Raw genomic sequence first — 144,179 nt, forward strand, 5'->3', positions numbered from 1 at the left:
TCGCTGAGCCCCATCGTCAGCCCAGCGGCAGCCGGCGCCGGGCCGTTGGCAGCCCCCGCGCTGCCCGGCTCGCGCAACCCTGACAACCAACCAGCGGAAGGGACGAAGCGTCTACAACCTGCGTGCGTGGCTGTAAACAGCCCCCCTCATGGGCCGCCAGGAAGCAGCAGCTAACGGGGCCCGGCCGGAAACAGGCACCACCCGGCACTATAGTTCCGCCCCCTGCTTAAGCCCCGCCCCTGGAGGCCGCTCTACCGCTGTTGCGGGGAAGGAGCCGGCTGGGGCGGGTGTTGGTGATACCTCAACCCTGATCCCAACCCTGGGCAGCTTCTGGCCCACGATCAGGGCGATACATCCCCCACGTCACCTCCCACCACCAGCGCAATCGGCCCAGCCGCTCTCTCCGCACAGAGAGTAGAGAGATTCAAGGACAAAGGACAAGTCTACACTTCACACCCACAGCGATATAACGATGTTGTGCAGGGGTGTGAAGAAGCCTAACTCCGCCTAGAGCCAGCCCTGTCAGCAGGAGAGCTGCTCCCATCACCAGCACCACCACCTCTCAGGGAGGGAGATGGATTAAGTGTGCCAGGGGAGCAGCTCTCCCATGGGCATAGGAGCATGTAGCAGAGGTACAGGGCTGGAGCTCTGTAAAGGGGAGACAAGCCCAAAGATTCTCCTTTCGGAGCCTTTAGTTTCGGCCTGAGTTTAGTTCTGCACAAGCGCAACAGGCATAGGCCAGGCACTCCCTGTGCCACCATCCTCAGAGAGAAGCCCGAGAGTGGTCCAGACTCCTGCTGGACTCTCACCTCAACCCTGCTACAGCTGCACACAAGGGCTTCCTACCATGGTGGGGTTTTGGTTTTTTTTTTGGTCACATGGCTACTTGTCCTGGCCCTTGGGAGGAAAGAGCCACCTAATAATTACAGCCTCTCTCTTCACCTGTTTGGCTCACCAGTTCTTGGTCATATGAACAGGGTCTAATTGATCACCACAGGTAGGGTGGGGAAGGAATTTTCCCCAGATCAGACTGGAAGTGGTAGGGGGAAAGACTGTGAGAGAAGAGGGGTTGCCTTTCTTTGCAGTAAAGGTCACTGGACAGACTTTAGCCTTTGCAGGGGCCTGAGGCATTAGTGTTTCTTAGTCCCTACTGGTCTCTGCCTGTTCCACAAAATAGTCTAGGCTCTGGGGTCCACAAAATAGTCTAGGCTCTGGGGTTTGTACTATTTCTATGTTCTAATTTCAGATGCTGGGTCAGTGACCCAACAGAGCTGAGGATGAGAGGTTTGCAGTGTGGGAGGGGGTCAGGGCTCTGGGCTGAGAGTGCAGGCTCTGGGCTGGGGCCAGGGATGAGAGCTTTGGAGTGCAGGAGGGGCTCCAGGTTTGGGGAGGCTCAGGGCTGGAGGTGCAGGCTCTGGGGTAGGGCCGGAGATGAGGGATTTGGAGTGCAGGAAGGTGTTCCGGGATTGGGGGGGCCAGGAATCGGGGCACGGACTTACCTTCGATGGCTCACAGCGGCACAGCCAGGGTGCAGAGGCAGGCTTCCTGCCTGTCCTGGCACTGCAGACTGCACTGCACCATGGAAGCAGCCAGCAGCAGGTCTGGCTCCTAGGCAAAGGTATGCAAGCAGCTCCATGTGGCTCTCTCTCACAGGCCTCCCCGCCCTAGCTCCCATTGGCCACTTCCAGGCCAATGAAAGTGCTTGAGGCCGGGGCAGTGCACGGAGCCCTGTAGTCCCCTGCCTAGAAGCTGGACCACCTGCTGGCTGCTTCCGGGGCATAGTGCGGTGTTGGATCAGGTAGGCACTAGCCTGCCTTAGCTGGGGAACACCGCTGATGAGACTTTTAACATCCCAGTTGGCAGTGCTGACCAGAGACGCTAGGATGTCTGGGTGCTGAGCAAAGCGACTCAGTGACTTACATGCCACGACCCAGTACTGTGCTGTGACCTTAACTTTGAAAAACACTGATTTACACAATCTTTTACAATTCTAGCAAAATACTTTGAGAAGTCAGCCTATGCAGTTTCCATAAATGTTTTTAATTACCTTCTTTAAAAAACTAAGACATTCTCAGTAGAAGTTGCGCTGATGTAGAGCTGAGAATTTCAACTACAAACAGTACTGAATAAAGTTATTATAAACAACAAGCAGTTGTTAACTTGGAAATTAGTAATTGAGATTGCACAGCCAAACTTTGTGCAAGAACATAATATAATCAGTATAGCTCCTCCCATGTTCAAATCACATTAACTACTCTTCAAAGCCTTGTGAAGTAGGCATTGTTGAAGCCTGAAGGCAAAACTGACAGGTTAAGGGGTGGCCCTAGGCCACAAAGGGCGTCCATCAGAGGCCAAATACGAACTCGAACTCCTGATTCCCAGTCCTGTGTTCATACCAGCAGATAAACATCCCTCTCTATGTAAGGTAGATCTGTTCACACCCATCCATAAACCATTCCTCTTACTCAAGATGTCTGCTGTAAGCCACACTCCCTCCCTGTCAAGTTACCTGTTTCTCTGTGCTCTCTTCCTTCTGGGCCTAAGCCCCTTTCTACTCCTTTTTGGATAGCAGTAGCTGTCTTCACCAATAGCTACCATATGAGGAGATAGGTCAATGACTTGGAGATTGAGGAGGCTGCCAACTACTTTCCTCTTCCTGTGGGATCAGGATAATCAAAGTCTTCCTGTATTGGGTAATTGGGATGTGCACAGGGATTTGCCAGCTTTGTCCAACCTCTGCTGTTCCCACATGTTGCAGCCTAATCAAACTAAATGTTGCTGGGACTGGATGACATGGGATGGATCATTTGATAATTGCCCTGTTCTGTTGATTCTCTTTGAAGCACTTGCCATTGGCCACTATCGGAAGACAGGATACTGGGCTAGATGGACCATTGATCCAACCTAATGGCCATTCTTATCAAATGGTGAGGGAAAAACCTTGCAGCCAGATCTTGGTTCTTTGCTTCAGTGGTAGCCTCCTGTTGGGCTCCTGCTACTACTGTGGGGACAGGATTTACAACTGACTGTCCTTATGTTAATATTTTATTGTCTACCTATCTGCCATCAATCTACCTACCCCCAATAGCCAATCACCAAATGACCATAAGTGATCTAAGCTTCCCATATAAACCCTGAACTACCATACTGAAAATACAATGAAGATAAAGAACTGGCACTGAGATTAGTTATCAGGATCAATACTGAATGACATTATTTTTGGCTCCAGTTGGTCCAACATTACCTATTATTACAGTAGATAAAATACCTACCCTCTCCCCTTCCACTCAGACATACTTGGGTCTTCCAATCCTATTGCCCATTAACATTGGAAGCGCACCACTTCCGGATTATGCTGATAAATGGAGAGAGAAATACCATTTCTTAGCCTACATTCTGTGATTTGATGAGGAGTCTCATTTACTCACTAAAATATGCAGTCTTAAACACCACATATTCTGACTCAAGTACCACAGTTAGCTGAATTTGGACCAAGAATTTCCATAATTTTTTTTTGGTGTGTGTGTGTGTGGATGGTGCTTTAAAATAACTACAGTATTCTCAGTGTTATATTTCTAGATATCTTTTTACAGCCATATCTAAATTTAGCTGTGAATAAATTAAGATTGATATTTAAGAAGGAAAACAAATACAAAATATTGTTCTGTGGTAAGTTAACATTGTGATTTAACAGTTAACTTTTGTGTGCTTGATTTCTCAACTCAGTGCTGCCTATATTTTTTATTTTAACTTACCTTTTTTTCTTAAAGGGAAGAATGCTGCAAAAGGGTTAAGTACCAAGCCTTAACTGAAGACAGTTGATATAATATGAAAAAACAACAGGCATTTCACCTATGTCTCAATGTGCTTCACAAGTATCATCACTAGAGCTAGTCCAAACTCAGCATGTCTGTTCCACAGGAAATGACATTTTAAAATTTCCCTTCATCCCAAATCAGAACAAAAAGTTAAATTTCCTATCAAATGAAATTTGAAAACATTTTGTTTCAACGATGTCAAAGCATTTTGTTCAGATTTTTATATTATAAATTATCTCCCACAAACTGGAAATTTCAAAAAATAGTTTCAGAAATATTAAAGTGACCTTACTGAAGTGCTCTGAATTGTCTTGATACTTTTTCATCAAAAATATAAACAAAATTAGTATGCTCCTGCAAAATATTTCAATGTTGTCAAATCAGCATTTCTCAATGGAAAAGTGTTTCATCTGAAAATTTTCAACAAGTACTATTACCTTCTTACAGAACAGGAAATGGATTCAGTAGCTTGCTAAAGTTCACACAGGAAGTCTCTTGACAGCTATTAGAAATAAAGCCTAAGTCTTCTGACTCCTAGATGTAGTCTAGACATAGCTATAGCAGTACTAAATCTATCAGTTTATAAACAGGTAATTAAAGCAGTACAACTCCCTTACATGAACACAGTAATATCAATATAATGGTGTTTATATTTACATGAATAAGATATGAAAAGATAAGAACCTTTATACAGACTAAGGGCTCTATTGCTTTAATTACATGCATTTCTAAACAGATTGTGTTTGTACCACCATAATGCTAAATGTAGACTAGCTCTTAGTCCTGGGTTTAGACAAGGGAATCATCCTCCACCTTAAACCTCTCTAGGTTAAAAGCAACAGGAAGAAATCAAATTGAAAATTCTAATGCACAGAAATGCTAAATCTTAAATAAAGATTAAAAATATTAATAATGTGATAATAAAAGGCATCGCCTACCCAGAAGACTTTGTAATCTTCCATTAAGTTTTATTTAGACAAGTCAGATGTCTTCAAGTCTGCAGGACCTGACAAAACACATCCTAGAACACTTAAGGCACTGGCTGAGGAGATCTCTGAGCAGCCATTAGAAATTATCTCTGAGAAACTGTGGAGAATAGGAGAGATCCCAGAGGTCTGAAAAAGGGCAAATATAGTAGCTATCTATAAAAAGGGGAATAAGGACAATCCAGGGAACTGTAGACCAGTAAGCTTAACTTTCAGTACTTGGAAAGATACCCGAGCAAATAATCACTTTGTAAGCACCTAGAAGATAAGGTGATAAGTAATAATCAACATGGATCACATCAAACCAACCTAATATCCTCCTTTGACAGGGTACCAAGCCTTACGGATAAGGGGGGAAGCAGTGGAAGTGCTATATCTATACATTAGTAAGGCTTTTGATATTGTCTCACATGACTTTCTCATAAGCAAACTAAGGAAATATAGCACAGACAAACCTACTATAAGGGAGGGGCTGCACAACTGATTGGAAAACTGTACTCAGTAGTTATTAATGGTTCACAGTTGAGCTGGAAGAGCATATCCAGCAGTATTCCACAGAGATTTTTCCTGAGTCCTGTTCTGTTCAATATCTTCATAAATGATTTGGATAATGAAAGAAGGGGGACATTTTTAAAGTTTGTAAATAATACTGAGCTATGATGGTTTGCAGGTGCTTTGGGGAACAGGATTAGAATTCAAAATGATCTGGCCAAACTGGAGAAATGGTCGGAAGTAAATGGATGAAATTCAACGAGGACAAATGCAAAGTATTCCACTTAGGAAGGAACAATCAACTGTACAAATAGAAAATGGGAAATGACTGCCTAGGAAGGAGTAGTTCAGAAAAGGATCTAGCAGTTATGGTGGATCTCAAACAAAATGACTCAGTGTAATTCTGTTGCAAAAAGAGGAAACATCATTCTGGGATGTTTCAGCAGGAGTGTTGTAAGCAAGACAAGAGCAGTAATTCTTCCACTCCATTCAATACTGATAATTGGAGAACTGCATCCAGTTCTGGACACTACATTTTGGAAAAGAGGTGGACAAACTAGAGAAAGTCCAGAGAAGAGCAACAAAAATAATTAAAGGTCTATGACCTACGAGGAAAGATTGAAGAAAAAAATTGGGTTTGTTGAGTCTGGAGAAGAGAAAACTAAGGGAGGACACGGTAACAGTCTTGATACGTAAAAGGTTGTTATAAAAAGGAGGGTGATAAATTGTTCTCCTTATCCTCAAAGGTCAGGACAAATAGTAATGGGCTTAAATTGCAGAAAGGGAGATTTAGGTCTGTCAGGGTTACCTCTGCAATCAGAACTCTGAGGTACAGATATGGTGACCCGCATGAAAGAGACCCTAAGCTTATATTTCACCAATTTAGGTTAAAAACTTCCCCCCAAGGCACAAATTCCTTTCCTTGTGCTTGGATGGTATTGCTGCCACCACCAAGTGATTTAAACAACATTCAGGGAGGGGCCACTTGGAGCCCTATCCCCCAAAATATCCCCCAAGCCCATTCACTCCCTTTCCTGGGGAGGCTTGAGAATAGTATACTAACCAATTGGTTACAATGTGAGACAGACCAAATATCTGGGTTTTAGGACACTGAAAATCAATCAGGTTCTTATAAGAAGAATTTTATTTAAAAATAAAAGTAAAAGAATCACACCTGCAAAATCAGGATGGAAGATAACTTTACAGAGTAAATACAAAGATTTAACACACAGAAGATTCCTCTCTGACTCTGCTTTCCAGCTACAAAACAAGAATGAAATTACCTTTTAGCATGGCAAAATTCATAAGCTAAACCAAAAGATAATCTAACACATTTCCTTGCTTTACTTACAATTTTTGTAATCTTAGATGCTCATTTCAGTTCTGTTTTTAGGAGATTTTTTTTTCCTGCCCTGGTCTCTCTCTCTTAGAGCACAAACAAAACTTCCTCCACCTCTCAGATTTGATAGTATCTTCTTTTCCCATTGGTCCTTCTGGTCAGGTGCTAATTAGGTTAATTGAACTGATTGACCCCTTACAGGTAAGGGGATTCTGTACCTCTGGCAAGGAGAGATTTTATGTTACTGCATACATAAGGATTGTTACCCTTCCATTTATATTTATGACAAGGTCAGACATCAGGAAAAACTCAGAGTTGTTGAGCACTGGAACAATTTACCTATGGAGGTTGTGGAATCTCTGTCATTGGAGGTTTTTAAGAACAGGTTGGACAAATATATCAGGAAAGATCTAGATCCTGCCTCAGTGCAGGGGACTGGACTAGATGACTTCCTGATGTTCTTTTCAGTCTTATGTTTCTATGATTGCACAAATTATTTTCTATATACCATGCCCAATTTTTGTTTAAATCTATACCTACTTTAAGAGTCTTTTACACTGTCAGAGCAACATAAGGGTTCCTAGAATATCAGGGTTGGAAGGGACCTCAGGAGGTCATCTAGTCTAACCCCCTGCTCAAAGCAGGGCCAATCCCCAGACAATTTTTTACCCCAGTTCCCTAAATGGTCTCCTCAGGGATTGAACTCACAACCCTGGGTTTAGCAGGCCAATGCTTAAACCACTGAGCTATCCCCTGTATAAAAGCAGCCTTAACTCATCCACTTTGAGCACATGTATCATCATATACGTTTCACAACAAAAACAATTAAGCTACAGATTCAACTGGAAAAGCAGGAATAGAAAACATTACTTATGTGCAAATGAGATGACTGCTGTTGAGACCTTCATTTTTGCACTTCCGTACAGTTAAAATTAATTGTACAGTCTTAAGGTTGCATTAAGGGATGGTTCTGCACAGTAATTTTCTTTAAACTCTCTCTCTCTCTAGGCACATATATATATAAATGTTCAGTGTTCACATTTAAATGTTTCCAGCTGGGTGTGGGCACTTACATCTAACTTTAAAAAATGAAGACTGATTCTGAATATTGTAGAATTCAGAAAAAAAATGAAGACTCCATAAAATCAAGTGATTTCTGGTCTTTCCACACCCATAAGTTTCTTGTTCTGATAAAGACACTTTTTGGGGGAGAAGGTTAGGCAGTGCATTCATAAGATACTCATCTTCCTCATGCATACTGCTCCAACTTCCATTCTTGTCTAATCTCACACAGGAGCTAATGAGCCCACCAAAGCAGGAAGAGCTTCTTTAAGTTCTTAGATGGCCATTCACCATGCTCATGTTCAGAAGTGATTTTTCTAGTGTTTATTGATATTTAAAAGGCCAATTTTAAAAAAAAAATCAAGCAATGACAGTATTGCTTAGCAGGACTATATCAATACCTATTCACTAACCTCCACTGTTTCTCCTGTAGCCTTTTTAACACAACTGATTAACATTTTTACAGCACGAAAAGGATTTTTACCTCCACCTTCCCAAACTCAAAATTGACTATAAAGACTGTTTAAACTTTACATTAAAAATGCCTTTGGCTAGTGACCAAGAATGCAAAACAACATGTCCAAAGGTGAAAGCTAAAGAAAATTATTAACTTGTAAAAACAAGGGTGTATTGCAGAAGCTGTGTTGAAACCTTGAGGTGCGCTTATGCTCTGAAGACTAACTACAAATGGCACTCTTATTAAACAGAGAATTCCTGTTCTTATTCAGTTATATCTACTTAAATGGTCAGCTTGTCATTTACTCCTGTTGACACTGCAAAACTTACTCGGATATAGACTAGCATTGTACTTAATAATACTAATGCATGAGAATGAATATAGTTCCAAATGTAGGAACAAATACTGCTGTTTCATGTGTACATCCCCAGTGACATCAATAGGGTTGCACAATTTGACTCAGATGCCAGTTATAGTGCAGACCTTTCAGTTTGGAAACAGCTTTTTATTTGACAACTAAGCAAATCTGATCTGGAAGTTACTGAAACTAAACAAATGTTGATTGCATTTTTACAGTCACCTGGTAGTGTAAGCATTATACTTTACAGTGGCCACAATCAGTGACTATGATAAATGGTGTAAGTGCAAAATTTTAGTGTATTACATGGGAACACATTTAAATCATACTGGGATTTACATTAACCTCCTCTTTACCATTTTGTTATTCTATATGAAGTGTCCCAACAAAATTTGTCATACATATATCAATCCACATTGTTTATAATACTTCATTTGTCATAACATCGTATATCATCTGCAACTATGTACTATATTATAGTCAACAAGATGCACTACTTTGTTACTGTGCCAAACTTAACTTCCAGATTTAACCCCTTTTTCATGTTCATTTTTAGTTTGGACCTATTTTTAAAGCAGCTAGATTCTCCTGACATTCTATTACCCATTTTTCAAGTATCAGTGTTAATAGGCAATATAGAACACACTTTCAAAAAATAACCTCCTTCATTGTATCAAACCTGGCTTTTGCTCTTTTCACAACATGAAATCTAATCTTCTCAAAGCCATTCCTGGTCTTCTATCTACCTACACAGCCTCCTACATCCTCTTTCAGATCATTATCGTAACTTTCTCAATATCTTTGATGCTTTACTAATTGTTAAGAGCTCCACTCATCCAAAACTCTACCACCTTCACCTCTTTCCTTGACTCAGATGTCACATTTTCCCCCTTACAACCTGGAATTTAAGTATTTGAATCAGGATTAGAAAACATGCCTTATAGTGATAGACTCAAGCAGCTCAATTTATTTAGCTTAAAGTGAAGGTTGGGGTTATCTGAATACAGCCTGTCTATATGGGAAACAATATTTGAGAAGGGATTCTTCAGTCTAGCAGAGAAAGGTGTAACATGCTCCAATGGCTGGACAAATTCAAACTGGAAATAAGGCATCCATTTTGAAAAGTTAGAATAATTAACCATTGGAACACTTTACCAAGGTCATGGTGGATTCTCCATCACTGGCAACTTTTAAATCAAGGTTGGATGCTTTTCTAAAAGATCTGCTCTAGGAATTATTTAGGAGAAGTTCTGTAACCTGTGTTATATTGATCAAACTAAATCATCACAGACTCCCTTTGTGGCCTTTGAATCTATGAAAATAGAACCCCCCCGTACTCTTTTGCCACATCTGACAACTCTAATAAGCTGATGTTAAGTTAAATGGGAACTTTAGCATGCAAACTTATGCCAGCCACATGGGGTTATCAAGGAAATACAGTACACAAATTCCATCATAGGGAGAGAAGGATAGATGAAGCTCTGCATTTGACTGCATGGCCAAGAGTTAGTTCATATTATTTTTTGATGTTAAACTCCTGTAATTCTTTTATATGCTAGCCAAAAGCCTTTTATTGGGTGCATCTATATATTTATTGCCCTATGTTTGCTGAAACTGAAGTTTTGTCCTTCAACTGAATCTAATGTGCTAAGGGAAGATTAACTCAAAAATGAAATGTAATCTTTTAACTCAGCTTTTTTGTTCTGATTTTACTAATATAATCTTGGAGCACAGAAGAGACCCCTCAACCTAATGAGAAGTGTCTACAGAAGTAGGTTATAAACAAAACTGGGTGATTCAGAAATACTTATTATTTATAAGGGATATGACCCTTGAAAGATATTTAACTCATTAACTGTTCGTTGGCGCAGCTGTTAGTAATAACTGGATTGTAGGTTCACCTTTTTACTCAAGCAGGTAAATGGAGGACCATAAAAGAAATTCCATAAGCAATTAGAAAAACAGTACACATGGTACAATTAAATCATGGGAAAGTATTTTTCCCCTCAAAAAAAGAGTTTGTCTCAGACCTTATAAAATGAAAGAGGGTTGGAAAGTTAGTTTGGGAAATGAATACTGTTAGCATTCCACCAGGTACAAAGGAAGGGAACAAACTAACTTCTCTTCACCATCTACAGGGCTTGCTAAAGTAGATCTTCTTTCTGTGTTCTGTATTGTGCAAATTAATCTTTGATTAATAATCTGATTAAATAATTCAAGTTTGTTATTTGACAATGTCCAACCCTTATTAAATTTAAACACACAAGATCATTTTCATTTTTGTAGACAAAGGAGTGGGTGAGATAATTTGGAGATTAGAATTTCAGAAGAGGAAATATTTCAGTTATTTTGCTAACCTGTGTTACTAATTTAGTGTTTGTTCTTCAGATGCTTTTGTTTTCTAAGCCTGCATCAAGTTGCATTTTCCTAGTTTTGCATCCTCGTGAATAGGTTAATAGCAGTGTAAGATGAAGTTAGTTAAATACTTACCCATTTTCCCACTACAAGAGACTACTTTGTTTTAAAGAATGGGATAGAACCTAGAATAAAACTCTATAAACAAGAATCAGCCAGACTACCTTTATCCTGGGAAAATTTAAACACAATTAGGGAACCAGGAAAGCAAGTTATTTTCCCTATAGTAAAATAATCCAAACTCCACCATGCAGCCATCTGAATAGGTCATGGGTATGTCTGTCTCCAGAACACAGCACATATGAAACACTTGAGTAGCCCTCTTCTGAGACTGGTTATTCAGGCCTTCCTCTGGTCTTCAGACAAATTCTGGAAAGACATGAGTTTGAGTAACTTCCTTTGTACACATGCGGAGAATGTAAATCTCCGCCCTTTCTTGGATATCTATACTGACTTCCTTCTTATTTCACAGCATTAAGAGAAAGATCTACTCTAAAAGATTTTCCCATTTGCCTCCAATTACTCAATTGCTTATTTTCCTGTACATTACAAATGCTCTTTAAAAACTGGCTTTTTTTCACAATGGTTAACAGATCATGGCTTTTCAATAAGTTTGTGGAGGAGATGGTATAATGGGATAGCCTAACTTTGGCAATTAATTGATCTTTGACTATTAGCAGTAAATATGCCCAATGGCCTGTGATGAGATGTTAGATGGGGTGGGATCTGAGTTACAGAGAATTCTTTCCTAGATGCTGGCTGGTGAGTCTTGCCCACATGCTCAGGGTTTAGCTGATCACCATATTGGAGGTCGGGAACGAATTTTCCTCCAGGGCAGATTGGCTGAGGCCCTGGGAGGGTTTCGCCTTCCTCTGCAGCGTGGGGCAAGGGTTACTTACCAGAAGATTCTCTGCATCTTGAAGTCTTCAAGCCATTATTTGAGGACTTCAATGGCTCAGACACAGTTTTGATACAGGACTGGGTGGGTGAGATTCTGTGGCCTGCATTGTGCAGGTCAGACTAGATGATCACAATGGTCCCTTCTGACCTTAAAGTCTATGATTCTATGATAATCGCCTTAGCTGCTGAAACAGCCTTTCATTGCAACTGATTTAGTTTCAAGACTATTCATATCTCAGAATTCATTCTTTCTGGTGTATAATTCTTTCCCTACCTACAAGTCAAATTTTATTCACTTATCCTACCAGTTTCCCTATATTGACCCATTCTCCCATATTTAGTATTCATAGTTACTAGGCAAGCTGCACCTTAGTCCGTTTTTGTTCCTCAAGTGCATGCCTTGGATGACAAACTTGGCTTCCTGCACCTCTCTCTAGATGGAACTATGCAACCCTACCACAGGATATCTTGGCCTTATCCCCCATTTCACAACTATGTTAATCTGATTGGCCCAAATGAGTGACACCTGTAAGCTTTTTTCTTCAGAATCCTGTGAATGTGTTTGATTAAAAAGACAAAAAACAGCTTATTTAAAACCAAGCATTATTTCTTCACCTAAACATAGCATGAAGAGCACAAGGTTAAAGCAAAAGTCTACATGTATGATTCCCTTTACCTAATACTTAATCTTTCATTGTAAATTTTGATGTTTTATCTAGACTAGCTACATCCATATCTAACTGGAAGACGCATGCTTGTGTGTGACGCTCTGCATGCTTGTCAGCTCTCACTGAGCAGCCAAGCCCTGCCCCACCCACAACACATACACTTCCCAAAGGAATCTTCAAAGTTTTGGATCCTTTGATCCTAGGCTTAGCCATGGGAGAAGTTAACCATTCTATTCTGGATGGAACTAGATAACTGGCACTCTCCAATAAAACCCTATCCCCATGTTTTCCCTCAAGGATTTTTATCCATGTCATTATTTTGTCTTTCCTGTTAAGTTCCTTTAACAACCCTTTTGATTCAAGTCTATGCACTCAGGCAGGATATTACCACACAGGTAATCTTAGGGGTATACTATTTGTAAAAACCAAACAAAAAGCCCCAACACATTCTCCTTATCACTTTTCACTTCTATATGTCATTTTGTTTGTACTTGCACAATATATTCTAATCTATGTCTGTGTGTTTACACATATAAATGCTTCAATGTAGACACTCACTATCGGGTGGGGAAGGGTTCTCCCATTGCTGTAGTTCATCTGTCTCCCCAAGAGACTGAAGTGAGGTTGACAGAAGAATTCTCCCACTGATTTAGCAAGTCTACACGGGGGGTTAGGTTAGCATAATTACCTCTCAGTGGTGTAGATTTTTTCCACCCTTGAGACACAAAGCTATGCTGATATAGGCACCATCCCATAGACCAGGGGGTTCTCAAACTTCATTGCACTGCGACCCCCTTCTGACAACAAAAATTACTTTGTGATCCCAGGAGGAGGACCAAAGCCTGAGCTTCACCGCACTGGTGGGGGAGGAAGAGAGGGGGCAAAGCTGAAGCTCAAGGGCTTCATCCCCAGGCAGGGGGCCTGCAACCTGAGCCCGGCCACCCAGGACTGAAGCCTTCAGGCAGTGGTTTTGGCCCTGGGCAGTGGGGCTCAGGCTTCAGCACCAGGCCCCAGCAAGTCTAAGCCAGCCCTGGCAACCCCATTCAAAGGGGGTCACAACCCACTTTGGGGTCCCCACCCACACTTTGAGAACCACTGCCATAGACAGACTGATGAGTGATTTAGTTTTGTATGGATGTTATACTATATAGTATCATACTGCGTGCCAAGTAATGGTAGATACTGCGGTCAAATAATTTTATCAGGCACATTCCCAAAAAGATCAAACTCACTTTATATTAACAACAAAGACAATGTTTTATTGAACAAATCTATGTACAGTACAAAAAGGTTTTTAAAATGAAACACTACTGTTGATTTATTGCAGTTTGATGGCTCAGTTTTAATTTGTACTCTTATATAAATGAAAAGTAAAATAATTTAACATTCAACAAGGAAGCACTGATTTCCTTTCTTGCTGAACCTTTAATAGCTTTTACAAATTAACAGAGTCCCAAAATGCATACACTGCATTTAGTCAGAAAGGTGTTATACAGTACCAAATAAATTAAAAAAACACTACTACCCCTTTAAGTCTTCAATCCATACCACTGATGTTAAACAAGAAAAGTAAATGAGTACAGCTGAACCTTCACTGTGATATTAAAATCACAAATTTAATGTTATAAATTATCCAAACTATACAATTTATAGTTTGTTTTTTTTTAATGAATATGGCTAAATAACCCAAGTACCAGTAACCTTTCCCCACGGATATGACCATTTTCAACCTACTTAGCACAATTTGTGGAGGGTGCCTATCAAGCAGCAATTTTTGAAAATTAGAATTTACATGATCTTTATAATGGAGTGGGTTCAAGTAGTAACAGATGAGCTCCAGAAAACCAACCACCAAGTTAAACCAAGTTAAGTCCACTTGGAGGAAGATGATTAAAATATGATAATCTGCACAAAAAGCACACAGACCTTGATCCAGCAAAGCACTTCGGTGCATGAATAAACTAAGCACATCAATACTGCCATTAACTTCAATGGGACTATTTGCATGCTTAAATTTACACATTCTTTGCTGGATCAAAACCATATATCAATGTTGGAGTAAGTGTATTTTAAGTTACACAATCTGACACTTAGTCTTGGAAAAAAACAAATCCTAGATTTGGAACTTTTTTAAACTCTAAAAATTGCCAACTCAATTTAGGATGGTGTCTTAAATGTCTCTGAATCCTATAAACCATGTATAATATCCCACACATTAGAAATATATTTTATTTTCAAATTATAGTTACTTAATACTTCAACTGGAGTATGCCAACAGGTAACATTTTACAGAAGGGACAACTACATGTCTTGAACTAAAATCTGTACTTCAAAATGTTACCTGCCACTTACTTTAAGTGTTCACCTAAGTGAAATAAAATCTAGATTTTTCAAAATTATATATACTGAACACATGATATAAACAGACGGTTGTGAGCAACACAAGCATCTTTAAACAAAAATGAGTTTAACAGGTAGAAAAATTATGGTCACAGTTTTATGCATGTACATAGATGCACAAAAGCTACACTTTAAACCAAGAAAATACAAATCTCAATCATGTTTTTGAAGCAACACGTGGCACTTTAGTACCAACAAAAAAGCATCAAAGATTAAGTACACTTAAAGATTTAATACGTATTTTTTTTCATATCTACTGACCAAGTTTTCAAGTTTTTATAACGAAAGACTAAAATAACCTTTATTTTTTCCAGATTTAAGCAATTTAACTAGACTAAAACTGAAGGTAAAAAACAAAGGGGAGCATGGGAATATTCTGAAGAAGATAACCAGGCTCTTAAAAGTTAGTTGGGTAAAAATTTCACAGTAGATAAGTGGAAGTACGGAAATGCACTTGACTGACTTGCTCCCTTAGTTTCATTTATTTTAAAAGCTAATAAATTTTACACACGATGTACTTAATCTTGTAAATATAAAGCAAAAAATGTGTTCTTTGGTGCCTCAAATGTCATGCAGATCTTTCTAGAAGCGCCCCAGACATTGGTATTAATGTACTGCGCACATAGCTGTGATCATAATTTTATACCCTTTTACTTTTGGCCAAATCCAAGTTAGAGAAGCATTTTCTAGGACTGAAGTAGTAAGAATCTGAGTTAGCATTCTTTTTTTCCCTAAGCGAGGGGAAGAGGAGGGAGAAGTTACATGAACATCTATTTGATTTTACAGAGGGTTACTAGCAGTCATTTTTCAACTATAGTGTTTTAAGTGCCAGAAATAGTTAACAGCCTACTTTACAATGAAACCTCTCTCTGTTTGCAAATGTGAGTTGTTGCTACAATGAACAGATCCTGTATCCATATTTTTAACCGGTATCAATTCTTACATAATCTGTTGAGTAAGCAAACTGACTGCCTTACTATACTGTACACACATTCTGATGAATCATTCAATGAGCAAACTAATTGAGCTGAGAAAGCACTTCTGTGTTGTCCTAGATAACTGTGAAAATTTGACTCATGCCACTGTTTTTATCAACCACACCTTCTGCCTCTGAACGTACCCAAGCTTCTAGCCTACAGCACCAAGCAGGGTCCGAAATAAATGTAGTTTGTATGATCTACAAAACAAGGTAGTATTGTTAGTGGGTAATTTTTCATTGTAGTTGAAAATCTGAGCACTTGCAACATTCTCCTTTGATGAAAACTCTACTCCTGGGGGAATTCTGCGCCTCTGTGCATGCGCAGAATTTATGTCTCCTGCAGATTTTTTTGCTTCCCTGCAGAAAAAATGATTTTCTGACAGGGAAGCTACAAGAGCAATCATGAGACCCTGCCTAGCAATATGTTTCGGGTGCCCAGGGAAGCTAGCAGAAAGTAAATCACTGGAGGGCCAGAGCCAGGACTGGGGAAAATCCAGCTGATGACACCTACCCTGTGCCGGGTTTAGCTGCTAGTCCCAGCTGGGCTGGGGAGGATGGGACTTCCTCTTCCCCTGCATAGCATCTGGGGCTGTGTCAGACCCACTCCAATTTCTCCCCTGGCTGTAGAAAGCTCTGAAAATTCACTCCTCCACGCTTCCAGCACCCATCGCTCCTCAGCTGCAGGGGGGAGGGTTAACTGTACAGGGACTGCTGCTCCCCAATCCGCACAACTCCCTTGCATCCAGACCCTCTCATACTCAGACCCTCCTGCCGAGCCTCACCCCCCACCTACTCACCCAAAACCCACTCCCTCTGCACCTGGACAACCTTGACAAAACACCAACACCTAAAATCCCACCCTACCAAGCCCCAAGCAGCTGCTCCTGGATCCCTACCCCACTGAGCTCCAGTCCCCCAGCATCTGGATCCCCCGTTAAGCCACACCAAGAGCCCCCACTGAGATTCCCCCCGCACTGAACCCCAACCACCTTCACCTGGACTCCCTCTGCAGAAACCCATTACCGTTGCCAACCCCCCCCTCCCCCCCCCAAGAAGCCCCTATGCATCCAGGTCTCTCCCACACCCAGATCCCCCACTGAGCTGCCCGCACTCAAATCGCCCCACAGAGAAATCTCTCAACCCAAACCTGGATTCCCCCACACTAAGCCCCTCCACACTTGGATCCTGCCTTGCCGAGTCTGCCTGCCCACACCTGGTGCACCTGGCATGGAGGGGCAGGACTCTGGGCTGTTTCTAGGGCAAGTCCTGTCCTTGCACTGTGTTAGGGATGGGTGCAGCCTCATTGCCGAGTCCGTAGCATGGGGTGGAAGGGGAGCTGCACAGTGATCTACCACCTCCTGTGCTCTCCAATGCCATGCTGGAGCCTCCACATTTATTTCACAAATAAAATTTGCAGAATTTTAACATTGTGTGTGGAATTCTTAATTTTTTGGCACAGAATTTAATTTTTGATGCACAATACCCTCATGAGTAAAACTCGGGAATGCCTTTTTGTTGTGTGTGTCTTTATGCCTGTTACATAGAGGTGACATTGAAACTTTCCATCCTTACAGACTAATTCTGGATGTCACTTTTACCAGCAATCTTTTGCTGGCCAAACTTTGCTTTACATTGCTGAGCTTTTTCATTCGTTTCTGATAAGGACGACCACCTTTTTCAGAGAGACTGCTACTGCTGGCTGTACTGTGTTTTAAGGTTGACCTGTTAACATTTTCCCATTCCTCCTTTACATGATAGAGCACTACTTGGTAAATCAAAACTCAGTGCTGCATCACTGCAGGATGCTGAGTTTCTTCCTGATCTATTTTTGCTAGTAACTGACATTCTTTGCTTTGTCTTCTGTTGTTCTATCTTCATTTAATTCACATTTTTCATGGATAGAATTGAACAGAGATGCTTTCCTATCAGTCATACTAAGAACTGAAAGATCTTTATATTTGGATATTTTAGCATTATACTCCAGCTCAAATTCACCTTTCTTCACTCCGTGCATACATTTATTTTTTAGCCTCAATCTGTACGTGTTAGCCCCAGCAGCTGCTGTACACATTACTTGTGTTAAATATCTCAGGGCTGGTCTACACCAGGGGGCGAAATCGATCTAAAGTACGCAACTTCAGCTATGTGAATAGCGTAGCTGAAGTGAGGGTATCTTAGATCGAGTTACCTACCGTCCTCACAGCACGGGATCAACGTCCACGGCTCCCCGTCGACTCCGCTACCGCTGTTCGCATTGTTGGAGTTCCGGAGTCGACAGGAGCTTGTTCGGGGATCGATATATCACGTCTAGATGAGACGTGATATATATCGATGCCCGAGAAATCTATTGCTACCGGCCGATATGGCCGGTAGTGAAGACGTAGCCTCAGTGTCTGTAAGGGACTTTTTATTTAACATTTCCATAAAGTCAGTATGTGTAGTTTTGTCCTATACTTTAAGTGGGTTTTTAAGTGCATCTGAATTGTGTCTTGTACAGCTGACATATCTAATATCAGACTGTTGATACAATTTTCATTGTATATTCTGTACTTTAACTTTTTGGCTATTGGTACACACTGTCCATTTTAGACTTTTCTCTACACTCTTCATTTTGGATTCTGAACACAAGTTTATTAAATGACCTCCATGATTTTTTGTTAAAGACACAAAGTTTGAAAAAAATGTCCATTTCCTCTATCAGATTTGTATCCATACCATGAACATAAATGTAGTGTCTCTGTAAATTAAATCTTTTTAATAATGTGGAGCAAGTCCCTTTCAACTTGCAGGGATAGGAAGGGTTTCTCTTATTACAACTTTTTAATCCAGTGGCACAGGTTACAGTGGTGTTTCTTTCTCTAAGGCAACAGTCACTCCTCTTCTCTGCCTGCTCAGCTGAGTGTTTTATTTTTCTTAAGCGCTTATGTCAGACACACTCTGCTGCTGTTCTTTGATCATACACTGGGAATTCATGGGGCTTTCTGGATAACTGGTACTTTGGGGAGTTTGTAGCAACTTTTCGGGACTCAAAACCTGCACAGCTCCTACTAGTCCTCTGAGTTCTAGCTAGAAAATGTGCTTTGTCTTTTATCAAGGTCACATTTTTCTTTAGTAATTTGAGTCTGCTTTATGATTAAGGCCATCTGGGAAACAGCAAACTGATGCTTCTTCATGTAGTGTTTTCTCACAACACTCCTCAGTTGAATCATCTTCCCACAACATTTAATCAGGCACCTGTGAAACAGATTAAGTTTGTTAGATTTCATTTTGTTCCCATGCAAATAGTGCTTTAAATTGGATTTTGCTTCAGTTTGTCAACATGCCTAGTTCTGAACATGCAAGTAGAAAATGCATAGATTAAACTAACCAACTCTGTCTTGTCTGAATGCGCTCTCAAAGCTGTCTGCTGATTTTCAACTCATTTCTTTTCCTAAACACTTAGTTTGATTGAGTTTATCTTCCGGTTTATTAAAATACTTGGTTTTTATTCACATCATTACCATTCAATTCTAGTACAGGTTCGAGTACAGTGGAATTGGTTATGTGCTCTATTTGTCTTTTTTAAAATCTGTTCTGCCTTGAGGCCTGTTTCCAAGGACCATTTCTCTTAGTTTCTATCTCTAAACGTATGCATACAGAAGCATTGTAAGACTTACTTTCATCATCTGAATCAAATCCAAACAGCGTCTGACATTTCTTTTGTGCAAGGTGAGCCTCAAGTGCTTCTGAGTTACAGTAGGTGGTCAGGCAGTTCCCACATCTAAATCTTTCTGTTGATTTGCTACAAGCTTTATCTTGCTCAGAATGGGAATCTATTTTATCAGTTACAGTTTTTCTACGTTTTGGCATGCTAATGTATCGTTCATCAAGGTAACTTGGAGGCAACGGTCTAACATATGGTTTTGTCACAATTAAGCCATATGAAGTATTTTCAGTTGTCTGATTTGGTTTTGAAGGTGACTGAGAGACTGCAGCAGTATTGTTTTGTGGTATATCATTGCTGTTCTGTAAAACAGGTATTGACCCATTTTCTGTCCTTGTTTCATCTGCCACTCTGTCCAAAGCTGCATCTGATGAAGCTGAACATGTCTGCTCCAGTTCAATGTGCCCATTGACCAGTTGGTCACGAACATTACAGTTTTCAGTTTTTGGCTGTACTATAGGCATCTTTTGGTCTATCAAGCTTAAAACTGTAGCAGTAACAGATGAATTTTCACTCCCATTCTGAATTACATTGTATGCTTTCTTCTCAATACTCTGGATATATGTCTTTGGTTCTGTAGAGTCTTTCCTTGCCTTCCAAGTTGGAACTGGTAAATCTACAGCTTCTTTTTCGCTACTAGAAGCATCTTTTTCTTGAAAACCACAAAGTGACTCCGATAGAGTATCTGACAAATTTTTTTCATTTACTTCAGAACACTCCGTTTTGTTTAAATAATGCTGAGCCTCATGTTCATACAGCAAAGGAAGCTCTTCAAAAAGCTCGCAGCACTCTGCAAAATTGCACTGAGCTTTAAAAACACTGTGACTTTTCGTATGCTCTGCAAGCTCAGTGGACAGCTTAAATCTCTGATTACAGTTAAAATGTAAACAAAAGTAAACATTTGGATATACGTGTCGCTTCAGGTGGTCTATGAAATGCTGAGAATCTGCAAACTTTCTCTGACAGAACCGACATTTTCCTTTATTCCACTTCATTATATGCTGCTGCACCTTCAGATCAGCTGGGTGAGCTTTTCTTGCATGTTTATTGAGAAATCTTATCTTTTTAAACACTCTAATGCAACTGTTGGCAGGGCACTTGAAGTTACCTTCTTGATCCATAACATCCGGATCCTTTTGAGAGCACAAAGCTCCATTTACTTTATGAAGTATAGGAGACTCTTGACTTGGGCTACCGCCACCCTCAGGCAAATCCTCTGTAGTTAAAGGCTCAGGAGTATTATTTAAACAGCTGTCATAACTACCATTTTCAACATTATCCTGTTGGCTTACATGATTTTCAGCCACATCCAATTCCTGGTCATGGTTTTGTAGTTCCATATCAGTACTTGGAACTACTGCAACCTCTGATTCATTACCTTTAGAACTGTTAGAATTCCCATTTTCAAAAGAGACTGACGCATGAGAGCAATTTACTTCATTTAAATCAGGGGTTTCCTGATCATCATGATGGGTAGCAGCAAGATGCTGTCTTTGTATTTTCTTGACATGATTCCTTAAGTGCTTCAGCATGATTCCTCTTTGCCTGAATTTCCTACAGCATATTACACATGAAAAACTGCCTTTTTTCTGGTGAGCCTGTGCATGCCTCACAATGTGACCACCAAGAAATTCCCTGTTGCATAATGCACAACGGTGTCTTGGTACATTATGATCTATTTTAGATGCTGCAAGAGCTACATGGTTCTTTCTGGCATGACCATTAGATTGGTCTTCAGAGGGGTCTTCAGGGTCAAGCTCCCCATTACTTAGATCTGTTAAAGAGATTTCTTCACTCAAAGCCTGACGTTCCATCGGCTTCTCTGTATTAGCAACAGAATTTTCCAGTGTACTTGCACCTAAGCCAACAGATGCTTTGTCCCTCAACAGTGACAAACAATTCTGCTTGATCATCAAAAAATTCCAAAACTCAGGATCAAAAAACAAACCTTTCTTCAAAATTGGAAGCAACTCAAAACGTACACGGTTCTGAACAGAACTAGTGTGCTCATTATACTCTTCATCTGCACATTTATATAGATGTTCAACAGCGTAATATGATTCTAAGGTGCGCTCAAGAAAAAAGATAGAAAGCGCACAAATTCTGAGTATCTCCAAGTCATTTGGCAAAAAATGAGCAATTGTTTTATATATGAGACATTTCATAATTGGATCGTCACGAAGGTCCAACTGCAGAGCACAGCCACATATTTCAACACAAATCTGCAAACCATCGTTTCCAACCTGCAGAAAAGAAATTAACATTAACATTAATTATACATCATCCCCTACTTTTATTGTTGGTTTGCAACAGAGGCACGTTTGAATGCAAAACAAAACAAAAGCAACAAAAATTCAGTTCTAAAACAATATTTGAATTTCCACCTAACAACTTGGTATTAAAATATTTCAAAGGTAAGTAGAATTCAGAAGGCATCTCAGTTGTTAATGTAAATGTTTAAACTTGCAAAGATCTCCAAAAGCAGATTTTATTAAATCATATATAAATAAAGCAATAAAATAAACTACAGCTATGCTGAGCATAACATTTGGCTTGCACTGCAGGCTGCATATCTAGTGCTGTCAACAAAGCTTCGGATACTTCTGCACTGCACACTTGTGTCAAAGAGACAGCGGGATAACCGTTGGGCATGTTTTAGTTTCAGTTTAGAGAACTCCACGCAAAGGACCATGGTGCAAAACACTATTCTGCCATCCGTATCCTGATTAATTGGTCTATATTTCATAATATAACTGAGCATATTCTAAATATGCTTTCACACACTTGAGGGAAAGAAAAATATAATGCAGTGTTTTGGTCAAGGTTTCCTGAAGCTTGGGCTCTCTACATCTGTCCCCATTTTGACTCATTTAACTTGTACTGCATAAAAAATGAAAACTACAAAATGTGGGCATCACTTTTCAAAGGTGACAAGTGATTTTGGGTGCCCAAACTGACTTATCATAATGGCCTGACATTTCAGAAATGGTGAGCTATCACCCTGAAAAATACTGACGACTTGAAATTTAAGCTAGGCCCTTAACTGAAATTTATAATTAAGATGTGCTTCTGAAAATGCCTCCTATCTGAGACATAAAATAATTTGATAAAGGAAAAAAATTGGGAACAAGTTTTTATCATAGCTATATGTTGCATACATCTTCAATATCTATGTATCAACAAGTACATACATATTCACATATTGGTTGGGGCATTTAAAAATCTAAATAGCACTTGAGTGTTTAGTTAAATCTTACTAACAGAGCAGTACCAGATTAACCTAACCACCAGGAATATTTTCTGGACGATTTATTTAGAGTCAAGACATGGTGAACATTAACAGAATTGTTTCACTTGTGTATAACTATACTGTAATGTTAACATAGGTTTACTTTGATTCAAGTGAAAAAAATGATTACATTCTTCATGCACCTAAGTCTTAGAATGTCAAGAAACCTAATACAGTCCTACAACTATAAAAATCTGCTGTCAGATGTAAGGTTAGTCACATATTAGATGTGGAATTTGAGCTATTTGGCACATTAGGATGAGCAATGTTGCACTTTATTACAAACTACTGAGAGACATGGCAAAGCATACAGACAGGCTGAACCTGATGCCAAATGTCATCAAATAAGTGTTTGAAGTACAATGTGTTTTGGTCTACTCTATTAGCTCTTTTGCGTGGAGTTTGTAGTACTACTTTATTTTTTCCAGGATCCACGCTTGATTCCTTGCCAAAGAATTAATAATCCCTCAGGACACTGCCACTATCATACAAACTCAAGGTCCATGTTAAAAGAAATAGATCTATACTTTGGCTACAGATAAAAAGGCAGAGAACCAACTAAGTTTACCATGTCTTCTGCTTAGAACCTTGTTTGGCCAAAGGTAAGTAATACCACATTACATTAAATAGTCCAATTCTTCAGCTATTATATTGCCAATAACAAGGCCACAATTAATTGTGTCCGTTTCTTAATTCAAGGGGTCTCAAATGTACATAGGGTGGGCCTTATCTCAGTAGAGGCTGTCTCACAGATCATACTCTCTCTCATTTAAGACTGCATGGGTCATCAGCTCTCCCACCGGCAAACAAGTAACATCCTTCTGTTAACTACAGCAATTGCTTACATTGCAAAGGAGTATTAGAAATGCATTTAGAGTACATTTTTAGCTCCTTTTAATATAAACTATGAAAACAGCACCATGTAACCAGTCAGGTGTTTGCAGACCACCAGCAAGTGATGTAGGAGCCACTTGTGGTTGATGGATGATAGTTTGGCAGCTACTGATTTAACTGATAATATCTGCCCTGAGACAATTCAATATCTCTATTCGTCTCCTGAATGGTAAATATATACAGCCTGCTTGGGAAAGTGCTTCAAAAAGCTTTAGCAGATGTGCTCTTCTGGAATTAGGATGCCAATGGACACAGGACAGGTATGAGAGGCCCAGTGAAAGCCATTAACAATAAATGGTGGTACATTTAATCCAAGGGAAAGCAATTATATGGAAGATACTATTTAATCAAAACGACAACTGAATCTCAGCCAAAACGATGAAAACCCAGCAAAAATACTGCAAAATGATCTAATATAAAAATACTAAAGAAATCAGCCAAACCCATCTTCTAGGTGAGAAATATAAGTCTACAATTTTTTCATTCCCATTTTCTTTTGTAAGTCTACAGATGCTTTAATCATTTAGATCACTGGAAGTTTAACTCCTTTCTGTGTGCTACAGACAAGTTACTTGTATTGATCTATTGACACGTACTGTGTTGTAGTATCCCATTATAGCTTATTGTAGAGTGGCTGTTGCTGAAGGAACTCCAAAAGGAACACAGTTTCAGATTTCTGCAGGAAAGCATGTTACGATATCATTGCAACACTTAAGATTACGAGAACAGTAGTAAATTAGAAACCAAGTTATTTTTTTCTAGTTTGTTTACTTGATGTATTTATTTACTGTAAATGTTGCCATTTCTGTTGCGTCAATTTCCTCTTATTTCTATAGGGTTGGGAGGAGCCCACATACATGAGAGAAAAACAATTTAAATAATAGGAAAAAGTGCATTTGTAAAACCATAACAATGGACAAAGGAACTCTGGGTCATATGCAGTACCCAGAAGTTTTTTTAGCTAGTTTTTTGGGTCTTGACTTAATTTGAAATTAATATTGTCTAGCTATCCCTTCTTTCCCCCTTTGCTGCAATGGACCAGCACACAAGAAAATGAGGTAGCAATGACTAAGTCAAATTGGCAATGCAAAAAAAAAAATCAACACTTACTTCATCCTTAATGACTTTCATGAAAGGGAAAATTACTCTGACATTTGTAGCTATCCTTAAAAGCTGGTAGCACTGATCAACAAATACTTGTTTCGAAGGGTTAGATTTAAGCTGCAGTTTACTCCACATAAATATCAGGTCCCTATAAATATAAAACAAAACAGTTTTGTTAAGCTATTGTTGAAACAGAGCTGGCCTTAAGCAAGATGTGTTTCTATAAGCAGCTTGACTATGCATATTGTTTGCATGCAAATAATTCTGTAACTATAATCATATTTGACAGTTAAGGGCAAAGCTAATTAAAACCACAAATATATGCATGAAGTTACATGATGGAAAATGTCATTTTTAAAGCATCTATGGTATACTCTATCATGGACCCACTAAAATATGCAACAGAAGATGAATGGATCCAGCTTAGTATCACAGAGAACTGGACAACAAAACAGAAAGCTTACAGCATTTACCCCTGCTTTCCGAAGATTATAGGGAAGATGACTGTCAGGATGGCCATGCCAATATATTCTGGGATTAAATTACATTCACTGTAAGGTGGGGAAGCTTTCAGGAGCACAAATGTCTGAGGGTGACAAAATGAAAGGATGGTAGGGACATGGTCTCTGATCCATTCCACTATTAGGGGAAGCCTATTGGTTACCATTTAGAAGATACTGATGTTTTGCATGGTGCATGTCTATATCACTATTATACTGTCCTTTTCTGACCGGTGATGTCTTCTGTACTATACAGTGTTGTTGTAGCTGTGTCAGGCACCGGATATTAGAGAGACAAAGTGGGTGAGAATATCTTTTATTGGACCAATTTCTGTTGTGAGAGAGAAGCATTCAAAAGCTTGTCTCTCTCACCAAGAGAAGTTGGTCCAATAAAATATTACCTTGTCCAGCTTGTCTTTTGTAATAGCCCTTTAAGTCTGTAACAGCTATACGGCAATAGCAGGCAATCTGTTGAGGATGCATGGTAGGGGAAGTCTCTGGCCTGCATATTCAAGATGAATATAGAAAAAAAGTCTCCTGCCTTTATATGCAGCTTCAAGTCTGATGTTATCCATTCCAAAGTAGGGTGCAGGGGAGCGGAATCTTGTGTAGAAGGAAATGAGGTCTTTGGTCTCTGGTCTATACCATATAGGTGGACATCCCAGTGAACTTCTAATGAGCAGGTACATTTGCAATTTACAGTATAGTAGGCAGAGTTTTCACTGGGATACGTACTGCACAGCTGAAAACTCGTAGAGCTCATGGGCAACAGGAAATAAAGGCAATTTCTTCCAACTTTAACTATGGATTCAACATAAGATATCTTTTGAAAGAAAGAAGTCTAAAAATAAAGTCTAAGGCATCTATACCCCAGAAAGTAGTTCTTTAACACCTCTAGAACAAATCTAAGCAACCACCCTTAGTTAATAATTTAAAGAATTATACACAACTACCTTCCAAATCTCATGGGTTAAAAAAAGAGCCAAGACTGGCTGAATCTCACACTCGTATGAAATGAGCCTTATGACCAGGTTGCAGCCCTGCCAAACTAATCATGATATGTGAGCAGGCCATTTGGATTTTTTTCCAGTGATCCCACAGAGCCTAGTGAATTAGTATAAAAAAACCAAAAGGTTTGGCTGACTTTTTAATCTGTGCCAGATACAAGTCTAGCAAGATTTTTGACATCAAGCTTGTGAAGAACAGCCTCACTAAGCAGAGGAAAACATTGCTAGGATTGACTGAATATGATAGAACACCTACATCACTTGAGAATTTGGGGTGTTTCAACAGCTCCACGGTACATTTAAAAATACATTATAAGTTGGTTCAAATACTAGATCTTGAATCGCACTTATTCAGAACTTAAGTCATTTCCCCCGGAATATTAAGTTCCAAGTAAAATCTGAGCTCACAGAGTAGACAAAATTAAAAATGGGCTTTCCTCAGCATAATCACATCCTATCATTGTGTAAAGGCACGAAGCTAAAAAAAGATGGTCAACAATCATTTTAGCCTCTTTGTACTAGGAACTACCTATACCGTGAAGCCAGCCAAAAAAAAAAAAAAAAAAAAAAAAAAAAAAGAGCCTGAACTGGTAACAGCCATTTTTATGCACAAAAATATTATTCCAATACCTTTCCCAGGGAAAAAAAAATCTCCTGTCTTAAGGATTAAACAAGATGTATGAACCACTTATGCTCAGCTGTGCCAGGATCATGAATCTCATAAATACATCAAGACACTTGTAAAGCTTGTGAAAGCACAGAGAAACTGATTATCTTCTGTATAATCAAACAGCTATTTCAACTTTTCACAAACGTTAAAGGAAGATGTTCAGAACTGAAACAGACAAGAGAAGAAAGCTGAGCAGCTTGTATGGGGGCATATAAAAGTATTCATATAGGCCTTTTAGCATAGGATCTTGAAATTTTCCCCTTCAATGTCCACCAAGTAGATTACTGATTAGCATGAAAACTATTGACATTTCTAAACACCAAGGATAAAATTTTCAAAAGCATCCAAATGACTCAGGACCCTAAATCCCATTTTCAAGTCATTTAGGCACATAGGAACTTATATCTAACTGAAAGTGAATAGGATCTAGACTAAGTGGCTCAGTAACTTTTGAAAATGGGACTTAGGTTCTTAAGCCACTTGGATACTTTTGAAAGTTTTACTCCAAGCTTCTATCCTCTCGGGGGCCACACTGACAAGAAGTGTGAACACAGGATATGGTGCAGAGTTTCCCTGGTTCTCTGACCAATGTGGCCAGATATTCAGCCTGATGTGATCGGTTATAACCATCTTTAACAAATGCTTAAAAAACAGTTTTTGCCACCGCAAACAGCATCTGAGGCTTTTTGAGGCTGTGTCTCTCCTGACCTACATCTAAGACCTTTGCTACCGATGTTAAGAGGAAAGGCGAATGTGACCTATTTCAAGTAAATGGAAGAAACATCCCTGAACATACATAGGAATTGGTAATAACACTAGATGTCCATTCTGAATGGTTATGAATAGATTTCTCTGCTGTACCCTACACAAAAGATACCGAACTACCTACCATTGAGCCAAAGGTCAACAGATCAGAAACAGATCAACAACTGTGTTTCTTTCATGCCAAGCAAGTGACCATGACAAATGTCTGGAAACTACCAAATCACACACCTGGAAAGTGTGATCCTGTTTAAGTTTGCTTATGTCAACATCCTGGTTGTCGGTTTGAATCATGATTACCTTGCTATACTTCAAAAGGTTGTAGAGCAGTTTTTAAACTAAGGGCTGGGGGAAAGCCGAGAGGTGCACAGGACCATATGGTTCAGACATGCCTATGTGGAAGATCTACAAATGGAGATGCCCTATGTCCTAATAAGGAGGAGAGGTTGGACGATGATAAAATATAGGAAGGATCTGATGAGAAAAACAGTCAAATGAAAAAAAGTCCTATTCAATTAAATTGTCTAATGGCAGGCAGCTAAAAAGTGACAAGTTTTTAAAGTACTTTTATACCAATGCTAGAAGTCTAAATAATAAGATGGGTGAACTGGAGTGCCTCATATTAAATAAGGATATTGATACAATAGGCAACACAGAAACTTGGTGGAATGAGGATAATCTATGGGACACAGTAATACCAGGGTACAAAATACATTGGAAGGACAGAACAAGTCGTGCTGGTGGAGAAGTGGCACTATATGTGAAAGAAAGCATAGAATCATATGAAGTAAAAGTCTTAAATGAACGAAACTGTACCATACAATCTCTATGGATAATAATTCCATACTTGAATACTAAGAATATAGCACAAGAGATAAATTACAGACCACCTGACCAAGATGGTGATAGTAACTGTGAAATGCTCAGGGAGATTAGAGAGGCTATTAAAATAAAAAACTCAGTAATAATGGGGGATTTCAACTATCCTCATCTTGACTGGGTACCTGTCACCTCAGGAAGGGATGCACAGATAAAGTTTCTTAACACCTTAAATGATCTTCTTGGAGCATATAGTCCTGGAACCCACAAGAGAAGAGGCAATTCTTGATTTAGTCCTAAGTGGAACATAGGATCAGGTCCAAGAGGTGAATATAGCTGGACCACTTGGTAATAGTGACCATAATATAATTAAACTTAACATCCCTGTGACGGGGAAACCACCACAGCAGCCCAACACTGTAGCATTTAATTTCAGAAAGGGGGACTACACAAAAATGAGGACGTTAATTAAACAAAAATTAAAAGGTACAGTGCCAAAAGTAAAATCCCTGCAAGCTGCGTGGAAAGTTTTTAAAGTCACCATAATATAGGCTCAACTTAAATGTATACCTCAAATTAAAAAACATAGCAAGAGAACCAAAGCGTGGCTAAACAAAAGAAGCAGTTGAGACGTAAAAAGGCATCCTTTAAGAAGTGGAAATTAAATCCTCATGAGGAAAGTAGAAAGGATCATAAACTCTGGCAAATGAAGTGTAAAAAAATTTAATTAGAAAGGCCAAAAAAATCTGAAGAACAGCTAGCCAAAGACTCAAAAACTAAAAGCAAACATTTTTAAGTACATCAGAAACAAGAAGCCTGCTAAACAACCAATGGGGCCACTGGACGATCAAGATGGTAAAGCAGCACTCAAGGATGATAAGGCCATTGCGGAGGAACTAAATTAATTATTTGCATTGGTCTTCCCAGTTGAAGATGTGAGGGAGATTCCTAAACCTGAGCCATTCTTTTTAGGTGACAAATCTAAGGAACTGTCCCAGACTGAGGTGTCATTAGAGGAGGTTTTGGAACAAACTGATAAACTAAACAGTAATAAAAGTCACCACAACCAGATGGTATTCACCCAAGAATTCTGAAGGAACTCAAATATGAAATTGAAGGACTACTAATTGTCATCTGTAACCTATAATTTAAATCAGCTTCTGTACCAAATGACTGGAGAATAGCTAATGTGATGCCAATTTTTAAAAAAGGGCTCCAGAAGAGACCCCAGCAATTACAGGCCGGTAAGCCTGACTTCAGTACAGAGCAAACTGGTTGAAACTATAGTAAAGAACAAAATTGTCAGACACATAGGTGAACATAATTTGTTGGGAAATAGTCAACATGGTTTTTGTAAAGTGAAATCATGCCTCACCAATCTACTAGAATTCTTTAAGGGGGTAAACAAGCATGTGGACAAGGGGGATCCAGTGGATATAGTGTATTTAGATTTTCAGAAAGCCTTTGACAAGATCCCTCACCAAAGGTTCTTAAGCAAAGTAAGCAGTCATGGGATAAGAGGGAAGGTTCTCTTGTGGATTGGTAACTAGCTAAAAGATAGGAAACAGTAGGAATAAATGCTCAGTTTTCAGAATGGATAGAGATAAATATTGGTGTTGCCCAGGGGTCTGTACTGGGCCCAGTCCTATTTAACATATTCATAAATGATCTGGAAAAAGGGGTAAACAGGGAGGTGGCAAAATCTGCAGATGATACAAAACTACAAGACAGTTAAGTACCAGGCAGATTGCAAAGAGCTACAAAAGGATCTCTCCTAACTGGGTGACTGAGCAACAAAATGGGAGAAGAAATTCAGTGTCAATAAATGCAAAGTAATGCACACTGAAAAACAAACCCAACTATGCATATAAAATGATGGGGTCTAGATCAGCTGTTACCACTCAAGAAAGATCTTGGAGTCATTGTGGATAGTTCTCTGAAAACATCCACTCAGCATGCAACAGCAGTCAAAAAAGTGAACAAAAGGTTGGGAATAATTGAAAAAGGGATAGATAAGACAGAAAATATCATATTGCCTCTATATAAATTCCATGGTATACCCATATCTTGAATACTGCATGCAGATGTGGTTGCCCCAACTCAAAAAAGATGTATTGGAATTGGAAAAGGTTCAGAAAAGGGCAACAAAAACTATTAGGGGTATAGAACAGCTGTCGTATAAAGAGATTAATAAGACTGGGATTTCTCAGGTTGGAAGAGAGACAACTGGGGCCGGGGGGAGGGAATATGATAGAAGTCTATAAAATCATGACTAGTGTGGAGAAAGTGAATAAGTGTTATTTACTCCTTCTCATAACACAAGAACTAGGGACCATGAAATGAAATTACCAGACAGCAGGTTTAAAAAAAACAAAAAAAATTTTTTTTTTTTTTTAAACACAACACACAATCAACCTGGGGAACTCCTTGCAAGAGGATGTGATGAATACCAAACTATCACAGGGTTAAAAATAGAACTAGATAAATTTATGGAGAATAAGTTCATCAATGGCTATTAGCCAGGACGGGCAGGGATGGTTTACCTAGCCTCTGTTTGTCTAAGCTGGGAACGGACAACAGGGGTGGATCACTTGATGATTACCTGTACTGTTCATTCCCTCTGGGGGACCTGGCATTGGCCACTGTCAGAAGACAGAATACTGGGCTCGATGGACCTTTGGTCTGACCCACTAGGGCTGGTCTTATGTTCTTAGGCTCTGAAGGTCCTTAGTCCTCTAGTGAGTCAAGGACTGCCCTCTCCTCCAAAACATTTATGTGCAGTTGTTCCTTCAGAGAACAAGTGCAGCTCTGTGTAAAACACCTACATGTGGATCTTATTTCAGGCAGGATGAATCTCCATTAACTACAGTTTGGATCAGCAGACTTTGTTCCTTCTTAACTGCAGATTAGACTGATGGCAGCCTAGAGACGGAGTGGCTCAGAGGCCATCCTTCTCTGGTAGGGTATGTGAGTGAGTGGTTCACATTAAGAGATCTCAGGCTAGACCAAGCTTGCTTCAGGTGGAGGTGTGCCAGAAATACTGACAACATATGTGGCCATCAGCCCAACATCAGTATTATCCTTGCAGATACTTGTTGCCCCTGGCAAATCCTCTCTGCTAGACCCATAGTGCCCTGGATCCTGACTGGTGGCAAGATGGTTTTTCCCACACATGACACAGCTTAGGCATTCCAGTGGCCTCAGAAAAAAAGCTGAGACTTGGGGTACTTTATCTTGAACTTTATGGTCTCCAGCCCTCGAATAATGTCACTGTGATTCTCAGAAGTCTTCATAAATGTTGCCTGTGATGACTTAACCTTTTGAGGTCTGAAGAGTTATTCTGCAGTGTGTGCAGCTGAGACAGTTATGCATTTTATAAACAGCATAGTAATTATTCCAGTTGTGGACATAATTATTTGCCCAAGAACCTTTAGAAATTTCAGAAGCTTTTGCTGCTTCTGCTTAAGGACGCCGAAGCACCAGAAAATGGTAAAAGTGTTGCAGTTCTGAAGACAAGTGATAAAGCATGAAGCACCTTTACTGGCATTTCTCAACTCTGACCCTGAATGCAGAAATGAACATGAGGATGATGAGATCTTTGGTTATAGTTTTTACAATGGACCCAAAGATCAATTGTGTAAAATATTTAAAAAACTTAAGGTAAAGGAAACATATGGTTAAAAACAGGTCTGAAACCTAAAGTGTAGACAACAATTATTCATTTGCAATCATGAATTGTTGGTAAAATCTGCATTTGTATCTACATGAATGCCAAAAAATAATTTCAGATTCAGAATTCAACTTTTTTGCTTCATCATCAGAAGTAACCCTTTAAATGAGATATAATACAAACTTTAGCCAGAAAAAAATAAAGATTAGACAATCTTTGTGAATTTCTCTTTAAAAAGCAAAACCTTCTCTGTCTCTCAGCTCCCTTGATTAACCAAGCAAATACTGGGATCTGAGGATCCTGGAAGACTTATTTTCCATTTTTCAATTTGATTTTAAACCCTCTCTTGATCAGTCACAAAGCAGATCAGTAGGAGTCAGCAAAACCAACTGAATCTTCTTGCTTCACCAACATGTTAGACAGATAAAGTAAGTGCACTTTTTAAAAAAAGGCTGTCAAATTTTACCTGGTTTAAGAAATTTCAAAAGTAAAACAGATTATTTTCTGGTAGACACCTTTCAAACCTTAGAGGATGGAGCAATACTTGTTCTGATGTATTCTAGAGAATATATGTTAACAAAAAAATCTTAAGCTCTATCTTTTCCTCTGAATGCATGGAGATTTATTTTAATTATGTAAATCTTATCTAAATGGATACATTTAACTTTGTGATTCTGCAGGTTCTTTGGATTTGTAACACAATAGCCTACAGGAATAAATTAAATTGGAATTAACAAAAAAGTATTCTCCAACAGCAGATTTTCAGAGAAGATTACAGATCCTCTATTAGATATTAAAGCATACATCCATGGGATGCTGTAGGTAAATTACAATAATGTTGGTGTGACTATTTAAAAAGCTGGATAGGAAAATACTTGTGGTGCCAGAAATTTTTTAAGTAGATTATATTTACTGATATTGACAGCAGTGTAACCCTCTAGTTTAGACACTCACCCTTCTGCTGCTACTTTGAAGCTATCATCAAGTATAATGAATGTAGCATGCCCTCACTACAATGAAAACGATTAGGGCTATAGAATGGCCGCCTCCCATGTACAGCTACACAGACAGGCTAGATATGCATAACATGCATACTGGAAAAGTCAGAACAGTTACAACTGCAGTTTTAAAGTTTAGCCGCATCTTAAAGTTAACATACTTCACTTCTATCATGGCAATAAGCATTTATCTTCTGAGCTCCTTCACCAGAAAGAAAGTATTTACCAGATACAATACATGTCCCCATTTTGGAGCTGTGGGACCAGGAACGATTCACACAGCTGTAAGGCTAAGGTAGTCTTCCCTTCTTTTTCAGTGTTGCAGATGATCTCAATTCCACTCTTGCAATCAGTCCTCAATAAGTGCTATGCAATTAAAATAAGATCAGTTTAGATAAGTTTGCTAATGTGGGGGAAAAATGCTGATCACACCTTGCTATGCTAAAGTAGTCAATTAGCTAAAGTAGTTCCAAGAATTGCTAATGACAGGGATTCTTTGGCAAAAGTTTTGTGTTTTTCTGCAGATAATCATCTAAGACAAGTTGTCTTATGCCCAAATAAATTTGTTAGTCTCTAAGGTGCCACAAGGACTCATTATTTTTGCTGATACAGCCTAACATGGCTACCCTCTGAAACCTAAGACAAGTTTATCTGTTAGATGTTATCAGATATTTAGGGTAAAGTTCTCAATGGGATTTAGGGGTTAGTACAGGGGTCGGCAACCTTTCAGAAGTGATGTGCTGAGTCTTCATTTATACACTCTAAAGTAAGTCTTTGCATGCCAGTAATATATTTTAATGTTTTTTAGAAGGTCTCTCTATAAGTCTATATATTATATAACCCAACTACTGTTATATGAAAGTAAACAAGGTTTTCAAAATGTTTCAGAAGCTTTATTTAAAATTAAATTAAAATGCAGATCTGATCAGTTTAGTGTGATCCTTGCCTTTGCTTTTCCTTGCTGAATTTTCCAATGTTGGCTCCTGCCAGCTGGGGTCTCAGCCCGCTGCCAGCCTGTGGTTCCTTCACCCAGGCCAACAGAGGGCGCTGAATGGGACCGGCAGTGGGAACCTGGCTGGCAGGAGCAGGTGGCAGAAACCGCAGAGCGGCAGCAGACTGAGCGGCTCGGCCTGCCGCTGCTCTGGGATTTTGGCCGCCGGCTCCTGCCAGCTGGGGTCTCAGCCCGCTGCCAGCTTGGGGTTCCTTCACCCAGGCCAGCAGTGGGTGCTGAGGGGGACCGGCAGTGGTACCCTGGCTGACAGGAGCTCAGCCTGCTGCCACGTGCCATCAAAAATCGGCTCGCATGCCACCTTTGGCACATGTGCCGTAGGTTGCCAACCCCTGGGTTAGTACATATAAAACCTATTATTTCTAGGCATTATGTTGCACATATCCTGGAAGCCCACCTGAAAGTTTTATCTTGATTTTGACAAATTAGCACAAAATGCACTCATTTGTAACACGTACTATCAATATTAAAAGGAGAAACTATATAGTGCCATTTCACATACCAGCACAAACAAAAAGAAAACAGTTTTTTAGAAGTTTAAGAAATTTGACAAGGCAGAAGGAATTAAACTGAAAGTAATCTAAAATTAACCTCTTCTGCTATAGCCCCGTTGTTTTAAAACAACTATTTGACTTTGTTACAAAATGCTCTGAATCTGTTATTTAGAGAATATTGGGGAAAATGGTGTCTTCAGGTAAATGTTAACGACCAATGAAGTCACTAGGAGTTGTATGTTCAGACTTTAGCCCTCAGAAAATAAATTCAAATGAATACCAATCAGGTCACCTGCTGTTCTGACATTTGGCTGTAGTACGAATAAAAAGTTTCATATGTTTCTCTTGATGACTATACAGGAGAAGAGTATAATATATTGCTAGAGGCATAAAAATGTACACTGACACAGTACCTCCTGGAATAGCTGATCTTCTACTGGAGACATATAAAGACAGGTGAAAAAAGCTTGATGGAAATACAAATCTTTACTGATTTCTGGATGATTTATGCAAGATTTGATAAAAGCCATTGCCTCTGGGATGCGTTCGCAGGCAATAAGGTATCTGGCACGTAGTTCAAAGAATAGTGGATTTTCAGAGCTTAAATATTTGTTAACTGTATGGAAAAAAAAATTAGATGTAATTAGAATCTCAAGTCCCCATAAAAATATCAAATTACACACTCATTTTTTACAGGACCATATCTACAAGTTGCATAATCAACTATCTGCAAATGAAGCCAACCATATATTTAAATACCGTATTCAGGGATCTAGCTTTCAGTTTGGAGCGAGAGGAATTACTATGCTGACAAGATTATGGTCTTACTCATTTAGAATCCTGTCTCCAACTGTGACCAGTACCAGCTGCTTCAGAGCAATGTGTAGTAAACCTTGCAGTAGGCAATTATGGGATAACTTACATTCAAACTTTCTCCCTCACCCCCAATAATTAGAATGTGGCTCATGTCCTGAAGCATGAGGATATAAATCCCTTCCAAAAAACTCTTTAAAATGTTTTAAAATCCTGGATGTTCTTGTTATCCATAAAAAAGGGGAAAGTGGAAATGGGAGAAGATAATCAAATAACATTTAGCTTCAGTTCACATACTGAAAGTTTTAGTTTTTAATACAATTGTATTTTACCTGCTTAGACAGATGGAAAACAATAGCTTCTGACAAATATTTTTAAGATTCTGATTTACACTGAGCTCTTCTCAGTAAATGAGTCAGGGCCTGAAAAAATTTTGAAGCTGAAATTCTGAACTATTACAGAGAACTAAATTTAAGTAAAAGCTAGAAGCTTCCAGAACTGTTCAAGCTGTTCTCCCTGCAAATACATTCCATAAAAATAAAGTAAAACCAGGACATTAGTGCTGTATTAAATGACTATCTACAATGTTACGCTGTGGACACTAGATTTAATGAGTCACATAGCAATTCCAAAGCTTAGATCAGTGGTTCTCAACCAGGCATCTGGGGACCCCCGAGCAGGTTTCAGAAGGTCTGCCAGGGTTCAGCAGGACGAATATTAGACTTGCTCGTGACCAGGGCAGAAAGCTGAGGTCCCCACTGCATGGCCCTGAGCCCCGCCACTGGGGGCTGAAGCAGAAGCCTGAGCAACTTAGCTTCATGGTGTCCCCTGTGGCATGGGGCCCCGAGCAATTGCCCTGCTTGCTATCCCTTAATGCCAGCCCTGGCTTTTACATGCAGGAAACCAGTTATTGTGGCACAGGTGAGCTGTGGAGTTTTTATAGCATGTTTTGGGGCCTCAGAAAGAAAAAAGGTTGAGAACCTCCAACTTAGATCATCCCAACTCTACTGTTAAAATGCATTTCTATTTGAAATTATAGGATAACCTCAGACTTTAGTCAATATATAGTTCTCATATTAATATCTCCACAAGCCGCAATTAAGTCTAATTCCCTCACATATCATTTACAAAAAGACAAATGGTGATTAGATAGAGTTTATTTCATCACTTCATTGTATCAACCCAACGTGTCCTTGTAATTAGGATTAAGTTAATCTCATCTTTAAAGGTGCACTAAGTAACAAAGAGTATGTTCCAGTTTACTTTCATCAAGGACAACTGGATTAGACTACTACTTATGTGCAACACAACCAAGCGAAAGTTGCAGAAGAAACCTTAGAATATATTTCTAAAGATACTTAGGAGTCTAAAAATGCAAAAAGGCACTTTGTAGACATTTAAAAGCACCTAATTACCTTTAAAAATCTGGCCCCTTAACTGCATACTAAATTTTCAATCTGAAGATTGAACTCATGCTAGATTTTACATTTAATTCCTTAAACTTGAAATGGAAAAAAACTTAAATGTGTTCATAAAAAATAGAAAAAACAAACACATGCAAAATAGCAGATTTTAGATCTAAATTTACATTAACATATTCTCTTTAAACTTGAACAGTTGAAGTCTCATTCCAGACTACAAAATCTCAGTGTGATGCTTCTAGTTTGAGGCGCACATGTTACATCCTGTCTGTTGTGTATGTTGTGAGTACTCTGGGGCGGAGACTGTTACATGTCTTGGACAATGAGGCTGATTTTTAGAGGGATTCTTAGGCGCTATCAAAACACAGAGAAATAATAGGTTTATCATAACGGTGAAGTAAATTACTTAAGCGTACATAGTTGTATGATAATCTTATGTAATGCAAATAGCCTAATTCTACCTCAACCTTCCAAAAATATAATAAAAATTCTAAGGCACCTATGTGAGGAAGTTATGAGCAAGGAGTGGGAAGAATTTAAAATGGAAGGCAGAATTCAAGCATGAACTACAGCAGTTACTGCAGACTACCCCCAGAACCAAAATCACTGATATTTCCAATTAAATTAAAAACACATGATGGGACTAGTTGTGTAATGCTATATCTGTATTAAAGGTAACCCAATCCTCAACCACTTATTTTACATGCAAAAAAGAGTCCCTGGCAAGCCATGAGATTTGATATTTAACTCCTACCTCTACTCATGTCAAAAGACTGTGAGCATAATGATTTGGTACATCATCCATTTTCACTGAGTAATGAATGGAAAGCCTGCAGTACTATTTCAGCTTATTTATAGAGTTCCCTTTTTCAGATGATATAGCCATGGGTCACCATGCTCCAGCATCCAAAGGTGAGTGTTCAATTTCACAGCAGGAACCCCTGACTACTGACTCTCTCACCTACATGGGTACTGACCACAGCCATTCACAAGTCATTTCTCAGACTTTTAGGTGCTTTTTGGCTGTTTTCCTTTCCTCCCCTCTCTAGCATAGAGGGCCCTACCTTCCCAGGCAAGAATATACATGCTGCTGATCTAAGCCCCAAAGCAACAGACAAATCCTAATTACAGGTACAGCATTTGAACAAGTGTTAATTTAAGAAAGGTGAAAAAAAATTAAATAAAGCATCTATTTTTGTCCAGATAAGGACTATACAGAATCTTGCTTGAATTTACTGGATGTTCTGATTATAAAGGTTAAAGGCTGGTAGAAGAAAGCTTTTATGTCAGAGAGTCTCTACTCCTTCTAATTTTAACTTCTCCTGCAATTCATGGCAGGCTGCTTTGGAGACTCAAGGGTCTGCCTAAAAGGTCCGTGTATCTGTCTCCAAGAAAGCACTTTTTCAGTAGTAAAGCCTAGATCTTTTTCAACAGATTGCCCTCTTGCATGGCCATCCAGAAATATTGCTGAAATAACCATTGCTTATCCTAGCCTATTCCTCTGTCTACAAATTGGGGGATCCAACACAGCATAATAGGATTTATTCACACAGTACACACTGTCCAACAGATTTTCATAGATGTAATACTTAATGATAAATGCTAAATCCATAGATAGATGGACGACAGACAGGCAAGATGGATAAAAATCCATTATTTTAAAAACAGGGATTTTTTAAAATTTAAATTGTTGGGTTTTTTTTAATTTAATTTAAATACAGGTCCTTTTTAAAAATAAACCTACTTAAAGTTATGACAGCCTATAGAAAGATTTAAACTTACTATAATCTACTAACATCATTAAATAAAAAAATACTATTAAGCAGTAAGTTTGCTGCTAAGTTGTTTTTTTAAACTGTATATTTAGGAAGTTTTAACCAGTTTACAAATCCTTGTCAAGTACATATCAGAAACAAAATCATTGCAAGACTTCACTTTTGTTTACAGAGACATACAGGAATATAGTCATCCGATCTTTCTACTTAACATGGCATTACCATATTACAGAGTAAGTATCATTACAATACCTATGACATTTCTAGTGATGTTATTAAATTGAGTGAAATCTCTACATACACATTTAACAGACCAGGTAAGTCTATCAGATGTCAAGATCCAAAAAACTGGATTGGTGTGCTGGGTGGGGTTTTTTTTTTTTTTTTTGCGCAGGTGAATGCAATCTGAGTACTGATGAAAAGGCAACCAAATATCTAAGTATCTATCCGTCTTCTGCTTATCTTACTGGGTACATAATTGGTCTGAATTTTTCCATAACCACAATCTCCTATTTTCTGAACCATTCTGCAATGGTTGAGCTATTTTTCTCTCTCCTATGAGAGGCTACCCGCAACTGAGCAGCTACTAACAAGTGAGAGATTAATTCTTCATGTCCTTGTGAGAGACCATTTCCACTAGGAAGTCCCAGGAGCATTATCAAAGGATCATTTGGCAATAAATATCCAAGAAGTTGTGATATTTAGTTACCAACTGTATCCCGACACTCTCAAGTGACTGGACATGGTCCATCATATATGCATAAAATCTCCATTCTCATCACAATTTCTCCAACATTTATTCCAGTTCATTCAGTATATTTATATTTTTTAACCGGGCTGGTGTGAAGTAGCACTGAAACAGTATCTTAAATAAATTTTCTTTTATTGTGCTGCAGACTGAGGTTGCAGGTCCTCTTTTCCAGATCAAACCCCATTCCTTTGGCGTGATTTGTCTATCCACATCATTTTCAAAACATGTCATATAGGGACACTTTTCTGTTAGAAAATCTGTCTGCACAGATTGATATAAATTAATGTAAATTTTTGTTTCCTAATTGACTAGATACCTTTGCTTCTGTTGAAGTTAGCTTTCTATATAAAACAGTTTTTTCTGGAAAGCTGATAAAACTGTGTCTGACTCGAAAGTACTGGTATCAAGGAAGAGCAGGCCAGTCAGAGATACCTTTAATCTCTTAAAATAGAAAGAAGAAGTTTCTTTACTGAATAGCTTGCCCACCGTGTTTATTCCAAGACTCACCCAATCTTTGAAGCTTCCTGGTTTGCGATTTGAGTTAAGATCTGGATTATTTACAATTGGTGTCTTGATGAGGAAAAAGAACTGATCTTATCTCTAGTTCTATCCCAAACCCACAGAGCAGCGTTTGCTAAGAGGTGTGTGTAAATTTCTGGCAGATTTGATTCTTTATTAATCCATAACAGCCCAGCAATGTTTATACTGCCACAATTTTCTTGTTCAATACAGACCCAGTGTTTTGCTGGGCTAGAGCACCCCCAATCCACTGCTGCTTTGAGCTGGCTGGTTTGATAGTACCATAGAATAGTACCATAGAATATTCCACCCTGTTTAATGGGACTGTACAAAGAATCGGCTCTTGTTGTCTTTTCTGATTCCATATAAATTCTAACAACATCCTTTGCATTCTTGCTAGGGATTTGCTTAGGATAATTACAGAAAGATTTTGAAATAAAGATATCCTTGGCAGAATATTCACTGTCACTGTTGCTATTCTTCACAACCAAGTAATGGCATACTTCTTTAGCAAACGAACAGAGATCTGGAGTGCTGGGGTGGTGTTTGACATTTAAATCATACAGTTCTTCTAGGTTGTTTTAAGACTTGAATTCCTTGGTCTTTTATAGAATATGTTGCCCATTTGTACCCAACGGTTTTCTGGAGGAGAAACTTTTCAGAGTCTGGCAAATTTTTAGCTAGCACTTCAGATCTGGCATTATTTTCTTGAAATCCAGACACTTTCCCAAAGTCCCAAATTTCTTTATAAGATAATTTTAGGAAAATATTTACTTTAGATAAAAATATTACATGACTTGCATATACTGTTATTTTCTGATGTGTTCCTGCAACTTTGATTCCTGTGATGGATCCATTGTTTGTTATTCTCTGTACAAAAGGCTCCACAGCTAATGCAAAAAGTAAAGGAGACAATGGACATCCCCGCCTAGTCCCTCTAATTCAAAAAGAATTCAACTAGTTCAGTTTGATAACTAGTTCATTCAAAATTAAGAAACCAGCTGGGAGCTGAAGAAAATGCAGGGAAGCTTCTTTTCCTCTTCTAATCTATGAATAAAAACTAGGTGTTGGTGAGATCTATAGGTTCTAAAATCTTGAAGGATATGACAACCAGAAACAATCAGTTCATTAACTAGAGATCATACTGCCTTTGATTAATAAGTCAGTTTTAAATGCAAATCATGGTTGATCAACTTTGAAACTTTATGAAACTTGATTTAATAAAAGATATTAGAATTACAGTGCTGTTTTTGTGCATTTTTAAATTGAATTTGAATACCAATGCTTAATATAAATCACAAGAAAAAAGTTAATCTAGTAAATAAGAAATGCATGATTTGCCATTTTGTAACAAGAAAAATGCAAAAATTAAGAATCTGAATAAAAGTAAGGTAAGCTATTTAAATTGCTTAACTAAAGGTGTATAGATAAAGAGTTCTCCTGGTTAGCAAAAAGAAGCACCACATTCAGTGTAAAGGCTATATTTAGTTGCAAACATGTTTTAATGGTTACCAAATAATGAAAAATCAACCTCTCTTTAGGAAAATAAGTATAAACATAAAACATGATTAAAATTGCTTATTTAAATCAAGGTCTCCTGCTTGCTGATTTAATTCATAATTTAAAACAAACTACCCTGATCAAAAGTGCCCACGGTGGGAACAGTTTGATAATGTTTTAGAAATATAAATATAGCTTAAATGTATTATTTTTGCAGTACTGATTCAAAAATCCTCCTATGCTCAGTGAAAGCTCCTTCCAGAAGATTTGGGCTTTAGAGGCAGCCAAATTTAAGTAGCAATAAAATATTTTTTCTTTTTTAAAAACAAGGAGATATTTGCCTAAAAGGAAATAGAAAACAGCATAAGAATGTGCTACCATCTCAGAGGTAGATGTGTGAACGAAAGCCAGTAGAAAATATAGGAGCTAAAATACTTAGCAACAGGAAGGAAGGGAGATCCAGCCTGCAGTCATCTTAGATAAAATGATCGTCTACAGGCTACCGCTAATTTTATTCTGGGAGAGAAAGAACCAGGTAGCAGGAAAGCATGCTGGGGAAAGCTTCTACATAATGACTAACCAGGCAAATCAGAAAATAAATAGCTTTTAGGGAAAGGACTGACTTTTTTTTTAAGGGGGGGGCAAGAATTTGGATCAGGCCACCTGAAATGTCAAAACTGAAGCAGAATGTGCTATGTATCTGAGCTCTCTCCATCTCTCTCAGAACATCCTGTTGATATTATAAAAAGTTCAGATCCTTTAGGACTTCTACCACTTCCATTGCTTCTATTACTTCCATTAACACTAGATCATTACAACCAGAAATTCTGGTGGAACTTGCAGTGTGATACAAAAAACTCTCCAATGACATTTCTGCCCTACCCATCATTCTGCTTTCATACAAATTTACCTATAATGAAAGGTACACTATTGACACTTTTGAAGACCCAAGTCCTTTTGTCCACAGAGGAGGTACAGCATTCAAAGCTTCCCTACATTATCTTACTAAATTCCGCTCCCACTTGGTTCTGGAACAATCAGCTATACTTATGGAACTCAGTTTCCATGGCTTTTCAGTCTTTACCCTCTGAATTAATGCTACCAGAAAAGGTGATAATTATAATATTGACTGTACCAGTCTGTCTCAAGAAAGATACTCTGGTGACATGTAAAAATTGGAAAAACTAGTGAAAGATAGTGACATCCTTTAGTCAATATCAAATTGAGCCACTTCTGAACTAATAAGCAAGAGGTAAAAAGGTGCCATAGACCACTGCTAGTAGACCACATTCCCTAGGTGGTAAGTAAAGACATTTATTTAATATAATTTAATGTAGCTCATAATACTGGTGGTGCAAACCTTTCACCAATCACCTCCAACCTCAAAATCAGTTTTATTTTCTTGTATGAAGCTATGAATACTTCAACTACCTTGATGACTTGTCTTGATAGAAATTTAATGAAGAGCTTTTGCCCCTCCTCCCAAACTACTGTGTTGACAGGTAAATTACCTGGCTCTAACAATATTATAAGTGATTACTTCAATTAAAAAAACAACACACCAAAGCCTCAGGGTCTCTCACATCAACACACATCAGGGAAACTAGCTCATTATTCCCCCAGGATGAGCAAACAGTGAACAAGTTTTTCAGATTAGTACCTATTATATAGGACACCATGTATAGTAAATTATATCAAAAATACAACTTGAGTAACATTGACACCACACTTTGTCAGTACTGCCCAATATGCAAAAGTATTTTATAAATAATACTTAAACATACATGTTTTAAAGTCTTTTAAAAATGTGTGTGTGTTAAATCAAGTACCTAACTCCTGAGATACAGGCTTTGCTTTAAGAACTGCTTGTAATACTGGATCTTCCCATGGCCCTCCATCTCTGATAATTCGAGTCACTAATTCCAGGTTCACATTTCCATATCTGCTTAGGAGGTTCTGGCATTCCTAGGAGTAAAAAAAAAAGTGCATTAGATTTAAAACTATGAAGAGGTCTGACAGATCAGTTTTAGTCATTTAATGGCTAAAAAGTCAAACCTCATAAGAAGGGTTTAAAAGTTACCCTACAAGTTAAATATGTATTATAAAAATATTGTAAACAAGTTTCAAGAAACATATTTTGAGTTAAAACTATGAAATCACATACATATTAACTGAAGCTATATATTCAGCCTTAAAAAGGTACCCATCTAGCTTTTCTGTAACCTAAAGGTATTATACATAAACCTTGGTAAACATCCTAACAATGCCATCAACTAAGCCTGACAAGTTTGTGCCATTTCCCAAACATTTGGGGAACTGTCTTCTAGTCTCCAACTGAGAGATATTTAAGAGGAACACATACTAAGGCAGCCCTTCAGCTTGCATAAATCAGCATTGATTTACAACAGGTGAGGTTTGGTCCAGTCATGCAGTCTATACTCTGCTGAGTTAATTTTAATGGCAGAAGTGAATAAACGCAGTACAAAAAAGAAGTTACGCTGGAATTATGTAGTGATTATGGAATGTCCTAAAGCAGATAGGGTTTTTAAACCCTATAACTCTTATATCAAACCAAGTTTACTTACCTCCAGATGTTTACTAATAGTAATCAGATAGCAGTGGCCACAATTTTTGTGCAGCCCAAGTTATTCTTTCTTTGTGATTTACTGGTATAAAGTAGCCTTTGCCACCAGCATCAATTAATAGCTTACCACCGCACCAGGTATCAGTCATCAGCAAAAAAGAAACAAGATACTAAAAGGAAAGTAAGATGGTATCTGAATTTCTGTTCAGATCATTCTATTCAAGAGGACTTATCTATCATTAGATTTTATTGCACACTGAAGTGTCTTTGGGACAATCCATATATTTCATGCAAGCTAGAGAACAGCTTCCAGGCATTTACAATTCACTGCTTTAATGTTCATTTCTGCTGTAGGTTATTTTAGCTGCCATGTTCTTAAATTCATTCCTAAGTTTGTCTATTATGTCCGGGTGAGTTGTGTTTGACGGTCAAGGAACTGAAACTGATTTATTTTCATCAAGACAGTTTGTATGTAGGTGTTCAGTTGAAAAGCAAATCTTACAAGTTTCCTCATTAAAAAGACCATTTGGACCATTAATGCACTATTGATTTAAAAGAAAACAATATTAATGTGTGTCAAAACGCAAAATTACAAATGTGAGGCAAATGGTTTAAGTAAATAAAAAATAAAAAAAGGACAAAACCAAAAAAGCTAAAATAAAAACAAATTTTAAGGGCAAAGAAAAAATACGGGCCTGTCAGTTTCCTCTTACATCCCCTGTCTACGCTATAAATTCTTTATGGCAAAGATCTGTCTCAACTTGAATCTGACACAGCAACCATTCCTTTGGGCACCCTAAATATTAACAAAGAACAGTCCCACAAAACTTAAGCAAAACCATGACATGCTTCATTCTTTACGTGTCTAAACCAGCTCCCTTCCCATACCCAATTCTGCAGCATGTGCCTAGGTAACTTATGTCAGATAGTTATTGAGAACATTACTGTACAATTATAAAGCAGTTACTAAATATTAGCATCCTCTAATGCCCAAGACATCAGGCAAGTGAGAACACAGCCTAGTCCTAAGCAATTAAAGATAACAGTTTTGCTTTTTCAGTCCATTGTCTAAAATTGTGGATGAGGAAACTGTAGATTTAAATCATAACCTGGAACACTTGATTACTTGAATGACACTAAACTCTGGTCAGATACTTAAAGGAAAGCTGTCAGAAACTAACTTGGTGATGGAAATCTTTATTTGAATTTTTTTTCTGTCTCTTAAAGCAAATTCACAAAATAGAACCTTATTAATAATTTGTTCATCATTACAAAACAAGGATTGTGCTCCAGTTTATTTAGGCTTTTGATAGGAACAGTAGTAGCAATGGCAAGTGTACTAAAAGATTTTTCCTCTGATAAAATTACAGAGACGGGAAGTGTAAATGCAATGGCTCACTATCTTTCTTCACTCTACTGAAGTGTTCTACCAATGCTTGTATCCTCCAAAACACTCATGAAAGCATGACTTTCTACAAACAGGCTGATCTTCAAAAACCAAAAATTGTGTTTTACAAAAAACAAACATAGAAGCAAGCAGCAACTGGTATTACCTGGATTGAACCTAGAATATCTTTTAAAGGATCTTCATAGAATTCATCTTTTCCAAAGAACAGCAGCAATTCAAAAAAACTCCTACAAACACAAGTAATGACAAGTCAAAAACCAAACAAAAGCAAATCATTTCAGCTGCCTTCAGAGCTAGAGATCCTGAAATTATTTAGTATTTAGGCAGTCAAACTACAAAAACTATTACAAACTGTATTATAGATCACAGCAATTAAAAATATAGAGTAGTGTTTTCCAGAGCATTTACCATTTGTTTCACCCAATTTATACCGATAGTAAGAGTTAGGCAAAAAATGCTCAACATTGAAAATCCCACCCACAATGTATGAAAGCTATCCTCAATTCTGCATCAGTTAACTCAATATTTTTGGCTGTAAATGAGAAACTCGGGGCTGGCCCACCCCTAAAAACCTCGAACTACTGTGTAACTCCTAGGATTGTAAAAAAATCACAGGCATCATGTAAATGAAACCGAATTAGAGATTTTTACTTCAAATGTTAACTTAAACAGCTGCTAAAAGCAAGAACATAGATTGAAGAGTTGATACTTGATCAACTTTTGGATCTAAAAACTCCCAATATGATTATGATCTCAGTCCCCTCGTTTTGCTAGAGAATACAGGAATGGACCTATCTGATATTTCCCAACACTAACAGAAAAAAGCCTCTGGGGACAGAAAATGCTTTTGACTTCCTTTATATATCAAGATGATGCTATAAATTAAAACAGAACTGTGCACATCACCTTTAACTTGGTTTCTGCTTACTCTAGGCATGTGACATGGAGATGAAAATTGAACAGAATGAGGTGAAATTATCTCCCTTCCAGATGCATAATGTACCATTGCAATGAAAACATGGCAATACAATTGCATAATTTATATTTGAAACTCAAAGCCACAACACTGGGGAAAAGATTCACAAATTTCTTATTTTCAGATTTTTGAATCTCATTAACAGCATCTGCTAGATGGGATTAATTTTAATTGCACTGCACAAAAATTTAGCCCTGAGTTATCACTAGTCACCATTAAGTCTCCATGCAATACTCTGAAGCTGTATTTCTACAAGCCTGAGTATTCGAGTGTTAGAAAATTTAGCAGTTTGAATCTTCACAAATGCTAGAATATACTTCCATGATGCATAATACTTTGCACAGGACTCTGTGTGATAGAAACTAAACCCCTAATATGTTACTTTCTATTAAATATCAAAGTCACAAGTAATTTACCTTCTCACCCACAAGTTTTCCATTCCTTATTTTGTCTTGTCATTACATACTTATTGATTGTCAAGGTCATGTGCGATTGAAACTGTTGTACCAGAAAAATGACTAAACAGTTGACAATTTGTTTTGTGGAAAACTTTTTAAGGTGGTTTTCAAGAAAGATGAAGTGTTGTGTTCACAACCCAATGAGACTTAATTTAGCTTCCGTGTGACAAAACTCAAACTGGCATACAAAATTGGCAGGTCTTAATTCTGACCTACTTCCACTGCTCCTCCCCTGTATTTGTATAATTTCTATGTCTTGCCCCTCACTCTATCCCTTTCTCTCAAAAGATTTGATTTAAAATTTCATTACTCTACAGTTTTTATTGCAAAGATACTGTGCTCTACTCACAGCTCGATCCTTGACAAATCCTGCAGCAAGTCACTAGCTAGAAGTATCCCACTTGCCACTATGTGAGCAGAGAAGGAGAGCAGTGAAGTATCCACTGGCAAAGCTTCCACACTCCACAAGAGGCAGACTAACTTCCCTCCTGAGAAGTACTGCTAAGCTCTGCTCTGCCATTCTACTCTACCAATTTTAGCTTACCATGCTACTTGAGCGGATTTCTGTAGGGGTCCACTACATCTAGTTCTAAAGAAGTCACTAAATTTTTTTTTTCCAGTACCTTACAGATAAAAATAAAAATATAGAAATTTACCTTCTTAACTGCTAATAGTATTCTGCTATTTGATAAGGCAACAACAGGACTAAAAATCACCCTCAGTGTTAGAAATCTTGAAAAAACTAACAATAGTTCAAAGAAATATCAAAAGTGGTTATGAAAAATTAATGCACCAATGAAGTACCCAGCAAAATAGACAGAGGACAAACGTATTTAGTTTACCATTTATTCAATGCTCCACCAAAGTACATTCATCAGCAAAATAAAGCACAATTGTTCATTTTTTTTTTGAATATTAACATTTGATAGACATGCCTGGTCTGTTAAGTGTGTGATCAGAAATTTCACTCAATTTAATATAATCATTAGAAACACATTATGGGCATTGTAAGGATTCTCATTCTGTGTGTTAAACCCTGTTAAACAGAGAGATCCGATGACTACGTTACCCTACAGTGTGTCTCAAAACAAAAGCTTACTACTGTAATGATTATTCTGTTTCTGATATTTACATAGTAAGGATTTGTAAACCTGTTAAAACGTCCTAAACAAACAGTAAAAGAAAAAAATAAAGGCTTCCAAAATCAGGTTACTAGTATGAGTAACTTTGTAGCAAAAGGGCTGAGAACCCAAGTCATCAATTTTTACTGATTTTAAGATGTGAAGTTAAATTAAATTTCTAGCCTTTGGGGTTCCAAAAGTAACTTTGCAAATACAGAACTCCAGTGCTATAATGAACCCACTGCAATCCCTGCCATTTGTTCATTATAGCCAGGGGTTCGTTATAGCAAAAGAGCCTCACCACCCTGAGGGGTGGTACAGCTGATAGTTCCTCCAGCGCTGCCACAGTCATGGGGCTGGAGGTGGGATTCAGAGACCAGGTTTATTATAGCTGAAGGTTGGTTATTAGGAAGGACGTTATAGCAAGGGTGTAATGTATGAATCCAAAGTAAAATATATGCACGATAGTCTTCCAAATCTGCAGACTGCTCCCATACCTCTGCTACTATCCTCACCTTAAGGCCAGGTCTACACTGCAGACTCATATCGGTATAATTACATCGCTCAGGGATAAGAAAAATCCACACCCGAGTGATGTAGTTAAACCAACCTAACTCTCCCATGTAGACAGCACTACGCCAACGAGACAGCTTGTCCTGTTGACATGGCTACTGTTACTCTGGAAGATGGGCTCACTACACCAACAGGAGAAGCCCTCCCGTCGACATAGGAGCATCTTCTTTTAAGTGCTACAGCGGTGCAGCTGTGCAAATGCAGCATTTTAAGTGTAAACCTGTCCAAGATTCTGATCCATTTCACTCTACTATTCACAACCCTTTGGGAGTCAGAGGAACTGCCAAGAATCATGTCCATATTACATGCAGGTCCTGATTAGGAAAGTTATGAGCAGTTCTGGAGTCAGATAACACAATTATTTATTCATAGAAGATGCAAATTCAGAGTAGTTTGGGAAAGGGAATAAAGTAATAAAGGCACTAAGTGTAACAGCCACAAAGCTCTGGAGCAAGGACAGAGTAGCCAAGGTCCTTCCTCCCACAGCCAGATAGTTTTGTGTACCCAAGACCAGATAAAGCTCCTTTTCCGTCAGAGAAGCTAGTAAGAATGGAGCTTGAAGTTTATCAGACTGATACCAACCATGGATTGTCATGAAATATTAAGGCCCAAACAGGGCTTCTGTGCAAATCCCAGCATCCTTTGTAGCTGCTGGAGGTAACAGGGGAAAGATCTTAGAACTTACTGGTGGAGACAACTTATCCTTGTCTTTAACACTCTCTTTGCCTGGAACATTTATTCCTCCAACTGTAGGTATCAGATAAACTTTAAGTAGTGAAAGACAGTTTCAGATATTATAAAACAGCTTAAAAGTTTGTCAACTTGACAGTTCATAAGTTACCTAGAAAATAATCAATTAAAATTCACTTTCTATATTCAATACTTTTGAAATTCAGTTTCCAAAGATCTCCTAAAGTAAAACCAAATTGTTTTACTCTAGCTTCAACACTAAACTGATAGAAAAAAATTAAGGTATGTACAAACATCAAGAAGATCTAAGATGAACAGTAAAGGCATATCTACACTACAGGCAGCACCGCTGCACTGCTGTGGTGGAGATACTTCTACATTAATGAATGTGGTCTTTCCATAATGAATGTGGTCTTTCCATCAATCTCAACAAGCGGCAACAGCTAGGTTGATGAAATAATTCTTCAGTCGGCTTAAGTCATTTCTACACTGGAGGTTAGGTCAGCTAAGGAGGTTGTGAAGGCTAGGACTAGAACAGGGTTTAAAAGAGAACTAGATAAATTCATGGAGGTTAAGCCCATTAATGGCTATTAGCCAGGATGGGTAAGGAATGGTATCCCTAGCCTCTGTTTGTCAGAGGGTGGAGATGGATGGCAGGAGAGAGAGAGATCACTCGATCATTACCTATTATTCACTCCCTCTGGGCACCTGGCACTGGCCACTGTCACGGGCTCGATGGACCTTTGGTCTGACTCAGTATGGCCATTCTTACGTTCTTAGCTTAACTACAGTGCTTGGGGTATGAATTTTTCACATCCTGAGTGACACAGCTAGGTTGATCTACATTTTAAACTTAGACCAGGCCAACGAACATTTCTCTATAAGTCATGTTCTTTATAAATGGAAGAACATTATCTACAACAACAGGCTTTGTTTGGAAGTAATTAAGAGTTGGGCTACTTCTACATTAAGATGCACCTAATTCTTCTCTATCCAATGATGAATCAAAAAGTTACTCTGAATTTGTCAAAAAAAATTGAGATATTCTACATCAGAGTCTGTTTTTAAAATGGCATGGTCAATTTTTGCACCTTCCTTCATATTCAAAGCTGTAACGGTTCTTTTGCACAATGGCCCTTTAATCTCAATCCTAGAGGAAAATTTGATCAATTTTGCCAATTGAAACAACAAATCCTTTCTGCTAACCACAAATTCTCATAGCCAATCTGAAGTGAGATAAGTAAGTTTAAGTACCACATTTTACTTGCAGCAGAAGCCATGTGTCATGTGATTGTCTGGAAAACTACCAGCCTCGGGAACTCTCACACTGCTTGGGAAAGACTACAGTAACTCTAATTATGTGTTTTTATTTGGTTTCTGATCGAATTTGGGATCATCTGCAAACACCTTCATTCTAGTTCTTATTAAAACTGAATTGCAGATCTCAAGTTCATATTTCTTCATCTTCAATATGTGCTGCACGCTTAAATCAGCTGGCTCAGATGGCCATTCAAAACAAGACTGAAAACTTCCTTCTCCATCAATCTTTTTACATGAATATCAAAATTATAGTAGTCCATTTCATGTCTCTTGATGCTCCAAAACGTGATCTAACATTTACATTTCATGTTGTTTACTGCCATTTGCAACATCTTTTCAGATAACATAGGTGCTACAAGGCAGTGCTTGTACGTTTGTTTACCAATGATCCCAGTACAGTAATACAACTCCTGTATTAAAGTGAATATAGATGCTGCCTCATTTATTATGAATGGTTTGCTTAGTAAGTGCACAGAGAGAACAGTCTCTGCTCTCAGTAGTTTACCATCTGGTTACCAAGGAAACCCTGCTCAAGTATGGAGAAAGCCCATACGGGGTCAGGCAGATTCCAGTTTTTTCTACTACTTTTTTTTTTTTCCCTCCCTCTTTTCCCTCCTTCTCGCTCTCTCCTTTAAGAGCTAGGACTTTGTATTATGTATGGTGTATTTTCCGAAAGACTAAGATTTCAACACCCTTAGGACTAACATACTTCAGCAATGTTTCCTTGGTTACTGCTATGCCCCAGAATCATTTTGTGACATCACAGCAAAACTAAGCCAACCAAAGCAGTTTTTTGGGGAAAAATAGTTGGTTTTGTGCTCAGTGCTCCTCAAATTCATAAGCTGGGGCAAGCAAGCTATTAAGGACAATCCATCCCCAAACTCATGTGCATAAGTTTAACATAGGGGGTGATAGATGACTGAGAAACTCATTTTCCCCCTGCTCCCCCAGGCAATTGGCCTCAATTTCTGATCGGTACCTAATCTAGACTAGGATAGACACTAAATTTGGTGTCACAGTTATTTATTATTTGTGTTGCAGTAGGCCCCACGTGCCCCACTCAGGATCGAAATGAAATTGTGCTGTGTGCTGTACAGACATATATGAAGGTATTGTCCCTACCCTGAAACACTAAATCTTTCTTAGGGCTTGGCTTCACTTGAGAGTTACAGCACTGGTGGTGGCTTTACAGCGGTGTAACTTACTCTCCGTCCACACTGGCAAGGCAAATACAGTGCTGTATCTCCCTGGCTATAGCGCTGGCTGTACTCCACCTCGACGAGAGGAATAAAGAGAACAGCCCAGCTCTTGCAGTGTTGGGGTATCAGTGTAAACAGTGATTAATCTTATTATGCTGTAACTGACCTCCGGAACCTTCCCATAATGCTTTTTAAGTAAAGATAACATTCTGCTTTGTTGTGATGCCTCTCTTTGTTTTGTTGCGAACTCAGGGCTCCCGGAGCTGCTTATCTAAAAAACAAACACAGCTACTGTTTGCTCGAGCAGAGGCAGGCAGGGGGATGAATGTCCACAGCCAGTGTTTGCTTGAGAAGAGAAGCAACCTGGGGGCGGGGGGCACGTTTTGGAGCAGCTGCTTATTTGCTCTGAAGGCTATTTGCAGTTAGTGAATGACAAAGGGGTGGGGGAAGGGGTCGAAACTTTTAAAATGATTGAAGGTTGGTGCTGTGTATCTTCAAGTCCTTAGAACTTGCAAGGCAGGGAGCTGACACAGTGTCAGCTCCAAAAATCCACTCTGTCTCCCCCATGCTCCCTGTCACACTCCACCCCACCCACCTCTTTTGAAAAGCACACTGCAACCACTTGAACATGGGGATAGCTGCCCATAATGCACCACTTCCAACACCGCTGCAAATGTGGCCACACAGCAGTGCTTTCCCTACACAGCTGTACGAAGACAGCTTTAACTCCCAGCGCTGTACAGCTGCAAGTGTAGCCAAATCCTTAGAATGTATTCACAGTAGCTAATAAGCATCAACTATGAGCCAGGATTAAACAATCTGAATCATGCTTCAGACAATAACTGATCTTTTTCTAAAGAGAGATACTATGACTATATTCATTCTGCTCTACGGGGCAAGTAGTTTATCCTCAGGTACTTGACTACCATATTTTGATACATTGATTTTTTCTGGTTTCACTCAACAATTACTCACTTTTAAGAGTTATATTTCCACATAAATCTACTCTATCCTACTCTTCAGTTTCACTTTTTTAAAGTGTATCATGAGTGCACAAAATAGAAGCTTTAAGTCTCTTGGGATTAGTGATGGTCGTTCAAAGACAAAGTAAAAAAAGGTGGATCTGCTAGCTCACTCTGAAGATGCAAGCAGGAGATGTAAAGACCAATAAAGTGTTCCCCTACAGATATTTTTCTAACCCTCAGTTCATGGAGCAACACAAAATCCCACACTGAGATGACTAATTCTGACCAAGTAAAACTAGTAACAAAAACATACTAAGAATAGTTAAAACCACAGCTCAGCAAGACAGAGCTGTTCCATCTGCTGGACAAAAAATTAACTCATTTACTCAGCCGGAACTTGCTCTTATTTGTGAAAGCCGCACTCAACATGCTTTCAGATTTCCTCTCTCCACTTACTGATGACAGGAGCCAATATATATAGGATACAAGAACTGTTTGTTTTTATTTTGACATTTTCAAGGTTTTGGCATCTGCTTTATTGAGTCAGATAATAAATGTGACGTGAGGAGGATTTTGTTAGGGCAAATAAACAGGATAACAAAATCATCAGTTGAAGATGTGTATATTAGCCCTAAACAAATCTTTTCCTCAAAAGAAAAATATGTTTTCTTAACTATCTTGTGTAACAAACTCTTCTCCAAAAAGTGTGTTGTTGAAGAATCAGATTTAGAGAGTCACAATTTAAACAAATCTTTTCCTGTTACAAAAACCTTAGGCCATTATAATAATTTTTAGTTTATTTACTTTTTGCATCTCTCTGCTTGGACAACAGAAGTGTACTATCAATTTTACTTTTGTTCATGGCCATTTATTGCCACAATGCCACAAGGTTTGGTTTGCAAATATTTCAGGCGAACATAACATTTAAAATGTCAGTGCAATATAAAATGATCACAGGTACACTTCTATTGTTAATTAGGTGGCTTTGTTAAAAGAAACTGTACAACATTTTCACAAGTTTGACCTAAGCATGTTCTTTGAGTAAATGTGATATAAAAAGAACAGGTGAAGTCATCCCTTTCAGAGCTTCAATTATTTAATTAACCAGGAATAAGTTTGGTCTTGTGTATTTAAATAGTACAAAGTAAGACTGCCTTTACAAAACAGGACCTCTTATGACATGCTGCTTTCATTACAAAAGTAGAACACTAACAGTTAGCCTGTAAATGGAGTTAATAGGAAAAAGGATGTACTTACAAAGCTAGGCTACTCAAAACATATTGTACGTGCTCACATTCAGCTGGGAATGATACACAGGCAGACGTGAAACAACAAAGAGCTGTCTGAAGCACCTGAAGCTGAGGCAAAGGAACCTGCCATCTTCCAGCATAGTCTTCCACAATCTATAGGGAAAACAGTCACAAACCTGTATTACAATAGAGAATGTTCTCTTTTGCTAGAAATAGTAAAAAAGGTTTATAAACCGAGAAAAAAAGCTTTTAAGTAGCAGGTTTAATAGAGATCAATATAAAATCATAATTCATTCCTCTAGGATGCAACACTTAAAATGTTTCATATATAATTTTTTCATGTTTTCGTTTTGATAAAGCAAAAATATGAAGGAAGAAGCCTTCTCCTTCTTACACCACAAAATATGGACCAAAAATCATTTCTGACTGACTTTTCAAAAAGCAGTGGAGGAAGAATTCTTCTTACCTACTATCAGATTGGCAATTATGCTCTACGCTTAAATACAAGCTTTTGTTTTGCAACAGAAGAAAAAGGTATAGTCTGCAGCCATATTAAGCCTTACCACTTTTAAATGTCACTAAGTGGGGAAAAAATGGGTTTGTGCCCCTTTTGCTTTTTACAACAGAGGAAGGCTAAAGATACTCCTCTGAAAACAACTGTTTTTTCTGATTGACATTCCTTATTCCTAAATTCAAGAGCAAGTCTGTATTTTTTTCCTTGAAAGGCACAAATATATGGAGAATTGGAAGTCTCACCGCTTCCAAGACAAGGGAATTTTAGATAAAGGGACTTTCTTCCAAATGTACTGGACATTTCAGTTAACAGTATACAAAAAAGCCCTAACAGGATAAACTACATTTGTTCGTTGGTTTAACGGTTAGAAAACCCTTTAAAAAAAAGTTCACATCTTGTGTGCAAACATTTTATTAGTCTGATTTGTGTCAGCATGCAATATGATTACAACACTTCATTACTGAAGCCTAAGCAGTCCTGGCTTTTTATTTTTTTACACTATTAACATTTGTAAAAAGCAGCCAGTCCAAACTAAACCCCAATTAAAATTGAGACTGTGGTCATACTAGGAACACAAAATAAACTGTTGAAGACTCTTGTATATCACTAAAGCATTACAATGTTCTAAGCAGGCTTTAGAGAACTCAATTTTTATCAATGTAAATTTTCACACTCGTGGGAAATTATGGGGAGGACAGACAATTACACCTCTAACCTGATATAACGCTGTCCTCGGGAGCCAAAAAAACCTTACCGCGTTCTAGGTGAAACCGCGTTATATCAAACTTCCTTTGATCTGCCGGAGTGCGCAGCCCTGCACCCTCCGAGCACTGCTTTAGCACATTATATCCGAATTCGTGTAATATCGGGTCATGTTATATCAGGGCAGAGGTGTATTTAATTAAAGTAGATATTGGGATTTAAAAAGGTAAAGCTTTATAACCATTAAAACACAATTTATCAACATCACAAATCAAACTATACAGAGTAAATATCCTTAAACAAAACTATTAAGTTCTTAAGTAGCATTTTTTTTTATTTTGCCTATCTGTAAATTTCTGTTATTATTGATGGAAATTTATATTTATTATTGTGTGAGTACGAAGAAACTAACATTTACTGACATTTAATTGATAAAAAACTAATCCTTCCATGGCTAAAGTTATCAGAAACTGAACTACGATATATTACTTTATCTAAGACTGTATGAAACACACATTTAGAAATGTCGAAAATATTCTTTAACTGCTTAAACTTAGGATAGGTCATCACCACAATAAAGAATGTGAGATTAATATGCAGGTCATTTAATTCCCATCCATGGCTGTGTCCATGCTACCGTTTTCAGTGGTAATCCCAATATCAGCATGGTCACATTAACCAGTTACCAATAACACTGTTCAATTTGTGTCCACACAGTACCAATTTTGCTCCAACAGTATTCATGCATTTACCACTACACCTCTAGCTCGATATAACACTGTCCTTGGGAGCCAAAAAATCTTACCGCGTTATAGGTGAAACTGTGTTATACTGAACTTGCTTTGATCCACTGGAGTGCGCAGCCCCCCCCCCCCAGCATTGCTATATCGCGTTATATCCAAATTTATGTTATATTGGGAGGCGTTATATCGAGGCAGCGGTGTATCATAATTGCCTATGTTCTTTTCAGGGCATCTGGGAAAATCTGAGCAATTAAATGAAGAAAAATAGAATGTTCAGAAAACACGTACAGTTGCTAGCAGTGCATTCAGATGTCCTACCACCCTTCTCTCAGCAATGTGAGGATCAACCAGACCAGTTAGCTACATAAACATGAATAGGGTATCCATTCTACATTACAAAAAAAAGGCATGTCCATTTACAGGAAACCAACCATGTGCCAGCTACATCTCTGACAGGCAAAACATTGTCAGCTGATTACCATTAACAGTCCTAAATATGTTGTAAGCAAATATAAACCATGGTTAGCGCCGAGCCAAAAATGGCAGTGCAGAAAAAGAGGATGATATGGTGGCTAAGGTACAGGATTGCTTTATAAAATGCAGATTCAAGTATACGCTCTGACTCAGGCTGTGTCTAAACTACCACTTTCAGCACTAAGACTTGTCCTTCAGGGGTGTGAAAAAACACCCCCCTGAGCGACAAAACTTTTAGCACTGAAAAGTGCCAGTATCAACAGCTACCACCGCTCGTTCAGGGTGGGTTTTGTTTATTTATATCTCCGGAAGAGCTCTCCCCCAGCAATAAAGCATGTCTACACTGCCCACATTACAGCGCTGCTCTGTGCCTCAATCCTCAACTTTAAAAAGGGAATATTACTTTTGTGCATCACAAGTATGCAAAGAATAAGCTCCTTTATTTTCTGTATGGTGCTCAGATGTTACAGTGAATCCTACCACATAAACAGCCAAGTAGTATGGATGAGGTCCAAAGTTGTGATGGGGTTCCCTTTCATCTCAGATTATAACACATTCAGATCAGATCTAGTCTAGAAGAAATTGTGTGCATTTCCTACTTTACTTAAATTAGAGTGGACTGGGTGATGGGACATGAAAATTTTCACTTGTACACCTCTTGATCAAATCAGCAGTTACCAAAATTCATTCAGACTGAGATGTTCAGTCACCTCTGGGATACGAGTAGGTGGCATTGGTCCTGGTTGTAGTAGATATCTGTCTGCAACATGAACAACTCAGGCACAATTAGAGCCTTTGGTAGATGGTTGAAGGACTAATAGTCATGGAAACTAAACTATGTTTTCAAATTAAGATTTAGTCAAATACAGAACAGGACTGGGATTTAAGGATGGTGTGGAGAGGCTTTTTCTGTTTCTACTATATAAGCAAATGAATATCTTCCATCTCTAGGATATTATACCAGTATGTTTATTAACACTATTATATTAACTTCCAAAAAATGTCAGTCATTTGCAGATAAACTGATCGTAGTATTACACTTGTTAATACACTTTGACAGAACTGGCAGAGGAATATATGCATTTTTCATGCTGGATCAGATCAGTCATTTAGTTCAGTATCCTGTCTTAAACAGTAGCCATTATCAGTTCCTTCAAAGGAAGGCAGAAGAAACCCCATAGTACCACCTTATGGGATAATATGCCTAAGGAAGGTTTTTTCCCTGACCTCCAATAGTTAAAAGTTTGATTTATGCTCTGAAACATGAGACACTGAATAGCTTTGATTAGATTAATTCTAGATATTTTTGTTATCCCTATAGATGTCTGACTCTTTGTGAATCCTGCTAAGCTTTTGGGCTCAGAAACATCTTGTAGCACTGAGTTCCACATGCTATTGTGTTTTATGAAAAAAGTGCTTTTATCCATTTTGAATTTTCCACCTTTCAATTTTATTCTAATTCACTTCAGCTCCCCTCTATTTGGAAGAATATGTACACATAAAAAAGCACAAGAGAAATGAAGTACATATGTCTAAGCAGAGGTAGGCAAACTTTTTGGCCCAAGGGCCAGATCTGGGAATAGAAATTGTATGGCAGGCAATGAATCTTCACAAAATTGGGGTTAGGATATGGGAGAGGGCTCTGGTTGGGCTTGGGGGCTCCAGGGTGGGGCCAGAAACGAGAAGTTCAGGGTGCAGGAGGAGGCTCCAGGCTGGGGCGCTGGTGTTGGGTGCAGGCTCTGGAGTGAGGCTGGGGATGAGGGGTTTGGAGTGGAGGGTGCTCTGGGCTGGGGCTGATGGATTCAGAGGGCAGGAGGGAGATCAGGGCTGGGGCAGGGGGTTGGGCGTGCAGGGAAAGGCTCTGGGGTGCAGGCTCTGGGCAGCGCTTAGCTCAAGTGGCTCCCAGCGGCATGTCTCTTCTCTGGCTCCTTATGCGGAGGCGCAGACAGGCAACTCTGCACACTGCTCCATTTTCAGGCACCACTCCTGCAGCTCCCATTGGCTGTGGTTTCCGGCCAATGGGAGCTGCAGGGGCAGCACTTGGGGGTGGGGGCAGCATGCAGAGCCAAGGCTGCCCCTACACATAGGATCTGTGATGGGGCAGGAGCCCACGCAGCTGCTTTCAGGAGCAACCCCTGATCCCGCTCCCCAGCGGGAGCTCGAGGGCCAGATCAAAACGGCTCATGGGCAGTAGTTTGCCCACCCCCGGTCTAGTGAGTCCAGCATGCATTCATCACCTGCTAAAACTCCTGTCCTGCCATCCATCCAAAGAGTAATTGTAAATAACCAGCACTCAAGAAGAGTGCAAGAATCAAAGGGAGAAGTGCTTTAAGTACAAAGAGCAATATGCTTAGGTACAATCACTATCACAAAATAAAGGAAAAACAAGATCAAAAAGGATGAAACACATGGCCAAACAAGAGAAATGTAGACAGAAGTTAGCTAAACAAAAGGGAAAGACTAGAATAGCAATCCTGTATTCCTTTTCTCATTTTTCAATTTACAGTTGCAGGTTTCCATAAGTTCAAATCTGTGAAGTTAGTCATTTTCTTCACCCAGCTAATTGGAAGCACCAGTACAGTATGTAGAGGGGAGAAACAAGGTATTTGTTAAAGAGAAATTTCAGACCAGGTTGAATATTAGTTTTTTGGGGAAAATAATTCATATTTATTTTAAATTTGCTAGTACACTTCAAGTTTGATCTGAAAGCCCTCTCAATGGCTAAGCCTCCTATATAAATATCCTGAATTTTTCAAGGTGAATATGCTGAATTAGCATACCATACACTGCATATCTTGAAACTGTCACACTACTCCTATGACCCTGAAAAATAAATTTGGACATACATATATAACCCAGACCACATGGTTACTGGTTTACAAATACTGGAGAAAAGAAGAAAGCTCTGTAATTCATAGGGTCTACCAAAATTCCTGGAGCAAAGAAGTTATCTGCTACCTAGTGTTTAGTCACTCAGAGACCACAGCAGAGGACAAAGCCTGGCTAATCACTTCAAATTCCTCTGTCTGCATACCTGTACTTTGGAAACAGTTCTACTCCAGTACCAACAGTGATTTTAATTACAGTAACTGATGACTAATACAAGGCCAGGTCATAGCAGATTCTACCTCTCCAGTAGAGCTTTATGCAAGAGTAAGGAATTTATGGCCCATTTCCACTACAGGTTATTAAACTGAACTATTTAAGTTTAACTGTAGTTTTAGTTGAAGTTTCTCGCTGCCACTCCTAACATGTGTAGTGTTGTCAGTGCAAAATGGATGCAAATTTTCACCCCGGAGATCAGTACGTTTTAGTGGTAGGTGAGCACTTAGTAAGACCCTTTAGAATCCTTAAGAAAGAAAATGGGTATTATCTATGTACAAGCAACTTTCAACTAATGCAAACATTTTCAACACAAGTTTTAACCATTTGTGATGCTCCCCAGGATTGTGAGACAGCTCCACACCTTCCCTTTGCGTGCCATGTGTCCTAGCCCAGTCTGTGCCCGTTGTGGATCAGTTCTCTGAAACAACCTGCCTCCAGCAACACAAGCACTGCCTTCCAGGCCTTGTTCTATCTGTGCAGGCTACACTGTAGCCCAGGCCTGCACAATTCAAAGCGGAGAGGGCCATATTACTCCAAAAAAACAGCTGGGGGCTGAACCTACTCCTCCCACCAAAGCCAGTGGAAACAAACTCTCCTTCCCCAGCGCTGTCCCGCCGAAACAGAGGTATGGAACCTTGGTAATACGGTATAGTGGGCCCCTAAGGTAGTATAATTAAGGTAAAAGAACAATGTCTTTTTGCTGGAAGTAGAATAAGATCTTCTCCCAGTTTGTAATCAATTGCCCTGTTGAATGAATGAGGTGTGAATGAGGAAGGCATGGAAGCAGCACCTCCAGACAGCTGCAACCCTTGGAGAGGGGATGGGAGCCGGATCAAGGACAATCAAACTTGTCAAGTGGACTGACTAGAGAAGAGCAGACTGATGGCCTCCTGGGTTAGAAGCAAGGACCATCCTTTGGGAACACCCTCTGTGCAGCACTGGGACAACCCCCAGCCCAGAGAAAAGCAGCAAAAAGGACCAATTTTTATGACAGAAAATCAGTAGAACAGGTCAGCCACCGACTCACCGCTCACCTCCTCACCCCGCCCCCCCCCCAAGTATAAAGCCCCCCCGCCACTGCCCGGCCATGTGGCTTGTCATCCCTCCACCCCACCCGGCTCGCCTAATCACCCCCCCCCCGCTCACTTCCTCAGCCTGCGCCCTCCCCAGCCGCTGGCTCACCTGTCCCCCTGCCACTGCCCACCCAGTTGCCTCCTCAGCCCCTCACCCTCCTGGCTCTCCTACTCACCTGCCCCCCCACCCACTCACCTCCTCAGCCCCCTTCCCCTGCCACCGGCTCACCTGCCCCCCCGCCACTGCCTGCCTGCTCACCTCCTCAGCCCCCCAACCTCCAGGCTCACCTCCTCACACATCCCCCCCCCCACCACCACCTTGCCTGCTTCCCCCAACACTGGCCTCTTACCTCTGCTGCTGCCGCCTCCTGCTGCTGCCTCCTGCCCCTGGCTCACCCTCACTCTCCAGCCTGCCACTGGCCTCTTCAACACTCCACCCACCCACCAGCTGGCCATTGGCTTGCCCCACCCCACCTCTTGCCTACTCATTCCCTGCTGGCTGCACAGTGAGCCCATGTGAGACACATGTGGCCCGCCAGCAGTATGTTGTGGAGGCCTGCTCTAGCTCCAAAGGCTTACAATTAGCAAGGGAACAGTATATCCCAGTTTGTAAGATTCAACTCAGCACCATCATTTTGCTTAACACTACTGCACTGATATATTTAATGTGAAAACAAGAGTAAGTTTATCATCAAAGAAGAGAGATTTGAGTAATAGCAAGAAAGAATATTGGAAACAAATGGTTACATAAAAAAAGTCCTAACAAGCTTTCTAAAGACTAAATTTAACTAACAACTTACTCTCTTCTCTAAAGAACCTTCTCACCCAAAGCTCTTGCCAGCATTTTCAACCAAGCCTCGTTAAAACCATTTTTTAATTAAGCGAAAGCACCGTACTCTTACTTCCTCAGAGAAGCATGCCTGGGAGTCTTCTAGGCTCCCAAATATAGTCAAGCAAACTTTGATATGCACCTCAAGATAAGTTCATCTACCCCATGCTGTGTTGTTCTTTCCCTTTGTTTCTTTATGAAGTTCTTTCTCACAATCCTACATTTGTATTCAGTTCAAAGGAGTGATCCAGGGAACACACTGAACAAGAGAACAGTCAATTTACATGTAAACAGATAGATGACTGAACACCTCGTCTGACAGAAAATCTGTTTTTCACCATTGTTCAGGACCAGTGCCTTGACAGACATTAAGAGCATCTTTTCCTGTGCATATACACATCTTCTTATGCAGTATCTGTACATATGTTTCACAATACTCATGACCAGTGTGACACTAGCTTTCGAGGTCACACATGACATCATATGGTGAACTTTAATGTACACACCAATCTCATGAGATTTCTCTGCATCACCTTGCCAATTGGCATTGAGAGTTCTTGGGTCACAAAAATTTTTAACAGCAATTTAAGATGAATTTGAGGAAAAATCTTAACTTTTACAAGCTAATTCTAATAAATCAAATGCCAGATCATTTCCTGTCCTGCTTCCAATGCGAAAAGTTGCAGAAGGGAACATTTTCCATGGGAATCTAACTGCAAGGATTTCCTTCACAGAAAGGATTCCTCCCATAAAGGCTGAGCAGCTTGCCCCCAGCCTTGGGGCTGCTGTGTAAAGGCCTTAGACCAGGGGTTGGCAAGCTTTCAGAAGCGATGTGCCGAGTTTTCATTTATTCACTCTAATTTAAGGCTCTGCATGCCAGTAATACATTTTAACATTTCTAGGAGGTCTCTTTCTACAAGTCTATAATATATAACTAACCTATTATTGTATGTAAAGTAAATAAGGTTTTAAAAATGTTAAGAAGCTTCATTTAAAATTAAATTAAAGTGCAGAGCCCCCCAGACCGGTGGCCAGGACCTGAGCAGTGGAATACCACTGAAAATCTGCTCGCGTGCCGCCTTCGGTACACGTGCCATAGGTTGCCTACCCCTGCCTTAGACTCTCCTGCTGGCCCTGAACTCCTGGGAGCATGGCTCCATACAATATTACTACTAGGTGTTTCAAGATAATGGGTAATAAGAATAATTCCATTAACCAATAAATAGCAGTAGGTGGACAACAAATATCGTCCACAATATCATTCTCATTTACTCATGTTTACAATTACTTTTTTCCATGATAGTGTACTTCAAATTATAATGGAAAATTTAAGATTTGATTTACTTTATTTTTATAGCCTAAAGTAAAAATATAGTTCAATTCCTATTACAAATTTTCACCTACGACTGTGCTGCTGTCTTTAGGAATTAAGAAAAAGAATATTGCAAACATTCTGATTCAGCAGGCAGAGGTCAAATTCTGCTCCTAATTACACTAGCCTAAATTAAGAGTTAACTCTACTGAAGTAAATGAAATTATTCCACATTAACGCTCCTTCACTGTGCAGAAAGCAGTGTTACAAGATACATGCTAAGGTAAATTTAACATGACAAAACAGAGGCACTCATATCTGATAATGAGGCCCAATAAATTAAGGATTCAGAGTGTTGTGATTATTTTGAACTAAGTTGTCACGGGTGAAGGCCCTTAAGGCATGAAAACTAAGTTTTGCCTTAAAAAAGCCATCCAGGTGTTCATTGGCAGGAGTATTTTACTTGGGGCAAAGTTTTGTTCAGTGAAAAACATGGATTTCAATATTAGTGTCACTGTGACTAAATATCTATGAAAGAGTAAAATCATATTTCCCCTCACTTTACTAATATTAATTTAACTTTTTTTAGGGCCAGTTTGGATTGTTTACACAGAGAACTGCTGACATTTTCATAAAATTGGCTACTTTATACCAAGTAACTGATTTTGCAAAGATGAAAGAAGCATCTGAGATCGCCTCCAAATCAAACGAGAGTGCAATGAGATTGCTAGTACTTACATACAAGCAGTTTCTAAAATGTGAACCATTTTGCTGTCAAAACAATTTACGGGACAAGTGGCATAGATAGTACAACAAATGCACTATTCACTACAGACTCTCCCTTCATTAAGGGAGAGACAAACTTTGCAAGAATGCAGTTAATTATATAAACAACCAAACAGTATATACAAAGAAAACTCTTCAACTAAATACTTTTAAAAAAAGAAACTACAATTTAAGAGACATGTAAAGTTATACCAATATTCTGCACATGTATACTTCTGGCTATTCTGTTTATTTAAAAAACACACGGTGTTTAAAGGGCCACCATGAACAAGAGAAGTCACTCTGCATCCTTTTTATTTCTATTTTCTGTGATTGATAGCACTTTGTGTATAGTCAGTTTCACATTTCTCCTATCTATATATAGATATGCATGCCGTTTCCCCTGTTTGTACACATGCTTGCAATAGAGGAAATACATATTTTTGGACTACAAGAACACGATGATAAAGCCACAAATATCTGCAGGGAGAGTCTGATTCTACTTTTAATTTTTGTTCTGTTTGAATTACGTAATAAAGAATTTGTAATTAACCTATTCTAAGCTCAGATAGGTGCTTTTGGTCTATAAAATAAAACTTTGTTACAATTCATGTTGTATGACATACTATAGTAAATCTACAAAATCTTTTTAAACACTAAAAATAAAAATCATCTTAATGTACAGGTTCTCACACAAATACTGTCTCAATCAAGCAGTGTAATCTTGACAAAAAATATACTGGCTCAATCATACAACATAAGGAAAGCTAGGATTTTTTCAGAGTTATTTTTAGTAAAAGTCACGAACAGGTCATGGGTAAAAACAAAAATTCATACAGCTTGTGACATGTCCATTACTTTACTACAAATAACTGAGTGCAGGGCTAGGTAGGGGGATGAATGGAGTCCCATGGGGGGAGGGGGGCCGCGAAGGGGAAGAGACTGACAGGCGAAGCCCTCACAATGGCCGCGGGGGGGGGGGGGGGGGGGGGGAGAACAGCCCCGACTCCAGTGACTACAGCAAGGGACACAGCCCCTGCTCCAGAGCTGGCCCAGCTGCGGGACAGGGGTGCACGGTCCCCACTTCAGCCCCTGCCAAGCCCCAGACGCAGTGGAGGGGTGTGGGGGAGCCACACAGCTCTGGGAAGTTGCAAAGGGGGGCTTGTGGCCCCAGCTGCCAGCCCCTGCAAAACCAGCTGGGCTAGGACACATGGGCCCCGCCAAGCCTGGGATGCGGTGGGTCGGGAGCGCACGGCCACCGCCAAGCCTGGCACATGATGAGTCCCGGCCCCGGCTGCAGCCTCCCGGATGAAACAGTGGGGCTGAGGCTGCAGGGTCCTGGTTCCAGTCAGCCCATTGCTGGGCAGGGGCACAGTCTGCCTTCTCCTCCTGAAGCCCTAGAAGTCAGGGAAGTCTGATAAAGTCCCGGAATCCATGACTGCCATGACTAAATCACAGCCTTAAACATAAGTTACGTAGAAACATTTGCTTCAGACAAAATATATTAATGCACTATTCAAGTTATCTAAAAGAAAATTAATTTTTTCCTAACTTTAGTAAACTCTGAATTCACAACCTTAACTCTGTACTACTCGTATATATGCATAAGGTAGTTTTTTATTAAATGATCACATGGTATTTCTGTATAACTTCCATAATTTTCTACAACTTTGTATATCTGGTATTTTGGTGCATAGTGGCCCAAAATTTCTTTCAGACTTCTATGTTAGTTCTCTTCTGGTTAAATCATGTTGCAATTGTCATCATCAATATATTATGTTTAACAGGATATTTTTCATTCTTTTGGGAACAAATCCTGTTACAGCAGAGATATTCTGCAAACTGTTTTTCAAAGAAGCAATTAAAAAAAACAAAATGAAAGCAGTCTTAGAGCATCTAGTTTTAACATAACCTAGCTTCAAATTGTCTGAAAGCCAACTGATACAGAAGTATATCCTATATGCAAAGGAAGTAAAAGACTGGGTAATACTTCTTTAATGAATATTTACACACAGAATACATAATTGTACTTTAACAGGGAAGTTATCAATATCTGACTTAAAAACAACACAAAAATAGATTTCCCCCATAAGGTGAGAATAATTTGTTTTCACATGCTAGCATTAAATATCAGCTGTTTTAGCAGCACCAAAAATCATGTACTTGTTGAGAGTTTATGTAATTTAAAACCCATAATTTGTCAGCACCTCTATCAAAAAGCTAAATCCTAGAATTTTACACTCAACATCTGGTTAATCAATATTAAAATATTTTACACTAATAACATGTTAATATCCTAATAAATCGTCATTACCACAGCTCCCCCCTAAACTATGCAAGCATGTACTTATGCACCTTGCTGGAATGTACTACACACTGAATAGTGAGGGTTACCACACAAACAAACTCTTTCAGCAGGAGACATCTACTTTGTAGCTGGGGAGGAGTTGGCTTTGGGGCTCATTTTCCTCCCATGCTAGCAGCCACTGCTGTGCCTGGCCAGGGAGAGGATGCTGGTTCTCCCATTCAAAGAGATGCAGCTCCCTTCCTCCAACACCCACTGCTACACTCCCTGGCTGAGGGAAAAGGGGTGAGTTGTAGACACAGGAGTGATTATCGAAGGCTTGATTAGCCCCTTCCTACCAGACCTTGTGGGAAAGGAGAAAGGAGTCAAGCTTCACCTGTTCCCTAAGCTTGTGGGATAGTAAACAAAGAGTGAAGATCCCAGTACCACCACTGTAGAACAGAAGAGGAAAGAGAAAATCCTAGCACATAGAAACAGACTATTAGGGTTGGAAGGGACCTCAGGTCATCTAGTCCAACCTCCTGCTCAAAGCAGGACCAAGCCCCAGACAGATTTTTGACCCAGATCCCTAAATGGCCTCCTTGAGGACTGAACTCAACCCTGGGTTTAGTAGGCCAATGCTCAAACCACTGTAGTGTATTTTTTTTTAACAAATTCCACCCCCCAACTGCTCACCAGCCCCGCACCCGGAAAGTAAGGTGACCTTATTTCCCTAAACAGAAAAGGGGGACACATGGGGCTGGCATGAGCTGCCTGGTGTTGCAACTCCCCCTCTCCATCCTAAATTCCCCTGTGCCCCAACTGAGCCAAGAAGCAGAGATGGGGGCAGCAGGGAAGAGGAATGGCTATGGGCTGGGATCTGGAAGCAAAGCAGGGTGAGAGTACTTTTGAGTCAGAGCCAAGAAGTGAAGATACTGGACTATGATCCAGCTAGCAGTGCAATGCCTCTTTGGGAGCTGGGGCTGCAAAATGGCAGGAAGGAATGTCCAGGTAGCAGGGGGGACCAAGGAGACTTCAGATATCAGCCCTAGGCAGATGGGGTAACTGAAAGGGAAAATACTAAACAAGAAAAAGATGAGTGGGCATGCCATGGGAGAATATAAACAAGGATAGAAGAACTGAATTCAGGGGAGGGTAAATAGGAACAAGTGAAACAAGTGAATAATTTGGTAATATAAATGGGAAGAATTAAGGGATTATGCCCACAAGTATTAAACATGTCCTGTATAATGTTTAGAAATCAGTAGTGAATACAAATTAGGCTGGTTTTCTGAGAGAAGTCCCAATAAAACAGCAAACCAAACAAACTGTGCCCCAATGTGTCAAATATCAGAGGGATAGCTGTGTTAGTCTGGATCTGTAAAAAGCGAGGAGAGAGTTCTGTGGCACCCTATAGGCTAACAGACGTATTGAAGCATAAGCTTTTGTGGGCGAATACTCACTTTGTCAAACGCATGCTTCAATACGTCTGTTAGTTTATAAGGTGCCACAGGACTCTTTGTCGCTTTGTGCACCAATGTGGTTCCCAGTAATTTTATTTTTCATATTAACAGTGATTTGCACAAGATTTGCAAGTATCTGAGCAAGGAGCCCGGAGTTCTACTACATCAAGTTTCCATTTGTAAAAGGCTTGTTTTTCCATTTGTAAAATGGGGCTGCTAATTTACACTCAAATAGTCATTGTTACAGAAAGTGCTTATATGAAAAAAGGTTTGTAATTGACATTTTCATACAATCTTTAAAACTGGTGACAAATCTAAGTTTAGAAGGTGTAAGCTTTTCTACAATTTAAAACCAAAAGAAACAATTTAAACAAAAAAAATCCCATGACAATTTTAAACACATCCATGCAATGCCTGACACTCATGCAGCACTAAAAAAAAACAGAATGTTTATTCTAAGTTAAATGAACTTCATTCTTTTCTACCGACCAACCTGAGAAAAATGCAGTTAAGTATGTAAAGTGCAGAGACAGGCTAAATGAATTTTTAAATTCTATTAGCTTCCAATAATCCAAGATGTTACACACAAGTTTATTTAAAACATATGATCTGTCTTAATAGATTTGAAACAACTGTATTAGATCAATTCAAAACAAAAAAGGCAATAATACTAATTCTGAAATTTGCAAAATTAGCTTCTATTGGACTTCTGCATATGAAACAGCCCAAGAATCAGGCCCTACACAAAAAGAAAAGCATGTTAACAGTGGCTGAGAGAACTTGGATAGATTTTGTATGATCAGATATTGATACATAATTGATACAAGGGCTGTAACATACATTCTGAGGCCTTAGGAACTACCTTTTTACTATGTGAGAGGGTTAAGATGCAGAGTAATGCATAGGGATTGAGCTCTGCAACTGCCTATAACATCAGTGAGATTTCAGTGGTTAAATTCCTATGCACAACTTTGAAAACAATATGTTAGGTATGGGACTCACGACGGCCCCAAAAAACATGAAGGCAACTAGGGGTTGACATAACCCATTACACTAAGTATCAAGGGGTAGCCGTGTTAGTCTGTATCCACAAAAGCAACAAGGAGTCCGGTGGCACCTTTCATGGGTAAGGTGCCACCCGACTTCTTGTTGCCATTACACTATGTTTTTGCAGGTTTTTTTCGCATGTTTAGAAAGTGAATACAATGTTAAGTCTTACTATCTAATTTAAACTGAATACTTTTTTAAAAAAGTTGTATTAATAGAATGGTAATAAATGATTTCCCAAGAACAAAACTTAAACATTCACATTTTTCCTACCTTAAGGTCATATCCAATATCTTTGTATCTAAATTGCATATGAAAATCAGGCGCACACACTCAAAACAGATATAGATAAAAACTATATTTAAGACCCTACCTTAGCCATTTTTTTCCTGTGGAAAGTGCAACAAGTTACACTATTTTGGCCTAAACGCTTAACAAATTATCTTTTTAATTCCTAGCCTTTATTTTTAAATTAGAAGCACTGACCACGTTTTTCCAGTATTGTCTTAAAAGGTTTTATGAACAGTATTTTAAAAATTGCTCCCTGGCTAAAACATGTATTAAACCATTTCAGTAACCAAGTTTTCACTACTAAATTATTATCTGAGAACAGAAAACCATCATAGACGTGCTGGCATCTGCAAAAACAGAACAGAACCAAAATGTGGTGCAAATGGTGCCATCTCACTCTATGCAGGGCTGTAAATTGATGCCATAGTAGAGGAAAGCAGGTAATATTCAGTCCTTACACTCCTTTGCTATTTAAGACCAGTATCATTTAGTAATTATTTTAATGAGTTTTGAGCAACATTTAAAATAAAATTTAGTATTTTTACACAACCATATAGACAACTATGTAAATCTAATCACAAAATATTCACTATGGTGAACATGAATTTAAGTTATTAACATATATGCTGTAAACTGATCTACAGAGCTCCCTTTAACCAAGTCATTAAATAATAAAGATTTCCACAAGTATTTCTTAGGAAGATAGAAAGTACTCTTCTCAAATTTATGCACATTAAATGACCTAAAAAAAGAAAAAAAAAATCAAGTCTCTGCAGTGTTGAGTAACATAAAAACATTACTATGCATTCAGAGGGGCTTACTCACTACACTGATAATGCACATCGTGATATTGTTTTTACCAGAATTGCAGTGAGCTGTCAAGATATTTTCATTTTTATGTGCTTCCACAGTTTACCAGTAAGATTTGTTTCCAAAGCAGCTAACATTGGAAATACTTTCTTTTGAAGTACAACATCCATAAACACACTTAACCTTCTAGAAAGTTGCCTTAACCTTCTACTTTAGCCTATAATTTGTCTGGAGCCACCATCCACTGCTTTGCACCTAGAGGTAACAACTTCCAAATGAAAAGAATAAAAACTGAAGTCCTTGAAAACAAACCATGTGTTAATGACTTCAAATTTTACACAGTAAGAAAGTTTGAATTAGCTCTTCTATATGAAGAAAGCATACTGTATTGACATCAAGAACAAAAACAGCAATCTAAGGCCTTGTCTACACCACAAAGTTGCAGCGCTGGTGAGGGAGTTATAGCGCTGCAACTTAGAAGGTGTACACATCTGCAGGGCATCACCAGCGCTGCAACTCCATTTGCAGCGCTGGCCGTACACCCGTTGAAACTCGGGTGTAGAGGATCCAGCGCTGGTGATCCAGCGCTGGTCATCAGGTGTAAACACTCACCAGCGTTTTTCTTGACCTCCGTGGAATAAACAGGTATCCCAGCATACCAGAGGAAGCCTCTCTGGTAATCAAGCAGGTCTCCTTCCCCGCGGTTTGCAGGGGAGTTCGGGGAACGCGAGAGCAAACTGCGGGGAAGCAGGTCTCCTTCCCCGCGGTTTGCTCTCGCGTTCCCCTAACCCCCGTGCAAGCAGATCTCCTTCCCCGCGGTTTGCAGGGGGGTTCGGGGAACGCGACAGCACACTGCGGGGAAGGAGATCTGCATGCACGGGGGTTCAAAAAGCACCGGAGCAAACCACTGGGAAGGAGACCTGCTTGCAGGGGGGTTCGGGGAACGAGACAGCACACCGCTGGGAAGGAGACCTGCTTGCAGGGGGGTTCGGGGAACACCGGAGCAAACCGCTGGGAAGGAGACCTGCTTGCACGGGGGTTCGGGGAACGCGACAGCACACTGCAGGGAAGGAGATCTGCAGGGGGGGGATGGGTGTTCGGGGAACACTGGAGCAAACCGCGGGGAAGGAGACCTGCTTCCCCGCAGTTTGCTCTCGCGTTCCCCTAACTCCCCTTGAAGCCGCCCAACAGCGCTGCAGTGTGGCCACATCTAACACCACTTGCAGCGCTGGTTGCTGTAAGTGTGACCACTCTGCAGCGCTGGCCCTATACAGCTGTACTAATACAGCTGTAACAACCAGCGTTGCAAAATTGTAGATGTAGACATACCCTAAGACACAAAAAGTAGTCTCGAAGCTATTGCAATGGATTACTTGCAGGGGATTAAGGAGTGGTCCTAAATGAACAGTGAAGTTAACAAGAGTGTTTAGGTTCTTGTATATATGTTTATTGTTTTACATTACTAAATACATTATACAGAGCTTGAAGAGTGAGTTGTACACTCCTTTGTTTTCTACCAATTTGGTAAATAAGCACAAACATGTACAAAGAGATATACCTTTACCTCGATATAATGCTGTCCTCAGGAGGCAAAAAATCTTACCGCATTATGGGTGAAAACGCATTATATTGAAATTGCTTTGATCCCCCAGAGTGCTGCTTTACCGTGTTATATCTGAATTTGTGTTATATCAGGTCACGTTATATTGGGGTAGAGGTGTATAGGGCATAGATCGATGTATTTTAATACAGATTTAATGGATGTGGGTGAGCACTGCAATAAGTCATGCCAGAGTATGACATAATAGAGTACTAGTGCAGGCTACCTAATAGGCTGTCTTGAGTACACAGTGAGGCACAAGATTGAATGCCTTCAGCCACCCAAAAATGCAGCAATTGCCTACTAATACACAATCTGAATAGCTGACTGCTACTGAAATATGTATGGCTCATTCACTTCACATTTAAAAAGCTTTTGAAAAAATAATTAAATATTTGTGTGTAGGTTTAAGCAACACATCACCACCCTATAAAAAGTACTTCAGAGTGAAAGAATAAGAGGAATTTGCAGCGAAATTATATATACTGTCTCTACTATTCTATTATTTTCCGAGGACTTACTATCACCAGATGCCCATTTACACTTTCAGTAGCAAGTGTTAACTTGCTTTCTTTTATAAATTTAAGTCCCCAGGTCTGCAGCCATCTCCACCAACCCAGAGTCTTTGCATCCTGAAGAGCCCCTTGCAGAATCATAACCTACATGTGAAATATTAAGCATCTATACTTTACCTTTCACCCTAGAAAGTCTGGCACAAGTAGCTGAAATAGCTACATACTGCTTCAGAAAAAACATTGTCAGAGAATGAGACAGTGTAAAACTGTCACTTACTACCTCAGCCTCCTATTGCCTCCCACTCTCAAACTGTGCTGGTTTTGTCTTTCCCCAACATTCCCCACCTCCATTCCACATAATGGGATCAGATAGTTTGTGAGGCATTTTTTCTGATAAGATTCCAGCTGCAAACTACTGCACGCTGGTGGCACATCTACGATCATGAAAAAAAATTAAACCAGTTGTCATTTTAGAGAATCCATGTACACCACCACACTAATCTGTTCTTACCCTATTAAAATGTAGGCACATCTATCCAGAAAAGCACTATTTGATATACAATATACAACAGAGATATTGTCATAACTGCCTCTTCAGCCACTATCTTAAATTGAAATTCCAATACAATAAAGCACACTTCAACAGAGTAAGGGGTCCTTCTGTTCAAACACATGGTACCTCCTTATAACATATCCCAACCATAAAAATCATCTATGTACACATTCCTCAGATTGCGTAGTGAGATAACACCTGGACCAGCAATAATAAATTATTTGGTGATGCTGATTTATACCACTGTCCATATTAACTTACAACCTTATTATTTTAACAGTTTACTTGCTATTTTGGAAAGGAACAAATCGCTTCCTTTAGGCAGTTCAACCTCATAGCATCTTTTCTAAGTAATTACCCACATAGCTGCTGCTTCTCTTTGACCAAGGAACAGGAATATAGTGATGTCAATTAAATTCCACACTACTGAAGAACTTTAGAAAAGAGAAGTACAAGCTCTTTTTTTTTTTTACTGGTACAAAAGGGAGGGAGGAGGGTAGGAGGCTGTGAAGTGGCCTGTCTCTTGGTCGAACTTAATCAGCACAAAGCCCAGATCAGGAGCCTAGAATGTTACGATGGGTTCTAAACTGAGTGAAGAGAAGATATTGTTTAGAGAAGGAAGAAAATATCTAAATGCGAAAAGGAATGCCAAAGTAAACAGTATTTAGTAGCAAGATGGAATGTTTTTTACTTAGTTTTAAAAAGAGAGACAACAAATTGAGAAAGACTAAGTCATTGGGATCTAGAAAAGTAGTATCAGGAAAACAATACATCTATGCCATCATTCTATATTAGCGAGCAGTTCTGCTGCACGCAGACTGAGGGTGGAGGGCTTTTTGCACTACTGCAAACCTCACTATAGATGTTCTACATTGATTTAATATAGGGCTTGTACCTATGTAACCTAATCTGTTTCCAAACCATGATAAATCATAGCTGCAAACCCTGCTTTACACAGTTGCAGCTCCTCTGTGTTGGCGGTGTGGAATAATACAGCTATACTTGCATAGAAATCCCTTATGCCAGTGGTTTTCAAACTTCTTCGGCTGTGTAACCCTTTCCAAATAATGTAGTCCACCTTCTACCCCCACATGAGATATGTAATGACCCTAATCATGACTGGATTGCCAAGTCTTATTAAATAAAATGTGTTGTCCACCAGCATAGGATTTTTTTCACATATTTCTTGACAAGAGCTCACATATCCCATTGTGAAAACCACTGCCTAATGCTGGCAAGCCTTGAGACTCAAGGATACTTTCACAAGACTCCAAGGATTATGCCTTGAACAAGTACACAAACGTGCATCCACTGTTCATCTAGCCAACATTAAAAATCTGATAGAATGAAAATAAATTCTACTGACACTCACTTTTATTTGGATTATTGAAAATTTGTATATTGCCTGAAGAAAACTGAATCCTTCACACACACAAAATTAGCACCCACCTCCATTCTTCAAACTGAAGAGTAAGAGGGTAGAAAAGTTTTGGAAAATCTCTAGCCAACAAAACTGCAGCAAAACCCAACTGTTTGGTGATTTAAACCACTGTATTGCTAATAGAATGGATTATACATTTTTGTATCCAAGTTCCCTCTCTGATCTTGGGCTCTTCCTGTTGCCTATTAATTCATCTCCCTGTGTGGGTGGTGGTGGTGGTGGGATTAGCATATACAACTATCACCTCACCAGAACCTCTTCCTGAGGCAATAGGGTGCATTACAAAACAAGTTTCACTGGCAAGACTTGAAGCAAAACCCCTATCCTTGGATGAAGTAGTATACCATTCCCTGTCAAAATTAACAAAACTCAATTTCAAAGTCACAACTTCTGTCTGAATATTTTTGCCTACTATTGTCACAATCAACAATTAAATTATTATAACTGAAATATTTGACAGTTTTCAGTTTGTACTTTTAACATTGTGTACTGACAGTTTATGTTTATATGAGTGTCTCACAACAGAGGGAAAAAGAATGTTTGAACAGAAATATAGCTGTAAAACCACTACCAAACTATTTTCAACTCATTTGTTATTTTTTATTGATACTACCATAGCGCACAGCACTCTCAGTTATAGAACAAGACCCTGCCATGCTAGGCTCTGTACAAACAGAACAAATGGGAAGCCCCTGAACCAAAGAGCTTAGTCTAAATCTCAATACATTCAATGTCAAGTTAGTGTCCCATTCAATGAAACAACAGGAAAGCAAATTCCTGAAAATACAAAATATCTGGCATTCTGGCACTATCTGCTGAGAAAATATGGAACTTTGGTAAAGGACCTCCCATACCCCCCAAAAATCTCCTGTAACCGTATGTCAGAAGTTTAGAAATTAAATAAATTCACAGAATTTTCTAGACCAGATACTAGATAGCTGGATGGCACTTAAATGGGACAACACTTCCTCAAAATGTACTGCCTGGTGTCCAATTAAACCATACAGGAAAAATTACTTGCAGTTTTCTGGTTAGCTAGTCAGGAACCTACTTCAAGATCAGTGTCGGAGGCAATCCAACCATTATGAAAGGCGTTAAGAAGAGGCCCCTGGTAGTACGGGGGGATAGACGCTACCATTTAGACGAGTGTTTCCTATTGACGGTCAGTGTCAGAAATCTCCCCGCCGCCTCCAAACATCCCCAGTCACACAAGCTGGTTGGCCCCCAGCGCAGGAGAAAACAACCACCCAGCACATGCTGCCATTTCTCGGGCTAGGGGGGTGCCAACGCCTAACCTGAGGCGGCGGAACAGGCCCCCAGCCGCGCTGGGCCCCGACCCATGAACCTGCCCCGACCCCTATCCCAGGCCTCACTTCCCCAGCGCAGACACACCCGAGCCCCGGCCAGTCCTCGAGCGCCCAACGCTCCCCTCCGACCCCACCCGTGATACCGGGGGGGATCCAGCAGCCGGGGGAGGAGGCCGCACACAGGGCGGGGAGAGGGGCCGCTCCCAGCCACCGCCGGACACCGCCAGGGCTCGGCCCCAAACGGCCCCCTCCCCCTTCCCCGGCCTGACAGAGAAACCGAACCGAACCGAACCGCCTCCTCCCCTACCCGCAGGAACCGAACAGGCCCCAACAAACCAGACACCCCCCCGGGCTCGGGGCGGGGGAGGGGCGAGGAGCGGCCTGGGGGCGGGGCGGGGCGGGGCGGGGCTCACCTGGCAGAAGCGGCGGCAGTAATACTGGCTACTGAGCGCGGGTGAGACCCCGGCGAGGATGCGCGGCCCCGCGATGGCCTCCAGCTCCTCACCGAGCCGCTCCGACTCTTGGTCGCTCTCATCTTCCGCCATGCTGCTCCGGCCACCCTGCGCGTACCGAGCCCCCTCCCCGCCTCGATACACCGGATGGCCCGCCTCCTCGCACTACCTCACATCCGGCACCTCCCACCGGCCGCTATCTCACCGGCTACTGAATGTGCCAATCATCTGCTAACGAGAGGGAGGGGGGAAGAGTGACTAACGATCTCACCCTTAACTCCTCCCTTCGCCCTGACGCGGATCTTCTGCATTTGATTGGATGAAAATTATCTTCATTACTTCGGTTGTGCCTTGTGATTGGTAGGAAGTGAAGTCAATCTATTTCAGTCCATTTTTTCCTACATATGATTGGGTTTTATATCCGTCCATCATAGTGAGCCTTTCCCTACACAGCCTTCAGATTGGACGAAAGAGCTCTCAACCAGAAGACTTTTCCCGCCCCAACTTTGTAATTGGACGGAATCTCTTTAGACTCGAGCAAGGCTACCAGTGCTGCTCAGACGGAGAAAATCAGTGTCATCCAGTCTTTAGGATAACGGCTCACTGATTGGAGCAGACGTTGCTAGGTTGCTAAGTCCCGCCTACCGCGTCTGGCTTGGGTGGGTAAATCGCTGTGGCCGCTGCTTGTGCAGCGCCTGCTCGCCAGGGGGCGGAGATCGGGGGCTGCCCGGCTGGGCCCCGTCTGCCCTGCAGGGGTAAGATGGGACAGGGCTGGGAGAGGGGACCGCTGCGCTCTTGGCCTGCGCGGGTAGCCGGGATCGGCGCCGCCTCCGGCCCGGGTGGGGGAGCTCGCGGCTGGGGCGGGGGGGTAGACGGGGAGGTGGGGGGGTTGCATTCGGGGGTGATAGTTCTGTTGCAGGAGCAGGCCGGGCGGGTTACACTGGGTGTGTGTGTGTCTGTGGGGGGGGATCCCCGAGAACCGGAGATCATAGTTCTAACCACCCCGTTTCAGTTTCTCACCCCTCCCCAGACACCCGCTGCTTTTGTGACAGCAGACTGCTTATTTTGAAGGGTTTAGGCCGAACAGAGGTAACATCCGTGCATTCATCTCAGAGATACATCACCTCATACTTGAAAAACCTGGGCCCCACTTTTGCAGTGAGGTGGATGCCGGTTGTCTATTGATTTCAGCGCGGCCCTGTGAAAGCACAAGGCGTTGCCTGTTGCTTTCTAATGCTATGATCAGTAGGGCTTTCCGTTGGTAACTGCTTAAATCTCAACCCAGATTCTACTTTAAATACATACATATTTGGGATGCGAACAGATAAGGGGTGGATATTCTCAAATCAATTCTGACAAAGGGTCAAGTGTTTCCATTAGCAATATTTGGAAATGTCCTGTTAATGCTACATACTTTGAGAAGTGTGTGTCTGCTGGAATAAATTGTATTGATTCGAAGGAGGTAAACAGAATGAAGCAATGTTTACTCTCAAAACAGCACTTATGCCTCAAAATGCAATGTTTGTCTAATAAAAGTAGTTGGGAAGAAGCTACATTTCTTGAACAGTAAAAGTCTCTTCTTAAAGTACACATCTAATTTCCAGTCATGAGCAGTTTTAATTTATTTCAAACTGAGTCCTGTCCGTTCTGCAGTTATAGAAACTTTTGAACATTTTCCCCTAATTCATGAGACATTTCTGCCTTAACAGAAACCATGACATGAGGCTACACATCTTCCATTCTTGTAATTTTGTCTCAGCTCCTGGAAATTTGTCTGTTGTTCAAGATAAATATCATGTCAGCCAGTTGGTATAAACATTTTAAAATATATAGCTGTAGGGCCTTGTGTCTCCCACAGGCTGTTCAGGGTGACTGAACCAAACAAATTTGAATCATAAGTAAAACTCTGGATTCTCCAGACTACTGTGGAATAGTTGAATGGGATATCTAAATTATCTTTAAGTTTTTATATGTAGTTTCTTAAGTACACTTCTCTCGCATTGTTTTCCTGGTGGTCATATCTAGCATGTACAATATTTTGCACACAGTTATAGCTAAAGTGAATAAAATACATCTAGATATATAAATGTGGAGCCTAGGACACTTGACTTACATGAATCTGATATGTGTCTCTCTTGTTTTTTAAAAGAAGCTTAGTGAAAACAACAATGGAGCGATTTGGAGTGAAAGCTACTCCTTCCCATAACCGTTCTAAGACAGCTTTGTATGTGACCCCTCAGGATCGTGTAACCGAGTTTGGGAGTGAACTGCATGAAGAAGGAGGGAAATTGTTCTGTACTTCCTGCAATATGGTCCTGAATCACGTTCGCAAATCTGCAATCAGTGACCATCTCAAGTCTAAAACTCATACAAAGCGGAAGGCAGAGTTTGAAGAGCAGAGTGTCAGAAAGAAGCCGAGGACCCTGACAGCTTCTCTCCAATGCAACAGTGCTGCTCAGACAGAGAAAATCAGTGTCATCCAGGACTTTGTGAAGATGTGCTTGGAAGCTAACATCCCACTTGAGAAAGCTGACCATCCATCGGTGCGAGCTTTCCTGTCTCGCCACGTAAAGAATGGTAGTTCCATTCCGCAGTCAGATCAGCTAAGGAAAACGTACCTGCCAGATGGATATGAGAATGAGAACCAGGTCCTCAGCACAGAAGACTGTTGAGAAGATGACTATTTTGGGGTGGAGTATTAAAGTTACATATTGATGGTGTGGTTTATTTTTATATTCATGCATACACAGTGTTATATATTGGTTTTACAGTTTATTTTGTATTACTGTAGAAATGACAGTCTATCACCAAAATTAATGATGAGCCACAGACTCTTGATAACCCTACTGTAGAGTTTATATCCACTGTGATTCAGAACTCATTTTCAAGATTGGGAACATCTATGTAAAGGCCAACCCTAACTGTGACATTAACAAACCCTCACCTGTGCATGGAGGACTTTCCATGCCAATTCAATCACCAACATGACATCTTCGTTACCACAAGAAAGGACCGAACAGTAGGAATTACTTTACTACATCAGACCTATTGACCATCTTTGTTCAGTATTCTGTCTCTGTCAATGACCAGGAATAAGTCCTGTACTGTTAGCATGCAAAAAGTCGTATAATGGCCAATTACATAGTCATCTGCCCACAAAAGCAAATTCTAACTGCTGGTAGAGGTTGACTTATACCTTGCATCAGGGGGACTTACATCCTTTTTAAAAACTCTTTTATCCTATCTAATGTAACTCTGGATGTTCTCCTCTACCTAATTATGGCTTCACTTTTCTCTTAAAGCAAGGAGTTCAATAGGTTTGTTACGCATTGCATAAAAGAAAAAACAGTTTCTGATGTCAGTTTTAAATTTACTGTCTTGCAGTTTCAGTGCGTCTTCTTATAATAAGCTGACAGACTAGTATCTTTGTGCAAGGTGCCTTGTGCAGCTCCTGGCCTATGAAACACATGCCTGGTCACAGTCCCTAATAATATAGTTTGCTGTGTGTTTTCCTAGCATGACAGCAGAAGCAGAACATCATCTTTTCAATCTGTTAGCTATAAACAAGAACTCAGTTGGAACTGATTAGGACACGGGAGTAGCAGTTCAAGAGTCCTACTTGAGTATGGGGTCACTTAAGCTCTTGTACTCATATCCTTTTACTGAGTCTTGTGCTTGTCACAGACTAAGTGACCTAACTGTGTTTTTAAAACATTTCATGTTGATCCCAAATAGCTCATGTAGCTATGAGGTACCAAAAAGGATGCAACAGTAGAATAAGCGTTGTCTGGGTTACAGTTCCTTTTTCAAGCCAGTGCCATATGCACTGGATCATTAAAAAAGTGACTTACTGTATTTCAGTAATGTGTGTCTCTTTCTCTACATTGTGTAATTCTCAACCCTTTTCACATCTTTTTTGGAGAGTTGAGTGTTATGCCTACATTAAGTATGGTGGTAGCCCACTAAATTTTAGAGTCCACGAAAACTCTTGGGTGAGGAGAGAGGATATTGTGCAGAGGCAAGTAACACAACTGCCTTTTCTGCCTGTCTCCTCTGGGCTGTGATTCTGTGAGGTGCTGAGCATCTCCTAGGCAGTGCAGCATGCCCTCCACTCACCGTAAGTGTGCTGTCTCTCGGGTTTAACTCCTCCTGTTTTGCTGCTTTTTCCCTATCTTGGTTTTCACTAACTATATTTCTCATTTTTCTTTATTTTGCCCATTTCATTTTAGGGTGCTGACAGTAGCATTAACTAATAGTGCTTACAGGTGAAATGGTAGAGGGACAAAGACTAGCCTATTAATTTGGTTGGTTTCTGCAGTTCTCGGTAGTGTAAAATACACATAGCTTGAAGAGAGGAAACAGTTTAATGCTGACTATTTTTATGCAATCTTCAAGAACTTGTCAGAAGAATGGCTCAAAGTGTATTCACACAATTTAATCATTTATTTCTTGCAACTGGTTGCCTGCGGTGCAAGGTGTATTTGTATGGGCACAGCAAACTAAATGAATAGCGTGCAGGCAAATCGTTGCACCGGTGCTAAGCCCCATTGAAGCCAGTGAGGCTCAACACAGAGCAGTCTACCCATTCAATATCAATTGCTGGCTTAGGACTGCAGATAGAAACAGTCGTGGAAATCTTTCTACTGATCTTGGATGTCTCAATTTGCCTTCACAAGTGTGACTAGCTATGGGATGTGCTTGGTCCGCCCTAGGATCATGCATTGCCTAGGGGTGGTACTGTTGCATATAAATCCTCTTAAGACACATGAGTATAAGTTACCACTGCCAATAGCCTTTTCTATCTTAAAAAATTGTGTTCTACCATGACAGCTCCTCTTCTTGTTTCAGTAGAGTCATGCTATCTGCACTTCATTAATCAAAGTTAGGTATCTTTGAATTAGTTTTCTGCTCCATCCATAGAGTTGTATTAGGGTTGAATCACAAAGGGAAAACAGTTGTACATATTGAGAAAACAGCTTGAGTATGAATTTTTGAAATCAGTCTTCCATTAAAACAAAGAAAAAAGTGCTATTTTAGGTACTAATTTGAGATAACTAATTCTGGCCTTGATGTTTTTTAATAATTTTATAGGCTATTATTGATATTAAAGTCACTTTACAAAAGACCTAAACAGAAATGTTTTTCTCTGCTCTCTACTATCAAACTAATAAACCCTTTTCAAAAAGCTGTGCTCGCATTATGATTAAGCATGTTGGTACACAGACTAATGAAATGAAACAAAACAAAAAAGGCTGCTTCACTCTTGTGTTAGAAGAAACAAAAAGTGACAGACAACTTTGGTAAATAAATTATGTTGTTTTTCAAGTATGTAAGGAAATTACTACCAATAACTGAAAATAAACCATTAGTAATATGATCAAGATACCCTTGATATCAGCCTTTTAAAACGCTATATTTATCTATATAAAGTGATAAAAATCTGTGGTCTAAAATTCTACTTTGATTAGATCAATTTACAAATTTAATGTAATTCTTCATAGGCTTTCTAGAATACTTCAGTGCTGTAATGTAAAGTCAGTGTGAGCAGCACAGCCCTTGTAACAAACCTTTGGGTTGTCCAGATATCTTGGTGTCATTAAGGTTTGACAACTAATGTCCCAAATAATAATTGAAATACAGCAGGTGTTATGAAAAGAATAAATAGACATGTTAAATACAAGGCACGTACCGTCTATATGAGATAATGGGGGCTGTATAGTGAAACCTTTCTCGAGCTTCACTATAGCTGTACTAGTGGAAAAATGATAATTTTTCTCTCTTGACACTTTTTCAGAAATACCAGACATCATTTGGTTATGGCAAGTGTTCATGAACAAAATATTAAAAATAAATGGTATTCCAGGCAAATTGGAGTCTGGAAAAAGTAAGTGTGACAGCACGTGGTGAGTTAATTTATTCTATTTCTTATGTAATTCTAAACATAATCCAAAATGCCTGTGAGACACTTATTTTCTTTTAAAATTAGAAATGCGTCCCATGCAAAATCCCAGAATACCCCTGCAAACTTTGTCATGGTCAGATTTTGCCCTTGTCTAATTACACTTGATTTTGGGGGGAAATTTCAATCAGAACTTCAACTGGAGCTCATCTCTAACTTTCATTAATAGACTGTGTCCTAGGATTTCAGTATTTAATGAAGTAGTTTATTTAAAAATCCCATGGGGCTTCCTTACTTTTACAAGAACTCTACATTATTTTTCCAAATGCTTCCTGCAGATAGAGCTCTTAGTCAATGGGGTGGGATGGTAGAAACTTCTAGTTTTCAATTACCTCTAATATGGTATAGTTAGGAGTCTGCTGCAAATGGCTTTTCCACTGTTAAAATATGCTGGTTATGGTGGTTGTTTTTTTTTAACCTTGTAAATAAGCTAGATTAACTAATAGGCATCTGGACACTACTTTGAAATGCATTTTTAAAAGCCAGTTTTCAGAGTAAGAAGGTGGGCAAAAACAACATTCCACGTTTCACAGTTGTTTGTGATTTTATGCACCAGGTTTATTGTAGTTTGTTCAGCCAGTTTGTGTCCCTCCAGGACACAAACAATTCAAGTTCTTGATTTTTTTTAGCTCTAATTATTTTAAAGCATTTAAAAACCTGTAATTTGGCTGGTCATTAGTTCATAGGTATCATGAAACATTTTGCATAGTTGGAGAGAGAATTGTTTTCAATTAAAAGAGAGACTTGGTTCTGCAAAGTGTTGGACATTCTCGTGACAGAAAAATTCATTAGCCTGAAAAGGATTATTTTAGTCTGGGTTTATTTATTTTATTATTATTTTTTTTTAATACTGCTTCTATGGAACTGAACAGTGAAGCACTCCAGCCCTGGTTGTTTGATACCATATTGACCTAGTTTTCAGAGCGTCTCTGGAAGTCTGGCAGTGAGATATATTCCTTGTTTATTGTGTTCACTTCGTACTCATTGCTAACTTTTATTTGCTCGAGCATGTAACCTGAGCACTCATTGTCTTTTTGTAAAATTTTAAAGTTGTGTGTTGAATTCAATAAATTTTTGAAGCAAAAAAAAAAAGTTGACATTACCAGCTGTTTGAATGCACCATCTTGAGTCACAGAAAGCTTGAAGTGATTACTAAAGAGGCCTTTCTATACCTGTGTTTAAAACTGAAGATTTTATAAAAATGGCATGGAAAGAGTTGTTTCACAACAAGTTGATGTTCAAGGAGGAAGGATATCCCAGTGATTAGGGTGCTAGCCTAGGAATGGAATTGGATCCAGGTCTGTCAAAGTCACCTAGTCTCTCTATGGCTCAGTCTGCAGGTGTAACATGGTGATAATGGGTGTTGTGAGGATAACTATATTAAAGATTAAGAGGTGCTCAGATATTATGGTAACAGGCCGTAGATATAGTCCTTTAGTTCTGTAAACAAATACATTTATTTATAAACTGCATTATCTTATAATACTTAAATTTCTTCATTTGTAATGCTATTTATAAAATTATAAAGATAAATATAGAACAAACAAAAATCACTGGATATATAAATATGTCGGGATGAATAAAATATTCAGAAGTTGCTGCAGTTCAGTGGCAAGGAAAGGCAGTGCCCTGTCTCTGGAATCCTGAAAGAGGATGGCACAGAACCTGGAACTGTTACTGACAAGTAAAGGACATCATCATGTGGCAACCCTTTTGCAGATCCCCCACTATAAGAATCTTACTATTTGTTACATAATCCCATGACTGTTCTAATGCAGTTTAAGTATTTGAGTGCCTATGCAAGGATCTATGGATCAGATGTTTCATCCATGTTTATAAAAAGTCCTACCTCCCCATTATCATCATAGTGTAGGCCTGGTAAGAACAAGTATTGTGCATTGGCTGAAGCAGACCACTTCTGGTATGACCCAGGAAATGTTATTTTAATTAGCCTATGTTCTGTTTCATCTGTTGACAAATGAAATATTTTCATATTTTGTACCAGTTTTTCATAATGTAATAAAAATAAAAGCAAAGTTAAAATTACAAAAGAAAGCTTTAAGAGCAAATACTTATAATACTAAATAATACTTAGTCCTGCCATTAATGCAGGAGGCTGGACTAGATGACCTCTTGAGGTCCCTTCCAGTCCTATGATTCTATGAAAGCCATTCCATAATGTGGGATTATAGGCTGATGGTTATACCAGAGGAGGTCAGCTTGTGCACGCTGATGCATACTTTAAGCCTTTTTTTTAATAGTTGTTCAAAAAATTACAATTACTGCAGTTTTGCTGGGTGATAAGATTGCAGCAAAACAATAATACAACACAAATAAAACAAATTGCAATATAAAAAAGTAAACCAAAAACAGTGGAAGGTAGGCCTGGTTTGACATACCTAACAACATGGGTGAGGCCTCATTTCTTAGAAGAAGGGACTAGGGAGGTAAATGAATCAGCAGCTTGGAAACAGAATAGGGTGACCAGACAGCAAGTGTGAAAAATCGGGACGGGGTTAGGGGTAATAGGAGCCTGTATAAGAGAAAGACCCAAAAATTGGGACTGTCCCTATAAAATCGGGTCACCGTAAAAGAAAATGGCTTTGCTAATTAGGATACATTAATGGGTCGGTAAGCAAAGAGACAGAATGTCTATGCTAGCTAAGATAAGGGAAGACACTCAAGGAAGCATTTATGATAGACAAGATAAGCCTAGAACACAAGATGAGGTACAGAGAAAGTCGTGCATGGACAGTGCTTCTATTGGGCATGCTATAACAGGGACGGGTTCCTACAAAGTAACCAAGCCAATCCCTAAGTGTGTGATGCTATGTATATGCAATGTAGTGTGTAAATGTACATAAAAGAAGAAGTTTCCTGTGTATCTTCAGATGGATGGTATGCCCTATACCCACCGCCTATGCTTGAGTTTGATCAACTCAGCGTAGCTTTGCTTTATGCCAAATAAAGATATCTGAATGGTGAAGTCTGGATCTAACTTACTTCTTGGAAAGCCGAGTGGAAAGAGGTGCTGGCGAGAATCTCAATATGTAGGTTCCTCCTCCTACTGCCAGAAGCAGTCCCTGAAGCATCATCTCCATCTCAACTGAACACTGAGTGAGTTAAGTCTAAATTCCAGAATTTATGTCTGTTATAAATGTTAAAAATAGTGTGCAGTGTAGTTGTAGCCAGGTGGGTCCCCGGATATTAGAAAGACAAGGGGATGAGGCAGTATCTTTTACTGGACCAACTACTGCCTTACCTACCTTGTCTCTGATATCCTGGGACTGACCTGGCTACAACTACACTGCATACCACAATACAGAAGTTGGGTCAATAAAAGATATTACCTCACCTTGTCTCATTAAAAACAGTAATTAGACAAGATGAAGAATAAAGACCCACAGTCATAAGTATCTCCAGACAGGTGATATGTGTACTCTTGGCACCTCAGAAGCAGCCACCTACCAAAAGAACATGTAACTCCATGTGGAAAAGATTTGTGATCTGGGGCAATTTGGTTCTTCACATGTCCTGCCAAAAGCTGTTCATACCTTCATGTCCCAAGTCTACTAAAGATTAACTTCATCCACTCGTAAATTGACAGATATTTTCAGCCAATCATGAACTAATCAAAAATAGTTGAGTGCCTCATCAACTCCTTGTTATGAACTTCAGAATCTATTCCCCCCCACCCACACACACACACCTTTTTTATTGTGGTATAGTAAAGTGGTTCTGACATAAGCTCCTTTAGAATCTTTCAATTCCTGTCAGTTTAAGTTTCTTGGAAGGTCATTCTCTTGGCGGCAGTGACTTCAGCTCCTCATAGAGGTCTTTTTTCTCTTGCAATTAATTTTTCTGTTTTCTTTGAAGTACATTTTTAATTCTTGCACTGATCTTATTAAATGTGCTACTTTGGGGAGTTGGTCTTCCCTCATGGGGTGAAGAAACCAATTGCAGCACATATGTTAACAGGGAGTGTTGCTTGTGACAGTCAGGAAGGGTCCTGACTTGTGTGCTTATCATAAACCTAGTCCCAGATTTGGACCTTAGCGTCCAAAATATGGAGGTTAGCATGAAAACCTCCAAGCTTAATTACCAACTTGGACCTGGTAAAGCTGCCACCACCCAAAAAATTAGAGTGTTTTGGGGCACTCTGGTCCCCCCAAAAACCTTCACTGGGGACCCCAAGACCCAAATCCCTTGAGTCTCACAACAAAGGGAAATAAACCTTTTCCCTTCCCCCCTCCAGGTGTTCCTGGAGAGAGACACAGAAGCAAGCTCCGTGAATCTAAACAGAGGGACTCCACCCTCCCCGTTCCCAGTCCTGGAAAACAGAATTACTTCCCTCTTCACCCAAAGGGAATGCAAAGTCAGGCTAGTAAATCTAACACACACAGATTTCCCCCTGACTTCTTCCTCCCACCAATTCCCTGGTGAGCTGCAGACTCAATTCCCTGGAGTTCCCCACTAAAGAAAAATTCCAACAGGTCTTAAAAGAAAGCTTTATATAAAAAGAAAGAAAAAATACATAAAAATGGTCTCTGTATTAAGGTGACAAATTCAGGGTCATTTGCTTAAAAGAATATTGAATAAACAGCCTTATTCAAAAAGAATACAATTCAAAGCACTCCAGCAACTGTAGACATGTAAATACAAAACAACAAACCATCTTTGTACTCACAACTTGGAAACAGAAGATTAGAAAGCAGGAAATAGAAAAATTCACTCCTCATAGCTGAGAGAGTACAGGCAGAAGACAAAGATCTCAGACACAAAACTCCCTCCACCCAGACCTGAAAAAGTCTGGTTTCCTGATTGGTCCTCTGGTCAGGTGCTTCAGGTTACCTTTTTTTTTTTTAGGTGAAAGAGACATTAACCCTTAGCTATCTGTTTATGACAGTGCTTCTCCTATTATTGCTACTCTCAAGGTTCAAAAACAGGAAGATCTTGGAGAGTTCTGCCAGTCTTATATTAAGGAGCTAGCACACTGGAGAGAACATCTCCAGCAAAACTCAGTGTTAAAGAGCAAGGAAATATTTTCAGGGAAGCAGAATTACAAGGCAAGTACTTTCCCCTTTCTCACATAGATTAATGAATGGTTAGGTGCATTATGAACAACAGTGCACTTATCTCTGCTTGATTTAGAGGAAGAGACTAGACAAACTACTGGCTTGAGCTGATGTGTGAATCTTGTTTTTAGCTGAAACACCTAAGAAAAGAGGAACTTTAATCCTGATTTAGGTGTGCACAAAGAGCTAGGTATTCAAAACAATAGACTTCTCCATCCCAATATTACATAGGAGGAAAAAAATGAAGTTGGATGACAAAATGTACAACAATGCTTAAGCTTCTCAGCTCCTCCTACTTTACTGGTCTTTTTTCAGACTATGCTATTCAGGGCAGGGACCAAGATACATCCAGTCTCCAAGATGTGTCAGGAGTAGGCTTCAACCCTGCTCTTGTTTTTGAATGTAGTATTGTAAGAAAAATGGCTTTTGAAACTGAACACCTTGGATCCTGCCCAGAGCCAGGACCCTATACACATTGCTGAATTCATTCTCAAACTTCATAGCGTGATATGATTATCATGGGACAGGACAACAACTGACTTTATATTTGTGTGTTCAGAGCACTAGAGAAAACAGTTGGTACTTCATAAATCAATTGAAAAATCAATTGAAAAAAGCTCATATTCTCTAGTAACAGCCCACTCCCATTGAGAGCATACCAACAACATTTTTAATGGACCTCTAAGTTGTTTCACTTCAGTGAGACGCACTGTGTGATTGGGAGAAAATAATGGCTTTAGCTGATCCATTGGATCACTTATGCTGAAGGAAGAAAGTGCACATTCCTAGAATTATGCTCTGGCAACATGGGAAAAAATTGATTCTAAAAATTTTAGAGCTATTGAACTTTCTTGTACAGTTTGACTTTTAATGTTATCTATCTCTACTCTTCTTCACTGTCTTCATAATGAATACAATTTTAGAATCCAGCTTTGGAACAATACCAAGAAAAATCTGATACCTCCTTTTCTTATATCCATATTGGTGGACTTTCTACTGTAAATACAGTACACTACAATAATTGGTTTTAAATAACTCTTTTATTCTCCACAATTTGTCGAGTTTGTATGGCTAACCTGCCAGGAGAAAGGATGTCACTGCTATGGAATAAGCTCAATAATTCAAGCAAGGAATCTTATTAAATATTCAGGATTGTTAAAGTACGTTTTCTATGCAGTCAGACCCTTCATAATAACTCCCAAGCCAGTCTGGATTTTAAAAACCCATAAAACTTCTAAATCACTTATGGAAATATTGTCAGATAAAATTGCCATTCTCAAGTCTTATGAAAACCTGCAGCATAATGCATGTGTAACGTACTCTTGCATCAGAGTTTGACTCAACATAGAGGGAGGGTACCACTCACCTTGCTAAATACAAATGAAGTTGATTATATCTACTAAAATTGCTCAATATTATCAGGGGATGCAAAGTGGTTACAACTGTGGGGTAAGAAGTAGAGAAGTCATATATATATATATATATATATATATATATATATATATATATATATATATATATATATATATATATATATATATATATATATAATTGAGATTTGCTGGAATTTGATTAGATCAGTCGACATGAGGTGTAGCAGAGAAGGGATTTGCAGCTAGTGATGGACAGTAACAGTTTTATTTAGCTTTTGAAAGGACTGTGCCTGAGGGCTTCTGATCAGTCCAGGTCCACGGTATCTTGTTTATCTCCTGCTTTTCCATAGCTCTGAGTACAATTATCTATAGTACAGTAACTCCTCACTTAAAGTTGTAGTTATGTTCCTGAAAAATGCTACTTTAAGTGAAATTATGTTAAGCAAATCAATTTCCCCATAAGAATCAATGTAAATTGGGGGAGACGGGGAGTTAGGTTCCAGGGAATTTTTTTTTGCCAGAAAAAGCCTTGAAGCCTTAAGTGTCTGGGTGAGGGGCATCTCAGAGACCGCAGTATGATGTGTAAGGTTTTTTGCCCCAAGATCCTTAAGGACAGAGAGCAGCGCCTCAGAGTTCTACTTACGGGGGCTGCTCTTCGGCCCTCAGTTTGAGCATGCTGTGCCTGACCCGGCCTTGAGCACATACATACATACATACATACATACACACACAAACACAGTATAAGTTTTAAACAAACAATTTAATGCTTTACACAGCAATGATGATTATGAAGCTTGGTTGAGGTGGTGAAGTCAGAGGGAGGGATATTTCCCAGGGAATGCCTTACTGCTAAATGATGAACTAGCACTCGGCTGAGCCCTCAAGGGTTAACATATTGTTCTTAATGTAGCCTCACACTCTACAAGGCAGCAGGAATGGAGAGAGGAGACACAGCATGGCAGAGAGAAACAGAAACACAAACCGTGTGTGTGTGTGTGAGAGAGAGAGAGAGACATACACCATGTGTGAGATATACACCCATTGCCCCTTTAAGTTTGCTGACCCACTGTAAGTACATTGCCTTTTTAAGTAGATCAGCAAGTTGAAAGCAGCTGCTATCAGCAAGCTCTGACCTGAGCCCTGTCATGTCCCTGCCCCTGCTCTGTGGAGATGGGTTACAGGAGCAGGGGGCAGGAGCAGAGAGAGGGGACACCGTGACGTTAGCACCTCTTTTTCCCCCTCCCCCAAACAGCAAGCAGGAGGCTCCCAGGAGCACCTCCAAGGCAGAGGGCAGGAGCAGTACACGGAAGTGGGGAAAGGGACAACTGAACTGCTGGCAATTGATAGTCTGCTGGGCGACTGCAGCACAGGGAACTTAGGGGAGTGGGGAGCTGATGGGGGGGGCTGCGGGTCCACCCTGGTTCCATGACCCCACTAGCTCGCTCCAACGGGCTGCTTTTCCTGCAAGCAGTGGATAAAGCAGGTGGCTGCCAAACAACATTATAAGGGAGCATTGTGCAACTTTAAACGAGCACGTTCTCTAATTGATCAGCAACGTAACAATGAAACAACGTTAACCGGGACGACGTTAAGTGAGGAGTTACTGTACAAAGTGATATAATAATGAGCGCAAAACTCAGTGTTAAAGAGCAAACGTAACTCAGAGAGCACCCTATTGGGCTGCTACTTGTGCAACCATCCCACAAGTAGCCAGAGGAGAAAGTGGGCCGGTATGGTGTACTGGTAAGAAGTGTCTGCCAGTACTAGCCCATACACAGTTGGTACCAGCCTGTATACCCCCAGGGCCACCTACGGGGCCTGGGGCTCCTGGCCTTCACCACTGCTGCAGTAGCAGCCGGAGCCTTGGGCAGCCCAGGCTGGGCAACCCGGAAGGGCTGGCTGGCAGAGGCTGAACTCCAGCCCCTCCCCTTCCGCCTGAGGCCCTGCCCTTTCCAGGAGCCCAGAGCTGGGCCCCTGTACCAGTAATTATTTTATGTTACTTTCGCCCCTGCAAGTAGTAGAGTGGCTGCTCCTGGTTGGGAGGTGAAAGGATCTCTTCCTGTGTCTGAACCTCAGAGTCTAAACTGTTGCACCTCTTGTAACATTCCCTGGTGGCTGGAAAAACAAAGCCCAGGAATGTGAGATACTAAGTCCTGGATCAAGATAATGTTCGGCACACTAATCTGAATCTGGGCTGCAGGGACGCACCCACACCTGGTGTGGAGCACCCACGGGGACACTCAAAGAAAAGACGGTTACTTACCTTTGTAACTGTTGTTCTTCGAGATGTGTTGCTCATATCCATTCCAGTTAGGTAATTCCCAAGCCTTATGTAGGCGGTGGGGTCGGAGTGAAATGTGGCAGAATGTAAACTGCTGAGCTAGAGGCTGCAGCATCTCTTGACTGTTGAACCAGAGCATAATGCGAAGCAAGAGTATGGACCGAGGACCATGGAGCTGCGCGATAGATCTCGTGGGTAGGTACACGAGCCAGCAAGGCAGCAGATGAAGCCTGAGCCCTGGTAGAATGCACGGTGATGTGGCTTGGGGAAGTGTAAGCCAAATCATAACAAGTGCGGGTGCATGTCATCACCCAAGATGAGATCCTCTGAGAGGAAACAGGTAGGCCTTTCCTTCGGTCTGCTACTGCGACTAAGAGTTGGGGCGTTTTACGAAATGGTTTTGTCCGCTCAATATAAATGCGAGTGCTCTACAGACGTCCAGGGAGTGCAATTGTTGCCCCCATTGCATTGAGTGTGGTTAACATGAAAGGCCGAAACCACCTTAGGAAGGAAAGCCAGGTGTGGTCGTAACTGCACCTTGTCTTTGTGAACATAGTGTACGGCGGAACCACCATAAGAGCCCTGAGCTCGGAGACTCGTCTGGCCGATGTAATGGCTACGAGGAAAGCTGTCTTCCAAGACAGGTATAGCAGCGAGCAGGTCGCTAACGGCTCAAATGAGGGAGACATAAGTCTGGTTAAAACCAAGTTGAGGTCCCAGGTTGGGGCTGGGTGGCGTACTTGACGGTGTAAGCGCTCCAAGCCCTTGAGTGTGAGAACACGGAACAACCACCTTAGCCTGGGTGGAAGGTAGAGATGGCTGCCAAGTGTATCCTCAGCGATGACACCGCAAGGCCCTGCTGTTGTAGGCCAGAGGGCAGTCCAAAATAGAGGGGATGGAGACCTCAGTAGGAGTAAGATCAAGCGTTTCGCACCTGTAGGAGAAACGCTACCACTCGGCCACATACGTTGACCAGGTGGAAGGCTTCCTGCTACCCCGGTTTAGTCATGCAGCAGCCACACCGTGAGGTGAAGAAACTGCAGGTCCGGCTGGCGAAGCCTGCCGTGGTCCTGAGTTATGAGGTCTGGGTGGAGTGGCAGGGTAATTGGGTTGGCTATTGACAGGTCGAGCAACGTGGTGTATCAGTGCTGCCTGGACCATGCTGGAGTGATCATGATGATGCGCGCCCTGCCTCTGCAAAGTTTGAGCAGGACCCAATGAGCCACGGTGAATGGTGGGAAGACATAAAGGAGTTGGCCCTTCCACGACATGAGGAAAGCGTCCGAGATCGATCCCGGGAAGAGACCTTGGAAGGAGCAGAACCTCGGACATTTCCTGTTCTCGCAGTAAGCGAACAGGTCTATGTGGGGAAAAATCCCCACTTCTGGCAACAGAATGCATCACATCGGGGCAGAGTGACCACTCATGAGACAGGAAAGAACTGCTGAGTCGAAGCGCAAAGGCGTTCCGAACGCCTGGGAGAAAGGACGCTACCAGATTTATCGAGTGGGCTATGCAAAAGTCACAGAGATGGATGGCCTCCTGACAAAAGGAGGAGGACCATGTCCCTCCCTGGTTGTTTATGTAGCACATGGCCGTTGTGTTGGCTGTAAACACTGAGACACCACGGCCTCGCAGCTGCTGCTGGAACCACTGGCATGCCAGGCGGACTGCTCTCATTTTTGGATATTGATGTGGAACGCCAGCTCCTGAGAAGACCAAAGGCCTTAAGCTCGAAGGTGACCAAGGTGAGCACCCGACCCGAGAGATGATGCGTCTGTCATCAGGGACAGTGAGGGCTGGGGTGGGTGGAACAGCATCCCTGCCCACACCAGGGAGGGAGTTAGCCACCATTCTAGGGAGCCTAGGGTGCACGAGGGAATGGTGACTATAGTGACCATTAGGTCCCTGTCCGGGCGGTACGCCGATTTGAGCCAAACTTGGAGAGGACAGAGGCGGAGCTTGGCGTGTTTGGTTACAAACTTGCAGGCAGCCATGGGACCCAGGAGACCGAGACAAGTGCGAGCCGAGGTCGTTGGGAAAGTCTGCAGACCTCGGATGATAGTTGCCATCGCCTGAAACTGCGGCTGTGCTAAGCAGGCTCCGGCTAGGTCGGAGTCCAGGATAGCTCCTAGGAAGTCTAACCTCTGCGTGGGAACAAGAGTGGATGTTTCTATAGTGATCATCAGGCCTAGACGTGTGAATAGGTCCTTGACGATGCCCACATGCTGAGTGACTTGTGTCTCGGAGTCTGTTCGGATAAGCCAGTCGTCCAGATACGGAAGACGCATTTCCGACGTTGGCGGAGGTGGGTGGTGACTACAGCCATACACTTGGTTAATACCCGTGGGGCTGCAGAAAGGCCAAACAGCAGGACCGTAAACTGGAAGTACTGACAGTTGGCTAGAAGTGGAGGTGTCTCCTGTGTGGAGGGAAGATGGCGATGTGAAAGTACGCGTCCTTCATATCGAGGGCGGCATACCAGTCTCCAGGATCCAAGGACGGGATAATGGTTCCCAGGGATATCATGAGGAACTTCAATTTTATCATAAACTGGTTGAGTCCTCGCAGGTCTAAGATAGGTCTGAGACCTCCGTACGAGTTGGGGATTAGGGAATAACGGGAGTAAAACCCCTTGCCCCTTTTGTCCATTGGCATCTGCACCTCTTGTAAGAGGAATTGCTCTTGAGAGGGGTCCCTGAAGAGGGACAGGGCTGGAACAAATTGAAGGTGGTACCCATACTCCACCATGTGTAGGAGCCAGCGATCTGAAGTTAACTGGGACCATGCCAAGAGGAAGTAGGAGTGGGATCCCGCCTGGAGGGAAGCTCAGGCACCTTTTTTCCTTCCTCCAAGAGGGCAGTGAACTCTTGGCGGGAGTCTTGAGGGAGAAGCTCCATAAACTTATCCACCGTCACCCAGATGTTATAATGATATGGGCTAAGCAAGGCTTGTTGATTTGCCATGCAGAGCTATAAGGCTCCTGCAGAGTACACCTTACAGCTGAGTAGGGTCATTTGCCTAGCCTCCTTCGATTTCAGGGCTGGCATCTGCTGGTCATGCCATTCCCTTTCCTTAACGGACTGAAGGACTAGTGAGCAGGGAGGAGGACGGACATACAAGTAGTCGTACCTCCCATAGAGTATCGGCATTCGCCTGGATGGTCCGAATAAACGGGTATGGCCCCTCTAGTGGGGCAACCGCCGATAGAATGTCCACTACCGGGTCCCCTACCTCCAGGACCTCCTCCACCTGGAGGTCCATATAGAGTGCTACCCTCCTTAGGAGGTCCTGATGGGCTCTCAGGTTGTTGGTGGGCACATCAGAATCGCAGTCCTGAGCATAAGAGCTGTCCGCATGGGATGACACTGATGCGTGTCCGGATGGCCATGGAGGTGCTGAAAAATTGTGGTCAGAGTCTCTGACTCTACCGGACCTTGCCCAACTCGGCACCGGGGACCAGTACCGGGAGGCGTACCGGTACCTGGAACAAGATCTGGACCTGCAACCAGAGCGGTGTTGGGAGGTCGACCGAGATCTCGAGGCTCGATGTCGGGAGCGGCTACGGGAGTCACAGTGCCTGTAGCAGTGCCGGGAGCTGGAACGGTGCCGAGAGTAGCGGGTCGGCGAACCGGACACCGACCGGTGCGGCGAGTGCGACCGGTACCGAGGAGGAGAACAGCACCGGGACTGCAAGTGGTGTCGGGAGTGGGAGTGCCGATGGGACCTGGAGCGTCTGCAGGACCGTGATCATGAACGGTGCCGCTCTGCTGTGCCGACAGAGGATGGTTGTATCAAGGGAGGCTTGCCAAGAGACTGTATTACCCGCACCGGCGGTGCCAGGGGTTCAGGCGGCATCTACTCTGTCATGGCAATGAGATCCCTCGCCGCTGGAAATGTCTCCGGTGTGGAGGGAACAGTAAGCTCAACCACAGCGCGTACCGGGGAGCTGTCAGTTACTAGATTTGATGGCCCTCGTGGGACCGGGATCGACAGTGCCGACGTCGTCAGTGCCTCGGCAGGTGTCGGTGCCGGGCGATCCGACTTAGACGAGCTCTCTGGCTGCAGTGCAGTTGGCACGGAAGCAGCAGGAGCAGGGAGCTCAACCACGGCATGCACCAGGGAGCAGTCAGGCACTGGATTCGACGACCCTTGCGGGACCGGGATCGACGGTGCCGACGTCGTCGGTGCCTCGGCAGGTGTCGGTGCCGGGCGATCCGACTTAGACGAGCTCTCTGGCTGCGGTGCAGTTGGCACGGAAGCAGCAGGAGCAGGGAACTCAACCATGGCACATGTCAGGCACTGGCAGAAGGAGTCATGGGCTTTCTCGACCTCGGAGAGAGGGAGCGATGCCGAGTCAACTTCGGTGCCGGCGACGGCCGGTGCCGAGAGGGGTTGGCAGTGCCGGCGGGGTCCGGTGCCGGGAGGCGCTTCTGTCGACCGATTGACCAGCGCTCGGTGCCGACGGTGGAGGGGTAAGTGAAACTCGCGGTCCATTTTGTTCTTGGCTTAAAAGCCTTGCAAATGGGGCACTTAGCTGTGAAGGGCGATTCCCCGAGGCACCTCAAACAGGAGTCGTGCAGATCTCCTGTCGGCATTGGCTTGTGGCAAGCCGAGCACGGTTTAAAACTTGGTGAGCCGGGCATAGGCTCCGGCACCGGGTGTGGGGAAGGGGCTACTCCCCGAACCCCGCTAACTATTACTAAACTATCTATGCTAGTAAAGAAAAAACATATATATATATATATATATATATAAAAGGATTATAACTATATACACAAGAACTACGAGTAGCTAGGGAAGTGGAGGTCAGCTAAGCCGTGCTCCCCTGTTCCAACGACCGACACGGGCGATAAGAAGGAACTGAAGGGTGGCTGGGTCGGCGGGGTATATATCCGGCGCCATAGCGGCGCCACTCCAGGGGCCGCCCAGCCGACCCACCGAGTGTTGCTAGGGTAAAAATCTTCCGACGAACGTGCACGCAGCGCGCGCACACCTAACTGGAATGGATATGAGCAAGCACTCGAAAAAGAACATCAGTTACTGCACAGGGTGAGTAACCTCCTCATCTAGCTTTCTTCCTCCCCAGCTCATAGTCAATGAATAGTCAAGAAAGAGACTGAGGCCTTATGGGGAAACCTTAAAACAAGTGTAGGGTAATTTCTCTGTTTCTATTTAGAAAAACAAATGTGACAAGTTGTGCTGGGTGGGGATTCTTTTGTATTAATGAGGAGTTTCAGATACTAGCTATGGTTGTTGAAGCCTTGAACAACTGCCCATGAGTAATATGCAATATGTGCTAGAAATCATCAAGAAATATACTGCTTGTTACATTAGCATTGTCTTCTGTGCTATCTGATTCTTGAATGCTGGGCATCCGTTGGGATTCAGCTGGGGCCTGGCCATGAAATACAGTCTGAAGCTACTGTAGACATGTCTAACAGAACATCTCTTTGAAAATGAGTGCCAACTAGTGGCATGTTTTTCCCTGCAACCTCAAATACATAGAGACTCAGATGTGTAAAGACCGGAATGGACCTCAATAGATCATCTAGTCCAGTCCCCTGCACTCAAGGCAGGACTCAGTAGTAACTAGATCATTCCTGATAGGTGTTTGTCTAACCCAGAGGTTGGCAAACGTTTTGGCCTGAGGGCCACATCTGGGAATAGAAATTGTATAGTGGGCCATGAATGCTCACAAAATTGGGGTTGGCGTGTGGGAGAGGGCGAGGGATCTGGTTGGGAGTGCAGACTCGGGAGGGACTGGGGATGAGGTGCTTGGGGTGCAGGAGGGTGTTCCAGGCTGGGACTGAGGGGTTCAGAGGGCACGAGGGTGGAATCAGGGCTGAGGCGCAGGAAGGGTGCAGGCTCCATCTGGGAGGGTGGGCTGTGGGGTGCAGGAGGGTGCTCCAGGCTAGGATCGAGGGGTTCGGAGGGCAGGAGAGGGATCAGGTCTGGGGCAGGGGATTGGAGTGTGGGAAGAGGTTTAGGGGTGCAGGCTCCGGCGGCACTTACTTCAAGCAGCTCCCAGAAGTAGCTACATGTTCTTCTCTGGCTTCTATGTGGAGGTTTGGCTAGGCAGCTCTGCACACTGCCCCATCTGCATGTGCCAGCCCTGCAGCTCCCAGTGCCCATGGTTCCTGGCCAATGGGAGCTGCGGGGTCGGCACTTGAGGCAAGGGCAGCATACAGAGTGGAGCCCCCTGGCTACCCCTATGTGTAGGATCCACAGGGGGGCCAAGCCGCTGCTTCCAGGAGCCACGTGGAGTGGCCCAACCCTGCTCCCCAGCTGGCACGCCGGAGTGGGAGCTCGAGGGCCGGATTAAAATGGCCCACTAGCTGGATCCAGCCCACAGGCCGTAGTTTGCCCACCCCTGGTCTAGCCTCTTCTTAAAAACCTCCAATGCCAGAGATCCTGCAACCACCTTAGGCAATTTGTTCCAGTGCTTAACCACCCCAACAATCAGAAAGTTTTTCCTAATATACAACCTATACCTCCCTTGCTGCAATTTAAGCCCATTGCTTCTTGTCCTATCCTCAGAGGTAAATGAGAACAATTTTTCACTCTCATCCTTGCAACAACCTTTTAGGTTCTTAGAAACTGTTATCATGCCCCTCTTCCCCACCACCTCCCGTCTTCTCTTCTCCAGACTATACTAACCCATTTTTCCCCCAGTCTTTCTTCGTAGGGCATGTTTTCTAGACCTTTAATAATTTTTGTTGTTCTCCCCTGGACTTTCTCCAATTTGTCCACATCTTTCCTGAAATTTGGTGCCCCGAACTGAATATAATATGACAGTTGAGGCCTTATCAGCACAGAGTTGAGAAATTACTCTTGGTGTCTTGCTTACAACATTCCTGCTGATACATCCCTGAATGATGTTTGCTTTTTTTGCAAGTGTTACTCTTTTGATTCATATTTAGCTTGCGATCCACTATAACCCCCAGATCCCTTTCTGCAGTACTCCTCCCTAGGCAGTCATTTCCCATTTTGTATGTGTGCAACTGATTGTTCCTTCCTAAGCGGGATATTTTGTATTTGTCCTTATTGAATTTCATCCTTTTTTCTTTAGAGCCATTTCTCCAGTTTGTCCAGAGCATTTTTTATTTTAATCCTAGACAACCCCTCCCAGCTTGGTATTATCCTCAAACTTAATAAGCATACTCTCTATGCCACTGTCTAAAACATTTATGAAGATATGGACCAGAACTGGACCCAGGACCAATGCCCGTGGGACTCCACTCGATATGCCTTTCCAGCATGAATGTGAACCACTGATAACTACTCTCTGGGAATGGTCTTCCAACCATTTATGCACCCACTTGATAGTAGCTCCATTTAGGCTATGTTTCCCTAGTTTGTTTATGAAAAGGTCAAGCGAGACAGTATCAAAAGCCTTACTGAAGTCAAGATATACCACATCTACTGCTTCCCCCCATGCCCCATCCACTAGACTTGTACCCTGTCAGAGAAAGCTGTTAGGTTGGTTTGACATGGTTTGTTCTTGACAAATTCATATTGACTGTTACTTAGTGCCTTATTATCTTCTAGGACCTAGTTATTTGCAAGTTGATTGCTTCATTATTTGTACCATTATCTTTCTGGTCCCGAAGTTAAGCTGACTGGTCTATAATTCCCCAGGTTGTCCTTTTCCCCTTTTTATAGATGGGCACCATATTTGCCCTCTTTCAGTCCTCTGGAGTCTCTCCAGTCTTCCATGAGTTTTTAAAGATAATCGATAATGGCTCAGATAGCTCCTCAGGTAGCTCCTTGTGTATTCTAGTATTCTAGGGTTGTCAGAATCCAATTTTTATTTTTTGAATGATCTTGAAGGATAATATTGATGTTTATTTTTAAGCTTGTTTTTAGATCTTTAAATTTTCACAGTTGCACAAAATTAAGGGTTTAAAGTATTGGAAATTATTGTAGAGGGTCCAACTAGGGGAAGTCAGACAATTCTTTAATTATAGTAGACACTGATGTAAGCAGATTTAAAACAAACAAAAAAAAGTATTTTTTTCACATAATACACAGTCAACCTGTGGAACTCTTTGCCAGAGAATGTTGTGAAGACCAAGACTATAACAGGGTTCAAAAAAGAACTAGATAAATTCATGGAGGATAGGTCCATCAATGACTATTAGCCAGGATGGGCAGGGATGGTGTCCCTAGCCTGTTTGCCAGAAGCTGGGAATGGGTGACAGGGATAGATCACGTGATGATTACCTGCTCTGTTCATTCCCTTTGGTGCACTGGCATTGACCACTGTCAGAAGACAGGATACTGGTCTGACCCAGTATGGCCATTCTTATGAGATTCAGAAAGTTATAGCTCTATAGCCTTTAAAACATATGTCAAAATATATGCAGTAAATATCCTTAAATCAAACTCTAATATGTTTTCAAATAGCATTTTTCTTACTTTGCCTATCTGTTAAATTTCTGTTGTTATCAATGGAAATATTTTGTGTCAGTTTGTGTGTGTATGGTGAAACTGATATTTACTGACATTTGCCAATAAAAATCTAATCCTTCCATGCCTATATATAATCTTTTTCATCCCTGTCTAACAACACTAATTTCATTTTCATGGTGATCCTTCACCCTTATTCAATTACACTCTTCATATTACTCGCTTTCTCTCTAATGTATGCATTTTAAATAAATCATCTCAGAACTAGCATACTACATATTGAACTAGAAATATTTACCACCTTTTGAATTTGGATGCTACTGAAGGAGAACTTATTCTTTTTCTTTGAGTAATGTCCCTATGGATGTTCCACTGTAGGTGTGGCAGCTCCACCTGTGTCTGGGTTCGGAGATCTTCATCAGCAGTGCCTGTTGGACCGCACATGCGCATCTCCCAGTCTCATGCCATGAGTGGGACGTAAATATAGCACTGTGCGGTCTGACCACCCTCCCAGTTTCTTCTCTATTGCCTTTGGTCTGAGATGGAATCTGCAGCAGAGCCTGTTTCTCCTTTTGACCTGTTAGATAGTGCCTTACCTGGTAGTTTTAGTGTAGTTTAATAGTTACTTCTTCCTTTCTTGTCCTATCCCTGAATAAAAAAATTGTTTTTCTGTTTCCATTAGTTTACAGCTTAGGTTTTTGTTTTCCCACTTCCTGCCTTTCCTGACCAGGAGGCTTTTCCCCTCACCTTTATGCCTGGATTGCCTGGGTTTAAGAGGAGCATTTCCTGCCAGGATGCCCTTCTGGTAATTGATGGTCACCTACCCTCTCTGCCTGGGAGAGGGACACCTTCTGCTAAAGTGTACTCATTGCCACAATCTGACTCCCAGGGCCAGAAAAGACCGGGACATTTGGCTATGACTTCTTTGCATGGAGAAATCACTCTGTGCAGCATTGGACCCTGGCCTGGACACTTCCCCAGCACAGCTCTCACATGCCACTAGGTTGTCCACTGAACCTCATTTGCTGCATCCTTCTAAAAGAAAATCTTCTCTTTCCTGAGCTGATGGAAAGAAACGGGCTCCCTCATCTCCCTCTAATGCCAGAATGCCATCTCCTGTGAGATCAATTGCCCCAACATCTTCTGAGAGGGCACATAGCTCCAGGGACTGTCTGAGTACCTCCGGTGCCAGAGCTAGGTAAAGGTCTAAAGACTCTAACCAGGCAGACCTACAGCTATCAGCACCATCTCTTGGCACTGGATACTGAGACTTGAGACCTTCAAGAATGATGCCAACCGCCCAACCAGACCAACTATAGGCACTATGGCACCAGCACGGACAGCTCTACCAGTGCTGACATCCATTTCAGCAGCAAGCAAGTCCTCAGCACTGAGAAAGTCCTATACTCCAAGCGAGTCTTCAACTCCATCTGCTGGCTGCTCAAGAGAATGCACCTCTCCCTCAGCATGGATACATGTGCTGATCCTGATAATGCTCCTCCCTCCTCTCCAAGAGTTCAGCTACCCCAAAGACATACTTGTATCTGATATGCCTGAGGGCTGGTCCACACTACGGGGGGGCGGGGGGGAATCGATCTTAGATATGCAACTTCAGCTACGTGAATAACGTAGCTGAAGTCGAATATCTAAGATCGGATTACTCACCCGTCCACACCGCGCGGGATCGATGTTCGCGGCTCTCCCTGTCGATTCCGGAACTCCGTTGGGGTTGATGGAGTTCTGGAATCGATATAAGCGCGCTCGGAGATCAATATACCGCATCTAGATTAGACGCGATATATCGATCCCCGAGCAATCGATTTTAACCCGCCGATACGGCGGGTAGTCTGGACATGGCCTGAATCACCACTACTCATACATGACCTCCTCCACTTCTGTCCTCCTCTCTGGAATCACACCATTTTCCTTTTCCCTTCTGGAGATGGCACTGTCCTTTCCCAGCAATGCAGAGGTGGAGGAGTATTACGTTACACCCTCAGACTTGAGACTGGCACAAAAGTCATCTGCTACACAGTCTCAATATCCACAATTCTAAATATCCAATTATGAGGCTCTCATGAACAAGTACAATTATCTGAACTATTCTAAAATACAGACTTTCCTACCAAGACCTTCCTCAGGACAAAGAAAAGCAACTCCAGACCCTCGTGTCTGAAGGACACCTCTCGACCTGTACAGTTTTACAAGGCTCTTTGGACTCGATGGATACTGCTGCCCATTCCATCACAATTGCTGTAGTCATTAGAGGAGTGTCATGGCTGCACCTCTTTGGCCTTACTAAGGAGGTATAAACCACCACTGAGAACCTACTCTTTGAGGGTCCTAAATTATTTGTGGAGCCTACAGATGAATCTCCACACTCCCTTAAGGACTCTCAAGCAACTCTCTGCTCTCTCAGTATTTGCACACTAGTGCCAAAGAGATGCCTGGGGAAATACCAGTTTCCCTCATGACCCCGACCACCGCAATCCAGTGACACTACAATACTCAGCACTGTTGACAGAAGCCCCCTACCAAGCACAGATATATGATTCCTCAAGGGGCAACCTCTCATGCACATTTGACCAAACAACATTTTGAAGAGGTGGTTGAGGCCCCGAAAAGCCTCATCCTGTTCCAGTCACAACAACCATCTCTGACATCCCAGCAGTCTGGCGATAGTCCATCCCCTTTCTTTCCATCATGGCAGCTAATTACCTCGGACAAGTGGGTCCTAGAAATCATCAAGGAAGGATACTCCATCCCTTTCCTCTCTCACCTCCCCTCTCTTTCCCAGTTCTCCTTCAGGGTCCTGTCTCACAAACCTGTACTACGAGAATATATAAATCACCTTCTGCAACAGGGGAACGGATAGCTCAGTGATTTGAGCATTGGCCTGCTAAACCTAGGATGGTGAGTTCAATCCTTGAGGGGGCCACTTAAGGATCTGGGGTAAAAATCAGTACATAGTCCTGCTAGTGTAGGCAGGGGGCTGGACTTGATGACCTTTCAAGGTCCCTTCCAGTCCTAGGAGATAGGTATATCTCCTATTATAATATTATTATTATCCCAGCACAGAGGGAAGGGTTTGTACTCCCATTATTTATTTATCACAGTACACCCTGCCTACATATGGTTCCTCTGATTCATCATGGGGATTGATCACTCTCAGTACAAAGTACTGCCTTTCGGAGTCTCGACAGCCCCTCATGTGTGCTCTATATCCTTGCAGTAGTGGCTGCCTACCTACGCAAAGAGGGCATTGTCATCTTTCCATACTTAGGTGACTGTCTCCTCAAGGCCACACCCAAAACCGATGTCCTTTATGCCATCCAAATGACAATGGACCTTTTCTTGAGCTTCAGCCTTCATGTAAAGCTAGAGAAATCTACACTAACAGCCGTGCAACACAGGAGTTTATAGTGGATTTCGTATTCAAGGAGAGAATCTGCTCTCAAGTCTTATCCAGGAAACGTTTCCAGCTTGTATGGGGAGATTCTGGCAAACCAGTAAAGTCCCTGAAACCACTATGGCTTATTGCTCAAAGCAGCCTAGTCAGCAGTTTCAGCTTCACCAAGGCAGGAGGGGAGGATGTTTTGGGAGCCACAGAAAGGGGAACTTGACCCTGAGTCCTTCCTGATAAGAATTGTGTTGAAGTTGCTGATACATGCATTTTAGGAGAGCAGGATGTGCCCCAGGAATGTCTATTGGGGCCTCAAGACTGCAAACTCTAGAAAAACCCACACCTGGTTAATCAATAATCAGAAGGAACCTCTTGCTTGACCATTGAAACTACTTACTTAATAAGTTTTCTTTAAGGGACATGTCATTCTATTACTAATGTATAAATAAGGGGGAAAAGTTTGAGGTAGTTGGACTCTTTTGGGACTTGTTTGGACTCTCCCTCTGAATACTCCTTGCGGTCCTCACCAGCGGACGGATTTGTCCACCGGAAGCCTGCCGCTGTGTCACTCGAGCCACACTCAACTTTGGTAATTATCAAGGGTTAGGGGTGTTTTACTAACCTGTTGTGGATGTGTGTAAGTGCTTGAGACTAAGTAAAGTTTAGCTTTAAGTGAAAGCACTCTTGTGTTGTCCTGTTTGTGCCAGCCATCTATTGGTCAGACAGCCATGTCTCCCCTGATTTATTTCCTGACACCACCTCACACAGAGTAAAAGTTATCAAATGCTTTGGGTTGAAAGAACCCCGAGTAACAAGCTACTCGACCACATGGCAATGATCATGTTCGTGGTGAAGTATGCACGGTTACACATGAGGTTTGGCTACATAAAGTCTATGTGCCTCGCAGACATAGCCTTCCCAAGCTCCTATCCTGCTTATGAAGGTCAAGAACTCATCACTGTGGTGGACACAGTTCAAGAACATCTGTGTTGGGGTCCCTTTCCTTCAACCAATGCCGTCCATGATTATAGTAACTGATGCATCCTTAATCAGTTGAGGAGTGCACATTCACACTCATACAGGGCAGGGCAGATGGTCCTTAACTGAATTCGCCCTACACATCAACCTCCTAGAGCTATGAGAAGTCCACAATGCCTGCCGATGCTTTCTCCCACTGATCGCACACTGCACTATCAGAATCATGATGGACAATATTGCCTGCATATTCTACATCATCAGACAAGGTAGAGCGAATTCCCATTCTCTATGTTTGGAGGCACTGAAATTATGGAACTGGTGTATCCAACATGGCATCACCATCTCAGCCGCACACCTTTCTGGATCCAGAACATGGACTCATTAAGCAGGAGATTCTCCCAAAATCATGAGTGGGAACTAGATACGTTAGCCCTTCAGCACATCTTCAACCACTGGGGATTCTCCACCACACATCTCTTTCCCACACCAGAGAATGGCCACTGCCCTCAATTTTGCTCAAGAGCAGGCTTAGGACACAGATCAGATACATTCCTGATCACATGGGATGCACTGCTACTCTATGTCTTTCCTCCCTTCCCCCTTCTGTTCCGAGTACTCCACAAGATCCCAGGGGACTGAGCCCATGTCATCCTTATATCTCCACCATGGCCATGAGAGATCGCGTATATTTACCTCATTCACATGATAGTATGCCTGCCAATCTCTCTCTGTCTGACTCTGCAACATCTTTCATAGGATACATCCTTCATCCCAGTCCACAGCTGCTCTACCTGAAATCATGGCTCAGAAATAACCTGTTTAGAAGCAGTTAAACAAGTACTCTTGAACAGCAGGCTTGATACGACTAGATGCACTTACCTCCACAATTGGACTAGATTCCAATCCTGATGTACCTCCAATCAGATGAAGGTAACAAGCGCTCCATTATTACTCATCCTGGACTATATTTGACACCTTAAACAATTGGAGTTATCCAGAAGCTCCATTTGTGTGCATTTGGTAACCATCATGACTTTCCACTATGAGATAGATAGCCACTCTGTCCTTACTCACCCACTCATAAAACTATTCCTGAAGGACCTCCAAAATCTTTACCCTCACATATGGGATCCAACCCCAGCTTGGGACCCTGACCTTATCATATGCTTTTTTACTAGACCTCCATTCGACTCAATGTCAACATGCTCCTAATGTCCATTTATCTATGAAAACAGCTTTTCTTGTCTCTATCACTTCTGCCCAGTGGGTTAATGAAATTGGAGCACGGTATGGCATACTCCCTGTGGACAATTTTTTTCATAAAGACAAGGATACACTATGTCCAAATCCCAAATTTTTACCCAGGGTACCATCCTTTTTCCAGCAAATCAACCTATTCACTTTCCCTGCTTCTTTCCACACTAACACAGCAACCAACAGGAGACAATGTTGCACACCCTGGATATCAGATGAGCATTAGCTTTCTTCCTGGACAGAACTAAACCTTTCAGGAAATTGCCACACTTATTTCTCTCAACAGCTGAAAGATTGAAAGGCACTGCCACTTCTAAGCAATGCCTTTCCAAGTGGATCTCACAGTGTATACACCTGTCCTATCAACTACACAATAAACAACCTCTTCCTGGAATTCAAGCACATTTCACTCGCTCTCTAGCCACCTCAATTGCCTTTCTCAACAATGTCCTGATTGCTGTCATTTGCAAAGCATCTGTAGACACTTGTAGCTGTCACTACACCATTACTCAGGATGCCACATCAGATACTCTGCTAGGACACACTGTCCTATCATCTATAGTAAATGCTGCTCCTAAGCCCCAACCTTCCAATGAGGAGCACTGCTTTATCATCACCCACCGTGCAGCACCCATAGGGACATCTTGAAGAAGAAGAAGAGGAGAAATGGTGAGGTTCTTTGAGATGTGTGTCTCTATGGGTGCTCCACTACCCGTGCTCTTCCCCTTTGCTGCAGAGCAGAAAGATAAGCTCTGTGGCTGAGAGGGAACTGGGGAGGGGGTAGAAGGGGCAGTCAGACCACACAGCATTTTATATATGTCCCTCTCATGGCATGAGACCGGGAGCTGTGCATGTGTGGGCCGATGGGCCCTGCTGATGAAGATCCCCGATCCCAGGTGCAAAGGGTGCTGCTGGACCTGCAGTGGAGCACCCATAGAGACACATCCCGAAGAACCTCAGTTATTGCACAGGATGAGTAACCTTCTCTTTCAGTGTTTCAAAAGCTGTTTTCTAAAAGAAATTCAGTCATTTACGTTTATAGGCCCAAAAGATGTAGAAAATGTCAGAGTCTAAAACAAAGCCCAGAAATGCTCAGGATGGGCAGTTGGTCCAAAAACTGCCCAAAATGGTTCAAAGAGATAATCAGATACCAGCCCCCATGCAAGTGATGCTATCACACAGAGACATCCTCCACAGTCAGCTTAGTCACCTGCTCCAATTCGATCCCCAATAATTGGCTTGAGAAATACCACCCAACAATCAACCCCCAAAATACTCCCAAAACCACACACACTACACAGTTAAGGAGATGTCACCCCCCCAAACCCACTGCTCATAATCTAGTTCAAAAAGACCAAATGCTAGTCACTAAAAACTTCAAAAATAGCCTGGAAGACCACCCCTAAACAGCACAAAGAAAAAGAGACTCCCACTGTTCCCTAAAAAAAATTAAAAATAGAGCCTCAATCAGTCCCCAAACACGAAACTCAAATCCAACTCCACCCCCCCCCTCCAAATTCCCCTAATAGAAGAGCATTCCTCACGTTACTTAAAGGTTAAACATGAAAAAAAAATCATCCAAAGAAGTTCCCCAAACCACTGAAATAGCACAAAGAGTGAGCTAAAGCAAGCCAAAAAGGTACCCAGAGTATGAGTACAATACCTAAGAGCTACCAAAAGTGTTTGAAAAGGTCCAAGAAGTGCCCAGAAATGCTCCAAAAGGTTTAATTGTTTTATAAAAATATCAGGAAATGGTCCAAAATGATATTTTTGTTTTCAAATGGGGTAAAGCAAGCACCCAATAGCACTCAAAGAGTCCAAACGTAGCTTAATGGTAAAGAAGGTGTCAAACCCTGTCTAAAACGTATCATAGAAATGTCAAAAACCCATACAAAGGTCTAAAAACTGCCCCCAAAGGCTTTGCCCTTTTACTTGCTGAATTGTCTGGACAAATAATTTTCAGGCTGTGAGTTGCTTGCCAACTGTTCACTTCAGGCACATCACTATTTGAATGATTTCAGAGTAGCAGCTGGGGCATTGCTGGCACATGATGGCATATATCACATTGGTAGGTGTGTAGGTGAATGAGCCCCTGATGGTGTGGCTGATGTGATTAGGTCCTATGATGGTATCCCCTGAACAGATATGTGGACAGAGTTGGCATCGGGCTTTGTTGCAAGGATAGGTTCCTGGGTTAGTGTTTATATTGTATGGTGTGCGGTTGCTGGTGAGTATTTGCTTCAGGTTGGGGGGCTGTCTGTAAGCGAGGACAGGTCTGTCTCCCAACCTGCCAGCAATGCCCCTCTGCCATGTACATTGGCCAAACGGGACAGTCTCTATGCAAAAGAATAAACGGACACAAATCTGACATCAGGAATCCTAACATTAAAAAACCAGTAGGAGAACACTTCAACCTCTCTAATCACTCAGTGATAGATGTTAAGGTGGCAATTTTGCAACAGAAAAGCTTCAAAAACAGACTCCAACAAGAAGCTGCTGAACTTGAATTCATCTGCATACCATTAACTTAGGTTTGAACAGAGACTGGGAATGGCTCGGTCATTACACTAATTGAATCTATTTCTCCATGTTAAAGTATTCTCACGCCTTCATAATAACTGTCCGAAATGGGCCATCTTGATTATCACTTCAAAAGTTTTTCTCCCCTGCTGATAATAGCTTTTCTTAATTACTTAGCCTCTTACAGTTGGTATGGCTACTTCCACTTTTTCATGTTCTCTGTTTGTATAAAAATCTTCTTACTGTGTGTTCCATTCTATGCATTCTATGAAGTGGGCTGTAGCCCATGAAAGCTTATGCACAAATACATTTGTTATTCACTACACCATTCAGTTATATTATTTCTCCTCCCTAATTAGATAATTTAAAATTTAGTAGGAAAAAAATGATAAAACAGGAACAGCAAATATTACACTTCTAGTATAAATAATCATGAACACTAAAACGCCTAGAATTTTCATGATCATTTTCCTTAACATCTTTCTGTCCCCTGTAATAATGTGCACTTGCAGTATATTAATTCAGTCACTAGATGTCTCTGAAAGCCACAGAATTCTAGATTGGGTCCTGTCACTGGTAGACAAGAGACAAAACTAGTATTTAAGCTAAGTGGAAGTCTGCTGTGTGTGTCCATAGCTTGTGGTAGTTTTCTCTAATAAATGGACTCTGTTTAGGATGGACTGAGATTCCATATTTCAGGACATTCCTCAAATGCACATGAACAACAAATTACATGATCAATAAATCATAATAAACTGAGCTAAGCACTTTTTTCATGAACATTTTGCAAACTGTTTTTAAAATATTTGATTAGTATTATTCCTAACTCTTTTATGCTATTTTTTTCACCCCACTGAAAGATTGCCTTGAAACACCTTTCCGGATTTAGATCTTCATTAGTGCATCATCTACAAAAAGCAGTCTTTTCATGCTGATAAATGTATTATAGCAGAGCTGGCAGTACTGCTTATAGATAAAGTTGCCTTACAATTTCCCTTATAAGACCCTGTTTGTTCAGTTGCTTGTAACCATGCTAAAATGTTAACTGTTTGGGCTGAAATTTTCATGCTGGGAATCTGTCTCAGGTTGATTTTTTTTTTTTTGAGAAGTTTCAGCTAAAATTGTTCCGTTGGTTTTGAGACTGAGGTTAGAAATAAATAAGTCGTTTTACCCATGTTAAAAAAATCCTTACAATTGTTTAGTTGAGGAGTTCCTGCACCCCCATGCTTTGAAGCAATGTCTTGAATTTGGTGCATCTGTAGGCAGGGTCTGGTGCCAGGAATATGCTTTTGGCCATCTCTGTGAAAATTCACCCAATCTGGGCCAATTTATAAGCCACTGAGAAATTGCTGTTCACACTCTGAATCTTGTCAGAATTTGGCAGCTAAATTCTCTGAAGATCCCATTTTTACCGAGCATGAGGAAATTTAAGGTTGAGGAATGCCAAGTAAAGCACATTGGAGAGAAAAAATGAAACCACTCATATGCCTTACAAAGTGCTAAAGTATCTGTGTCAACCCAAGAAAGGGACTAGGGCATCACTGTAGATAGCTCAATGAAAACCTCTACTCAATATACAGCTCCAGTCAAAAAAGCAAACAAGATGTTCCAATGCATAAGAAATAGAATGAAGGATATTATTAGAATGACTTTGTATAAACCAGTGGTGCTACCTCATCTGGAAACTGTGTGCAACACTGATCACCCTGTCTCCAAAAAAATAGTGGAGAACTGGAGCGAGTTCAGAGAAAAGTGACACACATGATCAAGGGCCTGGAAAAAAACTCTTCTGATGAGAGATTGAGTGTTCACCTTAGAAAGGAAATGAGTAGGAGGCGACATACTAAAAATATATAAAATAATAAATGGTCTGGAGACATTAGGCAGGGAACAGCTGTTCTCCTGGTGTCATAACACAAGAACAGTGGGAATTTCAGTGAAAGTAAAAGGTGGGAAATACAAAACAAATAAAAAAGGAAATACTTTCTCACACATATGATTAAATGGTGGAACTCCTTGCTACAGGAAGTCATTGTGGCCAAGAATTGAGCAAGGGTTAAAAAGAGATTGAATATTTATATGGATATTAAGAATCTGTGGAGTTGTTATAATTAAATGTCAATGAATGTTTGGAAGGGATTTTAAACCCCATGCCTCAGGGTTTAAAATAATATCTAATTATCAGTGACCAGGATGAGCCTATGTGGGGAAGACAGATTATCCCACATCTGATACTGAAAGGGTCGTACACCTGTATTTGAATCTTCTGGTTCTAGCAACTATCAGAAACAGGTTATTGTTTTTGTTATTGTTATTGACGTGTGACTGGAGAATGCCTGTTTCATCTTCACAGAACAAGTGAATACATTCCATCTCACTGGCTGATGTATATAACTGATGTTTCTGAGTGCTGGGGGCCTCTGGCTGTTGGAAGTGAGAGCAGGGGGACTATCTCTTTTGTGCTTTCAATGGACCCCCTGCTGGTATTCAGGCAGTGAGGAGGTAAAGGAGGCACCTGTCTTACTGGAAAGCAGATGGGGAGAGTAGGTTGCAAGACCCAGAGGGTAGTGAGGAGAGAAGAGGGAGGCAGAACAGGAGCCAGGGTTTTGAGGGGAAGCAGATGTAGAGGGAATGGAAGCTAGTGGGAAGTGGCTGATGCATACAAACAGTATGGGATGGAGGAAGGGACTCTGGGCATATACAGGAGCTGAGGGAAGGAGGTCCTTGGGGATAAAAGGCAGCAATGTGCTCATGTAATTATAGACTGTATCATTATGCATATGTACAAGGGAGCCAAACTGAAGCTGCACAGGCAACCTTAATTCTGTCATTTCCTAAACTGAGTGCTTGACTTTGCAAAAAGAAGTTACTCACCTTTTGCAGTAACAATAGTTCTTCAAGATGTGTGTCCCTACAAGTGCTCCACAACCTGCCCTCCTCCCCTCTACATTTCAGAGTTTTTGTCAATGACTCTGTGGTAGAGAAGGAACTAAGGGGCAAGGGGCCTTGCCCATGCATGCTGGCTAGCCTCATGGCATGGCCCAAGGAGGCATAGCATATGTTTGGCCTAAAGGCCACTGCTATCAGAGTTCTGAGTTCAGTAGTGCAAGGACACAAGACAGAAGGGATGGAAGCTCCCTAAAACTGTGTGTGTGTGTGCGCGCGCATTAGAACCTGAGCTGTGGCCCTGTCCCCTCCCCCAACCCCTTGCTCCTTCTCCCCAAGGCCCTGCCCCCACACTGCCTCTTCCCACTTTTAAAAGTGATGGGGCCATAGCCATATTCTGGTGCCCCTGATGCAAGCATAGCTACAGTGGAGCACCCATAGCGACACTATTCGAAGAACCACCTTAATGTTCCTTTAATGTAGGGTTTTTTTAAAATGTACTATGAAAATAAAATGGGCTAAAGAAGCGATCCAAAAGGGTTGGAAAAAATGTAGGGGAAGAAACACTACTGTGCAGGTGTTAGCTTTGAATTTACTGATGTTTGTCAGATTAAAACCTCAGACTTAGTGTTGCACTAACCGAGGATTTTCTTCTTATAGTTTTAATTCTGTAGTTCCAATTACTGCACTGAAAAAGCACTCAAAGGAAAACGAGAAGCTTTGCAATTCAGAGATTTTGAAAGTAAGCAAGCTGATGATGATACAACCACATGAAAGTTTACTATGTAACCTGTCAGATTTTTGCATAGTGTTACAGAAATCTTCCCCGCCCTTTTCCCCACCCCCAAATCTCCTTCCCTGTCTAAACTCTTCAGTCAAGAGAATCAGTTCAGAGACACCATGGGCAATCACAGAGGGATATAGGTGTCTATACAAACTGCACTTCTTTAACCTCAGAGGAATCTTTCCCATCTCCACCATGCCGATGAAATGACGGCTTCTCCAGGCATGTGGGTGAATAGAATTGTACTGCACGTCTTTCTTGTGGTGCTATCTCTGGATGTCTGTCAGGTTTATGGTAAGATGCTTTATCAATCTAATGTGACTTAAGTTACTAGCCTTCATAGAAAACCATGTACCCAAGTGATTTTCAGTCTAGTCTGAGTGAGGAGAAATTCAGATTGTGAAACTATGGTATGCTCGATGATGGTGGAATAAGATACAGGACATAAATCTAATAAGGTACAATAATGAGCATGTGGATTATGGATATTAAAACCAGGCCTCTATGTTACTGTCTAGACTGAAAGTCAGCTAATTAGGACTGGGCTCTCTCCAGTTCCTGACCAAAGCCTCAGCCAGCTGTGCAAGGGTAGAACCCAAGAACCTTGTTAAAGTTCTAAGGTTCTACCAGGTGCGGTTTGACCCTAGCGTGCTGGCAGAGTGCTTGCATGTCCATACCTAGTAATTACCAATTACCTCAGTCACATGTCCTAAAAAAAGCAATTTTCCTCTCACTTTCTGCAGTGAAACTGTTGACTTTAATAGTGGGTCTCCTGATTTATACCACTATAAGAGAGAGTTGGTCCCTGTATTTATAAAGACATTGTGCCTAATTCATCTATGATAATTTTCCTGAAGTCAGTGGTGTTACAACAGAGACTTAGCCCATGGTGATTACGGAAAGAGAGGTTCTGGGTCGTGTCACAAAGAAGAACAGCCTTTAAAATTTATCCTTTGAATTCATGGTTAAAAAAATTTAGAGTCAAGGATGACAAAGATAAGCACATCCATTACAACTGCTTATTGCCTCTCATGTGTTTGTTACTTTTAATTCAGTCTGGACTATTCCAGTCCATTCCATTTGTCCAAAATAGTGTGAAACGGTGCAAATAATATGCTGTAAGCATTAAACTGATTTTGAAAAGTTATGCTATGTTAACCTTAAAGTTGTATTTCCACCACTGCTATAATTTACTGCACAGTACATACTTGCAATATTACTTGTAAAATTCCTATTAATAGCATGAGACAACAATTAAGTTAAAGTGCATATCATTAGCAGTTAAGCCACAGATCATGGGAAAGTCAGAGGTGTGGGGTAAAGGACGTGCCCTGCCTGGTTAGTGATGTGATATTTTCTACCACTGACTCAGTGTGTGACCTGACCTTGGGCAAGTCACTTAATCTCTCAGTACTTTGTTTTAACCATTTTAAACTAACAACCGTTTACTTCAAAGGTTTTGTGAGCTTTTACAACTACTGACCATCTCCCTCAGGGCTCTGTGGAAGTCTACTCTTCCCTTCTTAAGCTTCCTTGTTGAATTTAGCATCACTCTGCCATTGCCAACTCCCATGTCTGGCAATGGCCAGTGTCTCAGATAATCATTTCTCTGCCTTATTCCATATGGCCTATGTGCATGGGTCAGCCATTCCAAATTTGTCAGCCAGGGCCCTACCCTCTCCACATTTAAGTCTTGTCAAAAATCTGTTTCTGCTACATGCGCTATAATGAATCTTGTGTGTATATAGAAAATCGCTGGTTTTATTCCCCTTCCCTGACCTACATCTAACGCTGCCTGTCTGTCCTTTGTGAACTCCTCAGAGCACGGGCCATCCCTTCTTATATACTTAGAAAGTGCCTTGCACATCATGCATGTTACCGCAAACAAATAACAGAACGGCATCAGAAATATTACATTTACATTTGCAAAAGCAGTCTCCATTATTGCCCATGATTTCACACGTTCATAATTTTCTGACACATTTACATTTTGGCCATTAATTTCTTATGCTTGTTCTTCACCTGAAGAGTTTAAGCCAAATTGCTTCAGTTATTTTTGACATAGGACAGAAAACGTTTCCCCTCCCCTAACGTGGACAAAAACTGACCCTTTTTGCCTCTAGAGACAGCTCACCGTTGACACTTGATGTAAGGAGTCATCAGTAAGGAGTGTATGCTTTCTTAAATTTGGAAAAAGTAGTATTACCTCACAGGCACAAAATGTCAAATGAGTGGAAAATCTCTGAACGTACTCAGTACGCTTCTATTATTTTTATCCTAATAAAACCTCACTAACTCTGTGACATGAAAGTGTATTTTTTCCCCACCAAGCCTGATGGGCACAGGAACTACTGCTTTCAAGCAGCTGCTGAGGCAGTCTGCATGGAGAATACTATAAAAGTCTCCCTGAAACAGAGTCCTGCCAAAAGTATTGTCTTAACATCAGGGAAAGGAGAAGACCGGATGGAAAAAATGAAAGACTCATGGTTTTTGCACATTACTCTGCAAATTCTAAACTTCTGTTAAAAAACAACAACTTATTATCAACCTGCAACCAAAGCGATTTGTTTTCACGGTTGACATAATCTTGCAGAGATCTTTCACCAGCCAGAAAATAGCAACGACTATCTATCAAGCGTCTCAGTGGGAGGGTGAATTTCAAACAGTAATTGCTATAATTATTCACGGGAAATTTTCTCTTTGTAGGCAAAGAAGTACATTGATGAAGCATTAAGGTAGCTCTAATAAAATTAAGCGAAGAAAGGCAAAAATTAAGCATCCAATAACAATATTAATTCAGCAATGTTGCATATGTGGAATATTTTGTGACTTTTAAAAAATATCATAGATATTTAGCTATATAAAACACTACATTTGTGCAACATGACAGATAGTTCTGCTGTGGGAATCTTAATTGTGCACTCGTGTTTTATTTTTTAGTCCACTCCAAATGTCAAGGAAATCAATTAGAAGAGTGCCTTCTGCAATACTCCTCTCTTTAGTCCCCTTTCCCTGTATTGCAGATGGGAGCAATAACAGATTTGCCCACCAATCTCTCTCTCTTTTTAAATTAGCAGATTAGCATAACTAATTAGCAGATCTCATTGCCACTCTATATTCTTTAAACCAGTGGTTCTCAACTTTTCTAACTACTGTGCCCTTTTCAGGAGTCTGATTTGTCTCACATACCCCAAGTTACACCTCACTTCAAACTACTTCATTACAAAATCAGACATTAAAATACAAAAGTGCCACAACACATTAGTACTGAGAAATTGCTCACTTTCTCATTTTGACCATATACTTATAAAATAAATCAATTGAAATATAAATATTGTGCTTATATACATATATATATTTAGAGAGAGAGAGAGAGAGAGAGAGAGAGAGAGAGAGAGAGCTGTATGATACAAGTTAGGTTGACATAATTTTGTAGTGTAGACATGGTCTGAGTCTTTTTAGAGTGCCTCTTGTCATAGTACCTCTGTCGACACACCTTTCTGAAGCACTTAGAGGAGAGGGAAGTGGTCAGGAACAGTCAGCATGGATTCAGCAAGGGCAAGTCATGTCTCACTAACCTAATTGCCTTCTATGAGGAGATAACTGAGTCTGTGGATGAGGGGAAAGCAGTGGATGTGTTATTCCTTGACTTTAGGAAAGCTTTTGGTATGGTCTCCCACAGTATTCTTGCCAGCAAGTTAAAGAATTATGGGCTGGATGAATGGACTATAAAGTGGATAGAAAGCTGGCTAGTTCGTCGGGTTCAACAGGTAGTGATCAATGGCTCCATATCTAGCTGGCAGCTGGTATCAAGTGGAGTGCCCCAAGGGTTGGTCCTGGGGCTGGTTTTGTTCAATATCTTCATTAATCATCTGGACGATGGCATGGACTGCACTGTCATCAAGTTTGCAGATGCCACTAAACTGGGAGGAGTGGTAGATATGCTGGAGGGTAGGGAGAGGATACAGAGGGACCTAGACAAATTAGAGGATTGGGCCAAAAGAAACCTGATGAGGTTCAACAAGGACAAGTGCAGAGTTCTGCACTTAGGACAGAAGAATCCCATTCACTGTTACAGATTAGGGACCGAGTGGCAAGGAAGCAGTTCTGCAGAAAAGGATGTATGGGTTACAGTGGACAAAAAGCTGGATATGAGTCAACAATCTGTCCTTGTTGCCAAGATGGCTAATGGCATTTTGGGCTGTATAAGTAGGGGCATTGCCAGCAGATTGAGGGACATGATCATTCCCCTCTATTCGGCATTGGTGAGGCTTCATCTGGAGTACTGTGTCCAGTTTTGGGCCCCTCACTACAAAAAGGATGTGGAGAAATTGGAAAGAATCCATTGGAGGGAACAGAAATGATTAGGGGGCTGGAGCACATAACTTATGTGGAGATGCTGAGGGACCTGGGATTGTTTAGTCTGCAGAAGAGAAGAATGAGGGGGGATTTGATAGCTGCTTTCAACTACCTGAAAGGGGGTTTCAAAGAGTCTGGATCTAGAACGTTCTCAGTGGTAGCAGATGACAGAACACGGAGTAATGGTCTCAAGTTGCAGGGGGGGAGGTTTAGGTTGGATATTAGGAAAAACTTTTTCTCTAGGAGGGTGGTGAAGCACTGGAATGAGTTACCTAGGAAGGTGGTGGAATCTCCTTCCTTAGATGTTTTTAAGGTCAGGCTTGACAAAGCCCTGGCTGGGATGATTTAGTTGGGAATTGGTCCTGCTTTGAGCAGGGGGTTGGACTAGATGACCTCCTGAGGTCCCTTCCAACCCTGATATCCTATGATTCTATGACACTTACAGCAGTGCAGCCATGCCACTGTAGTGGTTAAAGAAGATGCTACCTATGCTGACGGGAGAGCTTCTCCCATCAGTGCAGGTACTCCACCTCCCAGATAGGTGGTAGGTATATCAACAGGAGAAGCCCTCCCATTGACATAATGCTGTCTATACTAGGAGTTCGGCTGGTATAACTGCGTTGCTCAGGAGTGTGGATTTTCCACACCTATGAGCAATATAGTTCTATGGACATATGTTTGTAGCGTAGACTAGGGCTTAGAATATAATGAGTTTTACAAATCAAGAACACAAATATTCAGATAGAGAATTGGAAAACTGGTTTTCTAAAATGTAACATCACCTGATCCCCAAACTTTGGTCCCAAACTTTATGTTTACGTGTGATCTTGCAAAGGGGGGTTGGTTTGTGCCCTTTGTTGTTTCTTTATGATGACAAAGTGTGGCTCAGAAACTTTGCTAAACAAACAAAAATGTTCTTGCTTTTGTTCTGCCTTAGAAATATCAATCATGTTGAAGAATTTAAGGCCAGAAGGGACCACTGGATTCTCTAGACTGATCTCATGTGCAGCACTGGCCACCAACCACCACACAGTCTGTCCTTAGAAACTAAGCAGCATCAAGTCTAATTAGTATTTAGATGGGAGACCACTTACATACTGGAAGACTCAGGAGGAATTGCTCTTCCCACCTAGTCAGCACCCCAGAATGGAATTAGGGGTTGCTAGCATTGCTCTTTTCTTTAGATAAAAGGTAAAAGCAAGATCCTGGCAGTTTCAGTTCTTAAAGAGAGTGATTTTTACAAGACCACAGAGTCTTGGCTTCACTGTTTTTGATGATGGATTCTTACATAACTCAGATATAAACTAGCACAAGCTGTTAATTGAAAGATCAGGATGGTCAATTTTTAACACAGTGTTTCTGAGTTAGTTAAGTGTTGCGAATCTCAATTAATCAGATTCCACCTGCATGATTAATCATAAACACACAGATCTCCAGTTCTTAATGTTTTCTAGGACACAGCAAGAGAAAACAAGACTTGAATTTTTAATGTAAACAAATAAACAAAACAAAATAAAAAAAGTAGGGCTGTCAATTAGTCACAAGATAACTCATGCAATTAGCTCAAAACAATTTATCATGATTAAAAAAATTAATTGTGATTAATTCCACTGTTAAACAATAGAATACCAATAGAAAATTATTAAATATTTTTGGATATTTTTCTACATTTTCAAATATATTGATTTCTATTACAACAGAGAATATGAATTATACAGTGCTCATTTTATACTATTTTTTATTACAAATATTTGCACTGTAAAAATGATAAACCAAAGAAATACAGTAGTATTTTTCAATTCACCACATACCAGTACTGTAGTACAATCTCTTTATTGTGAAAGTGTAACTTACAAATGTAGATTTTTTTGTTACGTAACTGCACTCAAAAACAAAACAATGTAAAACTTCAGAGTCTGCAAGTCCACTCAGTCCTACTTCTTGTTCAGCCAATCGCTAAGACAAACAAGTTTGTTTACATTTGCAGGAGATACTGCTGCCTGCTTCTTGTTTACAATGTCAGCTGAAAGTGAGAACAGGCATTCCCACGGCACTTTTGTAGTTGGCGTTGCAAGGTATTTACATGTCAGATATGCTAAACATTCGTATGCCCCTTCATGCTTCGGCCACCATTCTAGAGGACATGCTTCCATGCTGATGATGCTCGTTAAAAAAATAGTGTGTTAATTAAATTTGTGACTGAACTCCTTGGGGGAGAATTGTATGTCTCTCATTCTGTTTTACCCACATTTTGCCATATATTTCATGTTAGAGCAGTCTCGGATGAGGACCCAGCACATGTTGTTCATTTTAAGAACACTTTCACAGAAGATTTGACAAAAACGCAGAGAAGGTACCAATGTGAGATTTCTAAAAATAGCTACAGCACTCAACTCAAGGTGTAAGAATCTGAAGTGCCTTTCAAAACCTGAGAAGGATGAGAGTGGAGCATGCTTTCAGAAGTCTTAAAAGAGCAACACTCTGATGAGGAAACTACAGAACCCAAACACCAAAAAAAGAGAAAAGCAACCTGTCAGTGGCATCTGACTCAGCTGATGAAAATGAACATATGTCGGTCCACTCTGCTTTGGATCGTTATTGCCAAAACCCGTCATCAGCATGGATGCATGTCCTCTGGAATGATGGTTGAAGCATGAAGGGACATATGAATCTTTAGTGCAGGGATCCTCAACCTTTGGCACTCGGCCCACCAGGGTAAGCTGGGGTGACCAGATGTCCCGATTTAATAGGGACAGTCCCAATATTTGGGCCTTTTTCTTATATAGGCTCCTATTACCCCCCATCCTCTGTCCCAATTTTTCACACTTGCTGTCTGGTCACCCTAGGGTAAGCACCCTGGTGGGGCGGGCCGGTTTGTGTACCTGCCGCATCCACAGGTTAGGCCAATCACAGCTCCCACTGGCCGCAGTTCGCCACTCCAGGCCAATGGGAGCTGCGAGCCGAGGGATGTGATGGCCGCCACTTCCTGCCACCCATTGGCCTGGAGTGGCGAACCGTGACCAGTGGGAGCTGCGATCGGCCAAACCTGAGGATGCAGCAGGTAAATAAAGTGGCCTGGCCCACCAGGGTGCTTACCCTGGCAGGCCGCATGTCAGAGGTTGCCGATCCCTGCTTTAGCGTACCTGGCATGTAAATATCTTGTGACACTGGCTACAACAGTGCCATGCAAAACTCCTGTTCTAACTTTCAGGTAACATTGTAAACAAGAAACGGGCAACATTATTTCCTGCAAATTGTAACCAGACTTGTTTGTCTGAGTAATTGGCTGAAGTAGGACTGAGTGGTCTTGTAGGCTGTAAAGCTTTACATTGTTTTATTTTTGAATGCAGTTTTTTTTGTATATAATTCTACATTTATAAGTTCAACTTTCATGATAAAGAGATTGCACTACAGTACTTGTATTAGTTAATTGAAAAATACTAATTGAAAAATTGAAAAATACTATTTCTTTTATTTTTTACTGTGAAAATATTTGTAATAAAAATAAAGTGAGCACTGTATACTTTGTATTCTGTGTTGTAATTGAAATCAATATATTTGAAAATGTAGGAAACATCAAAAATATTTAAATAAATGGTATCTGTTATTAAGAGCGCAATTAATTGCGATTAATTTTTTTAATCATTTGATAGGTCTGAAAAAAGGCCTTTAAAGTATAAATCATTGGAAGGAGGATTTTCCTCTCAGTGAGGTTACGGCATGTGCATTAATGTGAGTGGAGATATTTATCTCAGTGACACAACAGAAAAAAAGCTATCCTTATTTATGAAGAATCCAGTCTAGCCAGAAATTAAAGTTTGTCTCTATGCATCCCAAACATTAGAGCAATCAAATGATCTAAAAGAATCTCTGTCTTTCGCAGTATAAGTTATTAGAGGACTACAAGGACTAGTTTGATACACATGCAATGCATACTTTATAGATTCCTTTGTCCTCTTTGAAGTCTGACATCCAAGTACTGATCATGCGTGGCCACCCTTGTTTCAAGACACAAATTCCACTACATCTGACGTAAACAGGCCAGTTTTTTCAAGGTCTCAGCTAACGACTCTTGAATTACCATGCATTTGCACATTTACAATATCATTTCTGGAGTTGGTTAGTTACACCACTATTGTTAACTGTTAATAAACCACAGCACAGGAAACAGGCAGAAATGTTCAAGAGATATTCTTACAGAAGAAGGAAGGTGAGCATTATTCATCCCCAGTAAAGCTTGAAAGAGCACATATAAACTCCGAATAACTGCACTAGAGTCCAGAGTTTCCCCTTGCTAATGGATACTCCAGTTAATAAAGAAAAAACATCTCCCACTTCCTAGGACACTGTTTTATTTAGGCACTTAAACCAAAAAAAGCAAAACTCTAAGGCTTACCTCAGACCACTTCTTCCTTGAGTCAGAGACCCACTACTGCTTTTTAAAGAGAACCTGCAAAGAACTTTTCAAAAATTGGCTTTGTGCCCTTTAATTACATATAAGGCAGGCCTGAAATATTTTTATGGATTTTTTTTTAACTGCTCGTTTTTCCGCTTAGAAAAACCTGGAATATCAGGTCTGATTTTCCATTGGCTTTGTGGAAGGGCCATTGGGAGGTCTCAAAGCATATTCATTGTGGGCTCCAACCATTAAACTGAAGGAGAGAGTATACTGGATTTGAACAAAGACTTCCTTTATCCCAAGTGTTTCGTTATTGCAGTTAAATAGTTATTAACCAAAACCCAAAACTGGAGGAGTTTTAAATAGTCTGTCCAAAATTGTCTTCCACTGTAATACCTCAGGTTTCACTCCTCTGATTCTCATGCTGTTACCATTGCACTAGCTCTCCACTCTTCAGTAGCATCTTTCAGCCTAGACAGGAACTGAATCTTTAACATTAAAAACCGAGCAGAAGTGGCTTTTTTGGGTTTTTTTAGGGTACACACACTCACACACACACACACACACACACACACACACACACACACACACACACACACACACACACCATTATGCAGCAAAGAAACAAAACAGGGATACAAGCCCATTTTCTTTTTGCAGATCACTATTAGCAGCAGCTAGGTGACCCTGGGCAAGTTACTTCCCTTTTCTGTGCCTCAGTTTCTCCATCCGTGAAATGGGGATAATCATAATGACCTCCTTAGTCAAGTGTTTTGAGATCTGTTGATGAAAAGCACTATGAGAGCCAGGTATCATATTATTACTATGCCTCATACTTACAGGCTGAAGGAAGTGGCCATGGGAGAGCAATCCTTCTGGCCTTTGGGGAGTCAGTTTTGCCTCCCCAGCACTCTCATCACTGCAGCAAGCCTGATTGTTGTGGTTTCCTACAAGTGACACTGAATGAGCAAATAGCAGTACTTGCGTTGCAGCCAAGGAGAGCATCCCACTTCTGTGAACACTGAAATCAGACAGGAAAAGAAAGGATACTACCCATGTTCATCACTTTGTACCTACAGAGTCCTATTTCTTCAAAGCAAAGAGTTTGTTCCATAGGGAGGAGGGCTTTCTGCTGTACCAGCACTTATTATTGTTCAAATGTTAAGATAAAGTTGTTTTGTAGTCATGCACACACACACACTTTCTTTTGAAAAGAGAGGAAACCATGAATCACATTCTCCTGGCTGAAAAGCAGATGAAAACATTTTATTCAAACTCTCTCTTCAAAAAAAAAAATCACCTTTTGGATCAGACAAAGTATGAGCGCACTCAATGCAAATGGAAACTTTTGTCAAGTTCAGAGCAAGTGAAACATTCGTGTTAAGCATGGAATGGCTCCTTTTGTCTTAACTGGTAGCATGGCAGGGAGGGGATTTCCCTCGGTGATCATCTATGTAGGCTGGTTACATCTGGTCCGGAAAACTGAAGTTCCCAGTCTCAGAGCAAGTATGGCACAAGCAGCAGAAGTGCAAGTTTATCCATGTATCAGTCCCAACTTGCATCCATCAGACTGCTTCTGTCTCTTTCCTGGCTTTTGCTTGGCAAACCGTGTTTGGGAGGACAGGGCCGAATTAACTCTCCTGTGGGCTTGGGGCTATTAGATTGTGTGGGGCCCCTGGAGGTTTGGAGTGGGCTCAGGGCTAGAGCAGGGGATTGGGGTGCAGGAGGGGGTGCAGCTCTAGCTGGGTGGGGGTGGGCTCTGGGGTGGGGCCAGAGATGGGATGGGGTTGGGGTGCTGCAGGAGGTTTGGGGTGCGGGCTCTGGGTGGGAGTTCGGGTGCAGAAGGGGGCTCAGGGCTGGGATGGAGGTTGGGGTGCAGGAGGGGGCTCCAGGCTGGGGTAGGGGTGCACGAGGGCGTGCACCGATGGCTCCTGGTTGGCAGTGCAGCAGGATCCTTGGATCCCTGCCTGCCTTGGCTCCATGCTGCTCTGCTCTCCGAGGTGGCCAGCATGTCCGGCTCCTAGGCAGAGGGGTCAGGCAGCTTTGCACGGTGCACGCTGCCCATGCCCGCAGGCACCGCCCCTGCAGCTCCCATTGGCCATGGTATCCAGTCAATGGGAGCTGCGGAGCCAGCACTGGGGGAAGGGATTCCCTGAATGCCCCTCACCTAGGGGCCACAGGGGAACATCGGCAAGCCAGCACTTGCAGCTCCAGCCCCAAGGGATGGCACTGAGGCTTGGGGGCTGGTATCCAGCCCATTGCGGAGACTTGCTGCGGGCCGGATGAAAAGAAGCAGCGGGACGCATCCGGCCCACTGGGCTCCCCTTAGCCTGAGGCGCTGGGCGGCAGGCCCTAAAGCCCCTGCATTAATCTGGCCCTGCAAGAGGATAGCTCAGCAGCCTCTTTAGGGTCTGAGCCCAGCTAGGCTCTTCCGCATCTCTTTGTCACTATCCAGGGAGGTCCTTCCACTGCATCAGGGTATCTTGTCCCGTCCAAGATGATTATTTGGGCGATGTCTGCTTTTTAGCTAAATACATGGTTGAAAAGGAATTTACATGACTTAATCTATGTTGTTCTTTAGTTCCCTCTTAAAAGAGAGTCCTCTCAGCTACATACATCATCCCTTAGGGAGTGTTTATGAAATTGGGTGATTCATCCTCAACTAATAGTGAATGGTGATGTTTCGATTTCTACACCAACATAAAAGTCTGCAGTAGCAGATTCCTTGCATCCCTGCAAAGCTCACTGTAGGATCAGGATCTAATTTACGACAAGACAGGGAAGATAATGCTGGTGTGAAAAGGGAAAGAAGAAGCTACAGAAATAATATAACAATGTTGCTTTGGATCCTGATGCCAAAGGATTGAGGGTTACTAGAGATTTGTTTTAAAGCTGTGTCAAAGGAAGGAAGGAAGGACTAAACTGTGTAGGCCTCCTGGAAAAATAGATTTTGAAGAGAAAACAACAGGAGCCGAGTTGGTTTGTGTTACTGACCATGGACAGCTGTATGGATGAAGGATAACACATTTAATGTATTTAGGGAAGAGCCATCAAGTATATGCAGTATCAGACAGGCTTACTACGAAAAACTATACATCAGATTTAACATTCTGATATAGGCATCTGTCACATGCAGTGATAGCATCGAATGGACAGCTAGCAAGTTGTGATCATTGCAGGTACTGTATTTCCGGAAGATTATTATAGATATTTTAATTGTTGTTCTGGTTGAAACTTCTGCTTTCTAATTCTAGCTCTTTGTTTCCATTTTTAGACTATTCAGTCATGCGCAGCTGTTGTGCCCTGTGCACTAACAGTCCTACTTGTATTTTCCTTTCCTCAGAAATAGAAGGGTCTGAGCTACAGACCAAGATGATGATCCCACTTTCTGATTTAGGCTCCTTTCATATGTGCTTAACTTTCACATGTGCTTAACTTAAAGCATATATTTATCCCCATTGAGTTCAATGGGACTAGTACTGCATGCATGCTTACAGTTATATATGTGTGCAATTGCAGGAGAATATTAAAAACAACAGATTCATATTTTGTAGGTTTAGAACATTCATAATTTCTTTTATTTCAAGGCACCTGCTCTCAAAGTCCTCAGTGTGCCTTAAAAAAAGTAAGCTGAAAACACAGTTTACAATAACTGGACACTACTATTAGATTGTAAGCTATTTGAGGCAAAGATAGTATATAAAAATAAAACAACACACTGGCAGCACGTTGTCACTACTAACAAGACCACCAGAATCTCAGGTAAATCCCAGTGTAGCAACAAAGTCTGAGAAGAAAAACAGGGGGCAACCACTCCCGCCCAAACCCAACACACATAATTATGTCCCTTTTTCCTGATTCCAAATTCAGAAGCAATATGTAAGGGGCAAATTACACAACAGTGGGAGGAAGTGGGTTTAAGGGAATCTAAACTGGCACCACGTTTACATTCTTCCGAGTGGTATGCTCAGCAAGTTACCCTAGCTTAGACTCATTCATACATCATCTGTAAGGGCAGAGGAGAGGAGGGAGGTTAAATCCACAGCTTTTTTAGTTTATCTGCTTTGACCACACTTGAGTACAGGACCGGCAGTTTCAGGTATTTGGCGGCAATTCGGCGGAGGGTCCCTCACTCCTGCTTGGAGCGAAGGACCTCCCGCTGAATTGCCGCAGATCGCAATCGCGGCTTTTTTTTTTTTTTTTTGGCAGCTTGTGGTGGCAAAACCCCTGGAGCCAGCTCTGCTTGAGCACACACAACACAATTTATTGTGAGCACAGACTCTGCACTTATCACGAACTCTGGATTCCTCTTTCAAAGTGAACTAAACTTTGCTGTGAAGTGAGTTAGTCCAGTTTATTGTTTGTGTGCACGCAATGCTGCTGCTAACTACTTTGGCAGTTTTCCAAAGGCTACACCACACCACCTTAGAAGCAACAGTTTCTGACCTGTTTGTTTACTTCTGTGCCCTGCCCTGGAGTCAAGTTGATCAGATGTCCCCTCCCTCATTTGGATTTAGGAGTGGGGGACAATGTTAGGGGAAAAATGAGGATACAGATTTAGGATACTTTTCCCCTCTCTATTTTTCTATTAATGCACAAATTCTCTAAGTTGTGTGAGAGCTAAAGGGGCTCTATACATAACAGAAAACCACAAAAGGAAGGAAGTGAAGAGTTAAGGCATCTAATAGTAAATAACTTTTATGTTTCCAATCAGAGAGGCACAGCTCACCAATAGTGAAACCAGTATAACCTTAACTCTGCCCCAATTTTGAAGAGACTGCATTTATCATCAAAAATCATTTTGACAGAGAATTCTTAACCTACTATAATGTCACAGCTGGACTAGATTTGAACCAATAGACAAAAGTTGCATCACATTACCAGTCTTCAGCAAGAGCCAGTTCTGTGTCCCTTGAGATGAAAGAACCCATCATCTATGCTTTATCTTCTTTCAGAGAGCCTATAAAAGCAGACAAGGCAGAGAATGGGCAATGACAGAAGAGACTATGAATAGAGCTATAAGGAGAAGAGACACTATGAAATCATTGTAATCTTTCAGGTTTTTCTTCTCTTCCAGAAAATGTGATTGGGAACTGTACTGTTGAACTTCAGGTTACAAGAGGTTTCAGATATGATGGAAAACCTGGGGACTCCCTCAGTATAGAGTGTCCAGTGAAGTACTGCACGGAAAAGCCGGCCATGAACTGGTGCAAGATAGAGGGGAAGCACTGCTTACTTCTGAAAAATGAGTCAAACATGCACACAGCCTGGGCAGAAGGGAAAGTGTTTGTTCTGAACTTTGTACCTGTTCATCAAAACAACAGTGGATTATATCGTTGTCGAGCTACTATGGGCAGCTTAAGCAGTCAGAGCCATTCAGTAACAGTTCATGTTCAAGGTAAGCTTTAGAGGATAACTAGTTTTGAAGGAGTTTCTCTTTATCAGAAGTGATTCCAAAGTTTAGAAACTCCTTCTAGCTGGAAGCCTGTTTCTACAAACACTTACACTATTCAGTGGCACAGTAATAATCCAAGTGGCCTCCTAAGCATCTTACCTGTCCCATTCTGCTCCTGTTAATGTCTGTCTTCCCTTTTTATGGCTCTCTTAATGGTCATTAGGAAGAAATCAGGAAAGACCCAGGGGGATCAGGAAAAGAAAAATACATTCATGGGGGATTCTAAAACTCTTGGGATTTAGGATGATCCATGAGAGGCCAATCTAGTAATAAGAAATATAAGTCAGTCAAAGCCAAGGAACGTCAGGAAAGGTACAGTTTGCTCACAAGCTGAAAAAATCAATCAAGATGCAATAAAGTGCATGTTATTAGACAGGGTCAACACAGTATAAGGAATGAAACGGCTTAGGAGAAAATCATGCTGAAAGCAACAATTGTCTTACAGAGTACAAAGGGAGCGTATGAGTTTGTGCTATGCCTCTTGGAGGCACAGAATAAGTACAGTCCCAGCAGCAAGAGGGATATGATGCCCTTGGGATCTGGGCTTGGTGTGGTGCCGAGAACAACTCAGAGGTCTGCTCTACTTCATGGCAGCCCTGCAACCGGGAACTGTCCAGTATGGCTCAGGCACAGCCCTGGCCTAGTCCAGCTGTAAGGCTCTCTTACACAGTGTCTGCACCAGGAGAATTCTCTCCTAGTATGTTAAGGAGCTTTTATGGCCCCTGTTCACTGCTGCAGCAATGTACCTAGGGTGCAGGGATAGAGTAAATCCCTCACAGCATTTATTGCTGAACCTTGCAAGGCGGTTTAGCCTTTGCCCAGCTCACACAAGTCTCTGGGTGTGAATTAAACTCTAACAGAAAGTGCTGAGCAAATAAGAAAAAAAAGGTATTCCCAAATGTATTTTGAAAAAGTGACAAAATATCTATTTGCAGATTATTTACTTAGCTGATTTTTTTAAATGTCAAAGTCTTTGAATAAAATGTTTGTGTACTGCTCAAGCAGCTCAAGCAGCCAAGTGTTGTGCCCTCCCACCAATGTCCTGGTTTTGTTGTTTCCCTTAATTGAAAGTAGAAGTCATGGAGACATCACTGTAAGCTTGCTCTTTGAGTACGGAAAACATAACTGGAACATAAAGTTTACCAAGTTCTCAGATCAGTTTCAATTCTTGTCCTGTTTTTCTTTTTCAGAAGTGACTGCAAATGCCCCCACAAATCCACCATCAAGTAAGTTCTGATCTTCTCTTAGAAAATAGGAGAACTAGCTAGTATTTATATAACTGTGTGTGAGGAGGGTCATATATTTTTGCACATACTGAAATACTGTTTAACCTCATCACTAAATCACTGTTGCTCACACCAGAGCTTGAATGCTTCACTTAGAACTAAACAGCCATCACCTATGCCAAAATCCCCTGTGCTGCTCACCCTAATGTATGAATATATCAGCATAAGCGAGACAAAGCTAATTAGACACTCCATCATAGTGTAACAGATTGTTCAGTTCACACACATTTCTCTCATACTGCGTAATACATGCTACTCATGTCACTCATGCTGTTCCAGGAGTCACACTGTATCAGAATTGTAGCCTTTGATTGCACAAGTCACTAATAACAGGTTCTTTTACTCAGGTGACTACTTAAATGTTTGTTACAGGAAATGAGATTGGTGAGTCACATATATGGAGACATGAAGGCTTTATTTAGTACCCAAATGCAAGCAAGCAAGTATAATTACAGTCATAGAAAAGTCAGATGAGGATAGAAAAACAATTCCCGACACTGCATATTTACAATCTTATGGAGATCATCATGAGTGAAGATGCAATGAATAGTATATGGAGAAGCACTGTAAGTGGAAGGGATGATAAGGTTTCCAGCCTGATGTTCCAACTAAGGGCTAAGTGTACATTTTTTATACTGTTCATTACACCCACACATGTATGGGACTATATTTGATTAAGTCTCAGCCTGTCCTTGTATTTCAGGGGTCAAAGGCTTATAAATAAATATATGGAGATATGCCTATCGCATAGAACTGGAAGGTCATTGAGTCCAGCCCCCTGCCTTCATTAGCAGGACTAAGTACTGATTTTGCCCCAGATCCCTAACTGGCCCCCTCAAGGACTGAGCTCACAACCCTAGATGTAACAGACCAATGCTCAAACCACTCAGCCATGGGAAAGAGACCACCAGCAAAAAATGTTTGAGAACCACTGTAATGTATAGCATTCCAGGAGGCCAATATCAGAGTTCGGGCTGCTTGCATGGCCAATTTTTGTCGATGTATTTCACAATAGTTTTGATAGGTGAACTTAGTTTTGCTGCATGGTTACATATACCAAAAAGTCCCTAAAATGTCATTATTTTAATGTTTATTAGTCTATTCCTTTGCAGTTTACTTGTTTATCACAAGATACATATGGCTAAAAATTATTATTGTAGGTTAAGTACTTATGCTAAATATTTAAGCCTTATGCTAACTACCAGTCTCTGTTAGGTGTTAAACTTGTTGCAAAGCCTATTTTGACTATTTATACATTTTGTTCTTCCCTACTTACATTACAGCTTTAATATCTGCATTTATAAGCATGTTAGCTTTTAATATATAGGTTATAGTTTAATTATAAGCATAAACCTTCCAAGATCAGTTTGGGGTCAAGGGTCAACAGAACATAAACAACATCTGAAAAGGAAGCAAAGAGTCCATATAGACTAACAGACATTTTGGAGCATGAGCTTTCGTGGGTGAATATCCACTTGGTTGGATGCATGTTAGCATCTGAAAAAGTGGTTGTGGACAATAATTACCCAAAGCCATAATCTGTTTAGTTTGCCTGGCCTATTCAGGGGTGTCCCACCCACACACTATGAAAGGCCATATATGATCTAACCAATAATGCACAGCTGCGACCTTGTCAACAAAAGGGGATCTGTGCACCTTATACATTACATGGCTTTTAAAATAGATATAGGGGAAATGATCTTTACTATCTTTGTCACCCACATTTAACATACTGTTCTCCTGAAATATGACAGGCAGCAAAGGTACAAAATCTCATAGGTCCCTACAAGTCCAGCTCCTCTGCCAGCTCTTCTCCTTTCTAAGCTTTTCCTCCTGCTGTCCCTTAAAGGGAACCCAAAGCTCCTGAGTCCATAGTTGGGCACCTAGACATATGGCCTGATTTCCAGAAGTGCTGAGCACCCAGCAGCTCTCATAGACTTCAGTGGGAGCTGCTGGGTGTTTAGCACTTCTGAAAATTAGGCTAGTGCCAAAGTCTGGATGGAGGAGCCTGTCTTTAGGCATCCATTTCTGAAAGTCTTGGGCTTTGAGTTTAGTTGTGAAAAAAATAAAATGGAACCTCCCACGTTAGTTTTTTCTATGCTGCAAAAAGTACAGGAAAGGAAAAAGGGAAGAGGAGGATCAAATTTGGATCAGAAAGAGGAAGTTTTGAGCAGCCCCTAACCCCAATCCCCCTAAGAATTTCAGACAGCCTTTTACCCCTCACAATTCACTAAATATATTCCTAATATATACTTTAAAATGCTTGGTTAACTAGCCTAATTCAAGTTACTCTAAAATATGTGTGGTTAACAGATTAAACAAATTGGTACATTGAATTTATGAACTAATTGTATGGCTCAGAATAATCCAGCCAACATCCTATGTCATGTACTAATACATCTCAGAGGAATTTGCAGGTGCCACTAATGTCACAGAAGCTCCTCAAGGACCTAGCAACAACAATAAGAAGTGGATTATTTATGCCCTACCATCTCTGGGGGCATTGTGTCTCTTCATCCTTGTCTGCTTATGCCTGTTGTGTTGTCTGCGGTGGCACCAAGGTGAGCTCTCATACCACCTCCTGTTCTTCCTTTTGCTGCTGTGGGCAGAGTCATTTGCTTTTCTCTGGTTTCCACTATTTAAAACGTCCCTTCTCTAAGTACTGTTAAAATGTCTGAGAATAATCATCCCCAACTGACAGATGAGCTAGAACATGGCCAAGGCCTAGCAGGTTATGATGATGATTTGTTGGCAGCTTTATTTGTCACACGGGCTACTCTCATCTAGGGATAGTGCAATAGGTTTGGATAAAATAAGAAGCCACCCAAGCCTCAAACTCCACTTCTTTAGCAGTTTGAAATGCTGTGATTTGCTCTTTGTCTCTCTCCATTCCCATTTTACAGATAAGACACTAAACAAGAGTCTTGACCGCTTATGGTCATTACAGATCCCTTGCTACCGTTCATAAGAGTGGGAGAGTTAACCTTGCAGTCCTGATCATGCTCCAACTAATTACATTCTGCTTCCCTAATTTCCCTTTGTATTTTCAATTAGATACAATATTCTTCTTCCCTTTCGAAGATGTAGTGTCATGGGCTGTTATAAAGATGCTAACTTCCACCTCAGAAATGGAACCCACAGTTCCACTACGTTGTCATTTCAGTGGCGGGAAGTGATGGGTCATTTCCCTTACCTATTTCTCAGTGGCTTTCTGAGGGTTAGTTGGTTAATATTTGAAAAATGCTTTGAGACTTTCCAAAGAAAGGTGCTGTAATTGCCTACTACATGGCTCAAGTTTATCGAGTATTTTCCATGCCTGATGCCTATGGTTAGTATGTTTATGACTAGAACTGTCTCCCCTCCGGTTAAACTAGGAGAATCTCCCTCCCCCCCAATATACTAGGAAGATATCTTTTTACATTTCTCGGGCTATGGAGGGATAGTCATATTTCCCAATAAACTGTAGAATATGTTTATTACCCTTTGTCAAAATAGATCTTCCTGAATCCAACCTGGGCATACTCTAACTGGATTTTCATGTTTTGAGGTGTATCCAGTAAGGAAAGGGGTATTTTACTGATGTTCATAACCCTTTTCTACTATCAGAAAGACAATTCTCACTGTTGATTTATTGATAGACCATTTTTTTTTCTCCCCAGTGAAACCCAAGACAACCCCAGTAACCTCACAGAAGGAAATGAACATGGTATGTTTGAGCTGTGTGCTACCAAGCCTTGTCATATCCTGTATTATTGAGTGCTGACAGTGTGCTTAGTATTGTGCAAACATATAGGAAGACAGTCAAGGAGCTAACGATCTAAATAAAAGACAGAGACTACGCCTCAATCATGTAACAGCACATAGGCTGAAGGTGCAAAATTCAAGTGAAGTAGTTTTGTTTTGTTAGTCCATGTTTTATAGTTGTTGGGTCGCAGCTGTATAACGACTAGTGGAAGAAATCTGTTTTGAGTTGGGTTTTGAAGGGACAGAGGGATGACATTTCAAATATATGGGAAGTGCGGAAGCAGATGCAAAGAGGATACAGATGAGGTTTTTAGGACAGGATCCTGGAAAGAATAAGGTCCCTTCCAGTCCTAGAATCTATGAATCTGTGAATCTATGAATATAGGCAGTGGCAAAGGAAATGGAAAAGCATAGAAGCAGAGATCCTAGTAAGGTTTGAGCTGGGTAATGCAGTGAAGGTGAGGACAAGAAGTTTGAACTTGACATGGAAAGTGAAATAAAAAAAATGTGGCTATATATATTACCATAGCAGTTATGAACCCTAGTCGTGGACCTGGACTCCATTGTACTAGACATTGTACAAAGAACAACAACAAAAAAGACAGGCCCTTCCCAAAAGATCTTACAGTCTAAGTATAAGACAAGAAACAACAAATGGGTGCAGACAAGTGAGTTCAAGGAAACAATGAAACCATATTCATTAGTATGATAGTCAATGGTCTCAACACACCAAGAAGCCAGAGGCCAGTGATCCGATCAGAGTAGCAAGCAAAGGAAGGTAGTGGTAGCAGCAGCATTTTTTGCAGATTGTTGGGGGACTAGAAATGACAGTCGGCAGCCAATGTGGAGTAGATTGCAGTAAGCACAAAGTAGGAAGGAATGAGAGGGAAGAGTGGATTTCAGTAATGTATAAGAGGAACTGATAGATTTGGAAAAAGGAGAGTCATGGAAGGAAAAAAAGGAAAGACAGGCGTCACATTCAATAACATTGCTAGGCTGATATGGAGGATGGCACAGTTGTCAAAGGTGATGGAGAAAAGAAGGGAGAGGGCTGAAGAGGAAAGAAGGAGAGTTTCAATTTTGTCACTGTGAGCTTGATTTGTCAGTGGGACAGCCCACAGATGGCGTAAACGTGAGACTGCAATGAGGGGAAGAAGGCAAGAGATTTGGGCATCACCTACCTAGTGATGGTAGCTGAAACTGTAAGACTGAATGAGCTTGTCTAGTGAGAGTACAGAGAGATAAGTGGAGGGGACAAAGGACAAAACCCTGAAACAAAAAGAGATGGGAGAAAGGGAGAAGTTACTGGTGGAAAAACAGAAACATGGTGGAGAAGATGGAGAAAACTGAAGCCCATGGAGGAGAAGTGTCAAAAAAACAGTGGGAAAGATGAGTGAAGAAAAATGGTACTTAAATGTGGCCGGCATGAGGTCATGTGACACTTGCACGGAATGTTCCAGAGGTGTTGAGAGGCCATAAACCAGACTACACAGGATTCAATGGGATGTTACAGGAGAGAATATTGAGATAGCAGGAACAAATGTTCCACCCAAGGAGGGAGATAGAATTTAGGTGGATAGGCAAATGTGGTCCTAAGGAGGGTTTCTTTAGGAAAAAATACATGAGTGAACTTGTAAGCAGACAGAGATGCTGGACAAGGGATGAAAGAAGGAATGACAGATTAGGAGACGGAAGGATGGGGACAAATAGACAGAGTCTTGCATTCTGAGACTGGATGGGTGATGACCAGGGAGAGCCATGGAAGAGAGAGGCATAGAACTAGTGAGTTAGGAAAGCTCTTGCAACATGATGTTCAGTTTTACCCTGAAACTGATATCACATGGAGAGAGGGTAAGAGGGGGAAAAGAAAGGAGACAGAGAGTTTGGGAAGGGAAGTAAAGGTAGAGAAAGGCTAAAGATGCAATGATTTCTAACTTTATCGCATAATATGGTGCATTACCCTAAAGTATATTCCAGGGAACCTGGTTGCCCACCTTTCCGCCAACATTTATCCATCATTTTTAATGCAATTTTGTAGCAGTAGAGCCCAACTGAATGAAACCTTGTGTCACATTTCTGTTATGTCTCACGTGTGCTTTGCCCAGCCAACATATCTCTAATACACAGTTCCACACAGAGCTGAACACAATTCTGTTCTTTTGCAGGTCAGTGGATCTACATGTGCTCCAGACCACACCGATAGGACCATACATGACCCCAGTGAAGGATCTACACTTTACTATTGCTCCATGGCTAGCCTGCAGCAGCCATCGAATAACAGCACAATTTATGATAATCACGTCCCTCACTGGAATGGTAGCAGTGCAGCAACTGGCAATGCCTGTGACAGTGCTGCTGTTGATTCCTACCAGCCCTCATATGAGGGAGAAGATGTCCTTGTTTATGCTTCACTAAACCATTCTAGTATTATAGAAAAGCTCCCGAGAAAGGAGCAGGATGTGGAAATTGAACTTACAGAATATGCCACCGTTTGTGTGAAGAAATAGCCCTGGCAATGACATCTCTTTAACTTGGCCAGCACCATAACGTTACATATCCTGCGGTGACTCCAGCTTTACAGCAGGAGCATAAGTACACCTTCTTCTAAACAAAGAGGAACTCTCATCAGTAAAAGCATGCTGATTTTTATGATATGTGCTGGAATTCACACTTAAGCGAAGTCCACGTTCATACTTGGATATTAGCAACCACATGTTTGTTATCTTCCATGTGAATTCATTTGAAGCTTTCATATTGCAGGAACCCCCTGCTCTGATCAAAGCACTGCCCAGAACAAAGTCAGAGTTTGGACAGGATCAATAAAAACTGAATAATAAAGGTTAGGAACATTGGAAAAGAAAACAAATTTAAAGGACAATGAGCTAGATTAGGTCCACTGGGGGAAATTATGATTTAGTTTTGTTGAAGAGATTTTTGACAATATGAATTTTGCTTGAGGAACATATTTAAGCATAAAACTGGGAGGTGTTCTGTGACTATGAAGAACATATCAACCTGCTACTAACTAAAAAGCAAGCTAATGTTTTTTTGTTTTTGTTTTCTACTACTAATTTATCATTCTCAACCAGCAGCCTATCCCCATCAGTGTAGACGGAGTTATCTAGACAGTATAAAAATACAGATATATATAAAAGAAAGAGATCATGTTTGCAATGACAGACAAGAAAATAATTATGTGAGGTTAAAGAGGCAACAAAGAAGAGGAATGTATTGATAAATGGCAGGATACACAAACGGGATAATAGATGCTTACATTAATTTAGCAAAGAATCCTGTGGCACCTTATAGACTAACAGACGTTTTGGAGCATGAGCTTTCGTGGGTGAATACCCACTTCCTCAGATGCATGTAATGGAAAAATCCAGGGGCAGGTATATATATGTGTGCTAGCAAGCAAGCTAGAGACAAACTGCAAGACAAACCCAAGAGAGAAACCAACAGGACTCCACTGGCCATCACATACAGCCCCCAGCTAAAACCCCTCCAACGCATCATCAAGGATCTACAACCCATCCTGGACAATGATCCCACACTTTCACAGGCCTTGGGTGGCAGGCCAATCCTTGCCCACAGACAACCTGCCAACCTGAAACATATTCTCACCAGTAACTGCACACCACACCATAATAACTCTTGCTCAGGAACCAATCCATGCAACAAACCTCGATGCCAACTCTGCCCACATATCTACACCAGCGACACCATCACAGGACCTAACCAGATCAGCCACACCATCACTGGTTCATTCACCTGCACATCCACCAATGTAATATACACCATCATATGCCAGCAATGCCCCTCTGCTATGTACATCGGCCAAACTGGACAGTCTCTACGGAAAAGGATAAATGGACACAAATCAGACATTAGGAATGGCAATATACAAAAACCTGTAGGAGAGCACTTCAACCTCCCTGGCCACACTATAGCAGACCTTAAGGTGGTCATCCTGCAGCAAAAAAACTTCAGGACCAGACTTCAAAGAGAAACTGCTGAGCTTCAGTTCATCTGCAAATTTGACACCATCAGCTCAGGATTGAACAAAGACTGTGAATGGCTTGCCAATTACAGAACCAGTTTCTCCTCTCTTGGTTTTCACACCTCAACTGCTAGAACAGGGCCTCATCCTCCCTGATTGAACTGACCTCGTTATCTCTAGCTTGCTTGCTAGCACACATATATATACCTGCCCCTGGATTTTTCCATTACATGCATCTGAGGAAGTGGGTATTCACCCACGAAAGCTCATGCTCCAAAACGTCTGTTAGTCTATAAGGTGCCACAGGATTCTTTGCTGCTTTTACAGATCCAGACTAACACGGCTACCCTCTGATACATTAATTTATGCATTTACAGATGAACAGATGTCATGTTGATAAGATGCATTACAGGTGAATGGATGGCTCGGTCTGTTCAGATGGAAGCATAGACTGCAGGTGAACATGGAATTCACTTTTCCATGGAGAGCCATGACTGGGGAAGCCAAACACCAGCAGTTTGCTGAATGCTGCTGTTCGCCTTCTTACATGTAAAATGGACAGCCACCGCAACACCTGATTCTCAAACAACTCTACTACCTTCCTATTTAGTTCAGGAGACAGCTAGAAATTGCTCTAATTTTTAAAAACTTTCTGTGGACTTACTCTGACCTTCTTCTCTGCCACTTTGTTCCTCCCAACCACACTCTTCTCATGGCCTTCTCCACATCCCATCATATCATCTCAAAACAGTTGGCAAAAAAAGCCTCGTCCTTCATAGATCCTGCCATCTCCTTCCCCTTTCAAAATCTTATCTGAAACATATTGTGTCCCTGGTTTATACCAACTGATTTCACATTTAACTGCATTGTTTGTTTATGTAGAGAGCCTGGGATACAATTGCATGAAAGATATTATCAAGACCAAGATGTATTGTGCTGCTGAGCTCATAAACAAACAGGAAAAAGGACTAAAGGTATATCTACACAGCAAAGAAAAACCGCTGGCTGGCTCATGCCAGACAACTCAGGCTATGGGGCTGTTTCATTGCTCTGCAGACTTCTGGGTTTATGCTGGAACCCAAGCTCTGGACTCTCCCACCTTGCAGGGTCTTAGAGTCTGGACCCAAGCCAGAGGTCTATACAGTAATGAAACAGCTGCACAACCTGAGTTGGCTGGCATCGGCCAGCCACAAGTTTTTGTTGCTGTGCAGACATACCCTACCTGTCAGTTTATTTATTTCCTATAAGTATTTTATTTGTGAACAGGCTGATTTTTTATTTATTCACTTTTCCATAACTATTTGATGAACAGTTTATGTGGTCAAATTTCAGCATACAGGTTGTTCACAAATTGTTCTCTTAAAGTATTCATAATTGGCTTTCCTGGGACTCTGATTGGTTATTTAAGTCACATGATACTGCTTTTGCTCACCGACTAAAAGATGGAACTTTTTTGAACAGGGTAACAATGAATGATGAGTAATGAATGTTCTCACTCAGGCCTGATCAGCTTTTATTGGCAAGTAAGTGTGGGTAAGTAGCATACAAACAGCTTTTCTCCAAACACTGGCACACAAGAAAAGCCATTCACGTCAAACTTTGTGAATACAAAGGGGACACTAGAATGCCATTTTAAATTTGAAAGAATGTTTGCAACATTGGGTTACACCATTTGTTCAGCTCTTGCTCTGATACCATGCATCTGGTACTGCAAAAAATGTACTTAGGAAGAAAATTACTCATTGCAATATTCATATCAACAGCTTAGTGCTTCAACAATGAGAGTGTTCTAGCTTGGTTAAAATTCAGACCACAATTCAAAAGGAAGGATGTACTACATCTATCGTTCACAGGGTGCAAGTAACATACCAGATGATTTGTGCTCAAGTTAATGGAAAAGAGAAATGCTTGTATCTTATCTCTGTACTATGTCAGCTAGCACCACAGATATTAACAGGTTCTTCATCATTCTTTTCGATTGCTAATAAAGAATATTTATTATTCTTATGGTATATTCTTCTGTGTTAATTCCACCTGCCTGAGCTAACTCTGCATTATCAACGCTAACAAAACTCTCATTGAGGTCAGTGGCAGTTTAGCCTACATAAAGATTACAAGGTCAGGTCCTTAGTTTTGAAACAAACACAAGCCGTAGATCATTACTCTCCTTTGTTAAAATAGAGGTAGCCACACATAGTTAATTTATTTCCCAGAAGAATTTTACTTTAACATGTTGTGTTTTATGCTAAGCCAAATTCTGCTACCCAGATGAAATAGTATCTATCTTATCCTGGGAGTGGGGCCACTGAATTCAGTGAGAGTATCATGGAGTAAGGTATACTCAATATCAGGTGGTGGCTGGCAGAAGTGGGCCCCTAATGACATCTGGTGTTCAGTTAATGAAAGTAAAATACTTTCCATGAGCTACAAGTAACTAGGGTGACCAGATACCAAGTGTGAAAAAAATGGGACCGGTGATGGGGATAATAGGCGCCTATATAAGACAAAGCCCTGAATATTGGGACTATCTCTAAAAATGTATTTATTTATTAGGTCACCCTATAAATAACTATCACAGGGGGCGTAGTTACAGGCTTCTCTGGAGTGAGTTCTGCCATGATCATGTCAGGAAGCATGTGAAAATGGGAAGCAGAAACTGCCATTAAATTGAGATGCAGGTGCAAGACTGGGAGTTGTAGGTTAGCGTGCTCCCTGCAGACCCACGTTTGATTTGGAAAGTAAGATTTCTGCAGATAAACAGGAAGTGCCTTACCACCAAATGTGCTAACTGCAAAAAATAGTAAAAGGAGCTAGCATGCACTTACAATGGGTCTCAGTTTTTAACAGAAGACCAGACATCCTGAAGCAGTGAAATGTAAAGACCTGAGAACACCTGCTATTTATCTGTGCAGGTAAAATGCAGTCTGCTCAACCTCCATGGGCATTTCTTCTGGGAAAGATTGAAACTGATTTCATTTTCAGTTAATCCTGTAATGTGCCATGGCTCATAAACCAAAACTAGGAGCACTATCCCATTCTCTGGTTCAGGAGTTACTATATTCTGTTCTAATATCTACAGCACATGCCAATAATTCAATCATTTTTAGGGCTCAGCTGAGAGCCCCGGAGACTGCTATACTTCAGTTTTTTAAGGGTATATCTACACTGCAGTTTAACACCTGTGGCTGGCTCATGTCAGCTGACTCAGGATAACGGGTCTTGGGCTATGGGGCTATAAAACTGCAGTGTAGATTGTTGGGATCTCTGGGACCATACAAGGGGGGGGGGAGGGTCCCAGAGCCTGGATGTATACACTGTAATTCTATAGCCCAGCAGGCCAAGCTCTGCAAGCCTGAGTCAGCTGACACAGGCCAGCCACGGGTGTTTAATTGTATGATATACATACTTTAAGCAATAGGCACAGCACCAGCAATGCCAGTGCAAGCTTCTTCCAATTTTTCTGACCCATATACCTCAACTCTTGACTTAGAAGAACCAGGTCTAGGGGCCAAAGGATAATTCATGAACTTGTCAAAATATAGTGAGAGAGAACATTACAGACAATGTTTACTTGGCATTCAACTTACACAACCACTGTAGCACATTAAAGTAGGAAAAGGAGCCTAGGAACCATTCCATACCTGACCAGCCTTCCTGAAAAACAATGTGAGGCTGTACTGCGTATATTAAAGAGACAAGGTAGGAGAGGTAATATCTATTATTGGGCCAACTTTTGTTGGTGAGAGACAAAACAAGTTTTTGAGCTTACACAAAGTCCAAACCGGAAAAGTTCTGTATAGCTAGAAAATTTGTCTCTAACCAACAGAAGTTGGTCCAATTAAAGATATTACCTCACCTACCTTGTCTCTCTAATATCTTGACTACAACAACACTGCAAACTGAATATATTATTCATTCTTCTTCTTGATCTTCCCGGTTACTAGCAAGGTTAGTATCACACATACTGTATGGACTATGTATTGTATTCAGACAATAAGCCAGAAACACACATACAGGGATGTATTCTGCCCTCTGTTACACCCATGAAACCCTGAGGACATTACAGTGAAGTCTATGGAGTTTAGCGTGTGTGTCAATTAGAGCAGGATTGAACCATCACCTTTCATGATAGTCCATTGACCTGATTTGCACAAGAAGAGCTTGTAGTCACAGTATAAGTGATGCCAGGTCATCCGGCCAACAACAGGCATGGGATACAACCTTTTAAAAGGCTTATGTACTATGCAGCAAATGGACTTTTAGGACAGGGAGTAAAATACATATGCCATCTCTTACTGTTTAATTTTCCCTATTCCCTCCCAATCAAAAATTTAGTTCTTTACTAGGAAAAAATAATAGAAATAGCAAGGTACGTACTGATTTGCAGACCCAAGGTTTGTCAGACCTTGGACTATCTCAAGTGAACCACAAGTTCTCTTTTCTCCCTTGCCAGATCAGGAAGCTCCTCTATGAAGCAGAAGTTCTATGAGGGAGCAGCATCAAGTCTCCATCAAGTTAAGCTGCTATCATCTCCTTCTCACTATATCCTATCTCTTCTTACCTACAACAAAGAGCAGGCATGAGGTGTGGGGACAAGAGCAATAGCCAGAGATGCCTGAGAAGCAGAGTTTGCAACTCGCTAAGGGAAGCAGCATCTCAGACTGTTGGACTTTTTGGTTTGTCAGAGAGCAGTCCTTGGTCTGATGCACGGCCAAAGTATGTCATTATGTTGACAGCATATTCACACAGCAGTTAAACATTAAATAGTCTTACTGGACAGTTTCAACATACCTTCTTTATTTCTTAGAATTCAGAATCCTAACACAAGAACCCAAAACAGAGAGAGACAAAGCAGGCTGCTCCCTGAGAGGCACAACTCATCCCATCTTTCTCTAGGCTAGCTTTCTGCAGGCAGATTCTGATCTCATGCTTCCCCACAGAGCCCTTCATCGGCAAGCAGGACCCAAAAACCTCTAACCTTTAAAGTGATAATTTGTAATTTTAACAGTTTTTCAATACACCACAGTCATGGCTGAGGGAGGATGGAGGACCATGAGGAGAGGGAAACAAAGGATGTCAGGGGGCTGGGCAGCCAGGCTCCTCACTGGACTTCCTGGACCTTGCTGCACTGCTATCCCCTACACCACTGACCAATTTCCCTGACCCCAGTTATCAACTAGCTCTTATGGAAGGGAACGTATGATGGGATAGCCTAATTTTGGCAATTGATCTTTGATTATCAGCAGATAAGTATGCCTAGTGGTCGGTGATGGGATGTTGGATAGGATGGGATCTGAGTTACTGCAGAGAATTCTTTTTTGAGTGCTGGCTGGTGAGTCTTGCCCACATGCTCAGGGTTTAGCTGATTGCCATATTTGGGATTGGGAAGGAATTTTCCTCTGGGGCAGATTGGCAGAGGCCCTGGAGGTTTTTCGCCTTCCTCTGCAGCATGGGGCATGGGTCACTTGCTGGTGGATTCTCTGCAGCTTGAGGTCTTCAAACCAAAATTTGAAGACTTCAATAACTCAGACATAGGTTAGGGGTTTGTTATAGAAGTGGAGGGGTAGGGTTCTGTGGCCTGCTTTGTGCAGGGGGTCGGACTAGATGATCACATTGGTCCCTTCTGACCCTAGAATCTATGAGTCTATGAGTCTATGGATCTCCACACCCATCAAAAGTTTTTCCACTGTGAACGGAATAGATAAGGGAGAAGAAGGGATGGAGAACCGGGAACTGTGGAACAAGGCTGTGTAGTGGGTCTGTGCACAGTTAGCGCCATTGTGCTGCCCAGCTCCCCAGTTCTGCCCCCCACCAGTCCTGCCCACACTGATTCCATTAGTCAAATCTCCAGTCTCTGCCCCTCAGGATGTGAGGAGGGTGTGCAAGAGACTACAATGGCAGTAAGACTTTAGGGGAGGGAAGAGGGAGTGAGCAGAAGGGGGTCACAGGGAAGACGCTTTGAAATGGGGATGCAAGAATGTAGAGGGCAGCAAGGTGGACCACCAGGCATGAGCAGAAACACAGGTGGGAAGAGTCACAGAATTCGGGCAGGGGCTTGCAGGTTGAAGACTTCCCTTAATTGATTTTTAAATAGCAGCAAAATTCCTCCACAAAAACACTACATTAATTTAGTGTTAAACTTGCTCAAGAGCGTTTCCTGCCAACACACTAAATAAACAAACCAACCAACCAAAAAAAAAATAATCAAGGACAGTACTAATTAAGGCAACATTAACATCCCCACCAACTTGAATTCATGTTTCTTACCCCGACACCAGACCCTCAGCTTTATCAACTGCACAACAAACTCCCTTTCAGTTTCATCACACAGCCAGCCACAATGCACACTCCCAGTTCCTCACAACTGCACGCAAAGGCAAAACCTGAACTCTGACCTCATACTTTTCCCATCAACAAACATGTCACTGGAGAGGCATACAGGGGATCTCTCTAACTGAGACTGGCATTCTGGCTGCACATTTGAGTGTGATTGCAAAGAAGTGGATGCGTGCACTGTGGGTAGTTATATGTTAACATTAAAATAGTTTGTTGTAGAGTTGAGTGTCTGGGTACTCTGACATTTCACTTTAAGTCCTATTAGCTGAAGCTGGTATGCATGTTTACGTTGGCTTTAGTGGTGGTTTCCTTGATTTTTAGTAATTGCGTCAACAGAATTAAGTCTGATCAATTGTATTTCCTAAGTTAATGGTGCAAGATATATGAAATAAAACTAGACTTAACTAAGATCTTTGAGCTCTGCTGTTAGATATTTCTCACCAACTCAGTGATAAACTTTGCTGCTTTTCACATTACCCTATATACGTATGGTGCTTCAGCTAGTTTTAAATCCATATGACAGTGTTCATAACTAAACCAACAGGAATGATCCCTTCAAGTAAGATTGTGTGAGGTATGTATCAGGTCAACCCAGACACATATTTGTAGTCATTGTGTGGTTGCACATGACATTCTTTTAACCGAGCTCAAAACTTGTGCTGTTTTCTTTGCAGCAGCTTTTGCTTCCTTCTGCTGATTTTTTTCAGAAATATAAAACCTTACACCTGACAATGAATCACAGATAAATTTCCACACTACAGCTGTAAAAAAAAAGAGAGAAAGAGACACCTTGAGGAAAACATTACTACAGAGCACATGCATCATTGGGATATGTAAAAGGAATATTATGATGCTGTGGTCAGGAGCTAATTGCAGCAGTAAATTGCAGTAAACACTCACTGATGCATCCCAGCTGTACACTGCTTAGAGAGGCTGTGGTTGAGTGGCCCAAGAACAAGAATAATTCTTAAATTCCAATCCATGCTGGACACCAAGTGTCCTTGTGGCCATCTGCAAGTTACTTAGGCCCAGATCCTCAAAGGTAGTTAGGTGCCTAACTCTCATTTATCTTAATGGGAACCCATTTATCTCAGGGTTCCCTCCCCACTCTAAACTCTAGGGTACAGATGTGGGGACCTGCATGAAAGATCCCCTAAGCATATTTCTACCAGCTTAGGTTAAAAACTTCCCCAAGGCACAAATTCTTCCCTGTTCTTGGATGGTATGCTGCCACCACCAAGTGAGTTAGACAAAGATTCAGGAAAAGGACCACCTGGAGTTCCTGTTTTCCCAAAATATCCCCCCAAGCCCCTATATCCCCTTTCCTGGGGAGGCTTGAAAATAATATCCTAATCAATTGGTTACAAAATCAGCCCAGATCAACCCTCCTGGGTCTTTAGGACACTGAAAAACAATCAGATTCTTAAAAGAAGTTTGTTTAAAAAAAGATAAAAGAATCACCTCTGTAAAATCAGGATGGAAGATAACTTTACAGGTAACAAAAAGATTCAAAACACAGAGGATTTCCCCTCTAGGCAAAACTTTACAAAAACAGGGATAACCCTCCCTCTTAGCAGGGGGAAAATTCACAAGCTACAACAAAAGATAATCAAACGTATTTCCTTCCTATTACTTACAATTTGTAATTTTAGAGGCCTTTAGTTCAGATATGGCTGGGGAAATGTATTTTCCCTGGCCTGATTCCTCACTGATGGGGAAAGGACACAAAGGAACACAAAACAAAAATCTTCCCCCACAGATTTGAAAGTATCTTCTCCCCTCATTGGCTCTTTTGTTCAGGTGCCAACCAGGTTACTTGAGCTTCTTAACCCTTTAAAGGTAAAGGAGGGATTTTATGCTACCCTTAGCTGTATGTTTATGACAGGAATCTAAATACTTTTGAGGATATGGGCCTTAGCCTCAGTTTTCTCATCTCAAAATATGGATACTATTACTTGCTGTGCAGGACTTGCTTACTAGTGGGATAGTATTAGTTAATGCACACAGAGTACCTTGAAAATGCTAAGTCTTGTTGTTAGAACTCTCATAATTTATACAGCATTTTGTCCACAAAGCCATCCCTATGGACATGTTTATTCTGATCCAAACCTGGGATTTTTGTCATTGTATTTTACAAAGTCTTTGAATGTTCAGTCACCATTCATTAAGGGCCAGATCCTCAGCTGACGTAAATGGGTGTAGCTCTACTGAAGTCAATGGAGCTAATCTATTTCACATTAGCTGATGACATGACTCTAGATGTTTCAATTCTATTGAAAAATATTGTTTTAATATAATTTCCCATAGATTGGTACAGGCGAGTCTCATCTTACGTGCATTTAACATGCTCTAATTCAGCTTTCTGTGGTTGACAAAAAACAAAAGCAAAAAAAAAAGAGACAGAGAAAAATAACAATTTAAATACTGTACCTGTAGTGCGGGCAATTCCGCCCGCCATTACACTCAATGTAATTTTGACTATACGCGATTTTCACTTTACATGCTGACAGAGGAATATAATCCCAGTGTAAGATGAGACTCGCCTGTATTTGTGGTCTCATAGTTCAAGTGGGCTCATTTCCTTCCTTTCTTGCAGGTCCCTTCTGGTGCTCTGCAACATTGTTTCTCTTGGTCTGATAAGTCAAGTCTTCACTGCAGAATTAGCTGAGGTGTTGCCCTAAACTGTCCCTTCCATCCACACAGAAAAACCTCTAATGCGGGTTTGGAAGCGCTTTGAGTCTGTGTTAGCAGTCATGGCTGAGCTCAGGCTTTGCTTCAACCCAGGTTGGTGACCCACCTACTTTGCCATGAGAATGCAGGCTAATCAAGTCCAGGTGCTGTTAGTCCTACAAGACTATGCCACAATTCCATCTGCATTGTAATTTCTTGTCTAGCTCCTCCCTTATCACCAACAGTGGCTCTCTACTTCTGCTGCACTTCTACAGCATTTCATCCAAGAAATCCTCCTCCTATGCTGCCAGTTGGCCAAACATTGACACCAGCCTTCTTGTAAAGCTGTGATGTGATATCAGTAAGACCCATAATTTGGGGAAATGGACCCTTAATGTCATTATTATGTTAAGTGGACATGAAAAAACAGTGAGTCCCAGCAGTCAGTCAGGTGCACTACAAATCATGCTGTGGTTTGCAGATTGAATTCCTTAACAACATTCTCATTTAAAGTTCCTGCTGCCAAATGTTGTGCTTTTGCCTTTGGAACTGTCAGTGTTTAATAAGGAGTAGCTCTACTTGGAAATTCATAGAATACCAGGGTTGGAAGGGACCTCAGGAGATCATCTAGTCTAACCCCCAGGCAGATTTTTACCCCACTTCCCTAAATGGCCCCCTCAAGGAGCGAGCTCATAACCTTGGGTTTAGCAGACTAATGCTCAAACCACCAAGCTATCCTGGCCCCACTTAGTCACATGGAGCATGGTTCTCCTGTCACTCTCACAGACAGCAGCTCCGTGCTAGGCAACAGACAGTGAGAGTACCCTGCTACTGAATTCCAGAGGAACCCAGCTTAGTGCACCACTACAGACCATGGACATCCCACCAGAAATCCATGCCAGCACAGGTTAGGACAGAACCATTGTGGATGCAGTTACACAGGTCTGGCATGGCAAAGGCTTTTTAGTGGAGAAGTGCTGCCCAGGCTAACTCTGTAGTGAAGACATCAGAGATGGGATTTGTTGACCCTCAGAGTATGCTACAAGCCTTATCTATTTTCTAGGATTTTAAAAGGCTGATTAAAGTAGTGTCATTTTTACTGTACTATTGCAATGTACAGCTTTTTTTCAATCTACTCATGAATAAGCCAAGTCATTTGTACTGGGGTGTTACCCTTAGTAAAGATGTTTAAATAAGTCTGCTCTAGACCCTAAAGCCTTTTGAGACATACTTTCAATATAGGCGAATGTATGTTTAGTGCCTGCCTTGGTCATTGCTATCAGTGGTTGTTGTCTGGAAGAAGTGGTTGACTACAGCAGAACCATGAGTTTTCTTGAGGAAGCCAGACTTTTTAGGTTAACTGTAGTGACAACCTCGGTCATAAAAGGAAAGTAAAATGTGAAGTTATCTTATGTAACTGTGGTTATGGTGATGATATCTAGCCTCAGCCCACGGCCTTATGAAGGGCATGCAATTGTTTGTTATCTAATGCATGTGGCTGTAAAATCCTTGGTGTCACCTAGCAATTTCCTCTTCTCCACGGTCAAGAAGGGTTAGACTTTTACTAATGAAGTGATGACAGTGGTTCTTTATGCCTCCCCATCACCTC

General features: G+C 41.1%; 4 protein-coding genes across 11 annotated transcripts in view; 2 read left to right on the forward strand and 2 right to left on the reverse strand.

The window, feature by feature from the left end:
• C1H3orf38 (chromosome 1 C3orf38 homolog) overlaps positions 1-1,636 on the reverse strand; it is a 10,499-nt gene extending 8,863 nt beyond the window's left edge. The window contains exons 1-2 of the mRNA XM_030548543.1: positions 1,500-1,636; positions 1-111 (exon numbers count right to left, since the gene is read on the reverse strand). The exon at positions 1-111 is cut by the window's left edge and continues 110 nt beyond it. Of these exons, the coding sequence (XP_030404403.1) occupies positions 1-111; positions 1,500-1,636 (248 nt within the window). The remainder of the gene's footprint in view (positions 112-1,499) is intronic.
• Positions 1,637-17,270: 15,634 nt separating this feature from the next.
• On the reverse strand, positions 17,271-75,539 carry ZNF654 (zinc finger protein 654). 3 transcript variants are annotated; one of them, XM_030581687.1, is made up of 9 exons: positions 75,358-75,539; positions 54,124-54,269; positions 45,710-45,791; positions 43,402-43,537; positions 35,207-35,409; positions 33,517-33,656; positions 24,871-25,012; positions 19,531-21,820; positions 17,271-19,108 (listed from the first exon to the last, which is right to left on the reverse strand). In XM_030581687.1, the coding sequence occupies exons 1-9, from the start codon at positions 75,487-75,489 to the stop codon at positions 19,101-19,103; spliced, it is 3,279 nt and encodes a 1,092-aa protein (XP_030437547.1). In that variant the 5' UTR covers positions 75,490-75,539; the 3' UTR covers positions 17,271-19,100. The 3 variants fall into 3 exon arrangements, with proteins under 3 accessions (XP_030437547.1, XP_030437564.1, XP_030437554.1); XM_030581704.1 differs by lacking the exon at positions 75,358-75,539 and adding an exon at positions 75,252-75,301; XM_030581694.1 differs by lacking the exon at positions 75,358-75,539 and adding an exon at positions 74,689-75,179.
• A 418-nt stretch (positions 75,540-75,957) lies between these two features.
• Positions 75,958-82,792, forward strand: CGGBP1 (CGG triplet repeat binding protein 1). Of its 4 annotated transcripts, XM_030581723.1 has the most exons (3): positions 75,958-76,151; positions 77,546-78,113; positions 81,191-82,792. In XM_030581723.1, the coding sequence occupies exon 2, from the start codon at positions 77,565-77,567 to the stop codon at positions 78,066-78,068; it is 504 nt and encodes a 167-aa protein (XP_030437583.1). In that variant the 5' UTR covers positions 75,958-76,151; positions 77,546-77,564; the 3' UTR covers positions 78,069-78,113; positions 81,191-82,792. The 4 variants fall into 4 exon arrangements, with proteins under 4 accessions (XP_030437583.1, XP_030437575.1, XP_030437594.1 ...); XM_030581715.1 differs by having other exon boundaries at positions 77,546-82,792; XM_030581734.1 differs by having other exon boundaries at positions 77,549-82,792.
• A 27,638-nt stretch (positions 82,793-110,430) lies between these two features.
• BTLA (B and T lymphocyte associated) lies at positions 110,431-135,567 on the forward strand. Of its 3 annotated transcripts, XR_004002811.1 has the most exons (7): positions 110,431-110,615; positions 124,157-124,477; positions 125,725-125,760; positions 128,226-128,381; positions 129,480-129,526; positions 131,730-132,403; positions 133,942-135,567. XR_004002811.1 is itself a non-coding variant. In XM_030581758.1 (6 exons), the coding sequence occupies exons 1-6, from the start codon at positions 110,528-110,530 to the stop codon at positions 132,069-132,071; spliced, it is 990 nt and encodes a 329-aa protein (XP_030437618.1). In that variant the 5' UTR covers positions 110,431-110,527; the 3' UTR covers positions 132,072-132,915. The 3 variants fall into 3 exon arrangements, 2 of the variants coding, with proteins under 2 accessions (XP_030437618.1, XP_030437629.1); XM_030581758.1 differs by lacking the exon at positions 133,942-135,567 and having other exon boundaries at positions 131,730-132,915; XM_030581769.1 differs by lacking the exon at positions 133,942-135,567 and having other exon boundaries at positions 128,238-128,381; positions 131,730-132,915.
• The last annotated feature ends 8,612 nt before the right edge of the window (positions 135,568-144,179 follow it).

Source organism: Gopherus evgoodei, chromosome 1 (assembly GCF_007399415.2).
Source record: "Gopherus evgoodei ecotype Sinaloan lineage chromosome 1, rGopEvg1_v1.p, whole genome shotgun sequence".
Classification (NCBI taxonomy): domain Eukaryota; kingdom Metazoa; phylum Chordata; order Testudines; family Testudinidae; genus Gopherus; species Gopherus evgoodei.

Excerpts from the sequence above, each read along its gene's own strand:
- ZNF654 (XM_030581687.1), bottom strand. The coding sequence starts at position 75,489 with ATGGCGGAAGATGAGAGCGACCAAGAGTCGGAGCGGCTCGGTGAGGAG. Across the intron at positions 35,410-43,401 it reads GCCTGTATCTCAGGAGTTAG|TTAACAAATATTTAAGCTCT; the intron begins GTACTTGATTTA and ends TTTTCCATACAG. Across the intron at positions 21,821-24,870 it reads TGAAAGTCATTAAGGATGAA|GTTGGAAACGATGGTTTGCA; the intron begins GTAAGTGTTGAT and ends TCTTTTCTGCAG.
- CGGBP1 (XM_030581715.1), top strand. The coding sequence starts at position 77,565 with ATGGAGCGATTTGGAGTGAAAGCTACTCCTTCCCATAACCGTTCTAAG.
- BTLA (XM_030581758.1), top strand. The coding sequence starts at position 110,528 with ATGACGGCTTCTCCAGGCATGTGGGTGAATAGAATTGTACTGCACGTC. Across the intron at positions 110,616-124,156 it reads GGATGTCTGTCAGGTTTATG|AAAATGTGATTGGGAACTGT; the intron begins GTAAGATGCTTT and ends CTTCTCTTCCAG. Across the intron at positions 128,382-129,479 it reads TTGTCTGCGGTGGCACCAAG|TGAAACCCAAGACAACCCCA; the intron begins GTGAGCTCTCAT and ends TTTTCTCCCCAG.